Here is a 120,706-nt window from a genome sequence, read left to right as displayed (position 1 = left end):
GGTAGTCACCCTCCATGAGTACAGGCCTTTTTTTACTGGCTGCAGCTGTGACATCTTGCCAATGGCCTGTGCTGGCTACACCTAAGATGTCCACATAAGACCACGATTCACAGTACAAGTAATACTGGCACATGAAGCCTGACTAATAATGCAACCATGCCAGACAACATAATACTGCCATATTCAATCCAAACATTATATTAAAACTGCTATACAGTCTCAAATACTACTATCATATATCGCCAACATAGTACTGTTATACAATTCCTGTATAATGCATCCATTCAGCATCAAAATAATACTTTCATATAGTGCTCAAAGAAAACTACAAATTGCAACATGAATAATACTGCCACACAGAGCCTGAATAATACAACCATACAGTCCGAGTGGAGATTTTGTACTGGAGCCCACAGCTGGGCCAGTCACATGCACTACGATATTCAACCCACATACTATAGTAATATAGCCATTCAAATCCCACCAAGGACAACATCTGCAAGGAGTTTGTATCTTCTCCCGTGTTTGTGTGGGTTTCCTCCGGGTACTCTGGTTTCCTCCCACACTCCAAAGATCTACTGATAGGGAATCTAGATTGTGAGCCCCAATGGGGACAGTGCTGATAATGTCTGTAAAGCGCAGTGGAATTAAAGGGAATCTGTCAGGTGATTTTTTTTCGGACCCAACTAATAGTATCCCGAAATAGGGCTTTGGCAGCTCTTTCAGGATATGTAACTTTTATTGATGTACGTAACCCCGTTGTGTTACTCTAAACTGCGGAAAATCTATAGTCGTGCGCTGGCAAGTCAAACGTATGTTAATGCAAAATGGATATTCACCCCTTCCCCCGCCTATAATCCCGCCCACCCCTCTGCCACGGCGTCACTGATTGGGTGCAGTCAGACAGCCGTATGCCTGAGGATCACATCTCAATCCTCGGACTGGCCTTCGGCTCTCCTAACCTAAGCATGACAGCTGCATAGAAATACATGCGGTCATGCTCAGGTCAGGAGAGTCGAAGGCCAGTCCGAGGATTGAGATGCGATCCTGGATACTGGAAGCCTGTGTTAGCATTTCTTCTGCGGTGTTGCTATCAGTGTGTCAAGAGTGGGAGAAGAGGGTTGCATTGACAATCCAACACAATGGGCAGCACTTTGAACACATTTTATAAGTGGTCATAAACTTGTAAAAAAAAAATGAAAAAAATAAAGTTACGTTAAAACCAGGCACACCATTGTTTTTCTTATGAAAATCTCAATAAGTTTGATGTGTCACATGACTCTCTTCCCATTGAAAAAAATTAAGTTGGATCCAAAATGGCTGACTTCAACATGGCCGCCATGGTCACCACCCATCTGGAAAAGTTTTCTACCTCCCATATACTAATGTGCCACACCAACCATTCCCATTTAATTTAGGTGTATCCATATAAATGGCCCACCCTGTATACAGCCTCATCCTGCAGTATATCTCTCCTCTAAGGCTAATCTATGTGCACCATTTATTTTACCATATAGCAATGGGAAAAAAATTCAGAGTGTTTACTAAATGTAAAAACTGACCTGCCATTATGATTCTCCAGGTCATTATGAGTTCGCAGATATCAAACATGTATAGGTTCTTTTTTATTTTAGTGGTAAAAAAAAACAATCCAAAGTTTGTACGGGAAAAAAAAAAGGCGCCATTTTCCGAGACCTGTAGCGTCTCCATTTTTCGGGATCTGGCGCCGACCAAAAAAAATTAATCCAATTGTATTAATTTACTTTATAATTTGATAGATCGGGCATTTCTGAAAACAGTAATACTAAATATGTGTATTTTTGATTTTTTTTTATTGTTTTATTTTGAATGGCGCAAAAGGTGGGTGATTTGAACTTTATATTTTTAAATTCTTTTAATATTTTTGAAAACATTTTTTTCTACTTTTTACTTGCTTCAATAGTCTCCTTAGAAGACTTGAAGCTGCAGTCATCAAATATGTGTATCAGAAATCATCATCTCCAATGAACGCCGGCCACGGGCGATCATGTGACAGGGGGGCATGTCTTGTGACATGCTTTTGCCAGGTGCAAATTAAATGCTGCTGTCAAAGGGACACGACCTATAATGTACCTATATGTCATATGACGTGAAGAGGTTAAAGGGGTTGTTCCATGAACAAAGTTCATTTTAATTAAGAGATCTTGGAATAAAAATAACTTCCACAATTGGATGTGTTTAAATAAAATGTTCCTGTGCTGAGATAATCTTATAAATGTGCCCCTGCTGTGTACTGTGTAATGGCTGTGTCTTACTGTACAGGTACATGGTCCGATCATACCACAGCCTCTGTTTTTTAAAAACAGGCAGGGAAATGCTTTATCTCACAGAAAGAATCAGCTGTGATCCCCTGCTGTAATATCTGTATACTCTCTTTTGCTTCCTCCCCTGCCCAGGAGCTGTGGTTTGATCAGACTATGTCCCTGTACGTTCACACAGCCATTACACAGTACACAGCAGGGGCTCATTTATAAGATTATCTCAGCACAGGAACATTTTTTTTAAACGCATCCAATTGTGGAAATTATTATTATTCCAACATGTATTAATTAAAATCAACTTTAAAAATTACATTTGTTAGTGGGAAAACCACTTTAAAGCAGTCATCAGGCCAGCTTGGCTGAGTCTTCTGTCAAGTAATTGAACAGAACCCACTTGATTCCCATTAGGGTCCATAACATTTTCAAGAATCATCTCCACTTTGATACAGGGGATGCTCAGATCCTGACTCCATAGTACACATATGCCTTGTGGTCCCAGACATCTCAGCTAATATTTCTTATGAGCACCATTCCACAAATCCCTAACAGTTCTTGTACTGGCTGATCAACCTCTGGGGTTTTCTAACCAAGATCACAAACACAATCACAATATATCTGTATGGTGACACGCATTCATGTCACCACGCATTGGAAATCTGCAAGTCAAGAATAACCCGTATAATGACTTATGAAAAAATAAATGCCATCTGTACAGACTCGAAAGAGCTCCTTATGAACATTTGGCAGCTCTGGGTCAATTTTATTGATATTCCTTGTCTACTTCTATTCACCCCTAATTTCTGTAACATACATCCCTGGGCCTTAACTACTTTACCTACCTCATAAATGCTCTCATTAGGGTCACTCCGAGTCCTCCCCTTCCCCCTTGTTTGGTTGTCTTTAATATAAAGATTGTACTCTATTTTGTACTAACGGCTTTATACACTGCTCAAAAAAATAAAGGGAACACTCAAATAACACATCCTAGATCTGAATGAATGAAATATTCTCATTGAATACTTTGTTCTGTACAAAGTTGAATGTGCTGACAACAAAATCACACAAAAATCATCAATGGAACTCAAAATTATTAACCAATGGAGGCCTGGATTTGGAGTCACCCACAAAATTAAAGTGGAAAAACACACTACAGGCTGATCCAACTTTGATGTAATGTCCTTAAAACAAGTCAAAATGAGGCTCAGTATTGTGTGTGGCCTCCACGTGCCTGTATGACCTCCCTACAACGCCTGGGCATGCTCCTGATGAGGTTCTGGATGGTCTCCTGTGGGATCTCCTCCCAGACCTGGACTAAAGCATCCGCCAACTTCTGGACAGTCTGTGTTGCAACGTGACGTTGGTGGATGGAGCGAGACATAATGTCCCAGATGTGCTCAATCGGATTCAGCTCTGGGGTACGGGCGGGCCAGTCCATAGCTTCAATGCCTTCATCTTGCAGAAACTGCTGGCACACTCCAGCCACATGAGGTCTGGCATTGTCCTGCATTAGGAGGAACCCAGGTCCAACAGTACCTGCAGATGGTCTCACAAGGGGTCTGAGGATCTCATCTCGGTACCTAATGGCAGTCAGGCTACCTCTGGCGGGCACATGGAGGGCTGTGCGGCCCTCCAAAGAAATGTCAACCCACACCATTACTGACCCACTGCCAAACCGGTCATGCTGAAGGATGTTGCAGGCCGCAGATCGCTCTCCACGGCGTCTCCAGACTCTGTCACGTCTGTCACATGTGCTCAGTGTGAACCTGCTTTCATCTGTGAAGAGCACAGGGTGCCATAGGCGACTTTGCCAATCCTAGTGTTCTGTGGCAAATGCCAATCGTCCTGTACGGTGTTGGGCTGTGAGCACAACCCCCATCTGTGGACGTCGGGCCCTCATACCACCCTCATGGAGTCGGTTTCTAACCGTTTGTGCAGACACATGCACATTTGTGGCCTGCGGGAGGTCATTTTGCAGGGCTCTGGCAGTGCTCCTCCTGTTCCTCCTTGCACAAAGGCGGAGGTAGCGGTCCTGCTGCTGGGTTGTTGCCCTCCTACGGCCCCCTCCACGTCTCCTGGTGTACTGGCCTGTCTCCTGGTAGCGCCTCCAGCCTCTGGACACTACGCTGACAGACACAGCAAACCTTCTTGCCACAGCTCACATTGATGTGCCATCCTGGATGAGCTGCACTACTTGAGCAACTTCTGTGGGTTGTAGAGTCCGTCTCATGCTACCACGAGTGTGAAAGCACAACCAACATTCAAAAGTGACCAAAACATCAGCCAGAAAGCATTGGTACTGAGATGTGGTCTGTGGTCCCCACCTGCAGAACCACTCCTTTATTGAGCGTGTCTTGATAATTGCCAATAATTTCCATCTATTGTCTATTCCATTTGCACAACAGCATGTGAAATTGATTGTCAATCAGTGTTACTTCCTAAGTGGACAGTTTGATTTCACAGAAGTTTGATATACTTGGAGTTATATTCAGTTGTTTAAGTGTTCCCTTTATTTTTTTGAGCAGTGTATATATTGTCATAAAAAAGCACATGAATACTATGACCCCCCTCATAGGGAACTTGTATGTGCACCTTATTTGTCTTAACCCATATTAGTTTTCTAAATAAAAACTTTAAGAAAAAAAACAGTTAAAGATGCTTGAATGAATGACTTGACATTTTAAAGAGAACCTGTCAGCACGATTCTGTAATGTAAAGACATGGCTGTAATACTGATTAAATGGATATCTTTTGGTGAAGAAATCTGCTTTGTTGTTCTTCTGTAATCACCATGTGAAGGTCTCTGCTAATTAGACTTGGGTGCACAGGGGCCGGACACTACACTGGGTCTTCTCCCCCCTATCTGTGATTCCTCAGCCCCTCCGCCTGCATTCGCTCTGTGAATGATCCGCCTTCTCTTTGAGATCTCAGCAGTGACCTGTCATTTACAGATCAGAAGCAGGCGGAGGGGCTGGGAAATCACAGGGGGGAGAAGACCCAGTGTACTGTCCGGCCCCTGTTCTCCGGAAATCTAATAAGCAGAAAACTGCAAATAGTTATTACAGAAGAACAACAAATTGGATTTCTTCACCAAAGGTATCAATGTAATACTTATTACAGCGCCCTTATAGCCATTGCTTTACTTTACATGACAGAACTGCCAAGTTCCTGTCTCCTATAGTTATTTCTAAGTTCTGCTTAACCTGGATCACAACCCCTGGTTTCAGCTTTTGTTGTACTTGTATTGATGCCTGTTTCTGACGTTAACCTGTTTTCTGTCTATTCTTTTGTTTAACAATTTTGTTCCTGGTTCTGACCCAGCAATCTGACCAATCCCTTCCAGGCTGCTCTACCAGCCACTCTGTGGACTCAACCCAGGGCCCCTGTATAAGTCCAGATCCCTGTACAGGTCACAGGGTGAAGGTTATTGTCACCCTTGGACCAGATAGATGGCGTGGCTAGCACAAAGCCTGTCTGTAGAAGCCCTATTTAGAGCTGCCAGGTAACTGCGAACAGAGTTACTTTACACTGACGGTAATTCCAGTGATTTATTCCTGTACTGTTATTGGTTCTGAACCTGTACACATGTAGCAATCCATACCTTGACAGCAATTCACGGCTATGTTGATAAAGTATTAGATCGCCTGACAAGTGAAGGGTTACTACATCTGTAGCTATGTTAGGAGCTTTAGTACTGGAAGAAAACTGTCAGAAAGTTGGGACAACTACATTGGAGTGCTAGGCATGCTACATAAGGGTAAAGTGGTAGTAAAAAGCTGCAGAATAAGGTGATACTGGGCAGCATGGTGGCTCAGTGGTTAGCACTGTAGCCTTGCAACACTGGGGTCCTGGGTTCATATCCCATCAAGGACAACATCTGCAAAGAGTTTGTATGTTCTCCCCGCACCTGCGTGGGTTTCCTCCGGGTTCTCCGGTTTCCTCCCACACTCCAAAGACATCCTGATAGGGAATCTAGATTGTGAGCCCCAGTGGGGACAGTTCTGATAATGTCTGTGAAGCGCTGTGGAATTAATGGCGCTATATGTGAGTAAAATAAATAAATATTCTGCAGATTTCAAATCTGCAGCACAGTTTAGTATATGGTGCAGATGTTTGATGTTTTCTACAATGTATGGATGAGATTTTGTAAACTTTCATCCATCTAATAAATTCTGTATATACAGAAAATACAGTTGGAAAATCCACAACATATTTGTTTCATGTGAACACACCCTAAGGCCCCCTTCACACGTCCGTTTTGTATGTCCATATGTGGTCCGTTTTTTAAGGACTGCAAATATGGACATACGCACACCCATTGTATTCAATGGGTGTGTGCACATGTCAGGTTTTTTTATGCAGCACGCACAAAATGCATGCTGCACACATGCACACTGATGACACACAGATGACATCTGTGTGTCATCAGCGTGACACACCCTGGCGCCTGGGAATGAGCGGTACAGTTTGCGCTGATGTCATGATGCTACCGTCCAGGCTGCAAACCATGAGACAATGAGCTGCTACGAGAGCAGGTTCAGTTACTAGCGGTGACGTCAGAGGTTACTGCCGGTCACTGAAGCTGCGTTCCCAGGCTCGCTTCACTGTCAGCCAGGATGATGAACTGTGGTCAACTCAATGAGATCACCGCGAGCACCTCTATGACGTCACTTCTAGTCACTGAAGTTGTTCTCGCAGCAGCTCATTGTCTAATGGTCTGCAGCCTGGACGGTCACCTCATGCCACTGCTCAGGTTGTAAACCAAATATTGCACAGATGGATTACGGCGTGGGACAGTAAGTCGGACAGGTGAGGGATATGGTTGTTTTTAATTTTTGTTTTTTTTACAGGTGACAAGGGCTTTGATGGAATAAATGTAAGGTGGGTGTTTTTGTTGTTTATTATTTTCTGTTATTTACAGGGGACATGGGCTTCAGAGGACTACGCGTAGAGTTATGTTGCATGTATGCCATATGGATGTCACATATGGATGGCATACGGAACACAGATCTCACCAGTGCTGGAGGCCTAAAAGGGTAGTAATCGTTTCTCTCTTCTTTGAATCACCCACTGATTCAAAATTGCAGCTTTGGTACTGGAAGAGGTAACGTATAGCGGATTACCTGTTACCGGATTGCTGCAGCCAATCAATGGCCTTAGCAGTGACATGTCAAACACAGAAATGTGACTAGATACCACCATCATGTGAACAGATAAAACAGTCCTGTGAACGGACGCCGCAGTTATTTGGATGATGAACGGGATGTCATCATCTCTGATAGGTTCGAGGACCACCATAGTGGTGAGGGATTCTAAACTATGTAATGGTGGTTTCTAGATTTCCTGCCATTCTCTACCCTAGGGCAGATTTTCTGAATTATTGATTGCCTATAGTCAATGTTTGATCAGTGACGCTCAGGACAGTGCAGCTTATACAGGCAAGACGGTGGTCCCTCATGGGCTGCTTCCTCTGGTCCTGTAGCTTGCCCCACTTATGGTGATTCCATGGGGCCCTGGCGAACCCCTATGGCATTCTGTAATAAGATTACTAATATGAAGTCCAGCAGACTCGCTGCCCCTGGGGCGCTCCAGACACATCTCCATACATAAGTATGAATGCGGTCTAGAGGTTAATACTGGTTACATTGGCATGAGAGTGTATGATAAGATGCAGCCATCCCCTGCAGTGTCACCCATTCCAGCTCATTCCATCCCATAGTACAGGACACCAGCACCAGCAATTCTATCAGCACTACCGACGCGCCCATCATCGCCTCCGACCAATTACAGCACGTTTTACACAAAACAAAGGCACAGTATGTTGAGATCTTTTCTGTTATTGGTGCATTTTACTAAACTGCAATTGGCTGGTAATGGCTGATGGGCGGGGCTGCGGGCGGAGGGACGTGCTCTGGGCTGTTTGGAGATTTTCGCAGCTTCCGGTAAACACCGTTACGGAACGAATGTAAGTGATAAGTTCTGTGGCCGGAATTGTACGGAAAGTGACTGTGTCGCGCTCCTCGCCGGTATTGGTCACGGTGCCCGGTGGTTGTTTGTGATGGCAGCTCATTGTGGAGTGTGACTGCTCTGTCTGCTGCTGTGTTGTACTGGACCGGTAGTTTTATAGAGAAAGGAGGGGATGTCTCCCAGGGTTTTGCTTTGTGGTGGGCTGTAATCAGTGCATGGCTTAGAGGGGTGATAGCAGCATTGTTCCAGGTTGGTGATCGTGTGGTAGAGCTTCACATGGTGAATAGTGGCTGTTGTCAATAGTGTGGTTATTAGAGTATTATGCTAATCTGGCCTGTGGCTGATGAGGATAGTAAGGCTGTGGTCTGCGTTCTAACTGAAGGGAGAGGGTGGCGGTGGTGGTGGTCTGCGTTCTAACTGAAGGGAGAGGGTGGCGGTGGTGGTCTGCGTTCTAATTGGATGGAGGGGGTGGCGGTGGTGGTCTGCGTTCTAACTGGAGGCAGGGGGTGTCTGTGGTGGTCTGCGTTTTAACTGGAGGGAGGGAGGTGGTGATGGTGGTCTGCGTTCTAACTGGAGGGAGGAGGTGGCGGTGGTGGTCTGCGTTCTAACTGGAGGGAGGGGGTGGCGGTGGTGGTCTGCGTTCTAACTGGAGGGAGGGGGTGGCGGTGGTGGTCTGCGTTCTAACTGGAGGGAGGGGGTGGCGGTGGTGGTCTGAGTTCTAACTGGAGGGAGGGAGGTGGTGATGGTGGTCTGCGTTTTAACTGGAGGGAGGGGGTGGTGATGGTGGTCTGCGTTTTAACTGGAGGGAGGGGGTGGTGATGGTGGTCTGCGTTTTAACTGGAGGGAGGGGGTGGTGGTGGTGGTCTGCGTTTTAACTGGAGGGAGGGGGTGGTGGTGGTGGTCTGCGTTCTAACTGGAGGGAGGGGGTGGTGGTGGTGGTGTGCGTTCTAACTGGAGGGAGGGGGTGGTGGTGTGCGTTCTAACTGGAGGGAGGGGGTGGTGGTGGTGGTGTGCGTTCTAACTGGAGGGAGGGGGTGGTGGTGTGCGTTCTAACTGGAGGGAGGGGGTGGTGGTGTGCGTTCTAACTGGAGGGAGGGAGGTGGGGGTGGTGGTGTGCGTTCTAACTGGAGGGAGGTGGGGGTGGTGGTGTGCGTTCTAACTGGAGGGAGGGAGGTGGCGATGGTGGTGTGTGTTCTAACTGGAGGGAGGGGGTGGTGGTGGTCTGCGTTTTAACTGGAGGGAGGGGGTGGTGGTGGTGGTCTGCGTTTTAACTGGAGGGAGGGGGTGGTGGTGGTGGTCTGCGTTTTAACTGGAGGGAGGGGGTGGTGGTGGTGGTCTGCGTTTTAACTGGAGGGAGGGGGTGGTGATGGTGGTCTGCGTTTTAACTGGAGGGAGGGGGTGGTGATGGTGGTCTGCGTTTTAACTGGAGGGGGTGGTGGTGGTGGTGGTCTGCGTTTTAACTGGAGGGAGGGGGTGGTGGTGGTGGTCTGCGTTTTAACTGGAGGGAGGGGGTGGTGGTGGTCTGCGTTCTAACTGGAGGGAGGGGGTGGTGGTGTGCGTTCTAACTGGAGGGAGGGAGGTGGGGGTGGTGGTGTGCGTTCTAACTGGTGGGAGGGAGGTGGCGATGGTGGTGTGTGTTCTAACTGGAAGGAGGGTGGCGGTGGTGGTCTGCCTTCTAACTGGAGGGAGGGGGTGGCGGTGGTGGTCTGCCTTCTAACTGGAGGGAGGGGGTGGCGGTGGTGGTCTGCCTTCTAACTGGAGGGAGGGGGTGGTGGTGGTGGTCTGCCTTCTAACTGGAGGGAGGGGGTGGTGGTGGTGGTCTGCGTTTTAACTGGAGGGAGGGGGTGGTGGTGGTGGTCTGCCTTCTAACTGGAGGGAGGGGGTGGTGGTGGTGGTCTGCCTTCTAACTGGAGGGAGGGGGTGGTGGTGGTGGTCTGCCTTCTAACTGGAGGGAGGGGGTGGTGGTGGTGGTCTGCCTTCTAACTGGAGGGAGGGGGTGGTGGTGGTGGTCTGCGTTTTAACTGGAGGGAGGGGGTGGTGGTGGTGGTCTGCGTTTTAACTGGAGGGAGGGGGTGGTGGTGGTGGTCTGCGTTTTAACTGGAGGGAGGGGGTGGTGGTGGTGGTCTGCGTTTTAACTGGAGGGAGGGGGTGGTGGTGGTGGTCTGCGTTTTAACTGGAGGGAGGGGGTGGTGGTGGTGGTCTGCGTTTTAACTGGAGGGAGGGGGTGGTGGTGGTGGTCTGCGTTTTAACTGGAGGGAGGGGGTGGTGGTGGTGGTCTGCGTTTTAACTGGAGGGAGGGGGTGGTGGTGGTGGTCTGCGTTTTAACTGGAGGGAGGGGGTGGTGGTGGTGGTGGTCTGCGTTTTAACTGGAGGGAGGGGGTGGTGGTGGTCTGCGTTTTAACTGGAGGGAGGGGGTGGTGGTGGTCTGCGTTTTAACTGGAGGGAGGGGGTGGTGGTGGTGGTCTGCGTTTTAACTGGAGGGAGGGAGTGGTGGTGGTGGTCTGCGTTTTAACTGGAGGGAGGGGGTGGTGGTGGGGGTGGTCTGCGTTTTAACTGGAGGGAGGGGGTGGTGGTGGTCTGCGTTTTAACTGGAGGGAGGGGGTGGTGGTGGTCTGCGTTTTAACTGGAGGGAGGGGGTGGTGGTGGTGGTCTGCGTTTTAACTGGAGGGAGGGAGTGGTGGTGGTGGTCTGCGTTTTAACTGGAGGGAGGGGGTGGTGGTGGGGGTGGTGGTGTGCGTTCTAACTGGAGGGAGGGAGGTGGTGGTCTGCGTTCTAACTGGAGGGAGGGGGTGGCGGTGGTGGTCTGAGTTCTAACTGGAGGGAGGGAGGTGGTGATGGTGGTCTGCGTTTTAACTGGAGGGAAGGAGGTGGTGATGGTGGTCTGCGTTTTAACTGGAGGGAAGGAGGTGGTGATGGTGGTCTGCGTTTTAACTGGAGGGAGGGGGTGATGGTGGTCTGCGTTTTAACTGGAGGGAGGGGGTGGTGGTGGTCTGCGTTTTAACTGGAGGGAGGGGGTGGTGGTGGTGGTCTGCGTTTTAACTGGAGGGAGGGGGTGGTGGTGGTGGTCTGCGTTTTAACTGGAGGGAGGGGGTGGTGGTCTGCGTTTTAACTGGAGGGAGGGGGTGGTGGTGGTGTGCGTTCTAACTGGAGGGAGGGGGTGGTGGTGGTGTGCGTTCTAACTGGAGGGAGGGGGTGGTGGTGGTGTGCGTTCTAACTGGAGGGAGGGGGTGGTGGTGGTGGTCTGCGTTTTAACTGGAGGGAGGGGGTGGTGGTCTGCGTTTTAACTGGAGGGAGGGGGTGGTGGTGGTGTGCGTTCTAACTGGAGGGAGGGGGTGGTGGTGGTGTGCGTTCTAACTGGAGGGAGGGGGTGGTGGTGGTGTGCGTTCTAACTGGAGGGAGGTGGGGGTGGTGGTGTGCGTTCTAACTGGAGGGAGGGGGTGGCGGTGGTGGTCTGCGTTCTAACTGGAGGGAGGGAGGTGGGGGTGGTGGTCTGCGTTCTAACTGGAGGGAGGGAGGTGGGGGTGGTGGTCTGCGTTCTAACTGGAGGGAGGGAGGTGGTGGTCTGCGTTCTAACTGGAGGGAGGGGGTGGCGGTGGTGGTCTGCGTTCTAACTGGAGGGAGGGGGTGGCAGTGGTGGTCTGCGTTCTAACTGATGGGTGAGGAGGAGGGGGTGGTGGCGGTGGTCTGCATTGTGACTGATGAGAGAAAATTGTGGATGCCCTATTGTCCATAAAAATCTCTTAAACATTGATGTTGGGCCCTCTACTAAATAAAATGTATTATCGTTTGCCATTTTAATAGCTGAAAAAGAAAATGACAACCCAAATATAAAAATGTTAAACTTGTTGACACCTTGACTCGGGTTATTGAAAACACAATTGCCTTGATAAATATACCCCATTGTACCTGACCTGATTCATTCCCATGATGAATAGATTACTTTGATCCTAGACCTGATGATGCTCGCCTACTTGGGTTATGTGTGCACGATCAGGAATTGCTTGCAGAAGTTTCCTAGGAAACTTTGTGATCATGTATATGTTTTAATGTGGTTGCATGAAAACATACTGCACACGGACATCATACAGACATAAAAAACCGGATACACGGATGTCACATGGATGAAAATTACAAAAAAAATCGTTCAAATTTTCTGGATGAAACTTGAACAATTTTTCATACTCCCATCTAGAGACGCCCTATTGCTGAAACACTGCGGCTTTTCAAAGAAAGATCTAGTTTACTAGCCGCCGGTTACTGAGCCACACAGAAGACTAGTCGGACAGGGAGTTCCCCAGCAGCTTTACCCTGCCCGTTGCCAGTGACCCATGCAGGGAGAGACTTGTCACTGTAGGGCAGCGGGCGTGGAGAAATCACCGGGGACCCGCCTGTCTGACTAGTCTCCAGTACTACTCAGTCCCTGGCGGATTTTAAAGTATGTTCTCTGACATGCTCCAGTATATGCTCCAGAAACAGCTACCAGTGTCTTGCACAACCCCTGGCAAAAATTATGGAATCACTGGGCTCGGAGGATGTTCATTCAGTTGTTTAATGTTGTTGAAAAAAAGCAGATCCCAGACATGGCACAAAACTAAAGTAATTTCAAATGGCAACTTTAGGGCTTTAAGAAACACTAAAAGAAATAAAAAAAAAATGTGGTACTCAGTAAGGGTAACTTTTTTCAGACCAAGCAGAGGGAAAAAATTATGGAATCGCTCAATTCTGAGGATAAAAATATGGAATCATAAAAAACAAACACAAAAGAACACTCCAATACATCACTAGTATTTTGTTACACCACCTCTGGCTTTAATAACAGCTTGCAGTCTCTGAGGCATGGACTTAATGAGTGACAAACAGTACTCTTCATCAATCTGGCTCCAACTTTCTCTGATTGCTGTTGCCAGATCAGCTTTGCAGGTTGGAGCCTTGTCATGGACCATTTTCTTCAACTTCCACCAAAGATTTTCAATTGGATTGAGATCCGGACTATTTGCAGGCCATGACATTGACCTTATGTGTCTTCTTTCAAGGAATGTTTTCACAGTTTTTGCTCTATGGCAGGATGCATTATCATCTTGAAAAATGATGTCATCATCCCCAAACATCCTTTCAATTGATGGGATAAGAAAAATGTCCAAAATATCAATGTAAACTTGGGCATTTATTGAAGATGTAATGACCGCTATCTCCCCAGTGCCTTTACCTGACATGCAGCCCCATATCATCAATGACTGTGGAAATTTGCATGTCCTCTTCGTGCAGTCATCTTTATAAATCTCATTGGAACGGCACCAAACAAAAGTTCCAGCATCATCACCTTGCCCAATGCAGATTCGCGATTCATCACTGAATATGACTTTCATCCAGTCATCCACAGTCCAAGATTGCTTTTCCTTAGCCCATTGTAACCTTGTTTTTTTCTGTTTAGGTGTTAATGATGGCTTATGTTTAGCTTTTCTGTATGTAAATCCAATCTCTTTTAGTGTTTCTTGAAGCCCTAAAGTTGCTATTTGAAATGACTTTAGTTTTGTGCCATGTCTGTGATCTGCTTTTTTTTCAACAACATTAAACAACTGAATGAACATCCTCCGAGCCCGGTGATTCCATAATTTTTGCCAGGGGTTGTACATGCTGCCCAGCATGTATCAGTTGTCAGATTCCCTTAAAGGAAACTTGACAGCTGATTCATGTTCTCTGAACCGCAGGCAGCAAGAATCATACACTAGCTCGGTCATTTCAGCCAGGTATGTGGTACTCTACATTGCTGGGAACTAAGCTTCTCTATTATCTAGTCCAAAAAGACAGTGGCTTATGCACACCCTGCACCCCATAAGTGACTGGCCTCTTCATATTTGTGTGTATAGTCCCTTTCACAGTGATAGGTTTCTGGCTTGACAAACCACTATGATCTCAAGGCACACAATTAGTTTGCAGCTTTATTTTGTCAAACTGATACTTTTAAACTATAAACGCTGCATTTTTTTTTTTTTTTTCGTGCAGTTCAGGCAAAGTGGATGTTTTTTCATGAAAACTCATGGCAACTGCGTGTTTTTTTTTTTTTTTCACCTGTATCTTCTATATAGAGCCTGACAAAACACATGTAAAAATGCAGTTGTTTTAAGTGCAGAAACCCAACATTTCTTCACTAAAATCACTGCCTCAAATCTGCACAAAAAAGGGTGAAAACTAATTAAAATGCAACAAAAAACACAATGATCAGAGAAGATTGCTGTTGTGTGTTTTATATACATTTTATGAAACAAGTGTTACAATGTCAGAGAATTGTATGCACACTTATCCAACTTACTGTATTTACATTTCTTACTCTATTTTTTTTGTGTTCATTTTCAGAATATCTGTACCAAGATCTTATGCTCAAATGCCATGTTACATAGAGCAGACTGACCAGGAGGAAGCCAGACTCTTTAAGCATTGCTGCAACAATAGGAAGCATGGATGAAGAGACTTGTTGTTTTATGAGATAACTGCAACGACTTCTTATTGGGTTGTTTTATTTAGATAAGAGCTTAGAAAGTAAATTTACCATGGCTGGGACTATTGCCTCCAGAATGAGCTTCAGCTCTCTGAAGCGTAAGCAGCCTAAAACGTTCACAGTGAGAATCATTACAATGGATGCGGAAATGGAGTTCAACTGTGAGGTAAGAGCTAATCGGCTCATAAACAGCATTATATAGTGCTGCGCTAAAAGTTGTTTTTATTTAATAACTCATTCTTGATAGGGAAATTCATATGAATATAAAGGACCTGTCGGGCTTCTAATTCTAAACTATTATAATAGGGCAGCACGGTGGCTCAGTGGTTAGCACTGTTGCTTTGCAGCGCCGGTGTCCTGGTATTAAAATCCCACCTAGGACAACATCTGCAAAGAGTTTGGTATGTTCTCCCCGTGTGTTAAGGGGACGGTTGCAACAATCTTTATTAAAATGAAATGCAACCGAACCCGGGGTCTACGATGCAGCCTAGAAGAGTGCGGCCGAACACCCACCGGGTAAGAGTGTAAAACAACCAACTTAAAGTGTAAATCCCTCCAGTGTTACTATACACCTGGACGGGAAAAGGATTCACACTATCTCTGTTAACTACACGGGAGATGTGCGACAAATAATGTAGCTGTAGCTCTGTTGACTGCAAAGAGGCTACGCAGCAGGGGTTAGGAAGTGTGTGTGATTCACGCCGGCGTATACGTGCTCCCAGCCGGTGTGCGACCGGACTGTGGAGTAACTCTCCAAGTGGCTAACAGGCGGTGCCAGAGATACTGAACCCGCAGTCTGCTCGGGGTGTATAGCGACCCCCCTTGCCGGAGCCAGACTGCCAAACGGGAACTACCTGCCTGAGCGACCTGTGCTAATCAGCCGAGCGAACTCTGGCATCGGCAGGTCACGGAGAGAGCAGGTGGAGCCCAGACAGACAAGCGTCCACACATGTACACAACCTAGACGGAATGATCAGAGCACACCGCCATGCTTGGGGGTGGGCTATTTAAAGACTAAGCCCTGCCCACAGTCGCATTATTGGACGCACTACTGATGACGTCACCCGCTACCAATCAGGCGGTGCCAGGTCACCGGATCAGCTGACACCAAACCACCAATCACAGTCCACCATGTCACGGGTATGCTCAGTGCAGTGCATCCTGGACTTAGGCTGTAGCAGCCCTGTTCCCCTCCGCAACCTATGCTTAACACTACTAGGAACAAAGACCTGAGAGACAACTTGTACATCTCGTGCACTAGCTAGGCGTTGGGAGTGACGGTGATGCTGAGCAGCATCTGCCCTGCCTGGACCAGAATGGGAGACCACAGAATCCACTGATGATTCTGACCCAATTTCAGATCCAGCAAACGCCCGACGCCTAACACTGTGATTGCGTAGCTTCACGCCAGGTTCTCCGGTTTCCTCCCACACTCCAAAGACCTACTGATAGGGAATCTAGATTGTGAGCCCCATTGGGGACAGTGATGATAATATCTGTAAAGCGCTGTGGAAATAATGGTGCTATATAAGTGATTAAAATAAATAATATGAGGTTTCAACTCTTGAATTTATAGAAGCACTAAACCCAAAATGATGGTTGATTTGTGTGCAGAATGTACTAATGATTTATATTCATGTGTATGGAGAAGATTTGTTTGTTTGCAATAGGGTTAAAAGAGGACTTATAATTTATAGCAAAACCATAAAAAAGTGACAATTTCATATACTGTCTTCCCTCAAATATGTTCCACTAGCACATCAGATGACGAACAGAAAAAGCACAAAATCTGTTGGGATTATCGTCTTGATAACAACTGTGTGTATGGGGAGAGTTGTGATTCTGTGCTGTTCTGAGTTGGAAACTGCAGTTTTGTTCTCCGATCTGGCAAGATTTTGCATATTTCGCCCTTCTGTTGACTCGCTCATCCATAGAATACACTCAGAGAATCAATTTAAAGGGAACGTGTCACGTAAAAAAAAAAAAAAAAAGCTATTAACCTGCAAGTATGTGGTTGATGTGCAGGTTAATGGCGTTCTAAAGATGTGTGGCTGCCACACTGAAATCCCTGCTACTGGGAGGACACAAATTGTATTCCTCCCAGCATCCTCCTGCTTTCAGTCATAAAGGCACAGCTGGTGTGGCTTCAGTCACCGCTCTGTACATAGTGAGCGAGGGTTGTAACCACGAGGGTTGTAACCACGCCCCGGCACTGACTGACAGCCACTCAATTTGTACTGAGCGGTCACTGAAACCGCGCCTCTATGATTGAAAGTTGTAGACTCCTGGGAAGAATAACGTTAATTTCCTCCTTGTGGCCAGGCTTTCAGTGCCGCTGACGGGCATCTTCAGAATGCTATTAATCTGCAGATTAAGGCTGTGTGCCCACAATGCGTTTTTTAAGCATTTCCGCAGCGGCAAAAACGCTGCAGAAACGCTTTAAAACCGCATGGTAGAAGGCCTGCTATGGTCCCCAATGATAATCCGCATGTGCGGATTATTGCGGAAAAAAACGCAGCACTACCAATTATTTTGCGGAAGTGCTGCTTTTTCGCCGCCATTGACTTGCATTAGAACGCACCAATTCCGCAAGACTGCATCTGTACTTGCGTAATTGGCGCATGCTAATGTGCGGATGGTACCCGGGTGTGCAGGACAGGAGACTTTCCTCCACACCCAGGTACCCTAAAAACTGTAAAAAAAAGAATAAAATAAAAAATAAAGATTATATTCACCTTCCGACAGCCCCCGGACTCCTTCCCTGTGCTTGCCTACAGATCGTGCAGGACTGAAGGACCTGCGGTGACGTTACAGTCATGTGACGGCAGGTCCTTCAGTACAGCGTACCGCGATCTGCCGGCAGCCAGCACAGGAGCGCAGCAAGTCTCGGAGGCCATCGTATAGGTTTATTTTTTGACATTCTCTCGGGTCACACTATATAAATCCATGCTGGTTGCATGGATTTATATAGTGTGACCGAGTTGTCAAGCACTTTCCAAGTGATGCTAAAATCGCTTGGAAAGCACTTGTCAACCCGCATGCAGAAATGCATGTGAAGAACGCTTCACATCCGCTTGCCCCTGGCAGGAAAAACACATGTACAATCCGAAAGCGTTTTTTCTGCCAGGGGAGATGCAGAAACGCTCAGGAGAAAATCCAGAGCATTTCTGCATCGTGGGCACGCCTAACTCCATATTTGCAGGTTAATTGCATTTGGGGACAGGTTCCCTTTTAACTATTTTTTGTTCATGAATTCAACATAAGAAAATCACAAACATGGCGATTTTCTTTTTCATTAATGCATCTCAATAGACAGTAATATACAAATGAGGTTAAAAATTCCCCACCCTCCACTACCAAGCGTGAACTTTATTTCATACAGAATAATGTTATTTTTGAGCCACATAATAGGATGTGAAAAGTTGATCTACATAATGTCAGAGCTGCATTGAAAAAGTTAATCTGCGATAGTGAGAGGGCAAAGCTGCTTGTAAAGGATTATTGTGCAAAAAAAGTAATCGGCTGCCTGTAAAGGGGTCAGTCTTAGTCTTTCTCTACATACACAGACATAGCAACACAGTAAGAAGGCTGTGACAGTATATATCTTGGTTGATGTTTCTAGCTTCTTCCTTCTTCCTCCATTGCTCCATACTTCACAGGAATCCATTTTACTTTGCCTCCATATCATAAAATTCAGCGTGAAGTAACACAGCCTCAGCAATCTCTTGTATCTGCTGCACGTCCCAGTCTACCCCAACAGAGTGGTATCTCCCATCTCAGAAGCAGGAAGTCTCACACAACTGTCAAATGATGAGACAGCAGAGAACCAACTTAAGTGATCAGTTATTATCACTAAATTATATAGTTTTTTTTTTCAAGCATATGTACATTATGTAAGCAATCCCTGCCCCTGTACTTCTTTTGGTATCTGACATCTGTCCATGAAGCCCATTTTTTAAAAATGAGGATTGAGGGGCTGATTTAACCAGACTGGCATTTCCTGCACCCGTTTAAAAAAAAAAAAATAGCCCTCTGGAGTAAGATGTGCCAAAATCATTAAAGGGGTTTTCCAGGAATAGAAAAATAGGTAGAGATTTGCCATTATAAATAATTTCCAAAACACCTTTAATTGGCAAATAAATTTGTTTTGCCTAATACGTTAATCAATATAGTACATAAAAATCTTGTTACGCTGACAGAAACCTGTCCTATAATGTTCATAGAGTTTCCTGTGAGCATATGCAGTAGAAAGCTTAAATGCTGTGTCCTGGAGATAACATATACCACAAGCTATCTGCAGGTCACAGCAGCTGCTCTGCAAGATAGGGTGGATGGCAGTTTTTGCAGTCTCTTCTAACCACAGTACCCCTGCTATCTCTAATATTAAATCAGAAAGATGGGTTGGACAGCAGTGTGAGAACCCCATTCTTATCTCAGCATCTCTGGTATTAGATCAGAAAGACAAAGTGGACAGCAGTGTGAGTAGTCTTCAATTACTCCTGCTCTCCTGGTATCTCAAATATGAGATCATAAATATAAGGTGGACAGCAGTGTGAGCAGCCGCCTCTTACCTAAACACCAGTGGCATCTCCAGTATTATATCAAAAAGACAGGATAAACAGCAGTGTGAGCAGCCTCTTACCTGAGCACTTCTGGTTTCTCCAGGTTTAGATTAGAAAGACATGTTGGACAACAGCTTGATCAGTCGCATATTACCTCAGCTCAACTGATATTTCCAATATTAATAAGAAAGATGGGGTACAGCAGTATGTGCAGCCTCTTACAGTACTTCAGTACACCTGGTACTTCAGTTTTTAGATCAAAATGATAGGTTGGACAGCAGTGTGAGCAGTCTCTCATTACCCCAGCACCTCTGGTATCTCCAGTGTTAGATCAGAAAGACAGTGGGGACAGCAGTGTGAATAGCTTCTTCTTTCCAAAGCAAGCTGTTATATCACGCATTTTATTAGATAGACATGATAAACAGCTGTGTAAGCAGCCTCTTTTTACCTCATCAACCCTAGTATCTCCAGTATTATTTGAAACACGGGAAGGACAGCATTATGAACAACTTCTTCTGGTATATCAAGCATTAGATCAGAAAGTCATGGTAAACAGCAGTGTGAGCAGCCTTGTCTTACTTCAGCACTCCAGATATCTCCAAAGGCTTGAAATTGCAGCATCAAAATCTTCAATAAATCACTCCTTTATTGGAAAAATAGTTAAGTTGCAATTCTAATGCTGACTGTAAGTAGCAAACAAGTTTCACACTGCTGACTTTATAATTAATGTCTTTATTATTAATTATTATAAGTAATGGTCAGTTACCAAATATTAAAGGGAATCTGTTGCTAGGATCAACCTTCTTAAGCCGTCTAGAATAGCATGTAGGTCATAAAAAATTGGATAAAATGATACTTTTATATCTGCGATCCAATATTTTTATTCCAGGGTAATTTAATATTTTTCTTAATTTGGAAATTAGCTGTTATGCTCTATTGGCCGGACACAGATCTGCTTGAGAATCTGCCTCCAGAGCTTATTTTAAATGAAAGGGGGAGTTACCAGTGTGAGACATGTAATAACAGACTGTCTGCTCTCCTGATCTACATGTCTCTGTACTGTTAACTTCCTCTTTCATTTAAAATAAGCTCTGATGGAACATTTTCAGGAAGATCTGGGTGGGTCCATTAGATCTTAACAGCTCATTTATATATTAAGAAAAATGTGCATTTCTCGCGAATGAGACATTGGATCGCAGCTACCAAGATATCATGGTATTCAACTTTCTATGACCTGCGTGCCCATATAGACTGCTTAGGAGGGGTGATCCTACTGACAGATTCCCTTTAAATATGATTCTTCCCAGAAAATTGGTAGCAATATTTTTACACGTATTTGTTATCTTTTAGGTGAAATGGAAAGGAAAGGACCTTTTTGACCTGGTATGTCGTACTTTGGGGCTTCGGGAAACCTGGTTCTTTGGGCTACAATACACTATTAAGGACACTATTGCATGGTTGAAAATGGATAAAAAGGTAATCTGTAAAGAGCAGTGCTGCAATAGTGATAGGCAACGGCATCACAAGAACGCTAATTTTAGTTACATTTTTTATCCTTAAGGTATTGGACCATGATGTCCCAAAAGAAGAACCTGTCACCTTTCATTTTTTAGCCAAGTTTTACCCAGAAAATGTTGAGGAAGAACTTGTACAAGAGATTACGCAGCATCTCTTCTTCCTGCAGGTGCTTATTTTACTGCTTTATTTATTGTTCTGGTTTTACCTCTCCTCATATGTTCATAGTTCTCACTTACCTAGTCTCTTTTCTTTTTTAAATAGGTGAAAAAGCAGATACTGGAAGAGAAAATATACTGTCCACCCGAAGCTTCTGTGCTGCTAGCATCATATGCTGTTCAAGCAAAGGTGAGTTTTTCTCTTCGCTGTAGGATACATTATTGCTCCTGCGCATTTTGTTGCTTTATTGTGCACATTTCTTAAAACTTTAACATATGTCAAAATGACATGTTGCAGGTTTTGATCAGTAAAGGACCAGATGCTGAAACTGAACTGGTGTTGAAACGAAGGGTTTCATTAAGCTGGGTGCTGCTTCCCTTCAATTCTGCTCCTCTCTAGGAGATCTTCTATGAGGAGCCCTGCTTCTTGCTTTCCTAGACATGCTAATTAGTTCTTTTGCATCTTTGTTTCATTGATCTGTACCTCAACTGTTCAAATCCTCCTTCATGTATAGGTCAAATGTTTGAAACGTTAGCAATCCTATAAAATAACAGTAGCAGGTGGTACTCGCCCTCCCTGGGATCAGTGTCCGCTACTGCTCTCATCTCTTATAGTTTGGCTGCAGCGGTGGCGTCCTGTTGGCAGTGCACATCACCGCTGGAGCCAGTCATCAGGCTCATTGGCTTATACCGTCTACATCGGCAGAACCGCTGTTTAATGTGTAGCACCACATTGAAGCTACTTTTTTCAATACCAATTAAGAAATTACTTTTTTTCTTAGCTATCCTCTAATATACTTTCACTGATTCCTGCCCTTAAAGTGAACCTGACAGCTGATACATGCTGCCTAATCCGTGGGCAGCATGTATCAGACACTGGCTGTATAATCTCAGACCATGAAAATTATTCTTAAATGGGGTCCATACACCATATAACCACCAGGAAGTCAGAGACCCTAAAAGAAAAAATATTTTAGGGCCTCATTCACACGTCAGTATTTTTGATCAGTATTTCATCAGTATCTTGCATGCCAAAACCAGGAGTGGAACTTGCAAAGAAAAACTATAATTGAAATATTGACACCTGTTCTGTGTTTTTGAGACACTCCTGGTTATGGCATACAAATATTGATGAAATACTGATCAAACATACCGATGTGTGGATAAGGCCTAAAAGTTACCAGGTACCGAGCAACCCTGTAGACTAGTTGGGATAGGCAGGCTGAGCCACGCTGGAGACTAGTCGGACAGGTGAGTCCCCGGCGGTTTTCCTGCCACCGCTGCCCTGGGTTGACAGGTCTCTCCTTACTTGCGCGTATAGATGGAGACCTGTCACTCCAGGGCAGCGGGCTAGGAGAAGTCTCTGGGGACCTGCCTGTCCGACTAGTTGGTTCCCGGCAGCCTTTAGAGTATGTTTTACTCTGAAATGCCAACTATATGAAAGAAAATGAATCAATGCAAGTAGGATGTGCACACGTGATAAGCAACTAAATACACATTTTTATTGATGCAAAATAACAAACACAACTATATATAAAATGATTTAAAAAGCAGGAAAAGCATGCAATAAAGTACAAGGCCGTGCTCCAGTACTTTTATTGTGTGTTTTTTTTAAGTGATTTTATATATAGTTGTGTCTGTGTTTTTTGCATCAATAAAAATGTGTATTTAATTACTTATCAGATGTGCACATCCTACACATGCATTGATTCATTTTCTTCTGTATAGTCTGTTGCCCATTCAATGCAGGGTGTAGCACCCGTACCAATATTATGATTGTCTTTATATATATTTGATTCTCGTTCACCCCACCTTCCATGTTTGTTAGGGCTCTTTCACACGTCAGTATTTCCGATACGAGTGGTGACAGTTTCCACACGTACCAGGGACACAGACACACGTCAGTGTGTTTCCAAGGTCCGTGTGTCCATGTGATCCACACGTAGACATGTCTGCTTTATGTCAGGCAGCACAGATCACACAGACCAATTCAAGTCAATGGGTCCATGTAAACATGTATCGCACACGGATGCCATCTGTGTGACACGTATCGGCGCTTGGGAATCAGCAGTACAGTTAGCACTGTTCCCAAGCACTGGGTGCTGAACGCTGCCCTCGTCATAGTCCCCTGCCGGCGCTGCTATCATCACCAACAGGGGTTAATGATGAGAGTTGTAATCTGCTCCCGGTGTCTCCACTTGTAAAAATAAGAATAAAATAAAAAAATGCATATACTCACCTGTCCTACGTGTCCCCCACTGTAATCCATGCCACCGCTCAGCAGAGGAGCTGGGGAGAATGACTCCTGCAGCGAGTGGTGTCCTGTCACTCACTGTGGTTAGCAGAGGTCCGGGGCCGCTCGCTGCAGGAGTCACCCTCCCCAGCTCCTCTGCTGAGCGGTGGCATGGATTATAGTGGGGGACGCTTCGGACTGATGAGTAAATTAATTTTTTATTTTATACTTATTTACACAGCCGGAGACACCAGGAACAGACTACAACGCACATCATTAACCCCTGCTGGTTCTGATCGCAGCACCAGCAGGGGACTATGATGAGGGCAGCGTTCAGCACCCAGCGCTTGGGAACAGCGATAACTGTACCATTGACTACCAAACGCTGGTACGTGTGCTCCTGATGCGGCACATATATGCCACACAGGTGGACACGGATATCTCTGGTACGGGTTTTTCAACAATGCTGCAGCGTTTCAGAGTCAAACCTACTTGGCTGAGATCATACAGCCAGTGACTGATCTGGATCAGGCAGCATGTATCAGCTGTAAGGTTGACTTTAAAGTGTATTTTGCACCAATTTTTAGGTTGTAGTTAAAATTATTTTTTGCTATATTCTATTATTCCAATAAATTAGATCTTTTTCCTTTTTCATTTAGTTCTCTTTGCACCATTTTCAAGTAAAGTAAGAGATCAGATTGAGTGTCAAAGAGAACGTCTGTTGAAAATGCAACTTGTTTCACAAATCCAGCATTGTTTTTTTTTTGTTCCTGAGCCTCTCTGTAACTGAGATATAGCCGCTCTTCCCTGTATGTAATTACTATTCTAGTCTTATTAGCCAAGCGGGCATGATCTTCAAGAAGACATTCACAAGAAACCGTTAAGGATCACACCCCCTTGGATAATAAGACAAGATTTACAATCACAAATAGAAAAATTACCATCATTCAGAAATATATGCGAGTGCTTGTCATTTTCGCAATCATTATTTATGAGGCCGCCACCTCAGACACGAGCACCATAGTTCTTCAGTAAAGTTTAGATTGGATTACATATTTATTTCAAGGGAAGAACGGCCATATATAGCTTGAGGTGGTACTTGATCTTTTCATTTAAAGCCCCATTCACTTCACATGACTGCAACTGGATGTCTCTTTGCAAGGAAAATAGTTTAAAAGCCCCACCTCTGGCTTATTCATTAAGTTTGTGGAGGTTCTGCGTTCGGACCACCACTGGTCACAAGTGGGTATCTTGTTATAGTGGTATGCCATGACTTTGTGTGATCGGGATAACCCTTTAAATTAGAACAGTTTAGGAAATTTGGGTAATGACTTTATTTGTTTTTGTTTTAGCTCATTATTTTTCCATTATTCTGTTTTAGTATGGTGATTATGATGCATCTGTACACAAACGTGGATTCTTGGCAGAGGAGGAGCTGCTTCCTAAAAGGGTGAGTTAGAACTATTTCAGCATTTAATTTAATTTGTCTCAGATTGGCCATATATTTTGTAAGTCAAAAATGGTCATTTTAGATAATTTTCACGAACGTTGTCTTTTTGTGACAAACAGACGTGTGATAAATACAGACCCACAAAAGGTATCTGAAGAGTTGATCTGCCATGTTAATTTTATTTTTGTTGTCTGGTGCTGAAGTTAAAGTCGTTCACAATCGATTAATGAAAGCCAAGTCTCAGGGCTCTTTCACACGTCATTATTTCCGGTATGTGTGGTGACAGTTTCCACACGTACCGGACACGCGCATTTGAATGGGTCTGTGCACATGTCAGTGTGTTTGTCCGTGTGCTCCACGCGGAGACGTGTCCGTTTTTGGACGACACGTGCCGCACACGGATGCCATCTGTATGACACGTACCGGTGCTTGGGAATCAGTGTAGTTAACGCTGTTCCCAAGCGCCAGGTGCTGAACGCTGCCCTCATCATGGTTCCCTGCCGGCGCTCCGATCAGCACCAGCAGGGACAATGATGAGGGTAGTAGTGTCTTCGCCCCGCAGTGTCCACCTGTGTAAAAATAAGAATAAAATAAAAATATCCTTATACTCACCTGTCCTAAGTGTCCTGCGCTGTAATCCATGGGACCGATCTGCAGAGGAGCTGGGGAGAATGAAGCGCTGCAGTGAGCGGCCCCGGAGCTGTGCTCAGTGAGTGACAAGACACCGCTCCTGAGCTCAGCAGAGGTCCAGGGCTGCTCGCTGCAGCGCTTCATTCTCCCCGACTCCTCTGCTGATCAGTCCCATGGATTACAGCGGGGGACACTTAAGACAGATGAGTATAAGGATTTTTTTTATTTTATTCTTTTTTTTACGCAGGTGGACACTGCGGGAGCAGACACTACTACCCTCATCATTGTCCCTGCTGGTGCTGATCGCAGCATCGGCAGGGAGCCATGATGACGGCAGAGTTCAGCACCTGGCTCTTGGGAACAGCGCTAACTGTTCACTGATTCCCAGGCGCTGGTCCGTATGATCCTGAGGCGGCACACGGTTGCCACATGTGTGACACACTCGGACACACAGGACACGGATATCTCCAGTACCGGTTTTTACAGTACCGGAGATATACGGACGTGTGAAACCCGTCTAAGACTCAGATCAAGGCAGAGATCAATTGGTTGTTTTCTCCAAATTGTTGTTTTTTTTTTTTTTTTTACTTATGGCATTGTTGTCCCAAAACTACAACCATCACAGACCAACCGTAAACAAGTCTTTCAGAAAGCAGCCATGTGAAAACACTAATGTATGAGCACTAGGGTTGAGCGAGTATGTTCTGTCCGAGTATGCTTGGGCCGAGCTCCGAGTATTTATAGCTGCTCGGTGATAAGGTTAAATCGCTCCCGTGTGCATGATTTGCAACTGTTTGACAGCTATATTACATGTAAGGAATGTGTAAGAAATAGACATTCCTCCCATGTAATAAAACTGTCAAACAGTCGCAAATCATGCACATGGGAGCGATTCAACCATATCACCGAGCAGCTATAAATACTCGGAGCTCGGCCCGAGCATACTCTGCAAAAGGGTTAATAGAACATACTCGCTCAACACTAATGAGCACCTTTAGAGTGTACTCACACTGCTCCCAGGACGTGTATGTCAAACGTATCTATAGGCGGGATGTGTTCATTCTTTTCATGTAGGCCAAAAGAGCTTTTTTTGGCCTCTGCCCGGCTTGTGTGCATGTGACTGTAAGGAAAAGTCTATGCTGTGAGTTCCAGAAAAGATGGCTATAGCTTGTTGTACTTTATTTAACATTGAAGCAAATAGTCTTATGTCACTATATAGGCATACATTGGTGTATATAAGGAAATCCTCCCAAAGTATACCATCAGCATACACTGCAAACACTGTGTGAATAGTCTTAAGGCCCCGTCACACTAAGCGATGCAGCAGCGATCCCGACAACGATACGACCTGTCAGGGATCGTTGCTGCATCGCTAATACATCGTTGGTGAGCTGTCAAACAGGCAGGCTCACCAGCGATCAGGGGAGCAGCGATATCGTGGAAAGAATCGTTCCACGATGTCCTGCTCCCGTTACCAGCCTGCTGCAAGCAGGAGCAGGCTGGTAACTATGGTAAACATCGGGTTACTAAGTGCGCGTGTGCCCCTAGTAACCCGCTGTTTACCATGGATACCACTCTGCTACGGTGCGCGGGAGCCTCCGCGCACCGTAGCAGAGTGGTATCCATGGTAAACAGCGGGTTACTAAGTGCGCGCGTGCCCCTAGTAACCCGATGTTTACCATAGTTACCAGCCAGATCGTTGGTCCCGCTGGTCACACACAGCGATGTGTGCTGGCCAGCGGGAGGCCAACGACCAAAAAATGGTCCAGGACACTTTGCAACGATCAGCGACCTCACAGCAGGGGCCTGATCGTTGCAAAGTGTCACACACAGCGACATCGCTGGTGAGGTCGCTGGTGAGTCACCAAAACCGTGACTCAGCAGTGATATCGCTAGCGATATCGCTATGTGAGACGGGGGCTTTAGTCTCTGCACATGGCCACTAAGGTAAAAGAGCCATATTTTCAAGTCAGTGGCTGTCTAAAAAAAACAAAACCAGCATTTAGTGACCATACTTTCATGATCTTAGGTGACAGGACCTGATCATGTATTTGGCATTAAGTATACAGTATTATTGCCACGTGAATGAGCTACATTTCCACATCCGTGTGACATGTCCCAGTGAAGTGTTTTTGTTTTTTTTTACTTTTCGGACAGCTCACTGACCCATAGGGTTTCTTTGAGCCATACACAGATCAGTTTTTAAAATGGGTTCATATCTTCGATCCATGAGCCTCAGTGCATTTCCTATTTTCATTCGTTTTTTAAATTAGGGTCAGCCATCAGTCTGGGGATCCATGGGACGCGGATGAAAGTAGGAAGACTATGGCCGCGATTCATCAAAGCAATTTTGACAGAATTCTGGCATAAATTCTTTCAAAATCACAAAATTTTAGCCGCAATACCAAGTTGCGCAAAAAATGTTTTGGCTTTTCATGCCAGTTTCTCACAACTCTGCCAAGATTGGTGGAGCCACGGGAGCCTGATATCACAGTTTGTCTAATTCATGACGAGATGTGACGTTCCCTGCTTCAGAAATCTTACTCCAGTCAGGCACTGTAGTAAGATTTGTGGCGAGGTGCAAGCCACTCATCAGCCGCTCCTGATTCATTAGCTTGTGCGCCTCTTAATGAATAAGGAGCGTCTGACTCAAACACCTCCCCTCGTCAAGACTGGCCAAGAAAACAGCGGACTTGGTGAATCAGGGCCATACTGTGTACTTCGCAGTTTTATCTTCGTTTTTAACTGATACTATAAGAGTAAATGGATATAGAAACTTCATACAGTTATACCTGTCTCAGTGATTAAAAAAAAAAATGGATGCAACTAGGAATGTTACCCGAGAAAAAATTGTTCAGTTTCTCTCGGATGGTAAGATCACACTGTTGTGTGAATCTATCCTTAAAGTGTAGCCAAAGCCTGCGCATTGAGTTTTATTACATTGCTTCCTGTTTGTATCACTCAGGTAATAAACCTATATCAGATGACTCCAGAGATGTGGGAGGAGAGGATCACTGCATGGTATGCAGAACACCGTGGGCGCACTAGGTACGCTGCCACTCACTGATGTTGTCTTTAGAATTGTTGCTGTTTGTTGCATCCCTGAAAATGAAATTGAGCAATGTATAATTATTTTTTTCAGAGATGAAGCTGAAATGGAATACCTGAAAATAGCACAAGACACGGAGATGTATGGAGTAAATTATTTTCTAATACGGGTGAGAAATGGCTCTTGTGCAGTTAGTTATTTGAGACCTATGCTTTTGTATTTCATTTGACTAGGATATTTGTCAATTAAGACATAAAGAACAGCTCCCCCTTTGATGGCCTTGAGTTGACCACTTATTAAATAGGCAACATGTAATTTTTCACTTTCCGAGGCTGCAGATGGAAAACCTGTAGCTAGCAATTGCTGATTAGGATAGTATCAGTTTAAGTATGGAGTTTTCTCCATGATACCATTCTTAAAAAACTAAGTGCCATATTTTTCGGACCATAACAAGCACCTAGGTTGTTTGAGGAGGAAAATAGAAAAATATTGAAGCAAAAAATGTGGTCCTGATACACTGTTATGGGGGGAATCTGCTGCTTACACTGTTACAGGGGTAATGTCCCCCAATTCTGTACTAATATCCCCCATCCTGGTATACGTGGCCCCCCAACCCCCATCCCATCCCTGGTATACATGTCTTCCCCATCCTGGTATACATGGCTCCCCTTCCTGCTTCCTGGTATACATGATCCCCCACCCCATTCTTTGTATACATGGCTCCCCTTCCTGGTATACATGGGCCGTCCCCCATCCCCATCCTGGTATACAGGGTCCCCCATCCCCATCCTGGTATACAGGGTCCCCCATCCCCATCCTGGTATACAGGGTCCCCCATCCCCATCCTGGTATACAGGGTCCCCCATCCCCTTCCTGGTGTACATGGGCCCCATCCCCATCCTGGTATATATAGCCCCCATCACACTGCACACTGAAAAAAATAAATGATTCTACTCACCTCTCCTCTGCTCCCTCGCAGCACAGCATCTGGTTCTGATGCCAGCAGCTGATTACAGCGTGTAAGCAGGGCATGACGTCACTGCCATGCTCCCCCACACGCCAAGGTCAGCTGCTGAAATATTCACTGCTCCCCACGCCCGGGACTATGGGCGCGTGGAGCAGTGAATATTCATTTTCTTTAATATCGAGCACACGGTTAGTCGCAGCCGCCGGCTCCTGCAGCGGTAGGGTGATCACGTGTGCGCTCTATTAAAGAGAATGAATATTCACTGCTCTCCACTCCGATAGTTCCACCCACTTCTCAGCTCTGGCTTCAGTGCATAGAGGTGGGCGGGACTATGGGTGTGGGGAGCAGTGAATATTCATTTTCTTTAACCCCTTTCTGATGTGGAGCATAATAGTACGGCCCACGTCAGATCCCCCTGTTTGTTTGACCTTTCCGGGCACATGTGAGCTGATCTATACAGCTGACATGCACCCGCAACAGCCGCGGGTGGAATTGCGATCCACCCGCAGCTGTTAACCAGTTAAATGCCGCTGTCAATCTCTTACAACGGCATTTAACTCGCGCTTCCGGGAAGCGTGTCATTGGCCCTGCCCATCGCCGACTCCGTCACATGATTGCGGGTCGCCGATGGGTTGGCATGACAACCCGGGGTCTGCAGGAGACCCCCTGTGATGGTCACTGCCAGATTGCTATGAGCGCCGCCCAGTGGTCGGCGCTCATAGCAAGTGAGCAAGTCTGCTACATACAGGCAATCTGATCATTGCATGTGTGTAGTACAGGTGATCACACAAGTACTGCATGGAGACTATTGATGCAAGCAAAAAGTAAAAAAAATGTAAAAAAAATATATAAGTTTAAATCACCCCCCTTTCTCCCCATTCAAAATAATTAAAAAAAAATACACATATTTGGTATCGCCGAGTTCAGAATTGCCCGATCTACTAATATAAAAAAAGAATTAATCCGATTGATAAACGGCGTAACGAGAAAAAAATTCAAAACGCCAGAAAACTTCAGCTCGGCACGCCAAAAATAAGCGATCACCCGGCCCCAGTTCCCGAAAAATGGAGGTGCTACGGGTCTCAGAAAAGGTGCCCTTTTTTTATTTATTTATTTTATTTTTTTTTAGCAAACTTTTGTATTTTTTTTTTACCACTTAAATAAAAAAGAACCTATACATGTCTGGTGTCTACAAACTCGTAATGACATGGAGAATAATAACGGCAGGTCAATTTTAGCATTCAGTGAACGTGGTAAAAAAAAACAACTGTGGAATTGCACTTTTTTTGCACTTGGAATTTTTTCCCCCATTTTCCAGTACAGGATATTGTACAACTTGTCCCGCAAAAATTAAGCCCTCATACGGCCATATTGACCGAAAAATAAAAAAGTTATGGCTCTGAGAAGAAAAGGAGCAAAAAACGAAAATGCAAAAACGGAAAATACTCCGGTCATGAAGGGGTTAACAGCTGGTACACATGTTAGCAGCAGCAGCTGGCTCTTGCCTCCTGTGACTCGCTCCTCTGCCGCTTCCCCCCATCCCTCCCCATCCACAACCGGACTGTAAGACACACCCCACTTTCCTCTAAAATTTGGGAGGAAAAAAGTGTCTTATAGTCCGAAAAATACGGTAATGTACAGAAGGTTTTGTTGTAAGGCTATGTGCCCACGATGCAGAAATGCTCCGGATTTTTCCTGAGCGTTTCTGCATCTCCCTGGCAGAAAAAACACATGCGGATTGTACATGCGGATTGTACATGCGTTTTTCCTGCCAGGGACAAGCGGAAGTGAAGCGTTCTTCACATGCATTTCCGCATGTGGGTTATCAAGCGCTTTTCCTAGCGATTTTAGCATCACTTGGAAAGTGCTTGACAACTTGGTCACACTATATAAATCCATGCAAATGACATGGATTTATATAGTGTGACCGAAAGAATGGTAAACAATAAATATTATACTTACCTTCTGATGGCCCCTGGTGTCCTTATCTGATCCGTCCTGGCTTGTCGGCAGCTCGCGGTAGATTTAAGGACCTGCCGACGTCAGCGGTCGCGTGACCCGTCACATGACTAAATTACATCAGCGCAGGTCCTTGAGTCCACCGCGATCTGCCGGCAAGCCAAGACAAGCACACCGGGGGCCATCAGAAGGTAAGTATAATATTTATTTTTTATTTTATTCTTTTTTTTACAGGTTCTATGGTACCCTGGTCCGGAGGAGAGTCTCCTCTTCTCCAGACCCGGGTACCATCTGCACACTGAAACTCATGGAATGCTCATGTACAGATGCAGTGATGCGGATTTCTTTCGTTCCAATGCAAGTCAATGGCGGGTAAAACGCAGCGCTTCCGCAAAATAATTGGTAGCGCTGCGGATTTTTCCGCAATGATAATCCGCAGCGGAAATTTCCGCAGCATGTGCACAGCACATGCGGATTATCATTGGGGAACATGGCAGACCTTCTACCAAGTGTTAAGCGTTTCTGCAGCGGAATTGGAATTTCATCTTCAACTTGCATATCTGTTCACAATAGCAGTAATTTTGAGAAGGGGTGGCAAACTTTTACATGCCACTGTATTTCGGATTATTTTTTTTTAAAAGCTGAATTTTCTGCACTTCACCCAAAAAAATTATTGTTCATTTTCCTTTGTCATTTCAAACCCAAGAACAAGAAAGGCACTGAACTGCTACTAGGAGTTGATGCCTTGGGACTCCATATTTATGACCCCGAAAATAGACTGACCCCTAAAACCTCTTTCCCCTGGAACGAAATTCGGAATATATCTTACAGTGATAAGGAGGTAACTCCCAACTGCATGCTTTTTTTCTTTTATAACAGTCTGTTTATTTATGTTGCTGTTTCAGTTTTTGTTTTTTTGCATTATCAGACTATTATACATGTTTACCTGCATTTTGCTACAACAGATGTGATATCCTACAACCCCTGGCAAAAATTATGGAATCACCGGGCTCGGAGGATGTTCATTCAGTTGTTTAATGTTGTTGAAAAAAAGCAGATCAAGACCGGAAACTTAAAGCAATATGTCTCCAAAACAGGAAATGCACAACAAAACAAATGGGAGGAAACTGGAGTCAATGTCTGTGACCGAACTGTAAGAAACGGCCTTAAAGAAATCAAGATTAAAAATGTGGTACGCAGTAAGGGTAATTTTTTTCAGACAAAGCAGAGGGAAAAAATTATGGAATCACTCAATTCTGAGGAAAAAATTATGGAATCATGAAAAACAAACACACAAAAGAACACTCCAATACATCACTAGTATTTTGTTGCACCACCTCTGGCTTTAATAACAGCTTGCAGTCTCTGAGGCATGGACTTAATGAGTGACAAACAGTACTCTTCATCAATCTGGCTCCAACTTTCTCTGATTGCTGTTGCCAGATCAGCTTTGCAGGTTGGAGCCTTGTAATGGACCATTTTCTTCAACTTCCATCAAAGATTTTCAATTGGATTGAGATCCGGACTATTTGCAGGCCATGACATTGACCTTATGTGTCTTCTTTCAAGGAATGTTTTCACAGTTTTAGCTCTATGGCAGGATGCATTATCATCTTGAAAAATGATGTCCTCATCCCCAAACATCTTTTCAATTGATGGGATAAGAAAACTGTCCAAAATATCAGTGTAAACTTGGGCATTTATTGAAGATGTAATGACAGCCATCTCCCCAGTGCCTTTACCTGACATGCAGCCCCATATCATCAATGACTGTGGAAATTTGCATGTTCTCTTCATACAGTCATCTTTATAAGGCTCATTGGAACGGCACCAAACAAAAGTTCCAGCATTATCACGTTGCCCAATGCAGATTCATGATTCATCACTGAATATGACTTTCATCCAGTCATCCACAGTCCACGATTGCTTTTCCTTAGCCCATTGTAACTTTGTTTTTTTCTGTTTAGGTGTTAATGATGGCTTATGTTTAGCTTTTCTGTATGTAAATCCCATTTCTTTTAGCTTTTCTTAAAGCCCTAAAGTTGCCATTTGAAATGACTTTAGTTTTGTGCCATGTCTGTGATCTGATTTTTTTTCAACAACCTTAAACAACTGAGTAAACATCCTACGAGCCCGGTGATTCCATAATTTTTGCCAGGGGTTGTAGTACAAGGAATAAAAGCATAATGGCTTACCAAGCTTCGTAGCTAGAAATAAATGGGCTTTGTCATTGCAATGGTATATAGAGACATTTTGAATATATAAAAAACGCTATGGCCGCTATTGATCCCAAAGTGGTTATTCAAATCAAAAACATGGAACATATGGAGAAACCCTTAGACAATGTTCAATCTAACCAATATACTAACCATTTTATCTGGATTTTTTTGCTGAATGTTGGGCTTTGCTTACTCTTAAGAGCTTCCTTTTGATAAAGTATGATTCTGGTTATGATTTTTGCTTGGATTTTATTAACCTCTTTTAGCTTATAATGGCAGCAGCAGAATGCTTCAGGAGGCAATGGAAACCTGACATAAGATAAATAATGCAAGTCTGAGCAGCTCCACAACTTTTATATATAAGTAGCACTGTAATTGATCTGTATATCACATCCTTACCTAATGTATTATACCTTGTATAGGTACAAAGCCAAAACCTCAGTAAGAATGTCAATAACTAAAGAAAATTCTAAATATATAAAATACATGATTGTTTAGGTGAGGAACTATTGAAAAAGATGGAAATCTCCAGCTCTTACCCAGATGGAACAGCCCTCACTTTTCAGAAGATGCATGAAAAGGCTTCATACAGATTACCTCTTCAGTTTACAGTGATTTGAAAAAGTATTCATATCCCCTGAACGTTTCCACATTTTTTTCACATTTTCCCCACAAACTTAAATATATTTTATTGGGATTTTATGTGATATACCTACACAAAGTAGCATGTATTTGTGAAGTGTAAAGGAAATGATACATGGTTTTCTAATTATGTTAAAAATATATTTCTGAAAATTGTGACCTGAATTTGTATTCAGCCCCCTGTAGTCTGATACCCCTAAATAAAATCCTGAGTGAACATACAGGGCAGTGGAGTCGGAGTCGTAAAGTCGGAGTCTGTATAAAATGGACCGACTCCTAAAATATATAATAAATTGGGTGCAGTAGATCAATGCAGTTTGTGGGGAATATTTTTCATAGGAATTTGGGAAAGTTATGAAATGTCCTATAAATGGCTGTTCTATTCCTGATCTAAGGCTACATTCACACACAGCGTTTTTGCTGCGTTTTTTTAGGATACGTTTTCAGCTGCAAAAGCACATCAGCTTTTTAAAAAAAACGCATCACCTGAAAGGTTTTTGAGCTCATAGATAATGTTTTCAATAGCAAAAGCATATTAGAAAAACGCCGAACAAACTGACATGCTCATTCTTTGTGAGGATCTGTTTTTGAGCCCAAAAACGGATCCTCACAAAACGATGTGTCTGAATGTCATATCTTGAAACCCATTGACTTTGCTGGGATGCCCAGAGACACTGCATTTTACTGCAAAAAACGGATCCGCAAAAACGCTGTGTGTGAATCATGGCCGTAGCCAGCGAGGGGCAGGGGGGGAAGCTTCCCCCCCCCCCCCCTCCAGAAGCAGGGGCACGGGGCACGCACCTATCAAAACTCACTTGTATGCTGCAGTGCTCCCATCCTGCACTGGCTCCAGACTGCAGGGGGCAATCTCCCCTCCTCTGTCCTGTCTTCTGCCGTCTTCACTAGAGAGAGGAGGGCGAAGGACGCCTGCCCTGCACAGGATCCGTTTCCTGGGACCCGAGCTGGAGAAAGTGAAAGTACCACTGCTCATCTCTGTCACAGGAAGGTAACTAATGCTAATATTGTAGGTGATTATTATGTGCTCTCTGTACAATGTGTGTGAACTATATGTGCAATGTACTATTTGCTGTCTGTAGCTGTCATCTGTCTATCACACTCCATCCCTCTCTCCGATTAAATGTCTGATGTTCACATTGTACTACAATAAATTTTTCACTTAAATATAAGCAGTATATGTGGGAGTCTCGGAGTCGGTGTAAGGGAAATTGAGGAGTCGGAGTCGCAGGTTTGGCTTACCGACTCCAATTGTCTCCAGTAGTCACATAATTAGTATACAGAGACCACCCATGTGTAATTTATTTTCAGTATAACTACAGCTGTTCTGTGAAAGTCTCAAGAGGTTTGTTTGAGAACATTAGGTATCAAACAGCATCCTGAAAACCAACTAACATACCAGACAGGTAAGGGATAAAGTTGTGTAGGAGTAAAGCTAGGTTAGATATATATATAATATGCAGACATTCATATATATATATATATACACACACATATGCACAGCTCTGGCAAAAATAAAGAGCCCACTGCACAGTTTTCTAAAAATCACCATCTCTTACATGTTGGACAGCCCTTCCATTCCAGTGTCCGTTGAATTCCAACCAAAGTCCACCTCATTCCACTTAAAGTGCTTCTGATTAGGTGATCACCTGAACCAAATCTTATGTAACAAGGGAAAGTATAAAAAAACACTGCTGTGGTCTTCACAATCCTCTTGTAATAGGTCAAGCTGGATGGCAAAACAAGTGCTAGGAATAGCCCAAAAGTAATTTGAATGAAAAAATAACTTTTAACCATGCCAAATGAGTTGAAAAGAAAAGTCTTGAGTGACGAAAAGAAGGGCTCAATTCTGGCTTTACTAGCGGAGGGATACAGTGAGCGTCATGTTGCCTCCATCCTTAAAATTTCGAAGACGGCAGTCCATTACAACACAAGGTCAAACAGCAGACATTGGGGACAACAAAGCTGCTCTCCACTGACCAGAATGACCGTCATCTTATTCAAATGTCACTCAGCAACCGCAGGATGACTTCAAGTGATCTACAAAAGGAATGGCAAATGGCAGCTGGGGTGAAGTGCACGGCAAGAACAGTTCGTAACAGGCTCCTAGAGTCAGGCCTCAAGTCATGTAAAGCTAGAAAAAAAGCCTTTCATGAATGAGAAGCAAAGGAGAGCCAGGCTGAAGTTTGCCAAAGACCCATAAGGATTGGACCATAGAGGACTGGAGTAAGGTAATCTTCTCTGATGAGTCTAATTTTCAGCTTTGCCCAACATCTGGTCATCTATTGGTTAGACGGAGACCTGGAGAGGCATAAAAGTCACAGTGTCTTGCACCCACTGTGAAATTTGGTGGAGGATTGGTGATGATGTGGGGATGCTTCAGCAAGGCTGGAATTGGGCAGGTTAATCTTTGCGAAGGATGTATGAATCAAGCCGCATACAAGGTTATCCTTGAAAAACACTTGCTTCCTTCTGCTCAGGCAATGTTCCGCAACTCTGAGGACTGGTTTTTCCAGCAGGACAATGCCCCATGCCACACAGCTCGGTCAATCAATGTGTGGATGAAGGAGCACCACATCAAGACCCTGTTATGGCCAGCCCAATCTCCAGACCTGAACCCCATTGAAAACCTCTGGAATGTAATCAAGAGGAAGATGAATAGTCACGAGCCATCAAACAAAGAAGAACTGCTTAAATTTTTGTGCCAGGAGTGGCATAAGATCACCCAAAAGCAGTGTGAGTGACTGGTGGAAAGCATGCCAAGACGCATGAAAGCTGTGATTAAAAATCATGGTTATTCCACCAAATATTGATTTCTGAACTCTTCCTGAGTTAAAACATGAGTATTATTGTTTCTGAACGAATAAGAACTTGTTTTCTTTGCATTATTTGAGGTCTGACAGCACTGGTTCTTTTTTATTATTTTGACGATTTCTCATTTGCTGCAAATAAATACAAAATTTTTAGCTTTGAATTTCGGAGACGTCAGTAGTTTATAGAATAAAACAACAATGTACATTTTACTCAAATATACCTATAAAGAGAAAAATCAGAGAAAATGAAAATTTTGCAGTGGTCTCTTTATTTTTGCCAGAGCTGTATATCTATAATATTATCGTCCAAGTGTCCCTCTGTCTGAAGCCTCTATAGACTGCACAAGCGCGACACGCCTGCGCAGTCTAGCTCCAGACAGAAGAACGCATGGAGCCGTTACAGGTAAGAGGAGTGTATGGCGCTGGAGATCGCGGTATGCGTAGACACTGAACGCATACCACGATCTCTGGCGCCATACTTACCTGACCGGGAGGAGCGTTACCACGGGGCCTCTCTTCTGGCCGGAGACCGGGGGCGGAGTGAAGGCGTCAGAATCGGCGCATGCACATAGCGCTATTCGGCGCCATTTTGCTGAAGACAAATTTGCAGTGTCTCTTCAGCAAAATGGCGCTGGACAGCGCGGTTCTCCAGCACCGCTCTCCTCCCCTGGCCTCGGGCAGAACAGGACACCGCAGCGCTGGAGCACAGGTAAGAAAGGTGAGTATGAGTGTTTAAGGATTGGAGGATGAGGGGTACCACGCATACCAGGATTGGGGGTGAGGGGGGCCACGCGTACCAGGATAGGGATGAGGGCAGCACATAACAGGATGGGGGAACAGGATTGGGGAACACAAATACCAGCATGGGGGCAGCAGAAATACCAGCATGGAACACCATATACCAATAAAAATACTCGCCACCCAGGCGTAGAACGGGCTCAATAGCTAGTATAATATATCATCCAAAAATGGAATGAATATGACACAACTGCACATCTACCAAGACGTGGCCGTCCTTCTAAACCGACATCCCAAGCAAGGAGAGCACTAATTAGAGAAGCAGCCAAGAGGGCCATTCTCACTCTGGAGGAGCTGCAGAGATCCACAGCTCATGTGGGAGAATCTGTCCACAGGACAACTATTAGTCGTGTACTCAACAAATCTGGCCTCTATGGAAAAGTGGCAAGAAGAAAACCATTATTTATAACAAGCCATAAGAGGTCCCTTTTGCAATTTGCAAAAAAATCATGTACAGAACAGAACAAGTATTGGAAGAAGGTGCTCTTGTCAGATGAGACCAAAGTAGAACTTTTTGGGGTATTGCAAAACGCTGTGTTTGGCGGAAAACTAACACTGCACATCATCCTGAAAACCCCCCCCCCCCCGTCAAACATGGTGGTGGCAGAATCATGCTGTGGGGATGCTTTTCTTCAGCAAGGACAGGGAAGCTGATCAGAGTTTATGGGAAGATGGATGGAGCTAAATACAGGACAATCCTGGTGGAAAACCTGTTAGAGGCTGCAAAAGACTTGCGACTGGGGCGAAGTTTCACCTTCCAGCAGAACAATAATCCTAAACATACTGCCAGGCTGCAACAGAATGGTTTAGATGAAGGCATATCCATGTGTATCAACGGCCCAGTCAAAGTCCAGATCTAAATCCCATTGAGAACCTGTGGCAAGACTTGAAAATTGCTGTTCACAGTCGCTCTCCAGCCAATCCCACTGAGCTAGAGCTAGTTTGCAAATAAGAATGGGCGAAAATGTCAGCCTCTAGATGTGCATAGCTGGTAGAGAAATACCCCAAAAGACTTGCAGCAGTAATTGCAGAGAAAGGTTGTCCTACAAAGTATTGACTCGGAGGTGAGCGAGGGGGGTGGAATTGAATACAAATGCACGTCCCAATTTTCAGATTTTTAAATGTTTAGAAAACCATGTATCATTTCCTTTACACTTCACAAATACTTGCTACTTTGTGTTGGTATATCACACAAAATCCAAATTAAATACATTAAGTTTGTGGGGGTAACGTGAAAAAGTTCACTTGGTATGAATACTTTTTCAAGGCATTGTAGCTGTATGCTGAGATTCCAAGCAGTAGAGAGAGGGCAGCTCGTGATATCTGCTGCTTTAGCAGCCTGTATAATGATCCCTACGCATCTCTGAAATGGCAGAGACCAGGCAAGAGTTACTTTCCTTGCAAAGCCAAAATGCTCTTTTCACCTCCTTTATTTGAAAATCATTTTAACCGGTTCCCGACCGCCCACTGTAGATAAACGTCGGCGCTTGCTGGGCTCTGTGCAGCGCCGACGTTTAAAAACGGTGGGTGGTCCCGCAGCGCTCAGGACCCCCAGGGTCCTGCAAGCACTGCTATTCCGGTGCAGAGCGTTAGCTCTGACAGGGGACATCATCGGGACCTGATTGGATCAGGTCCCAATGATGTTAACCCTTTGCTATGTTCTATATGCCGCGATCTATAGTGATCGCGGCATATAGAAGATAGACAGAGGAGAGGGGGTCGTCTTACTTACCTCTCCGACGACCCCTGATACCTTCCAGGACCTGGCGTTGCTATGGCAGCTAGAGGTCACATGACCCCTCCAGATCTGCCATATATGGTGTCCTGCCTGGCTCAGCCTGCAGCTGAAGCCTGGCAGGACACACTGACTGTGAAACAGTCAGCAAAGATCTCATGTAATGTAATACATGTCTATTACATTACATGAGATCAGTGATCAGAAAAATAAAAATTAATGTCCCATACAGGGACTAAGTAAAAATGTAAAAAAAAATGTTTTTAAACTTAAAAAAAAAAATCACAAAAAAAATAAATAAATAAAATATTAAACCAATAACTCCGTATATTTATGCAAAACCAAAAAAAGTACACATATTTGGTATCGCCGCGTCCGAAACAACCCGATCTATAAAACTGTCACACTAATTAACTCCTTGTGTGCACACCGTAATAAAAATAAATAAAAAACGGAGCAAAAAAATATGCTTTTTCATCATATCGCCAAACAAAAAGTGGAAAAAAATGCGATCAAAAAGCAAAATGGAAATAAAAATGGTACCGCTGAAAACATCATCTTGTTCCGCAAAAAAAAAGCCGCCATACAGCTCCATCAGCCGAAAAATAAAAAAAGTTATAGCGCTCAGAATAAAGCAATGCAAAAAAAATATTTTTTCTATAAAATTGTTTTATTGTGTAAAAGCGCCAAAACATAAAAAAATATACAGTAAGTGTAGTATCGCTGTAAACGTACTGACCCGAAGAATAACGCTGCCTGATCACTTTTACCACACGCAGAACGGCATTAAAAAACACTCAAAAACAATTCCTGAATTGTTGTTTTTTGTTAATTTTACCTCCCAAAAAACGGAATAGAAAGCGATCAAAAAATGTCACGTACCCAAAAATGGTACCAATAAAAATGTCAACTCGTCCCGCAAAAAACAAGCCGTCACATGACTCTGTCGGCCGAAATATGGAAAAATTATAGCTCTCAAAATATGGCGATGCAAAAACTAGATTTTGCGAAAAAAAAGCGTCTCTTAGTGTGTGACAGCTGTCAGTCATAAAAACCCGATATAAATCTGGTATCTCTGTAATCGCACCGACCCGAAGAATAAAGTAATCTAATCAGTTATATCACACGAGGAACGGCGTAAAAAATAAATAAAACCAATTCTTCACCTGCTACTGATTTGTTTATTATGTCTCCCAAAGATCGCAGTAAGGCTCTGCTCACATTTATCCTGCGCTCTGCACTGAGCACTTACACCAGAGTTTCCGTGTAAATCTCTGAAATACGTGATTCAGCCGGAACCCATGACGGAAGATTCCCTGTAATGAGGCAGATATAGGCCACTGTGGATGCCATCTGGCCTGTGATCCCACGGTGTCATTTGTTTTAGGCGTGCATAAAAGTGCGGTTGGCCACAGTTTTGTGCACTTCTGAAAAAAAGGACACCACTAAACAGAGGCCAGACGGAGTCCAGAGTAACTCTGCTGCCTCATTACAGTGAATGGATCCCGCAGGGGTTTCATCTGAATTACATCACTTGGAAATTTAGATGGAAACCCCGATGTAAGTGCTCAGGCTAGAGCGCCGGATAAATGTTACATAAAATGTTCCCAATAAAAGCTTCAACTCAGTCCTCAAAAAAAGCTAGTCCCCACTCAGGTCCGTCATCTGTTAAAAATATAAGGGACTTCCAAGTTACTGGTAGCAGAAAGGCTCTGGAAAAGCGAAATGGCCCTTGCCCCCCAAAAGAAATTCAGAAAATTTTGTGCTCCCAAATCCAAATGCCTATTCTAAAATAATTTGTTCTCCAATTGTCAAATAGCGCTCCGTCCCTCCCAGATCTCGCCATATGGCTGAGCGGTACGATGCAGCCACATATGGGGTATTGCCACTTTTAGAAGAAATTGCGTGACACATTTTGGCACCATTTTTACCCATTGCCCTGTGTGAAAATGTAAAATCTGAGGGTAAAACATTTTTTTTGTGGTAAAATATAATTATGCTTTTTTCACTGCCCAATGGTATAAATTTAAAAATTAAAAAATACTCACTACTTCCCTAGATGAATTCCTTGAGAGGTGTAGTTTACAAAATGGGGTCACTTGTGGGGGTTTCTGCTGTTTCGGCATGTCAGCGTCTCTTCAAATGTGACATGGTGTCTGCAACCTATCCCAGCCAACAAAGCGCTCCTTTCTCTTCCGAACCCTGCCGTACACCAAAGCAGTGGTTTTCCCCCACATATGGGGTATCGGCGTACTCGGGAGAAATTGTACAACAAATTTCATGGTGCAATTTATCCTATTACCCTTATGTTAATGCAAAATTAGGGAATGAAAAACGTTTTTGTGGGAAAAATGTGAAAATTTTATTTTTACAGCTCAATATTATAAACTTCTGTGAAGCACCTGGGGGTGCAAGGTGCTCACCACACATCTAGATAAGTTCCCTAAGGGGTCTAGTTTCCAAAATGGTGTCACTTGTGGGGGGTTTCCACTGTTTAGGAACATCAGGGGCTCTCCAAACGCAACATGGCGTCTGCTAATTATTCAAACAAATTTTACATTGAAAAAGTCAAATGGCGCTCCTTCCCTTCCGAACCCTGCAGTGCGCCCAAACAGTGGTTTTCCCTCACATATGGGGTATCAGCGCGCTCAAGAGAAATTGCACAAAAAAATTTGGGGTCCATTTTTTCCTGTTACCCCTGCGAAAAAAAAAAAAAAATGGGTCTAAAGTAACATTTTTGTGAAAAAAGTTAAATGTTCATTTTTTTCTTCCACATTCCAAAAATTCCTGTGAAGCACCTGAAGGGTTAATAAAGTTTTTGAATGTGGTTTTGAGCACCTTGAGGGGTGCCGTTTTTAGAATGGTGTCACTTTTGGGTATTTTCTGTCATAAAGACCCCTCAAAGTGACTTCAAATATGATGTGGTCCCTAAAAAAATGTTTTTGTAAATTTTGTTGGAAAAATGAGAAATCGCTGGTCAACTTTTAACCCTTATAGCTCCCTAACAAAAAAAAATTTTGGTTCCAAAATTGTGCTGATGTAAAGTAGACATGTGGGAAATGTTATTTATTAACTATTTTGTGTGACATATCGCTCTGATTTAAGGGCATGAAAATTCAAAGTTTGAAAATTGCTAAATTTTCTAAATTTTCGCCAAATTTCCGATTTTTTTCACAAATAAACGCAAGTGATATCGAAGAAATTTTACCACTATCATGAAGCACAATATGTCACGAAAAAACAGTCTCAGAATCAGGGGAATCCGTTGAAGCGTTCCAGAGTAATTACCTCATAAAGTGACAGTGGTCAGAATTGTAAAAATTGGCCCGGTCACGAAGGCAAAAACAGGCTCTGGTGCGAAGTGGTTAACAGTAAAATCTTTCATGTGTAGAAGACATAGGGATGTATATTTTTTTAACAGCTTGTGAATTGGAGCACAGTTAAACTGACAGATTTATTTTACATACTCGTGTATATATATTATTTCAGTTTACCATCAAACCACTTGATAAGAAAATTGATGTCTTCAAATTTAATTCCTCGAAGTTACGAGTAAACAAGTTGGTGAGTTGTTAAGCTATTTGTTAATGATTTATAATTTTTTCACTGTGCTGTAATATGTACGTTGTTGTTGTAACTGTTTTAATCATGTTTATTAGGATTTATATGAGGTATCGAATAAAAACCACCAGGATTGTCGTCAAAGGAGTTGTTCAATTTAAAAATTCCACCACAGGTTTTTTTAATGGTATAAAAATGAAACCATAATTACTCGCCTGAACTCCATGTGCTCCAGCTCAGGCCGCTTTGGTAACTCTCTATTTGGACCAGAAGTGATGGCGTCTCGTTCTATGGTCACATGCTGAGGCTTGTGACTGGCTGAGAGGTACATAGTGACTAGAACAGGGTTTTATTAGCTGTGCATCTGCTCCAGCCTGGAAAAGAGCACCATGGCGGCCTGTGCTGGGGTGATGGGAGGCTTATATTTTTTTATTAAATCCACCATACAATTCCAGTGTTCTTTTTTATGGTCTTTTCCAAGGGGTAGTTACTCTCAGAATTCTCTGGGGACATGTCTTTGGGCTGCTCTGCATAATTACTCTGAACCACATCCCATCAGTAAAGACCATAAAAATGAATATTTAATGAAAAGGCCCATATCTCTAGAACAATATGGTGGATTTTAAAAGAGAGAGAGAGAACAAAATACTCAGGAAAGCAGCTGGAATAAATTAAGAGAAAAAACTTTTCACCTAGTGATGTCCTCAGTGGGTGAATTTTTTGCCCCGTATGTACATGTACAGCGCGAGTCGGAAGCAGCTGTATGGAGCAGGCTCACAGGGTGAGCTCGCCCCATACCCAGCAGGTCATGGCTGTGTTTTACAGCTAACAATAGTGGGAGTAGCTGAGCTCCGACCCGTGATTGTTAACCTGTTAAATGCCACTGTCAAACTCTGACAGCAGCATTAACCTGTAGACACCGTAAACTAAAAAAATTCAAGACCGCCAAAATTCCATTTTTTTGGGGGGTCGCTGCAATTCCACAAAAAATGCTGTAACAAGTGATTGAAATGTCGCATCTATCCCAAAATTGTATCAATAAAAACATCTGCTCGCCCCCCCAAAAAAATAAGCCATCACACAGCTCCATCTATCGAAAAATTAAAACGTTATGAGTCTCGAAAAATGGCGACGCAACCCAACTTTTTTTTTTTGTTGTTGCAAACTTGAGATTTTTTTTCACTACTAAAATTTAACAAATTGGACATCTTTGGTATCACTAAATTCATACTGAAGAGCAGAATCATATTGCAAAGTAATTTTTACCACAAAATGTACACAGTGAAAAATAATTCCCCTAAACAATGTCAGAATTGCTTTTTTTTTTTCACTATTTTTCCCGCTTGGAATTTTCTTTCCCTGTTTTCCAATACACTATGTGGTAAAATCAATGGCGTCATTCAAAAGTACAACTTGTCCCACAAAAAGCAAGCCCTCATATTTCTATGTGGACAATAAAATAAGCATTATGGCTCTGGGAAGAAGGGGAGGAAAAAGCGAAAACACAAAAACTGAAATTGGCCCCGTCGTGAAGGGGTTAAAAATATTTCTTGAGAAAATGATACATAATGCACGGTCCCAGTGAAATCCTGTTGATGCAGAATTTTTTATATTTTATAATTTGAGGGTTTTCTTTTTTTTTTTTTTTTTTTTTAGTAAATTCTGCACGTTAGTGTGACAAATTTTTGTTTCTTGGGTATAGCTAGTGACATTTACTTTGTGTTTTCTGGTACTGTGTTCTATAAGTATATGCTTTTATTTCTTTTGTCGCTAGATTTTACAGCTTTGTATTGGAAACCATGACTTGTTCATGCGCCGTAGAAAAGCAGACTCCCTTGAAGTACAACAGATGAAGGCTCAGGCCCGAGAAGAGAAGGCCAGGAAACAGGTGAGTCACTGCTTTCTTAGTGCCTATTATTCATGCACTTCTTGCCTTTGGTCACATAGGACTTTTCGTTTCCTTCACCATATTTCCAGATACAGTACAGACCAAAAGTTTGGACACACCTTCTCATTTAAAGATTTTTCTGTATTTTCATGACTATGAAAATTGTACATTCACACTGAAGGCATCAAAACTATGAATTACCACATGTGGAATTATATACTTAACAAAAAAGTGTGAAACAACTGAAAATATGTCTTATATTCTAGGTTCTTCAAAGTAGCCACCTTTTTCTTTGATGACTGCTTTGCACACTCTTGGCATTCTCTTGATGAGCTTCAAGAGGTAGTCACCGGAAATGGTCTTCCAACAATCTTGCAGGAGTTCCCAGAGATGCTTAGCACTTGTTGGCCCTTTTGCCTTCACTCTGCGGTCCAGCTCACCCCAAACCATCTCAATTGGGTTCAGGTCTGGTGACTGTGGAGGCCAGGTCATCTGGCGTAGCACCCCATCACTCTCCTTCTTGGTCATATAGCCTTTACACAGCCTGGACGTGTGTTTGGGGTCAATGTCCTGTTGAAAAATAAATGATGGCCCAACTAAACGCAAACCGGATGGAATAGCATGCTGCTGCAAGATGCTGTGGTAGCCATGCTGGTTCAGTATGCCTTCAATTTTGAATAAATTCCCAACAGTGTCACCACTAAAGCACCCCCACACCATCACACCTCCTCCTCCATGCTTCACGGTGGGAACCAGGCATGTAGAGTCCATCCATTCACCTTTTCTGCGTCGCACAAAGACACGGTGGTTGGAACCAAAGATCTCAAATTTGGACTCATCAGACCAAAGCACAGATTTCCACTGGTCTAATGTCCATTCCTTGTGTTCTTTAGCCCAAACAAGTCTCTTCTGCTTGTTGCCTGTCCTTAGCTGTGGTTTCCTAGCAGCTATTTTACCATGAAGGCCTGCTGCACAAAGTCTCCTCTTAACAGTTGTTGAAGAGATGTGTCTGCTGCTAGAACTCTGTGTGGCATTGACCTGGTCTCTAATCTGAGCTGCTGTTAACCTGCGATTTCTGAGGCTGGTGACTCGGATAAACTTATCCTCAGAAGCAGAGGTGACTCTTGGTCTTCCTTTCCTGGGGCGGTCCTCATGTGAGCCAGTTTCTTTGTAGCGCTTGATGGTTTTTGCAACTGCACTTGGGGACACTTTCAAAGTTTTCCCAATTTTTCGGACTGACTGACCTTCATTTCTTAAAGTAATGATGGCCACTCGTTTTTCTTTACTTAGCTGCTTTTTTCTTGCCATAATACAAATTCTAACAGTCTATTCAGTAGGACTATCAGCTGTGTATCCACCAGACTTCTGCACAACACAACTGATGGTCCCAACCCCATTTATAAGGCTAGAAATCCCACTTATTAAACCTGACAGGGCACACCTGTGAAGTGAAGACCATTTCCAGTGACTACCTCTTGAAGCTCATCAAGAGAATGCCAAGAGTGTGCAAAGCAGTCATCAAAGCAAAAGGTGGCTACTTTGAAGAACCTAGAATATAAGACATATTTTCAGTTGTTTCACACTTTTTTGTTAAGTATATAATTCCACATGTGTTAATTCATAGTTTTGATGCCTTCAGTGTGAATGTACAATTTTCAAAGTCATGAAAATACAGAAAAATCTTTAAATGAGAAGGTGTGTCCAAACTTTTGGTCTGTACTGTAGGTTACTATTTTAAATATGTAAACATTATTAGTATTTTGTAAAAGTAGGACTTGGCCTGCCCAGCTGTGTCTCTAGTACACGCTATATTGCGGGATAAATATGGCTTCCGTTTCACCACTTGTGTAGTTTGGGTTGATGAGGTCTGCTGTCTTGATCATGTTTCTTAATGTTACAATTTTGCCATTTAAACTGATCTCATCACCAATCTGGTGCTGCCCTTCTTATTTTATAAAATAGGGGCCAACCCTAGATTGGTGATTTTTTGAACTGTAACCTAGTAACAAAACCCCTCAGAAGTAACCCTAATGTCCCCAGACTCTCTAGCAAACTCGGACCCAACCTTCTGGGTTCAGGAATCCTGACATGCAGAACGATATCCCACAACCCTCTGCCTTGGTTTAATAAAGTACGCAGCTGTGCTGGATTCCAATCATCTGAAGTTCAGGCCCCAATGTGCTAGATAGTCAGGCTCTTTCGAGGGATATTAAGCCCCTTCATGACCGGAACATTTTCCGTGTTTGAGTTTTCGTTTTTTGCTCCCCTTCTTCCCAGAGCCATAGCCTTTTTATTTTTCGGTCAATATGGCCATGTGAGGGCTTATTTTTTGCGGGACGAGTTGTACTTTTAAATGGCATTACTAATTTTAACATATCATGTACTGGAAAACGGGGAAAAAAATTCCAAGTGTGGTGAAATTGCAAAAAAATGCAATTCCACAGTTGTTGTTTTTTTTTTTCTTTCCACGTTCACTGAATGCTAAAACTAACCTGCGATTATTATTCTCCAGGTCATTACGAGTTCGTAGACACCAAACACATATAGGTTCTTTTTTATTTCGGTGGTGAAAAAAAATTCCAAAATTTGCTAAAAAAAAAAAAAAAAAGGCGCCATTTTCCGAGACCCGTAGCATCTCCATTTTTCGGGATCTGGGGCCGGGTGAGGACTTATTTTTTGCACGCCGGGCTGACGTATTTATTGATACCATTTTGGGGTAGATCCGATGTTTTGATCTCCCGTTATAGCATTTTATTGCAATGTTGTGGCGACCAAAAAGCGTAATTCTGGCGTTTTGGAATTTTTTTCTCGTTACGCCGTTTACCGATCAGATTAATTCTTTTTTATATTGATAGATCGGGCGATTCTGAACGCGGCTATGCCAAATATGTGTATGTGGGGTTTATTTTTTATTTTATTTTGAATGGGGCAAAAGCAGGGTGATTTAAACTTTTTATATATATATATATATATATATTTTTTTTACACTTTTTGCTTGCTTCTATAATCTCCATAGGAGACTAGAAGCAGCAACTGTCTGATTGCCTCTGCTACATAGAGGTGATGAGCAGATCACCTCTATGTAGTAGAAATGCTCCTGTGCTATGAGCGCTGACCACTAGGTGGCGCTCATAGCAATCTTCACATGACAACCACTCAAGTCTGCTGCAGACCCAGGGTTGTCATGCCCACCCGTCAGTGACCTGCGATCACGTGACGGGGTCACCGATGGGCGGGTTAATTGACGCGCTTCTGGCGCGGCGCTGTTAAATTCCGCTGTCAGAGATTGACAGCGGCATTTAACTAGTTAACAGGCGCGGGTGGATTGCGATTCCACCCGCCGCTGTTGCGAGCACATGTCAGCTGTAAGAATCAGCTGACATGTGCTCGGTACAGTGTGGGCTCAGCGCCGGAGCCCCCGCTGAACCAGCCTTTCCAACGTGGTGCGTACTATTACTGACCACGTCGGAAAGGGGTTGAGGCTCCTTTTGAGGGTTTTCATTATTAGGTTATTATTAGGCTATATTTAGACAAATCATCTGATTGCAAGTCCCTCTTTAAACTAGTTACCTTGGCAGCTAAACATTGGCTTCAGCCATTCCTTGCTACATGTTGATAAGGCCAGTGATTGTCTGCAGCGGTGACATGCCGTATAGGGCCCATGATGTCTGTAGCCAGTGTTTACAATACCAGTGCGGAGAACCGGGCCTTCAGCGTTAGAACGAAAGGGAGTAAAAGTGAATGTTTTTTCTTTTTATTTATTGTAGCAGTATTGCTCCATGTCTGCAGTTTATTGCTTACATGGGTTGTCCACTTCTTGGACAACCCCTTCTAAATAAATATGTTCCCCCTTTGAAATAATAGTCGCTATACTCCCCTCCAGTATGGGCACTATTCCAGCAGTGTTGGCATTGGCTCTCCCAGGGCTTGTGTGGCAGTGTTATGCCATGTCAGTCCTGCAGCCAATCAGTGTCCAGTTAACTCTGCCCTTTTTCGGACAAAACAGACATACGGAGGAAATGAGAGGGCAGCCGCATCAATTAATTCTTCTGGATGTCCAATTTGTCTGAAGAGGAGAGTGAAGCCTCTGCTGATTGGCAAGAGGGCTTGCGTGACATAACAATGCCACGTGAGCCCTGGGAGAGCCAGTGCAGACACCGCTGGAATGGTGCCAGCACCAGAGGTGAGTATAGGTGTTATTATTTTATAAGGGAGTAATCCAGTGATTGCTTTGTGTGTGCACAAGCCAGGGGCTGTGCACCCCTATTTTTCGAGCTGTCCACTTTTCCTTGATCTATTGAGTGACAGTAGGTCTCAAGACCTGGACCCCCATTGATCTGCAGATAATTAAAGTCCCAGGACCTGTATGGGATTTTTTGAGATTCAAAGATCTTGGTTAAAAGTTGTAAACATTTTATCAGAAGTAATGGAGACGCCTATAGATTACACAACCTGAGATATTTATTTGGAATCTTTGATGAAGAACTATAGAATGACTAAGGACAGCAGTCCGAAACGCGTTTGCTTGTAAACTAGTTGGATTTTGAACTTGCGACTTTTAAAATATTTTCTACAATAAAGTGAGTTTTTATGAAGATCTGGATGCTGGAATTCCTTCTAACCATATAAAAATATAGTGTATAAAAAATAAAGGTTGCCCTCAAAAATTTAAAAAAGTGTGGGAAAACTATTGTGACCCCCCCCCACCGTCACCCAGTCCTTGGTGCAGCCCTTACCGAAGTCCTGTCCAACTACTCTCCTAATCTGTAAACCGAATACTGTGAGTTTTTTTTTTTTAATATTTCCTAGTTCGTCACAATGTAAAAGTGGAACTGATGCTTTGTTTGTCACTATTTTACTGTGTTTTATGAGCAAAATCAAATTAGTAATAACGGAAATGTATGTTTTAGTGTTTAAAAAAGAAAAAGTCTCAGAGTCAGGACATAGACTCCAACCGATCTGAAGGAAATTACAGCACCTGCTAAATCTGAAAAAGCATGCAGAAAGTTTAGCTACTTTTTAAAGGGAACCTGTTATGTCCTTTTTAGCATGTAAACTGTCCCCAGTGTGTTGTTAGTGAAGCAATGTGCATCACTAACATGTTTTTTTTAATTAAAAACGGCGCTATAATCATGTCCCAAAAGCACTTTATATAGTTATATCATACCTGCTCGTTTAGTCATAGGGGTGTGCTTAATTTTCATTCAGATATGGCCGTCACCGCCCACTCAGTTTGATTGTCCTGTAAGTGCCGACGTCATTCGAAACTGTTGTAAAATCCCACGCTTGCGCAGTGTGGAGAGTGGAGTATGAAGCCGCTCTTGTGCAGTGTTGAGATTGGGCAGCCACGCTTGCGCAGTGTGTAGCTTGGAGCCGCGATTGCGCCCTGCGTAGCTTGGAGCCGTTACCAGCGGCTCCCCTATCCACACTGCAGGTTAATAGCATTCTGACACTGTGCGGCGCTGGCACTGAGAGCCCCGCTGCTGGGAGGAAATTAACTTTATTCCCCCCTTGCAGCGTTTGGCTTCCAGTCATAGGGGTGGGCCACCTTGGGTTTAGTCACCACTCAGTGTATAGAAAGCGGTGGCTGTAACTAAGCCCCGGCACTGACTGGAAACTTGCTCTTCATTAGGGCCGGCTGTGAGTTAACCCCTGTGACTGAAACTGGAACGCAATCAGGAAGAGTAAAGTTCATTTTCTCTCTGCAGCGTTCAGCTAAGTGTGGGCACCGGGCAGGTTAATAGCGATATTAACCTGCAGATGAACCCCATATCTGCATAGCATTTTTTCTGGTGACAGGTTCCCTTTAACTAAAGCTGTCTGTTTCCTATGTTGTTAGTATTAAAAAGCAAAGTTTACATTAGCGTATAAAAAAAAAAATCCACTTTTCAACCTGAAAACTCGGAAAATGATTTTCATCCATGTGCCAACTGTGTGTGTGTTTTCATACATCAACATTGTAAAAAGTACATGGTCAAGTACAGTTTCCTAGGCTAATAATTGAAATGCATTTGTAAAAATCGTATGTAATTTTTTTGCCTACCTATAGACTATTTCACCAGTCTCACCCAACATACGAAAGAGACTAGTGCATGCTACTGTATCTTCAACACGCAGATTCATTCTGTGAGCAAAAAAAAAAAAATGCTTATTTGTGCAGCCCCATTGAATAACATTGGTCCTAGTGATGTCCATGTGATGTCCTTTTTTTCAAAGACCGCACTCTGCCCGAAAATACGGTCATGTGAACTTAGCCTAAGAGTGAGGAGTGACTGAGAGGTTGGCCATTTAAAGATCTATATTTTTTAAATTGTGTATTGTTTTATTGATGCTAGTCTGAGCCTAAAAGCCACAAATAGAAGAAAAAAGGGATACATGGAGTATGTGCACATCCAAAAATAAATATTCAACATTTTTATTACAAGCAAGACAATTAAAACCTAACATAAGATCAATACCATGATTGCAGACATGGAATACAATAATATACACAAGAACAGAAATGTATAAAAAATTGGATAATAAATCAATACAGTTTTACAGTCTCTTATTTTACTACCTGTGTGTTTAAGGGTTAACTACATTGCACTTAAATCCTGAGGTGTAGCTTTACTCACAAGGGGTTAATTAAGGGTGAGGGGTCATAATTAAGGGTTTACAAGTGGCAGCTGGTTGGGGCTTCCAGTCCTTTGGAAGTGCATTGAGCTGTAGGTTGGATTGCTGCTAAAGGGGAAAAAACAAACAAAAAAAAAACTCTTTAATTCTTCTTTCTTAGCGAGTGTGACCGGAGCGTAAGTGCGAACGGAAGTAAGTGTGTGACTTGTGATTCAGTGACTTTGGATTCAGGGAGTTTGGAAGGGAGGAATTTGGACAGAATTGCTGTCTGTATTTTATTAATTCTTTACATTTCTTTTTACTTAACATTTCTGTCTAGTGTAATCCCCTTTAGGAAATGAGCAAATGAGCTCCATTATTGACAATGCTATCCAGTGTACATCTTGCCATATGTATGCAATCTTTGAACAGCCAGTCGTGGGTGCATACTGCTGTGCGAGATGTGTGCACGTTGTGCGTTTGGAAGCCCAGGTACTGGATCTAAATGAGCAGCTGGCAACACTGAGATCCATTGACAATATGGAAAGGAGTCTGCTGCTCACTGAGCAGCTGCTTACTGGGGTAGATGTGGGGGAGGGTGGTAGTAGGGAGCTGCTGGACAGTGAGGGAGATAGCTGGGTGATAGAAGGCGATGTAGAGGGAAGAGTGCCAAGGAGGCTAGTCCTCATCGGGCACACCCCAATAAGTTTGCAAAGTTGGCAGATGAGGGGGGTGTTAGTACAGGTGTAGCACTGCTGCAGCAAGGCATGTCCTCTGAAAGCCAGAGGAGTGTCAGCTCCAGTAAGGGGGGAAATAGGAGCAGGGCAGGTGCTAGTAGTGGGGGACTCAATTATTAGGGGAACAGATAGGGCAATCTGTCACACAAACAGGGATCGTCGAACAGTGTGCGGCCTACTTGGCGCTCGAGTCCGGCACATCGCTGATCGGGTTGACAGATTACTGGGAGGGGCTGGTGAGGACCCAGCGGTCATGGTGCACATTGGCACAAATGACAGAGTTAGAGGTAGGTGGAAGGTCCTTATAGATGATTTCAGGGAATTAGGCTGCAAGCTGAAAGCAAGGACCTCCAAGGTGGTATTCTCTGAAATACTGTCTGTACCACGTGCCACGCCAGAGAGGCAACGGGAGATTAGGGAGATAAATAAGTGGCTCAGTAATTGGTGTAGGAAGGAGGGGTTTGGGTTCCTGGAGAACTGGGCCGACTTCTCAGTTGGCTACAGGTTCTACATTAGGGACGGGCTGCACCTCAATGGGGGAGGGTGCAGCTGTGCTGGGGGAGAAAATGGCTAGAAGGTTGGAGGAGTGTTTAAACTAGGGATTGGGGGGGAGGGTATACATTTTATAGGTGGGGAAGATAGTGCAGATAGTGACCATGGCACAAATAAAGAAATTGGGCGTGGGGTTAGAACAGTCAAAATAGTAAGAAGGAATAGAGGTACAGAGAGATACATAAAATGCATGTACACTAATGCCACAAGCCTCACCAACAAAATGGAAGAATTAGAATTAATTTTGTTGGAAAATAATTGACATGGTGGGGATATCTGATACATGGCTGGACGAGAGCCATGGCTGGGCAGTTAATTTACAGGGCTATAGTCTGTTCAGAAATGACCGTACAAACAAGCGAGGGGGGGAGGGGTGTTTATATGTAAAATCATCCTTAAAACCCATCTTGTGTGAGAATATATGTGAATCTAATGAAAATGTACTTATCGGGCTCCCTCTTACTAAACTCTCCCCTCTCCAATCCGTCATTAACGCAGCAGCCAGGATCATATTCCTCGCCAACCGCTACACCGATGCCTCTTCCCTGTGCCAGTCATTGCATTGGTTACCCATCCAATATAGAGTTCAATTTAAACTTATCACGCTTACCCACAAAGCGCTCCATGCTTCAGTACCCCCCTACATCTCCTCCCTTGTCTCAGTCTACCACCCTACACGTGCCCTCCGTTCTGCCAGTGACTTAAAACTAAAATCCTCCATAATCCGAACGTCCCACTCCCGTCTCCAAGATTTCTCGCGTGCTGCGCCAATTCTTTGGAATGCACTACCCAGGACAGTTCGATTAATTCCCAATACCCACAGTTTCAAGCGGACCCTAAAAACCTATTTCTTTAGACTGGCGTATCGCCTCCACACACTATCTGTCCGTCCCAGTTTTCCCCCCATATTAAAATCTTCTTAATTTTCAGGTTCATACCAACCATGCACATAATAGCCTCGGTCAGGACTGCACACATACTGGCAGGCGACCAGTCCATGTATTATTTATCCTATTTAGTATATCAAGGCTGCATTATACAATATATGTTCATTCTACCTTTTGTGTCTCCCCCATTTCCTCATAGACTGTAAGCTTGCGAGCAGGGCCCTCACTCCTTTCGATATGAAATATGCTTATTCTGTATTGTCTGTATAAGTCCCCCCTAAAATTTGTAAAGTGCTGCGGAATATGTTGGCGCTATAAAAATAAAAAAATTATTATTATTATTATTATTAAAATGTAGAGTCCCTGTGGGTGGAGATAAGGGGAGGGGAGAAAAAATAATAAATTACTGATAAGTGTTTGTTATAAGTCTCCAAAAATAATGGAAGCAGCGGAGAATATCCTCATAAAGCAAATAGATGAAGCAGCGACTCAAGGAAAGTCATTATTATGGGGAACTTTAACTACCCTGAAATACATTAGGGAACAGAAACCTGTAGTTCCAGCAAAGGTAATAGGTTTTTGACAACTATGAGAGATAATTACCTTTCACAACTGGTTCAGGACCCAACAAGAAGGGGGGCACTGCTAGACCTAATATTAACCAACAGGCCAGACCCCATATGAAATATACGAGTTGGGGGTCACTTGGGTAATAGTGATCACAAAATAATAAGTTTTCATGTATCCTTTAATAAGATGTGTAGTAGAGGGGTTACAAGGACACTAAACTTCAGGAAGGCAAATTTCCAACAGTTGAGAGATGATCTTGGTGCAGTAAACTGGGATGATATCCTGAGACATAAAACTACACAAAGCAAATGGGAGACATTTATTAGCATCCTGAATAAGACCTGTGCACAATATATACCCTATGAGAATAAACATGCTAGAAATAGGAGGAAACCATTATGGCTAAATAGAGCTGTAAGGGGCGCAATAAGTGACAAAAAGAAAGCATTTAGAGAACTAAAGCAAGTAGGTAGTGATGAGGCATTAAATAAATACAGAAAATTAAATAAATTCTGTAAAAACCAAATCAAGGCAGCAAAGATTGAGACAGAGAGATTCATTGCCAGAGAAAGTAAAAATAATCCCAAAATATTCTTTAACTACATAAATAGTAAGAAATTAAAAAAATATAGTGTTGGCCCCCTTAAAAATAGTCTGGGTGAAATGGTGGATGAGGATGAGGAAAAAGCCAATATGCTAAATGATTTTTTTTTTCAACAGTATTTACACAAGAAAATCGCATGACAGAAAACATGATTAGTGATAACAAAAATTTTCCATTAAATGTCACTTGCTTAACCCAGCAGGAAGTACGGCGGGGTCTAAAAATCAATAAAGTTGACAAATCCCCGGGCCCGGATGGGATACACCCGCGAGTACTGCCGGAATTAAGTAACTTCATAGATAGACCATTATTTGTAATTTTTAAAGATTCCCTAATAACAGGGTCTGTACCACACGACTGGCGTATAGCAAATGTGGTGCCAATATTCAAAAAGGGGACAAAAACCGAACTTGGAAATTATAGGCCAGTAAGCTTAACCTCTACTGTGGGTAAAATCCTGGAGGGTTTTCTAAGAGATGCTATAATAGAGTATCTGAAGGGGAATAACCTCATGACCCAATATCAACATGGGTTTACGAGGGACCGTTCCTGTCAAACTAATCTGATCAGTTTTTATGAAGTAAGTTTCGGACTGGACCAAGGAAATGCCGTGGAGTTTGTGTATATGGACTTTTCAAAGGCTTTTGATATTGTTCCACACAAAAGATTAATACATAAAATGAGAATAATGGGGATAGGGGAAAATATATGTATGTGGGTTAAGAACTGGCTCAGTGATAGGAAACAAAGGGTGGTTATTAATGGAACACACTCAGACTGGGTCTCCGTTAACAGTGGGGTACCACAGGGGTCAGTATTGGGCCCGCTTCTTTTTAACATATTTATTAATGACCTTGTAGGGGGCATACAGAGTAGTATTTCAATATTTGCAAATGACCCTAAACTCAGCAGGGTAATCAATACAGAGGAGGACAATTTTATATTACAGGAGGATCTATGTAAACTAGAAGCTTGGGCTGATAAATGGCAAATGAGCTTTAATGGGGATAAATGTAAGTTAATGCACTTGGGCTGAGGAAATAAAATGTATAATTATATGCTTAATTGTAAATCACTGGGCAAAACGGTCACTGAAAAGGACCTGGGTCTATTGGACGACAAGCTCACGTTTGGTGGCCAGTGTCAGGCAGCTGCTGCAAAGGCAAATCAAATAATGTGATGCATTAAAAGAGGCATAGATGCTCATGAGGAGAACATAATTTTACCTCTATACAAGTCACTAGTGCAACCACAATTATAATACTGAGTACAGTTCGGGTCTCCGGTGTATAAGAAAGACAAGCTGAACTAGAGAGGGTGCAGAGAAGAGCGACCAATGTTATTAGAGGACTGGGGGGGTCTGCAATACCAAGACAGGTTATTACACTTGGGGTTATTTACTGTGGAAAAAAAGAAGGCTTAGGGGTGATCTTATTACTATGTACAAGTACAGTGTGATGCAGCAGCAAAAAAGGCAAATACAATTCTGGGATGTATTAACAGAAGCATACAGTCTAGATCACGTGAAGTCATTATCGGTCTTTACTCCTCTTTGGTCAGACCTCATCTGGAATACTGCGTCCAGTTTTGGGCACCACATTTTAAAAAAGACATAGACAAACTGGAGCAAGTTCAGAGAAGAGCGACCAGAATGGTGACTGGTCTGCAAACCATGTCCTATGAGGAACGGTTGCAGGATTTGGGAATGTTTAGCTTGCAAAAAAGAAGACTGAGAGGAGACTTAATAGCGGTCTACAAATATGTCAAGGGCTGTCACATTGTAGAAGGATCATCTTTATTCTCATTTGCACAAGGAAAGACTAGAAGCAATGGGATGAAACTAAATGGGAGGAGACACAGATTAGATATTAGAAAAAACTTTTTGACAGTTAGGGTGATTAATGAGTGGAACAGGCTGCCCCGAGAGGTGGTGAGTTCCCCTTCAATGGACGTCTTCAAACAGAGCCTGGACAGACATCTGTCTGAGATGATTTAGTGAATCCTGCTTTGAGCAGGGGGTTGGACCAGATGACCCAGGAGGTCCCTTCCAACTCTACCATTCTATGATAAGTATATGAGGGGACAGTACAAAGACCTTTCTACTGATCTTTATACTCTGAGGCCAGAGACGGGGACAAGGGGGCATCTTCTACGTCTGGAGGAAAGAAGGTTTAATCATAATCACAGACGCGGATTCTTTACTGTAAGAGCAGTGAGACTATGGAACTCTCTGCCGCATGATGTTGTAATGAGTGATTCACTACTAAAATTTAAGAAGGGCCTGGATGCCTTTCTTGAAAAGTATAATATTACAGGTTATATATACTAGATTCCTTGATAGGGCGTTGATCCAGGGAACTAGTCTGATTGCCGTATGTGGAGTCAGGAAGGAATTTTTTTCCCCAATGTGGAGCTTAGTGTTGCCACGTGGTTTTTTTTGCCTTCCTCTGGATCAACATGTTAGACTATGGGTTGAACTAGATGGACTTAGTCTTCCTTCAGCCTTAAAAACTATGTATGTTACTATGTAATAAGGTTCACAAGGGGAAAATATTATTATTACACCATGCCCAAATATTACTTGTAAAGGTATTGCACATAGAAGATACTAAATATCAAAACCCAATGTACACATGGTATGTGATCATACACAGCATCAAATACTTTTGTAATACTATTCTATCAATGTAGTGTATATGGTGTAATACGCCTGAATAGATTGTCAATACTGCCATCACATGAGCCTATAAGCCATTCATTGCCAGCCCCACACTTATCGATCCTAAACTACAAGTCTGCAGTCACTCTATCTGACTGCAGACTTGTGAATCCTCACGTCATGCACTGTGAAGATTCTCTGGCTCCGGGGGCAAAGGTGGTGGTCATGTGACTGCAAGTATACGATATGCGTTATTCTGGCCACATTCCGACTAGATTGTTTTTGGCCTCACTCAATATACTTGCATTGAGTGACGACGTGCACATCTAGTCGGAATGTGGCCGGGAATATTTTTATCATATACTTGCAGTCACATGACCACCGGCACTTGTTATTACACCAAGCCCAAATATTGCTTGTAAAGGTATTGCTCATAGAAGATACTAAATATCAAAACCCAATGTACATATGGTATGTGATCATACACCGCATCAAATACTTTTGTAATAATATTCCAACAATGTAGTGTATATGGTGTAATACTCCTGAATAGATTCTGGAGAATCTTCGCAGAGCTCGCAATGTGAGGATTCACAAGTCTGCAGTCACGTCAACCCCTTCACACAATCTTATGCCAACATGGAAATTACCGTTACTATTATTTGTTTGCGATTGGATTACCATGGCCATACTCTTACAGATCTAAACAAGAATGGCAGTAAAAAACCTCCATAGCCAACATCTCTTGTACAGTCATATTCTGCACTTCCTCATACTAAGCAATTGCTTTACAAAATGCTACAATGCATGAATAACCTATAGATTTGCTGTTGTGCTGATGGGATTGTATTCAAAATTATTTTGCTCGGATTTTTAATTGTGTCATTCTCTCAAATTGGGCACCATAAATTACCTGACATGTTCACTTTAAGGGGAACTGTAACAATGAAATAATTAAAGATTATGCAATCAATTTGCTACCCTAACAAATGTGGGCTCCCACTAGCATAGCGGACATGGAAAATATTGACAGTGAATATGATGAGAATGATAATAAAGAAGATCAGTGAATATTGCCGCGCTACTTCTTTTTTGCATTACAAAGTATCCGTGAGAATATGTGCACACATTAAAGCACCACTCCCATCGTTTTTGTTTTTTTTCAGTGCTGGAGTGGCGCTTTAAATGTAAGTCCCCTGCCCCCAGTCATTTACTCGACCTCCAGCATCTTCAACGTTTTTCTGCACCGCTCCGGTCCCCTGGCACCATCTTGTGATCGCATCTTCTGATTGGCGCGAAGTCAGAAGCTCCGCTCAGAAGCTCTCAATGCAAATCTGTGAGAGGCAGAACGAGTCTCTCATAGACTTGAATTGAAAAGTGACCTCTGCGCCACTCAATGATTCACTGAAGCTGCGGCCAGGTAACTTTTCGCCGGAGACCGACTGAAGCAACCGTGAAAACAGATGAAAATGCACCGAAGGTGAGTGTGAGACAGGGGGGGGGTCAGGGGAATTGCTTTTAAAGCATCACTCCAGCGATAAGTGATGCTTTAAACGCTAGAGTGGTGCTTTAAATATTTGCAAAGATTTTTGTGCACCAAAAGCCAGTGTTGGCAGGAGAAATGCCTCTTAAAATACTCGCATTATTGAGGCCTATTCATGTATCGATGAGTTTTTGCTTGCGTTTATTTTTATTTATTTGAATGGGTCAAAAAGCTGCAAAAATGCTGAAAGAATTGACATGCTGCAATTTTCTTAAAACGCTTTGATGGTTCAAATCCGCAAGGGAAAAATAAGCAGCATGTGCATGAGATTTCAGAAATCTCATTCACTTTGCTGGTAATGTAAAACGCTACATTTTTTTTTCACCCTTGAAAAATTCACTGACAAAACATGACAAAAACGCAGCATGTGAGCAATACCTAAGTGAATATGGCTTGTTTCCTCTTCACCCTTTCTTATAGGGTCTCTCTCAGAGATACCACTTTCAAAATGCAGCTGCAACACTCTGTAGTCATCTGGTATTCCTAGGGAAAGCCGCTGTCAGCTAAGCCCACGCTAGACGTGAAATGTAGTGTTATTCGGCAGCTATTCATGGAATATGAGGGCAGTGCAAGTCCGCCACCATGGGAAGCACTCGCACAAAGTTCCTCTCCATTCTGCAGCAAAGGGTATGTGGAGAAAGGTTGAGCTCAAGCCACAACAGTTGAAAAGTAGAAGCAGGCTCAGCTTTCATGCTTACCCTAACTGGCTCAGCTTTCATGCTTACCCTATTGTTAGTTCCCGTGACTGCAGAATGCTCTTACCATACAATCACATACCCCATTCGTCATAAATCAGGTTGTTTTCCAGTCGACATGGTTCATGTTGACAGTTTTAACAGTGAGTCAAATAAAGCGGTGCCTAGTGCTCACAATGTCAAGGGATGTCCTTAAAATGGCCATTCGTAGACTGTAAACCATTTTTCGGTCTATGACAATTTTCTAGAATGGGTATGATTGTATGTCTCATTCAGGAATATGATGGATTTCTATACAGCTTTCCACAATGAAGCTGCACTTAACCCTTGTTCTCTTCTATCTTGTGCTGAGGGCAGGGTATCGCACTTGCACAGCTAAGCGGATGGTCCAGTCCTTTTCGCGTACTGCGTCTTGGTGTGCTCTGCAATTACCCAATCCCTTGATGACAGCTGTGTTAAGTGTTGATGCAGCCGGACAGGAATGTTAATGCTATCGGAGGGAATGGGCCGTCGCAGTGTGACGCCTCTGCAGCACTTAGCATTCAAACGCACAGGCCTGAGCCTTCCACTCCTCTCCTCCCGCTCACTCATCCATTCGACTGCCTGACTAGCATGCTGATAAGCTTTACTGCGCTTTTCTCCACTTCCAAATTTCTCCATAAGGGGGCACTATTGACTAATTGCAGTGCCTAATAAGCCTTTTGCTTTCTATAACCAAACTTTGAAAATGATGAAGGCTGCATTACGCGATGATTTGTAGAACTAGCATCACTGACTTAACTGTGCTAAGCTCCAGGAGGCCGCAAATGTGTGCAAATTTACTCTAAAGTGGTGGGGACTAAACCTTTCCATTGCTTTCAGTATGAGATTTCTTTTTTAATGTGGATAATTACGTGGGAGAGAAGATCTTTGCCAATGTCTTTCTAAGGCACCAATCCAGTGTTTTTTTTATTTTCCTGCTGGAGTGGTACCACTAATCTAAGTTCCCTGCACTTAGTCTTACCAGTTACCAACCACTGCCTTCTTCTGTTCTCGGTGCTGCTCCTGTTGTCTCCTGCACTTTGTGACCTGCCGGATTGCTCCAGTGTTTGCTGGACAATCCGGAAGTTACAACTCAGTGTAAGTCTATGATGGCCAGAACGAGGCCCTCATGGACTTGCATTGAGAGCTTATGACTGTTTCGTGTGACTTCCGGTTAGTCACAAAATGGTCGATCTGGACCGGAGTGATGCCAGGAAGAGCTGAAGACTGCATCTGGTAAGGATAATACGGGATCAGGGAACTTACATTAATGGCTACACTCGTGCTGAAATAAAAAAAAAGAACATTGGAGTGGGATTCCTCAACAAGAGACTTGTATCTCTGGAGGAACTGGTGACCTTGTGAAACAGAAAGAAAATACCATATGTTTGGAGCCACATAAGGTTGCTACATCATCTGTAGCACTTGTATGACATGTTAGTGTTATCAAAGAGGTCTTGTCCCCAAGTCAAAAGTGTCCAGTTTTTGTTATTATTTGATTCACACTTCTCCTTTAAGTATTCTGTTGTTTATATTTGTTTTTATAATCCGCCATATGGTTCCAGAGATATGGGCTTTTTTTTTTTAGGTAGGACAAGTTGTTATGATCATTACCAAGGGGGCTTTGCATCACCCTGGGAACTACACCCCCATGGTAAAGACCATAAAAATGAACGCGAAGTAAAAAGGCCCATGTGTCAAATTTAAAAAAAATCAAGAAGAGCAATAGGAATAAAAATAAGAACAAAAACTGGTCACAGGTCCTCTTTAATGTTTAGAAGAGATGAGCTGTTTTTGATCGCTTTCTCCAGTTCCAAATTTTGAAACTATGCACTTAAAAAAACAAAACCACATTAAGGGCCTTCTGATAAGTAAGACATCAAGCTGCAAGTTTCATTGGAAGCTCTGTGTCTTTTGATTTATTTGTTCCTCTGAAAAGCCACCACGCTTCAAATGAATATTCCAGTTTGATGTCTTCCTTATGAAGAGGTGAAAGTGCCATTATGGGTTTTAATTAATACATACATTTCTGGCTTCACAGACAAGTCCAAGGATTGCCGACACTAAGCTCATCTATGCACAGTTATTTAAACAAGACATTGAGCCTCCCCTCTGTGCGACCACTCTCATTTCCTATCTACGCCAAGCGTATGTTCACACGTTACGTTTTTGCTGTGTTTTTATACCTGTGCGTTTTTGCCATGAGACAATGCAGTGTTTTACTATACCAGCAAAGTCGATGAGATTTCTGAAGTTTCATGCACCCGTTGCTTATTTTTTTCCTTGCAGATTTGAAACCGTTTCAAATTTGCTGCATATCAATTCTTTCAGTGGATTTGCAGCATTTTTCACCCATTCAAATGAATAGGAAAATATACATAAAAATGCCCTTTTTTTTCCGTGCTAACACTCCTAGTATACTGAATGTGTAAACATACTACACAAAGTTCTTCTTTTTCCTGCTTCTTATAAAGTTTGAGTAGGTTACATAGTTACATAGTTTATAAGGCCGAAAAAAGACAAGCGTCCATCCAGTTCAGCCTATTTCTTGTGCACTGCAGCTATTCCGCAGCGTTGATCCAGGGGAAGGCAAAAAAAAAAAACCAAAACATGCGGTATAGGCCAATTTACATCATTGAGGAAAAATTCACTTCCCGACACCAATCTGGCAGTCAGATTAAATCCCTGGATTAATTAACTATCACTAAGCATAAGATGTAATTTTATTGTTCTCAAGAAAGGCGTCCAGGCCTCTCTTGAACTCATTAAGTGAGTTGGACATCACCACTTCCTCTCCCAGAGAGTTCCAGAGTCTCACGGCTCTGACCGTAAAGAATCCCCTTCTATGCTTGTGCAGGAACCTCCTTTCCTCCAGACGCATAGTGTGCGCCCTCGTCTTTGTCCCCATCCTTGGTATAAACAGGTCATGGGAGAGGTCTCTGTACTGCCCCCTGATGTATTTATACATGTTTATAGGTCTCCCCTAAGCCTTCTCTTTTCCAACGTAAATAGGCCTAATTTTGACAACCTCTCTGGGTATTCTAGTCCCTCCATTCCCTTTATTAACTTAGTCGCCCTCCTTTGTACCCTCGCTAGCTCCAATATGTCTTTCCTGAGCACCGGAGCCCAGAACTGTGCACAATATTCTAAGTGCGGCCTTACCAGCGCTTTATACAGAGGAAGAACAATGTTCTTATCATATGCCCCTATTCCTCATCTGATGCATGCCATGACTCTATTTGCCTTCGCAGCTGCTGCCTGACACTGGGCTCTCCAATTTAATTTGCTATTAACCAAGACGCCCAGGTCCTTCTCCATGTCAGATTTCCCCAACGGTTTCCCATTTAATATGTATGGGTGACTGCTGTTTTTCTTTCCCATGTGCATGACCTTACATTTATCGGCATTGAACCCCATTTGCCATTTTTTGGCCCAACTCCCCAATTTATCTAAATCCTCCTGTAGCTGTGCCCTATCCTCATCTGTATTAACTACTTTACAAAGTTTAGTATCATCTGCAAATATTGCTATTTTACTATGCAACCCTTCCACTAGATCATTAATAAATATATTAAATAATATAGGGCCCAAGACAGACCCTTGAGGCACCCCTCTAGTAACCCTGACACACCCTGAGCTTACTCCATTGATAACCACCCTCTGCTTTCTATCACTCAGCCAGCTATTTACCCACTTGCACACATTATCCCCCAGACCAAGCATTCTCATTTTATATACCAACCTTTTGTGTGGCACGGTATCAAACGCTTTGGAGAAGTCAAGGTATACAACATCCACTGACTCTCCCCGGTCCAGCTGTGAGCTCGTAGAAGGCGATCAGGTTTGTTTGGCAGGAGCGATCCCTCATGAATCCATGTTGATATGGAGTTAGACAGTTATTATCATTAAGATATTCTACAATAGCATCTCTAAGAAATCCTTCAAACAATTTACCCACAACAGACGTTAAGCTGACTGGTCTATAGTTCCCAGGGTCACTTTTAGACCCCTTTTTGAATATTGGTACCACATTTGCTTGGCGCCAGTCTAGTGGGACAGTCCCTGTCCATAAAGAGTGCTTGAATATAAGATACAGCGGTCTGTCTATCACATTACTTAATTCTTTTAGTACCCGGGGGTGTATGCCATCTGGGCCTGGTGACTTGTCTATTTTGATGATATTTAGGCGTTTCTGAACTTCCTCCTGGGTTAGGTGGGTGATATTTAGCGGAGGGTGTACTTTATCACTCTGCATTTCCTCCGATAAATTGTTTTCTTTTGTGAAAACAGTGGAGAAGAAGCTATTGAGTAGGTTTGCTTTACCCGCATCGCCCTCTATGATTTTACCCAGGTTATTTTTCAATGGGCCAACTCCATCAGTTTTAATCCTTTTACCGTTTATATTGTTAAAGAACAGTATGGGATTCGTTTTACTTTCCTTGGCAATTAGTCTCTCGGTCTCCTCTTTTGCTATTCTTATTTGTTTCTTACAGATTTTGTTTTTTTCCCTATAAGATATTAGCGCTTCCTCGCTGCCTTCTTGTTTAAGTTTACCGAAAGCCCTTTTTTTGTTTTTCATTGCCCTCTTGACTTCCTTATTTAGCCACATTGGCTTCCTCCTATTCCTAGCCCTTTTATTCCCATAAGGTATGTACCTTCTACAGTGACTATGTAGGACTGTTTTGAAAATTTCCCATTTTCTATCCGTGCTCCTCTTACTGAAGATACTATCCCAGTCTATAAGGTGCAGGGCATCTCTTAGCTGATCAAACTTTGCCCTCCTGAAGTTCAGTGTTTTTGTGACTCCCTTGCTGGGCACCCTACTGAAGCACATGTGGAATTGTATAATGTTGTGGTCACTATTTCCCAGGTGCCCCCCGACCTGCACCTCAGTTATTCTGTCTGGCCTGTTAGTTAATATTAAGTCTAAAAGGGCCGTCCCTCTAGGTGGTTCCTGCACAAGTTGTGACAAATAATTGTCTTTGATAATTGACAGAAACCTGTTTCCTTTCTGAGATCTACAGCTTTCGGTTTCCCAGTCTATATCGGGGTAGTTGAAGTCCCCCATAATAAGCACCTCATTATTTTTTGCTACTTCGTCTATTTGTGTCATTAATAGACTTTCCGTGGCTTCTGCTATATTTGGTGGTTTATAACAGACTCCTATGATAATTTTATTATTGTTTTTTGCCCCATGTATCTCCACCCATAAGGACTCGACCTCCTCATTTCCCTCCCATACATCCTCCCGTATTGTAGGCTTTAGACACGTCTTTACATATAGACAGACTCCACCCCCTTTCCGACTTATTCGATCCCTTCTAAACAGACTGTAACCCTGTAAGTTAACTGCCCAGTCATAGCTTTCATCTAACCATGTCTCGGTTATTCCCACTATGTCATAGTTACCTGTAGATATTTCTGCTTCCAGTTCATCCATCTTGTTTGTCAGGCTCCTGGCATTTGCTAGCACGCAGTTTACACGATTTTGTTTTGTTCCAATCTTCTCCCTGTGGATTGTATTAGAAATTTTCTTACCTCCTTTCCAAGTATCTTGTCTTGGAACTTCTTTGTCGCACTTCATATCTTTCATTAGTATGTTCTCTGGTTGCATGTTCGTGTCCGGCGTTTTTCTTCCCATCCCCTCTTCTTCTAGTTTAACGCCCTCCTGATGAGTGTTGCGAGTCTCCTGGTGAATGTGTGTTTCCCAGGTTTGTTGAGGTGTAGTCCGTCTCTGGCAAGGAGTCCGTCATAGAGGTAATTCACACCGTGGTCCAGGAATCCAAATCCTTGTTGTCTGCACCATCGTCTCAGCCAGTTGTTCACATCAAGGATCCTGTTCCATCTCCTGACACCATGCCCGTCTACTGGAAGGATAGAAGAAAAAACTACCTGCGCATCCAGTTCTTTTACTTTCTTCCCCAATGCTTCAAAGTCCTTGCAGATTGTCGGTAGGTCCTTCTTTGCCGTGTCATTGGTGCCAACATGTATCAGAAGAAATGGGTGGACATCCTTGGAACTGATGAGCTTCGGTATCCTATCGGTAACATCCTTGATCTTAGCCCCTGGGAGGCAGCATACTTCTCTTGCGGTTATGTCCGGTCTGCAGATAGCTGCTTCTGTTCCTTTCAGTAGTGGGTCTCCCACCAGGTTATTGCAGTTATCTCACATTAAGACATATTCTGCTTGGCATGTTAATTTTAGTGGGATCTGCTTACAAGTTATGGGGGGTGTTTAAATATATGATTGTCAGCAGATTCTACTAAAATATATGTTGAATAATAAAATAATGTGTTGAATCTACCAGGGATCTGCAGATAAATATCCTGCGTATCTCATGTCTTTGGTCAGTTTGAAAGTACGTTAATTCTCAATATGTGTGGGAGAGTATGAAGGATCTGAGCCTGGTGTATGCCAACCCTGATATAGAGAGAGCTGTGAGTTCTGTTCTTGTAAGTTTGAAATTAGAGTATTTTGTTGGCTGTGGGAGAAAAGAGGTATGGAAAGCAAAGGTGTCAGCAGACCATAACTTCATATAAATGACCTTTACATGTTAGAGTCCAATGTTTAGGGTTATGTTCTAGGTAAAGCATCCTATACCAACATGGTGGCTTAGTGGTGTTTTTATAGGTGTTAGCCACTGTATGCTGTAGGTTTAGAGAAAGCTTTATTGCTGATCTGGGGTCTAATTGTGCCCCATACAAATTTACTGAAGGCTCTCATAAGTTTAAAATAAAAATGCATTAGGAATATTTAGGACTGTATGCAATAAAAATAAAGATCTTAGAAAGGTGTCTCTTTTAAAGGCTTACAGTCCTGTTCATCGTTGTAGGCACCCATGAAGTTTAAGTACATAATGTGGTACATCTCCTGAAAAAAATGAATCAAGTGAAACCGTTTTGTATAGAGCATTCGTGTTAAATACAAAAGAGCAAATGATAAACAATAATTTAAACCAAAAAAACAATGGGAGGGAAAAATAGAAAAACCTAAAGCTTGCTGTGTCACTGGTATTGGCACCCTTTACATTAATTTAGTATGGAAACACACTATAACTCGCATGTGGTAAATCACAAAAGAGATTCACCTGTGATTAATTGTCTGTGCCCATGTGACATGAATTAGCCAATGAATGATTACTTCAGTGCTTTAAAAAGCCACATGGTAGACCCTGTTCCTTTGTCACAATGGTGAAGACAAATGAGCTGTCTGAGGACATTAGAACTGCTATTAGCAAACACAAGACTTCCAGAGTGTTTAAGGCCATCTCCAAAGACCTTGGTATCCCAGTGTCAAAAGTGCGCAATGTTATTAAGACGTTTGCCAAGCATGGAACTGTCAAGACCCTCCGTGGACGTGGAGCAGAAATTGACAAGAGATGTCTTCGAAGGTTGATGCGAATGGATGTTTGACTTGGTGTTTCCACCAAAGACCTGAAGGCCAACCTGGAACAGTCTGGGGTCATGGTTTCAAAAAGTACCTGTCATGCATGGTGAGGGAAAGGGGGGAGTGGAGACCTCCTAGTCTGGTCTAGTGTCATCCTGTCTCAACTACCATCCCTATATTGGCTCTTCACCAGTCGCCGCATGCGTGCCTCGCACTGACTTTCCCTGGTGTATGGCTAAGGCTAGGGAAGGAAGGAGATGAGCACTAGTTGATTTCCACTAAATTCTATAGACAACAAGGGTAGACAAACGGGGGGATTGCTTAGCTTTAGACTACTCCAGCCAAATGCACACACGGCCTCAAGCTCCAGAGAGATCAACGTACTGCTCTTGCTAAAGCCTCACAAGTAGTAATGAATATCGCCGGCACCTCCCTCTCAGACACACCAGGTATTTATACACTCAGGCCAGGGAGCTAATTAGCTAGAGGGAGGTAGCCGCTGGGTCCTAGAGACAGCCAGCTTCTAAGAAGATGTCTGTAATGCCAAATGCAGAGATCTCCTGCAACCAACTGCAGGGCAACTGTCTGTCACCTCTCACACAGCCATGACAGTACCATACGCCACACACTAAGCCAAGCAGAGCTTTATGGGCAAAGGCCAAAGACGAAACCATTGCTGAAGAAAAGACATAAAAAGGAACGACTGATGTTTGCTAAATAGTACCTTGACAATCCACAATCCTTCTTGGAAAATGTTCTGTGGACAGAAGAAACAAAAATAGAGCTTTTTGGCAATGCAAAGCAACAGTTTGTTTACAGACGGCGCAATAAAGCTTATAAGGAAAAGAACACATTGCCATCAGTTAAGCACGGTGGAGGATCCATAATGCTGTGGTGTTGCTTTGCTGCGTCTGGTATTGGAGGCCTTGACCGTATCACAGGAATCATGAAATCAGAGAATTATCAAGAGATTTTCGAGCGAAATGTCCTATCCAGTGTAAGAAAACTTGGTTTGAGTCGAAGATTATGGGTCCTCCAGCAAGACAATGACCCAAAGCACACATCCAAAAGTACACAGGAATGGTTGAAAAAGAAAAAATGGACTGTTTTAAAATGGCCAGCAATGAGTCCTGACGTCAATCCCATTGAAAATCTTTAAGGTGAGCTGAAATCTGCCAATGGAAAAAAGAACCCTGCAAACATTCAAGAGCTTGAACAAACTGCAAAGGAAGAGTGGGAGAAAATTCCAGCTGAGAAGTGCAAGAAGCTTATAGATGGCTACAAGAAACAGACAACTAATTAAAAAATCCTGAGCATATAACTTTGATACATTTCCATATATTTCTAAAAGATATATATTTTTTTTTATTATACCGGTTAAGCTTCTTTAGGAAAATGGAGGTAATTCAAATTATACGCTGCTTTCATATAGTTTTTAACGTGGATCCTAAGTTATTTAATCTATCATAAGATGGGATACATAATTTACTTTTCTATTGACATACAACGTCGTTTTGTTGAGCCTCTTTGCCAACTTAGTTCCTGTGATATCATTGCAAGCACCAAGTGCTCCATTACTAAAACATCAACAAGGAATGAAAGCAGACGCCACTAATGAAGGCCATATCAAATGTTGAATGTGTTTTTGATAGGAGGCTATTAAATGAGTTGTACAAGACTGACATACAGATGACCTATCCTTAGGATACCTATTGCAGCACCCAGTAATAATAATAATCTTTTTATTTATCTAGCGCCAACATATTCCGCAGCGCTTTACAATTCAGACAATTTACAGACATCATCAGCACTGTCCCCATTGGGGCTCACAATATAAATTCCCTATCAGTATGTCTTTAGAGTGTGGGAGGAAACTCGAGAACCCCGAGGAAACCCACCCCAACACAGGGAGAACATGCAAACCCAGTAAAATTACAGTGTAAAAACTTGGGACACCACATAGCTATACACTGTGTTTTCAAGTACTGCACTTTAGCATCTATTGAAGTGAATGGCAGTTGAGCTGTTGTACTCCATACCATCCACTGTTCAATGTAAGGATAGGTCCTCAATATCTCAGTCCTGGATGACCCCTTAAAGAGTACCTTTAACCATAGTGAATAATTTGGTGAAAGATCTCAAATGGATTATTATATAGGGTCGTAGCTTTTGAAAGCCGTGTCTGTCTTATACCAACTTATTGAAAAGAGGCTGTCATGATGACGTGATAGATCATCTGCCTATTTTAGGAGATAAAAGAGCCCTAGCTAATAGATCAAGTTTGTGAGTATATTTTTTTTCATCCAAGTTAGTTAGGGAAAATGGGCAATAATTCAAACACAGTCCTGTCCTTCCTTGACTGTTCTATGAGCCACGAATTCTTTTCGAGTAAATGGATATATATCACATATGGAATAAAAGGATATCTGCCAGCAGGTTTTTTCAATCCCGTCTTAGAGCACCGTCATGTAGCGGTAGAGACCTTGATTCTAGAGATTTGTCACTTACTGGGCTGCATTCTGGAGACTTGATAAGCACACTGTTTAATCTGCTGCAGATCAGTTCTCTGACTCCTGAGTTCTGTATTACCCCGTCCACACCACTGGCAGCTTTCTGCCTATGCAGTGTACACAGATGCCAATCAGTGGCCTTGGCGGGTTATATAGCATTCAGAGAACTGATAGATCACTATTTAACCCGTATATTCAATAAAAATTAATGGCAACATTTTGGGGTTAATGTTTCACCCAAACTGACATAGAAAAGATTAAAAGGCGATCAAAAATTCACATGTACTCCAATATGATAAAAATGTCAACTCGTCCTGCAATAAAATATGCCCTCACACAGTTATGTCCACAGAAGAAAAAAATATGGATCTCAGAAAATGGAGAGACGAAAACAAATGTTTATTTTAACTGCTTCCAGACAGCCCATACATTTTAAATGTCGGGGTGATCCAGCTCCTGCTCTGCAGTGACATTCTAGAACATGCAGTTGCGTAACTGTGCGAGCGGGGATTCTGCTGCCAGAGAAAGCCTCATCCACAACTACCACAAAAGACTTCAAGCTGTCATTGATGTTAGAGGGGGAATACTCGGTATTAAGAACTGGGGTATGTGAACTTTTTATCAGGGTCATGTGGATGTTTTTGGTTGCCATTAAGATTTAAAAAGAGAAAACACAGTAGTTTGACAATAAATGGCTTCACCCAACCAATAACAGTGAGTGGAAAAAATTTTTTTTGTTATGATTCATATTCTCTGAAACAAGGCCAAGAAAGCAAAAATTCTGCCGGGGTATGTAAACTTTTGAGCACAGCTGTATATCAGCCCCATTTACATGGGAAATAAGATGAAAATAAAACTATTGGAATGCCCCCCAAAGGTCATTTGTGACTTTATGGGGATACAATGTGTAAAATAAATGAAACATCTAATTATATAATTGCATCTTCACTGTTTTATTTTCTCCACTCATTTTAAATGAAAGAAAAAGAAAGCTGTGGAAATTGCTAATAATCACTGCAATTCTAGTTTTTAGATGTGGCAGGAAAATCAGATTTTCCATAGATCCAGTTTAAGAACATTTTCCAGAACTGTTTTAAAATTGTGACCTTTGCAATGGCTCTGTGCAGTATTACAACCACCACCTGTAATTGTAGCTTTACCTTGTTCTTATATTCATCTGGAATAATTAATTACCGCTAGCCATTTAAATTAAAATGATGTGCACAGATCCTGCAGAGTATGCAGGTCCTTCAGGAGAAAGTGACCTGTCTGCCTGTGATAACTAATAAGGATGGACTGCGGACATCAAGGGCATACATGACAGATACAGTAATTCAAGGGTATGGAGGTCATAAATCCAATTTGATTTTATAATCTAAAATTACTTTCTATTTAATATTTGATTATTCTTAGCAAGTGTAAGGTCATCAGATATGCACTGTGCTTGCTGTAAACACATTGCACGGTCAAAATAAGCTGCTGTGTATTTTATTTAAAAGGTATGTCTCCGTTTAGATACTGTTCTTCATTCTGTATCTAGATATTAATGGACATCTAAAGCTATGTTCACACCATTTTTTTTTTTGCCGTACATTTAGTATGTATGCCTAAAGAGCTTCCCACATACATACTTAAAGTAAAACTCTATTGCCAGGCAGAAACCAAAGAAATATCCTTTTTGTGTCTGTCTGGCTAGTGCACATTGGTATACCACGCATACCTCCTACTCCTGCTTGATTCAAAGCCTCTATGGTGTGTGACTTCAGGCAACGGAGCCTCCAGTCAAGCAGGAGGAGACAGTGCTGGGTGGTGAATAGAGCTGGAGTGACAGAGGCTTGAGATCTACAGCCTCATTTGTATACTAATTAAAACGCTGATTTCTCAGTAGTGAAGGAACAGACTGGCCATGTAAAGGTATTGCTGGACCAGTCTTTGAAAGAGCTACATGCACATATAAATGGTTTGGGGTGTGAATTCACTTGACAGATTTTCTTGAAAAATAAAAGTACAATGAAACGCAGACAATCCAGAAACAAAACTCAGAATAGTTAGTGTTATGTTTTTCACGTTTTTTTTATGACTTTGTTACAGATGGAACGCCAAAGACTAGCGCGTGAAAAGCAATTGAGGGAGGAGGCTGAGCGGACACGGGATGAATTGGAGAGGAGATTGCTGCAGCTGAAGGAGGAGGCACAGATGGCCAATGATGCACTTGTGAGTGCATTGAATAATTTTAAATTTTAAAACTGTTTTCTATTAAATTGTGCTCTTAAAATCTGCACGAAAATTCCATTGTGTGAACGTAACTTAAGGTCACTTAACACAGCAGTATGTTGTATCTGTGCAAACCGTGAATGGAACCTACACAAAGAAAACTGATAAGGTTGGCACTCCTATAGTAGCCGCTGCAAGCATATGGTGGCCAATATACAGACATATATACAAACAAACACTATGCAATCTGTCAATGGTGTGTATACTGTGTTACTTCTGGTATATCGAAGTGCTTTCTTTTATTGTAATCTTGCCTATGATAATGAGATGACTGTTGAGATCTGATCTCAATAGAATAGGAAGTTTAAGCCTCCTGTAGGATTTCAGGATGTTTTTTTTTAAAAAAATTTTTGATTAAAACACCTCTCCAGCTGTGTGTGTTTTTTTGTTTTTTTTTAACCGTTGGAGTGGTTCTTCTAATCTAAGATCTTATACTCAGCTGCCGCTGTTTTCACCTTTATCGCCGCCGCTCCTGTCAGTCTCCGTCAGTTTTTGTCCTGCCGGATCGCTCCAGGGTTTCATGGAGCGAGCCAGAAGTCACAACTCAATACAAGTCTATGAAAGCCTCGTTCTGGCTCTCATAGACTTGCATTAAGAGCTTGTGATGTAATATCTTCAAATGATGGCGCTGCGGTACCAGAGCATTGCTTAAAAAACGGTAAAGACGCCGGCGGATGAGTATAAGACCGGGGCAGGGACCTTACATTAGAAGCACCACTCCAGCTCTGAACAAAAAAACCCCTGCTGGAGTGGTGCTTCAAGTTAAAAGCTTGATTTAAGCAAAAGGTCGTCTTCTGATGACACTTCCATTTAAAGTGGAGATAATAAATTCTTGTACTGTCCGTGTCCTCATAAACTATAAATATGAGATGCCCAGTGCACTTCTATTATCTTTAGAACACTTGTAATTCAATGTAACAGCAGCTGCTCCTCACTGCTGCACCCCTCCCATCTGGGATGTTACGTCACACAGCAGTGTGAGTAACAGCCAGCAGGAAGTGAGGGGGAGAGGCCTGCTAGTAGCAGTGCAGTGAAGGGGACATCATCCTGAGACTGGCTGTTGCTACTGGAAGTTGGGGAGCGGGGATGGGGGGGTCACGTGGGGAGCTTCACACTGCTGTGTAACCTATTGCCCCAGACGGGAGGGGGGTGCAGTGAGGAGCAGCTTCTGTCACACGGAATTACAAGTGTTCTAAAGATAATAGAGGTGCACTGGGCATCTCATCTTTATAGTAAATTAGGGCAGGGACAGTACAATTTTTTTTTTATCTCCCCAGAGTAACTCTTTAAACATGTATTTTTCAACTCTAGATGAGATCTGAAGAAACAGCTGACCTTTTAGCAGAAAAGGCTCAAATTACAGAGGAAGAAGCCAAACTACTGGCCCAGAAAGCTGCTGAGGCTGAGCAGGAGATGCAGAGAATCAAGGCCACAGCCATTCGTAGTGAAGAAGAAAAGAGACTTATGGAGCAAAAAGTGCTGGAAACTGAGATGTTGGCACTAAAGATGGCAGAAGAATCAGAGCGAAGGTAAGTCTTCTTGCAAACCAAAAGATGAGGTTTAATCTGCATTTTTTTGCTCTGCCAAATTATGCTACCCAATGGTTTCCCCAAAAAAATAAAACTTTATTTAGGCCTAATCAAATTGTAAACACCCACAGCCACAATCCATAGGCACACCGGCTTATAATGCATACAGTATTGACAAAAACCCCCAATATATAAAGGTGCAAGCCAAAATGTAATAAAAAGATACATTTTATTAATACCTGGACGAAGCATTTCTATGCAAAATGCATGTTTGCTGTAGTGGGCTTCTGGGTGAATCTACTCCTGACTGGTACTTACTTATGTACAGGTATTAGTATTTACTGTACTTTATTGTGTATGCATATATTGTATTGGAGGGCATACTTAGACTGGACACTGGTTATCCACTCTTTGCCTCACTTTCCAAATATATGCAAACGTTTATGCACATGCTCATATATATGTTCACTTATTTTCTGATCTCACTCATTGTTTATACCCACTTGGCTTATGACAAGTCAGGTTACCAGGTGTCCCCTTTTCTTTTTACATACCTGTGATGTTTCCATACCACTGTGTGTTTATTTAATTTTGTCTTTTTATGTATTAATAAACTGTATCTTTTTATTATAATTTGCCTTGCACTTTTATATATTGGGGATTTTTTCTGATCCAATTGTAGCCTGGAGTGACGAAGAACCAGCAGTGGCCCATGGTAAGGGATGGATTAACACCAACCCACTGGAGGAGCATTTGTCCCTCTTTTCTGAACATATTGAAAAGATTAGGTTGTCCAAAAAAATAACCCAGCAAGCCCCCTTCCTTTTCCTTCTTTCCCCATTAATCCTGCATCTACATCAATCCTTCATTTTCCAAATAACATTGAAGCCTCATAACTAGGCATGAAACACAGGTAAGTATGGTACATAGCATAGATGTTAGACTCATGCGAACGTACGGGCAATACATTTTAATTAGATACATGGTAATAGGGTGGAACAGTTGTGAGTAGGATGAATATAATCTGGGGATCCATTCACAAGTCCACAATGAGTCATCAACTTGACCATAAACTGTAACCTGAAATAAGGGGAGGGTAGAGGAGTTGGTGTACTTATTAATGAGGGTTCGGGGAAGATTAAGTCCAGAGAGCTTCAAGAAAAGAAGTGGAATCAGCGTATATATACCACAGGCGATAAAGGGTTGAGTTTTTTTGGTAAGTAAATACCAATTTGTCCAAGGTCACCATATTTTCCTAAATGTCTCAGCTTTAGATTTCCTCCAATCTAAATATTTGTTGGTTTTATTTATCCATTCTTTAACAGAGAAATGGTCTGGTTGTAACCTGTGTAGTGGGATCAGTAATTTAGCTGATGCCAAGAGTCGAGTTAAGAGATTAGATTTAGAAGGTTGATAATTTGTGGATGGAAGTGACCAAATGACTATCTCAGCGGATAGTTGAGATTTTAGTACTCCAATGTTTTTAAGTCTCTATTTCACTTCTTTCCAAAGGCTTCTAATAGGGTCACATTCCCACCAAATATGAAATATTGAACCTTCACGTGTGTTTCATTTCCAACAATAGTATTAGCAGAAATGTTTCAGTGATGTAAAAACTTTGGGTTTCTTTATCACCTAGGGAAAATGAATGATGAAGTAGCACACATTAATATTCTCATTTTGGAGGCCATATGGACTTCCTAGCATGTGAAAAGGGAGACTCACTCTATTAACCATAGCTCTTTGGGCCTCCATTTATTTCATTCGTCAAGATGCTGGTTTCTGAAGTCAGCCTGCTTCCACCTCAAAAGGGCTTGCTGTGATGAGACCAGCTCCTTAATACTGCATATTATAGTATGCTCCTCTAAAAGAGTTTGCAAACAAAAAACACAACACGACCATGTGTTGTCCTTACATGCCGCTAACTGTAGCTATTTTTGTGAGGTTATACTAGGGAATAGCATGTACTGACAAGCTGTGATAAGAAACCCTGTGCCCACAGGCTATGTATGGATCTTATCCATTTTATCCTCCCAGTAGCGACAAGGTGACACTGTTGGTATCATATAATCTTTACAGCTGACTGTCAGGTGAGGGGATGTTGAATGCACTTCTTTTGTACTGACATCTAGTGTGAAAAGTACAATAATTCCTTTAAGCAAATACACCCAATAAATGCAATATTTTATAATAGACAAATCTTTATCCCTGGGTCAGTCTCCCTAAATAATTATGTAACTATTAAATCCAAAGAGACAACTCTATAAATTAGGTCCCGCAGAACACACAGAAATCTACCTGTGCTAATAATTCCCATCACAGTTAATAATAATAATAATAATAATATTAATAATAATAATATTTTTATTTATATAGCGCCAACATATTCCGCAGCGCTTTACATACATTATCTTCACTGTCCCCATTGGGGCTCACAATCTACATTCCCTATCAGTATGTATTTGGAGTGTGGAAGGAAACCGGAGACCCCGGAGGAAACCCACACAAACACGGGGAGAACATACAAACTCCTTGCAGATGTTGTCCATGGTGGGATTTAAACCCAGGACCCCAGTGCTGCAAAGCAACAGTGCTGACCACTGAGCCACCGTTCTGCCCCAGTTGCCATCTTGCCAAATATATAGCATTTTCTCATTGCAATATGATAGTTTTTCTGTTTTTTTTATTGTACATTTGCATTTCTTTAGTATTTTGGATTCGGGTCTTTATGCATTGAAGCTCTGCTTTCATTTATAAACCTATGATCCAAAAATGAATTTTATTGTTTGTACTGTCAATTAACACACAGTAATTAGTCAAATATTTCCGATTATTAAGAGTAGTCTACTTTCAACAGCTTTATGAACACAGCATTTCAAGAGGTTTTTTTGTAAGAGTATATTGTACTAATGTTTGTTTTTATCATTCTTTTCCTAAGAGCTAAAGAAGCAGAACAACTGAAGCAAGATTTACAAGACACCCGGGATTCTGAACGCAGAGCCAAACAAAAGTTATTGGAAATTGCCAGCAAGACTGCCTACACGGTAATACCTAATATCTGAGCTCATCCCCCTTTGTAATCGTATCTACATGCATTCGGTCAAAAATTAGTTTATAGATTACTAAATGGCTCATGCTGTTTATCAGAAATCAGAAGTGTTTTTTTTTTTTTTTAATTCTTAGAATCTAAAATAAAGTAGAAGTAATTATGAAGTAAGAAATTCTATCAAGCTAATTCAGAGATCTTCGCAAATATTATCCCTGCTTATTGGTGATTCAGTCTGTATATTTTTACATACTGTAGCTAGAAACATTTTCAAAAGCCAACAATAAACCTTTAAGTGACTCTCTGGCTCACAAGTAAAAATGTCATAATACATTTAAAATGCATGGTTAAAATACCTAGTGCCCTTCTTTTTAAGCCTTCTGGCATGGTCCCACCGAAACTCAATCCCCTCTTTATTTCTGTAAATGGCTGCCAGCTTCTAATTTTTTGATAGTCTACAAGAAACCCCCTCCTTTGGATGAGTCTGTTTAGGAGCAGGGGGAGTGTCTCAGAGCGCCGTACAACCGTGCACTTCGAGTACTCTTAGCTAAATGAAGAGGAGTCTAGGAATTTGAGAAACTGCACCAGAAACATAAAGGAGGGTATGTAGTATTTTAACTATGTATTATGGCCCCCGATTAAAAAAATACTTGCCTATAACGCTTTAAAAAATTCGCAAAATGTATGCGCCACCCGGAGTTACAAAAAATTGGTGTGACTTATGCCATTTTCAGGGCAGTTTTAGGCACATCTGCCAGGTGGAGCTGAGAAAGGGGGCGTGGCTACGCCCACCCGTCAAATTCCTCAATAGTGGCAGCGTTTCTTAAGCCAGTAATTTCACTCCTGTCCTTGACATTTCTGTAGTATTTCTAGTGAGGTGCACACCACTGAGAAGATACTCAGAACTCATTAATTGCGCCTCTTAATTTTTTTTACTCATATTATTCCTACAAAACTCCAGTCTTCATGAATTGAGGCCTTTGCTTTTTTTTGTGATCCGAGGGGTCGCTTTAAAAGTCTACTCCACTGACTGACACTTCTAAGACTGACTTTTCTTATGCTGAAATGTCTGTCCAGTTATGGTCCTGTCTCCTTAGTTTCTCTGTTGTAGCTTACATATTTCCCATAGACTGGACAATACTTATGCTGTTTATGTCGCTTAACGTTGTGTGATTAATCTGATAGTTATTGGATAATAAATAAATAAATTAGGTAAGGCGTGTTAGTGACCAGAGATATAATGACATTTTTCAACTGTGAGTCAGACATTTTTTAGAAACCTCATTACTGGTACAAATAAGTTTTTTTTCATTATCTATCTTCAGGAGCACATTACTCCTATGCTTCCCAGCTTCCTGCTTGCCAGGGGCAGTGCGCTCCTGAAGAAAGTCAGAGCAGTGGCATACCTGAGCTGCTGGCCAAAATTGTGCACTCTCCAATGCTGCTATCAGAGGCGTCTTTGCCTCTGCTGATAAGAGAATTACAGGGGTACTAAAGCATTTGCAAGCTCTGTAGCAAAGTAACTTGTAAGTCCGCACTACTTGCCTAGGAAACTGACCACCTCTGATAGACTGCAGAAGTGGCTGGTAACCCAGACAATGACTAATTAAAATTATTGCGGATATTTAATAAGAGGTCATTTTCAAAGTTCCTTGTTTGTACAAATGTACCTATTCATGATTATGAGAAAACCTTTAACAATGTAAGATGCTTTCTAGATCTGTCTGTGGAGGTTTTTAGTATCTAGTATTATAATCAAACGGACTCCTAAAGTCATCCCCTTTGATGTTATCCACCTCACCTTACCCCCGGTTTCAGCTTTTTAGTATTGATTTTTCCTACATGACTTCTTCAGTATATGATACATACGTGGGTTTTCAGGAGAAAAGAAAGACTGTGCATAGTTTAAGCAGCAATTTCCTGGAAATTCTCCGGTTGGGTAGACCGTGTAAGATAGACACTTCACTTTAATAAGACACCAATACAAATGTGCATTTAAACTCTATTGATCTCCTGCTGTGTGAAATTACTCTCCAAATTATTACTGCTGTTATTTGAAGATTCACTCTGAGGCATTACTGGACGGAGAGGTGCATGTTCTGGTTAGGATTTTTTTTTCCCCTAGCAGAACACCTCCGAGAACTCGGCTGTCCACATAAAAGCTAGAATTCCTTTTAAATGTTTATTCTACGTGTTTCATACGAGATGTTGTCTGCAGTTTGGCAGGAATGTTTTGCAATCCTCTTACTTTATTATATCTGTCAGATCTCAAGGTTCAGTTCAAAAGGAAAAAGCAAAGAAAGAGTGCATTTTTGTTTCTTATCCTATAATTGCTTTTCTTTGAACGTTTCAACACATTTTTCATCCTTACAAAAAGCCTAATGTTTACAGTTAAAAAAAAAAAAGTATTAATTCAGCAGAATTCAGTGTAAATGTTGACAGCCTGTAATGACTGTGCATTGGAGGAGTAAGTACACTACCCAAGCAGAGACAACTTCCTGCAAACTTCTGGGAATGTAAGTTTTCACTTCAGATCCTATCCACACATTAGCACTAAATTGATCCTACAGTGTTAAAGTGAGCCTGAATATGAAAAAATATTAGCACGAAGCATCATAACATGAACCTAGATCCTGTTGAGTCCCATATTGAAATCCAAAGGGTGAAAAATAAGAATGTCTGTCTAATTTAAATAAGAAAAAACTTCAGATATACTTATTCATTTTATTTACTTATATAGCGCCATTAATTCCACAGCACTTTACAGATATTATCATCACTTTCCCCGTTGGCTTACAATCTAGATTCCCTATCAGTATGTCTTTGGAGTGTGGGAGGAAACCGGAGAACCCTGAGGAAACCCACGCCAACACGCAAACTCCTTGCAGATGTTGTCCTCAGTGGGATTTGAACCCAGGATCCGAACGCTGCAAGGCTGCAGTGCTAACCACTGAGCCACCATGCTGCCCATAGCTGTCCATTTTCTTTCTGCCACACAACTTACCAATATACTACTGTTAACACAGGTGCCCCAGTCTTCAGGTTTCTGGTCCTGGATCTGACCGCTCCATTTCCGACAGGAATGCATCAATACAGGAATGCATTTCCTTTGTCTATACATGACAAGTGGTGCGTGTGTAAAGAGCTGCTTGACTGCTTTGTTAAATAGCTAAGCCAGCCCCCTTCTCTGTCCATGCATTTCCTTTGACAGATCAGGGGGCTGGCTTAGCTATTGTAATGACCAGTCAGCCAGACCACGTTGCACAAAGGATTGGCCACATGCCAACATTTTGTGTGGGCCAGAAGTGGAGCTGTGGAACCTGGGACAAGAGTGGATATCTGAAAATTGCGGGCACTGGTGATAATTTCAGCATATTTGTAAGTTGCATAATTTTAAATGATAGCTAGTTGCAAATTTGCTTCTTTTTGTTGCAATGGTGTGTCTAGCCTTTAACCATAATACTTATTGCCCATTCCTGCTGCCTTCATGAATAAGGTCATTTGGGAAGGAGGCTGAGCTTCTGTTGTTTTGCAGGAATTTCCAAACCCTATAGATTGAATAGAATTAACTGTACTCGTACAGAGTTCTAATTGTGTGTTCTCACCACTTACACTATAGGGCCGATCCATTAAAGTACTGGTCACTCCAGCATTTTGTATTTCTTTTTTATCTAACTATCCATTATATAGCAGTAAAATATATTCAGTGCGTACATTAAAATACTTACCTCTGCTGTTACTCTTCTCTTATGGGTCATGTTACTGCAGTGGTGACCAGCTGCTCACTGCTGCGTCTTCTGTGGTGTGAAGTCACTTTCTCAATGTAAGTTCAATATAAGTCTATGAGACTCAGAGAAAAGCTCTCCTAGGCTTGCATTAAAGGGGTTGTCCAGTCTAAATTAATAAGTCACTCTTTGTGACTGCAGACTTATGAATCCCCACAGCGCATGTAATTTGTGCTGCAAGGTCTCGCCTGTTTCTGAGCCAGGAACGGTGGTGATCACTAGACGGGGCGCGGCCTCGCTCAGTGCAAGTGTATGGTGCGAGGCCGTGCCCACTAGACTGGTTTTCTCCAGGAGTATGCATACATGACCGAAGTTCCCGGCTCATAAACCGGCGAGTCCTTGCAGCTCACAGTGCGTACACTGGGGGGATTCAGAAGTCACACAGAGTGACTGCAGACTTATCAATTTAGACTGGACAACCCCTTTAAGAAAGGAATGAGCAGTCCTCGGTGAGGGCCAGCCAGTCAGAGCTGCAGTCACATCATGCAGGAAAGGGACCAGAGCTGCACGGGAAATGGCAGAAAACGATGAGCGATAAGAATTTTAATGCATACACTGTACATGCATTACTTATAGCTGACAGATGGTGAAATAAAACAAAACACTGGAATGGTACTTTAATACTGACACCAGTCTTGATCCTGGGTACACTATAGTAAGACATGCCAAATCCATTAAGTGGCACTTGTCTTTTAATGAATTTGGTGCATCCTTCAGATGTCATGTGCCAGTATTAGAAATGTTCTACAGTCAGTACTGGAGCAGATAGGTGTCTTTATTTAGACCACTTTTGTGGCTTAAATTTTGATGAATTTATGAGGCATAACTCTGCCAGGCTACTCCAGTTAAGCTGAGCTTGCTTTCCAAAAAGTTGCCAGAGTGGGCATGAGCTGCCCAAAATTTGCTAAGTTCCAAACAGTTTTATGCTACATTTCTGGTGTAAGACTGATTAATCCGCTCCAATGTGTATGTGGGCATACTGACTGACCCACATCGGATTTGAAGATGCGCAATCTTTTGGTTTGTGAGGATAGAAGCATAGATGTTTGACTGGCTTGTCTCTGTTAGTCAAGTGTGCATGCTTATTGGGACCTCATGGTAGTGCTGATCCAACAGCCATCTTATATTTATGGCCAACCAGTATTAAGATAGGATTTCCCCAGGATCTGTAAGCATGCCAGATGTTTCACCCTAATCATGGACAATTACTATCCCAGAAGCATAAAATGCTGGAATACTCCACTGCTAACCGAAAATAACACCATTTCACAATTGCAATCCTGGTGTACTTGGTTCTTTTTTTGTTCTTTTCTAAAACATGCAATTTTTGTAAACGTAAGCCATTACTTTTTCAGCAAGCAGCAGGAACTAGCAGTAGCTCTGTGCCCCCTGTCGATGTGCCAAGTTTTAACATGCTCGGTGACAGCCTGCCCTATGATTTCAAGGACACCGATATGAAACGCCTGTCCATGGAAATTGAAAAGGAAAAGTAAGACTTGTCTTACCTGTATGTAGCAAATGAACAATGCATTTAGTGAGATCCTTGAATGTGATTTATGTCTCTGTAAATGTAATTTAATTTCATATTGCTTTTGTCAGTGCCTGTACCCACGGATCACAATTTAGTTTGGCTATCATATGCACACAGATATACACACTCCAAGGCTAGTTTCCATGCAAGTCAGTTATAAGTATATTTTTAGAGTTTAAAGGGATGCCACGGTGCCCAGAGGAAATCCTTTCAAATTTTTAATGATGGGTAGGAGGATTTATGCAAACTACATGCTGATGTTACCTTTAATCAGAATCAGACCAAGATCTTATTGCTGGAAGACAACAGTACTAAACACTTGTCCATCGTCTTATGCTATATTTTTAATTTAATAAAATAAATATCAGTATATATCCTAATCCCTAGAGCTAACTGGTCAGATATACCAAGTGACCACTTTGTATCGTAAAATCAAAATACTTTATTGATATGCATTAGAAAACAATTCATAAAATAAGATGCCTCAATATGCAGTGACACAAGGCAGAAATTCATATGTAAACTGTCAGGACTGAATCTATGTTAATACTGGTGTTTCAGTATCCCTAATCCATTCCATAGTTATCCAAAGTATACATTGCGGTGGAGAGATATAACAAACACTTAGAAATATAATTACATATATATAGATGCACTAGGCTACTTTTAGATGTCCTGTTCACAGCACCGTCCTGTGCCAACTACCCCGACGCGCGTTTCATGCCACTTCTTCAGGGGGCTTTTTTAATTTGTATGAATCGATGCATGACAGTGCTGTGCAAAACTGTACATGTTTAGGATTGGGCTCATGTTAATATAACCTGCGCAAACGCTAACTATAATTTGTATGTAGATAGACGTATGGCTAAAAATAGACTGCCCACTAGGTGAATATGCTTATTAATGGCAACATATTAACACTTTAAAGCCTATTTTAAGCCTTAAAGTCAATTATTTATTTTTTTCATACATTCCAAAAGCCATAGCTTATTTTGTTTTATATTTTTGTAGAAGGACCTGTTTTTTGTGGGACAGTTGTATTTTTTAATGACATAATTTTGGGGTACTACATACATAGATTGGGAGGACCCCAAAAGCACAGCAACTTTGCCAATATTTTTCTGCTGTTTACTATGCCTTAAAAGTAACAAGTGTTTTTCTTATTGCTTTATTACATTTGCACAATGAAAACATGATTTATTTAAAAAAAAGCTACTTTTTACTTCCTATTTTAAGAGGTATAACTTTTCCACAAGAAGTATTTTTCCTTGTAGGTATGTGAAGAATAGGTTATTGTTTTAATTGGTACCATTTTTAGTTATATATAATTTATTGACTAATTTTAATAAATGTCTCTGTATTAGGGAGAGTGGGGAAAAAATCCACCACAATTTTTTTCTACCATGACATGCAGTATAAATAATAAGCTAACTTTATTTTATGGGTTATTTCAATAGTGGACATTAATAATAGTAATAATAAGAATATAATAGGGGGTTTTCTTAAGAACTTTTTAGATTAAACTTTATTTATCTTGATGGGTTTGTCCCATAAACCAACATTTATCAGCTCATCCACAGAATGCATAAAAAAATGTATAAAATCAGTGGGGCTTTTACAGCTGAGGCCACTCCTTATCTTGAGAATGGGGCCCCAAAGTCATCTTTACTCATAGAACCTATAGACAATTGATGAAGCAGGAGTCACATACACAGCTCAGCTGTGTCTCAGTTTAAGGCCACGGTCCCACTATCAGTATTTGGTCAGTGTCCGGTCAGTATTTTTTGTCAGGAGCTGGAGTCAAAACCAGGTGAGGAGCAATCAGAGAAAAGGTATAATAGAAACAAGTCACCAATTCTGCATTTATCACCCACTCCTGGTTTTGGATCCCGCTACTGAGAAAAAATACTGACCGAATACGGATAGTGGGGCCGTGGCCTAAAAGCGTGCATTGCCTGCGAAGGTGGGGAATAATTACAACACTACCATACCCCTTGTCATAATAGGGTATGCAGGCAGCTGAGGCAAAGTTTAAAGCCCTTCATACACATTAGACTAATGTCGACCAAACCCACTGATATCGACTGCTTCGGGCGACAGCCTAATGTTTATTGCAGGCAATGGACAATTTATTGTCGGGGAGATGTTGATTGGCCATGTCCGATTTCCGAATGCTGATCGTAATGTTCTTCCAGAGATGAGCCGGACGAACAAGTCCTCCTGTGTATGGGAGAGCTGTTGGCAGAATGATCAGTCAAAGCTGATCCCAGCCCACCACCAACCTCCAGTCTTTGATTGACAGGTCACTCTTCTCTCTGTGACCTGTCTTCCACTGTTCGAGACTATCTGCAGGCGCCGTCATTGCGCGGGTTTGTCTCATCAGAAGGGGGCAGTACATGTGCTGTAAGTTCCTGATGTCATTGCGGGAGCTGGTCCATTGGTCTTCCAACATCATTAAGAGCATGCACTTCCCTTTCTGATGAAGCAAACTTGGGCAATGATATCACCTACACTTTGAAACAGGTCTTTGAGAAAAGAGTGACCTGTCAAAAACCTGAGGCGGATGGGAAAAATGGAGAGAACTCTGCAGAGCTTGAAGTTCATTACCGGCCCCTCTGTGTTTGCAATTAAAGCTTCAAGGATGATTTTCTTAAAAATGCCCAAATATAATACTACAAGCAAGGTATGAATGTTATAAGCATTAAAGGGGTGTTACACTCATGCCTTTAGTTAGGGGTCAAATATCCTGCTGAGATATAATAATATATATATATATATAATGTACAGTACAGACCAAAAGTTTGGACACACCTTCTCATTTAAAGATTTTTCTGTATTTTCATGACTATGAAAATTGTACATTCACACTGAAGGCATCAAAACTATGAATTAACACATGTGGAATTATATACTTAACAAAAAAGTGTGAAACTACTGAAAATCTGTTTTATATTCTAGGTTCTTCAAAGTAGCCACCTTTTGCTTTGACGGCTTTGCACACTCTTGACATTCTCTTGATGAGCTTCAAGAGGTAGTCACCGGAAATGGTTTTCACTTCACAGGTGTGCCCTGTCAGGTTTAATAAGTGGGATTTCTTGCCTTATAAATGGGGTTGGGACCATCAGTTGTGTTGTGCACAAGTCTGGTGGATACACAGCTGATAGTCCTACTGAATAGACTGTTAGAATTTGTATTATGGCAAGAAAAAAGCAGCTAAGTAAAGAAAAACGAGTGGCCATCATTACTTTTAGAAATGAAGGTCAGTCAGTGCGAAAAATTGGGCAAACTTTGAAAGTGTCCCCAAGTGCAGTTGCAAAAACCATCAAGCGCTACAAAGAAACTGGCTCACATGAGGACGGCCCCAGGAAAGGAAGGCCAAGAGTCACCTCTGCTTCTGAGGATATGTTTATCCGAGTCATCAGCCTCAGAAATCGCAGGTTAACAGCAGCTCAGATTAGAGACCAAGTCAATGCCACACACAGTTCTAGCAGCAGACACATCTCTTCAACAACTGTTAAGAGGAGACTTTGTGCAACAGGCCTTCATGGTAAAATAGCTGATAGGAAACCACTGCTAAGGACAGGCAACAAGCAGAAGAGACTTGTTTGGGCTAAAGAACACAATGAATGGACATTAGACCAGTGGAAATCTGTGCTTTGGTCTGATGAGTCCAAATTTGAGATCTTTGGTTCCAACCACCGTGTCTTTGTGCGACGCAGAAAAGGTGAACGGATGGACTCTACATGCCTGGTTCCCACCATGAAGCATGGAGGAGGAGGTGTGATGGTGTGGGGGTGTCAATAGGACAATGACCCCAAACACACCTCCAGGCTGTGTAAGGGCTATTTGACCAAGAAGGAGAGTGATGGGGTGCTACGCCAGATGACCTGGCCTCCACAGTCACCAGACCTGAACCCAATCGAGATGGTTTGGGGTGAGGTGGACCGCAGAGTGAAGGCAAAAGGGCCAACAAGTGCTAAGCATCTCTGGGAACTCCTTCAAGATTGTTGGAAGACCATTTCCGGTGACTACCTCTTGAAGCTCATCAAGAGAATGCCAAGAGTGTGCAAAGCAGTCATCAAAGCAAAAGGTGGCTACTTTGAAGAACCTAGAATATAAGACATATTTTCAGTTGTTTCACACTTTTTTGTTAAGTATATAATTCCACATGTGTTAATTCATAGTTTTGATGCCTTCAGTGTGAATGTACAATTTTCATAGTCATGAAAATACAGAAAAATCTTTAAATGAGAAGGTGTGTCCAAACTTTTGGTCTGTACTGTATATATATATATATATATATATATATATATATATATATATATATATAAAAAATATATGTATAATATATATAATTTGTATATATATCCCACTTAATATTAATAACGTGACTGAAAGTGATAGAATACTGGGTTTTTGTCTTTACAGTCCATGGCAGGTATGCTTGTCAAAACCGAATATATTCACTGTGATAAACACGTGGTACAATTAATTTAGAAGGTTAATTCTACTGTTTCTTCTTGGTTTGATAATCTCTAATTTGGGCATAATATTTTACTCAGGGTGGAGTATATGGAAAAAAGCCGCCATTTACAAGAACAGCTGAATGAGCTGAAAACGGAAATAGAATCCTTAAAGTTGAAGGAACGTGAAAGTGCAATGGATATAATGCATGAGAATGCAGGCAGCAAACAGAATACAATTAAAAAGGTAAGACCCAGCGGAGGCTGTATAAAGACCATGTAAACTCGCCATTGATTCAAACATTACGTTTTTTCACATTTTATGAAATTGTCTCTAATTCTCTATACAGTTATAAAAATAAGCACAAGATCTTAATCATATATGCATCAGATTCACATTATGACACAAACAATGGCTGTCCTTAAAAATAAATAAAAGATAAGACGACGTCGCGTGTTCAATCGCAATGAAGTCAGTGATATTGTATTGAAAAATTTTCCTTTTTCTGGAAGCAGATGACCTCCCTCAAAAAATTAGACAAGTTTCTTTCCATGTTTTTTTCTGTTATAAAAACTTGTATTGCGTCAAAATGGAAATCAATGGATATTCCCTCTATTTCCAATATAATTGATATTATGTTCTCCCATAACGCCTTTGAAATCTCCTTAGCTTTAAGGAATAACTCTCTATCTAAATATAATTCCAAATGGTCCTCTTGGAACGCAATTTTTCCTCCAAGCAAGAGAAGCCTCTTTATATGATGTTTTATTTCTTTGCCAGAATTCTTTTAATCTATACTTAATTCTATGTTGTTTTTGCACTTGGTATGTTAACGTTGTGGTGCAACTATGTTAAGATGATCTTCTTCATTTCCTTTTTTTTTTTCTCTCTCTCTTCTTCTCTACTCTTCCTCCCTACCCCATTTTCTCTTTTCCTTTATTTGGTTGCCTTTCCTTTCCCTTTATCCCTTTCCTGACCCCTTGTTCCCTATATTGTAAAAATCTCCTAATAAAAAGAATTTTAAAGAAAAATTTGCAGAAAACTTGTTCAAAGGTTTTGCAAACTTTAAAGATCACATGCATAATTCCTATGACTTGGCGAAACATTGAAGTCACCCTGAAGTCTCAGTAATGCAGTAATTTTCTGCAGAGCTCATGGACACAGACTGTGACTTGACAGGCTTTGTAGGATGGGTAAAATCTGTTTATGATCTCAGACAAGGCTAGTTTAAAAAAACCCCAGGGAGTCAGATGTGGTCACACTTCCATCACACTACATGGAGCAGTTCTCTTTTACACAAGTTCAGTAGGCTGAAATGAATACTGGCTTGTTTGCTGTAGTAGACGGATTTGCTGGTTTTATCTGCTTGCATATTATCATGTTCACATGCCATGGCATTTTTGTTTTTTTCCTGTCAGGGAAGGAGAGCAGTCTGCATCTGAGAGTGACGCATAGTGTGTGCCAGGTATTGTGTATGTGTGTGTGCATGCAATGTTAATCTTTATGTAACTAACTTTTGTGTGTATGTATTTGAGTGCAGCTCTCCCATAGCATGAGGGGCTGTTTCTTCTAAATTAGCACTCCCCTTTACCTTAACACATTTACATTATTACACAGTTTAAATCTGTGTAAAATATTTTACATGTACTTTTCTTATCGTCTGCTTTTTAATTACAGCAAAAATTCTCTTTAAAGGGGTATTCTCAAGTTTGGAATTCTTGAAATAGGGGATAACATCCCTACAGCTGGGGACCCAACCACATGGACTGCCATCGATCCTGTGATCCGGGGCTCTTAAAGCCCCGCGTGAATGGAAAAGAGGTTGATCATGTGCACTGCTCTTATTTTAATTCTTATGGGAGTGCCGAAGACCAGCTGATCTCTGCGTCCAGCTATATATATTTTTCCTTATCGGTTTGCTAACTTACAGGCAGGTAGTTGCTACATGCCTGTTCTGTCCAGTGACTATCTCTTCACAGTCATGGGACTGCTCCTGCCGGAGATTCTGCTGCATCTTGTGATTTCACATCGACAGTGCAGCTCCTTCTATTCCGGTCTGCTCTGTCGATGGGGCGTAACTGGCGATGTCATGTTCGTTGACAGCCGGGTCCTTGCTGCCTTACTGCATGGAGCTGGCTATCATCAACATGACATCAGCAGTTATGCCCCGTCGAGAGAACAAACTGGAAGAGAGAGAGCTGCTCTCTTCCAGTTTGTTAGCAACTACCTACCAAGTAAGTTCTAGCCCTAGAGGAAAAAAAACAAACAAAGTCCCGGATAACCCCTGTAAGAATGAATTGAGTGGCATCGCCACATGATTGATTACCACTGTGTTTAAACGGGGCTCTTAAGGGCCCAAGTCTTGACAACAGTTGGAGTCCGAGTGGTTTGACACCCAGCGATCGTGAAGTTATTCCCTCTCCCATGGATAGGGGATAACTTCCAAACTTGAGAATAATCCTTTATGTGTATATTCACACTGCATCTTTTTCGACCTATTTTGCATAGAAATGTTGGGAAAAGCACAGGCAAAATGTTAAAAATAATGAACCTATTCTTTTACTTGTATAAATGACTTGCTGGTCATATGGTCAGGCTTTTGAGCTTCTTTTAAACACTCAGGCTTTCAATAGACGCCAAGCATTTTAAAAGAAAGAGCATGTGCACTCTGCTGGCGTTTTCCGCTAGGGAGACCCTCAATACTTTACAATTAAAGTTAATGGGAAAGCTAAAAAAAGACACCTGGAAGAAGTTTATAAAACTAAAAGGAACAATTCCTACAGCATTGTCTGCTTTAAAACCGGTTGACTGCTGGAAAACGATTCAGTGGGAACATATCCTAAGGGTCCATTTACATGGACAGAAATTATACGACAGCCAATTAGTAAACCTTTACTGACTGACAGTCGTTTAATAACCTGTTTGCACAGGAAGACCACAGTAAACAATGTGCATTGAGCGATCTATAATAGATGTCTCAGTGCACATAGGCTACCATGATTCTGAGCAGTGCAGGTCCTGTTTACCGCGCAATGTACCGCCGAGAATGATGATCTTTTGCTCTGCGCAAGAGATAATTTCGCCAGATGAACGAACGTTTTGCTAGTTCATTGGGTGATCGGCAACCTGTTTACACTGCAAGATTATCGTAAAACGGGCATTCTTAAGATCACTTATTCACAATTCTCTTTCAATGTTAACATACTTAAGTCAGCCACCCATAATTGCATTTAAAATGAGTCTCCTAGACAGGTGGGCATATAAATATCTGTGGCTGATCAGGATGTAGATCTAGCTATCATTCATGTGTATTTACACGTCACTATCTGTGGAGTGGAGAAAAATGCATATACTTTAGATTCTAAGAAAGAACAAACAACATTTTTAATTTACTGTGGATGTGAATAGAAACAAACAAAAAAAAATATATGGTTTGTTCGCACTTTGCGTTTTTGCCACCCTTTTTTACACATGTTTCTTTGCACACATTTTTGACACTAGTTTTTCCATACGCAGCATTTTACAGGACCAGCAAAGTGAATAAGATTTCTGAAATCTCATGCACACGCTGCTTATTTTTTCCTTGCAGTTTTGAATCTTCAAAGTATGCTTTCCAATCTACAGCAAGTCAATTCTTTCAACATTTTTGCATTGTTTTTCACCCATTGAAACTAATGGGAATGCATCGAAAATGTGGTAAAAACGCACGTAAAGATGGTAAAGACGAATTTGCACTAAATAAATTATGTAAACCGTATGGAGGATTTGAAAAATAGAAAACACAATTCTCAGGGGAGCCGAGAAATAAGAGCAAAACTAGCCACTTTTGTTACCTGGTAACAAGTCCTCTTTAAATATTATTTAAAGCCTTTTTTAGGTGAATTACAGAGCAGATTTGCTTCAAAATCCTCCAAAGCTCCATGAGAACCTAGTCTTAGGAACAAGGCTAGAAATGTTCTACCTTAAATGTGTATATTCATTGTAAAATAACAAAATGTTGATGCCCATCAGCTGTGCATGTTGTTATCTATTTCTATTTACTTTCAAATCAAGAATTTCTATGTTTTTTCATTCAGCATAATGAATATTTAGTATTTTACTCCGTGTAAGAGAATTAGGGCTCGTTCACACGAGCGGATAAATCGGACGAATGCGATCCGATAAAAAATTCAGATTGCATTCGGACTAATGTTATTCTATGATTCTGTGCTCATGTGCGATTTTTTTTTTCTCCACTCTGATTGGACTGAGAAAAAATCGCAGCATGCTGCGAGTGGATGCAAAAATCGGATCACAATCAAGTCAATGGATGCAATTTTTTAAATTGGACAGCACACGGACAAGCTGAATGTCATGCGATTTTTTTTGCAAATTTCTCCAATGGGGGAGGAAACTGCATCAGCACATTGCAGGAAATTGTGAGCATCCATGCAACCTATAAAAAACCTCATAAACACACCTCCACAGAGATTAGGACCATGCCACCACACATTAATATCGAGATACTTATCGACCTGGTCAGGAAAAATCTGCTGCAAATTGTAAACGTGTGCATGTATAGTTGAAGATGAGTACAAGTCAAGTAACAGAGTACTTACAAAGCGATACGACTTTTTTTCAGATTTTAACATTGAAATGTAGTTGAAAAGTAGAGATACTTTGTTTTTAAAAGACACATTTGCACCATTTTTGTTGCATGCGTTATGAGAAAATATGTAATTGGTTTTGATAAAAAAAAATTGTAATCTTTTTGTTTTGCAACGAAGGTGTTTTGCAATACTGTGCAAGCTGCTCTATGCTGTTCACTGTCAATCTGAACAGCCTCTGTTGTTGGATGTAGCCCCTCCTGCCTTCTACCAAATGCTCTTGTAAGATCAAATTTGATTTGATGGGAATTGATTTTATTTGACGTGATCAGAGTTGATTTAAGATGATTTTTTTTTGTAGACTTAACTCTAAATAGAGCCCTCTTATCAGGATTGACATTGGAAGGCATTTAGCAGTTTGCAATGTAAAGAACATTTTTAATTAAAACTAATTACAATTTTTTTTTCTCACACCTAATACATGGAATGAATGTAATAAAAATGATGCTTTTCTTCAGGACAGATCTGAAAGCATGCAAGGGTTAAATACCTTGCTATTAAGAAGCTGATGCTGTACATGACGAGTTTGCTTTTTAACTAGGTGTTTACACATCATCTTTCATGTAATAGTATTATTATCTAACCATTTATTACTACTGTGTTTATATGAGCAAAGATTTTATGCTTGTATAGATAAATTAGCCTGGACCTTGAAACATGGAATTTGAAAAAGTACTGCGGACAGTTCTTTAGGCAACATCAGTTAGTATGATATAGAATCATTCACTATATTCATTTTACTAAAGAGGAAATATCATATATAATCCCACTTTATAACTTCAAAGCTGTATCCCCAAACATCTCTTTCCTTCTGTTTAAAGCAGTAAAGAGGACTTGGGACACTGTTCTCCAGCAGTTGTAACACCACTAAGTTATTAGCCAGGTAAAAAAGAGAGCGAAGACCTCTACTCACCCACAAGGGTTTTTCAGTCCTTTGACATGGGTGGTGTAGTAGAGCACAATCCTGTCTTATTTCTTGGTGCTGTTTACATCATGCATGAATGTGCTGAATAAATCCAGTACTTGTCCAAGGAATACTTAGAATGTATCCATTCTTAATTTCTTCTTGTTAAAAATATAATCGTTGCATTGAAAACCATGAGGTTTGAAACGCGTCAACAGCGTTCCTTGTCTGTTTTCTACCTTTTAAAGCACCACTCCAGCATTTTTTTGATTGCACTGCTGGAGTGTCGCTTTAAATGTAATTCCCCTGCCCCCCTGTCTCATACTCACCTGCCACTGCCTTCATCATTTTCCAGCGTTGCTCCGGTCAGTCTCCAGCGAAAAGTAACTTGCTGGCATCTCCAGTGTTTCATGGAGCTGCGCTGAGGTCACTTTTCAATACAAGTCTATTAGAGCCTTGTTCTGGATCTCATAGACTTGCATTGGGAGCGTGTGACGTAACTTCTGACTTCTAGCCAGTCAGAAGCTACTTTCACAAGATGGTGTCGAGGGACTGGAGCTGCACGGAAAAATGAAGACGCCGGTGGGTGAGTATATGACCAGGGGCAGAGGGTTTACATTTAAAGCGTCCAGCCCTGAACAATACCAAAACGCTAGAGTGGTGCTTTAATGGTTATATATACAGTATAACCACATATAAAAAGCACAGCATTTTTTTTTTACTGTCATCCGCACCAAAATATGCAATTTGCTTTGATTGTTGCATTTTTGTAGTGCTTTTTTTTTGCGTTTTCATGTGGTTTTAGTTCAGATACACTTGGAAACTGAGTTTCTTCTGTGCATTTTTTTGAGGCTCATGATAGTAGCCTTTAGGCCAATAAACACACAGTTCAACGGCATTTTTAAATGCACATTAGACATGAGTTTTCATGAAGTTACATTCACTATGCTTTAGTTGTTAAATGCAATGGATTTTCTGCACAAAAAAATACTGTGGGAAGTCGCAGAATTTACGCTACAAGAGAAAAGGCCTTACTTTTGTAGTTTTTTTTTTTTTTTTTTTTTTTTTTAATTCAAATAGTCCTATATTATTTAGCTGGAAGAGTTGATGCATAGTGTGGGATTTGTGGTTGCTTTCCTAGCATAAATGTAGGTAAAGGAAGTAATTCTAATAAAATGTTTGTGTTGGCATGTGTGGTGCATGTAGTTTTCTAAATATCCTGATACAGTAACTCCATCCATGCCGCTTTGCTTTAAATGAGTTATTTGATTCAGACTTTCCCTTTCTATATTTGCTCATCAGTAAGGATCTTCAGAAAGCTACTGAAGACTAATTTGTAATACCGTTTTCAGCTACACCTATGGCACATTGAATTTAATGAGCACTTTGTAAAGATTATATGTCCCTTGTAGTCTACCCAGGTTATCATTTTTCCGATTCTTTGATCCATCGAGAGTCTTCAGTGATGACTTAGAAGGTGCTAAAATATTGTTGTGGTGTTTTGTTTTTACTGCTGTCACTCCTGATTTTTTGGGTTAAACTAGAAAATAAAGCCAACATAGTTAAATGGTCTTCTCTGTACTCACTTTTACTTTCTCCTGCTTCCAGTATGTTCTGTTATCAGGCTTATACAGGCTACCTGTGTGCTGAAACCAGGTGTATGCAGCAGCTCAGGCTTTAGGAGGGTCTGTAGTCCTGCATTTTTCCTCTCGTAATACCAGTTCGGGCCTTTTCCAAATAAAATTTAGATGTGCCCCTGACTGAGCTATTGAATTACAATGCTTAGCATAAATGAGTACATCCCTTTGAAAAGTAAGATCTTAATCAATATCTCACTGAATACAAGACCAATACAACAACATTTCCAACATTTTGACAAGACTGTGTTTCATAGAACATTTTTTAACCCAAAACATGAACTTCCACTGCAAAATCTTCAATTTTACTCAAACTACTTTAAGCAAAAATGAATATACCTCATATCAAAAACTACTACATCTAGTATTTTGTATGACCACCATGATTTTTAAGGACCGCACCAAGTCTTCTAGGCATAGAATGAACAAATTGGCAACATATTGCAACATCTATCTTTTTCCGTTCCGATGGAGAGTGATGCTCAACTTGTCTCTTCAGAATCACTTTCACTCAGTTTTTCTTCAGAAATGCAACTAATGTGTGTTTTGGAATATTATTGTCATCTTGGAAAACTGCACGTCTACCAAGGGCACGGAGTGATGGTAGGAAATTCTCTTTCAATATAGAGCTGCATATCTGCGAATTCAAATAAAATTTAGCACCACCATGTTTCACTGTAGGCATTATGCATTTAGAAAAATGCATGGTGCCTACAGTGAAACATGGTGATGGCAGTGTCCTTGTGTGGGGCTGCATGAGTGCTGCTGGTGTTGGGGTGCTACATTTCACTGACTGTATCATGAATTCAGAGAAGAACTGCTCCATATTGAAAGAAAAGATGCTACCATAGCTCATTGTCCTTGGTAGATGTGTGTTTTGGATCATTTTCATGTTGGAAAAGTGCACATCTATTGCATTTCTGAAGAGGAACAGAGTGAAAGTGATCAAGTGGCCAATCAAACACCTATGGGGAAATTCTGAAGAGACATCACTCTGGATGGAGAGCATCACTCTCCATCCAGCATCCAGGCTCAAAAAAAAGTCATTCTTAAAGAATGGAAAAGATAGTTGTTGCAATATGTCGCCAACTTGTTCATTCCATGTCCTTTGAAACTCAGTATTGTCAAAATTTTGGAAATTTTTCTTGTATTCAGTGAGATATCTATTAATTTCTTACTTTTCAAAGGGAGTGTAATCATGCTGAGCAGTGTATATAAGCCAAACGGAGTCCAAAGTGTGAAACTTTGAGTTCAGTTTGTGCTTCTTTCTGGCGGTGTCCGTCTTTGCAGATGGACACAAGAATGTAGTTTTCCCACCCTTAGGAGATGTATAGAAATGAGCACTTAATGCAAACAGATATAACTGGAGATGGCAGGAAAACCAAATTTATGAAATTGATACATATTGCATAGTAATAAGTTAATAGATAATGCCACAAATTGTATATACATACACATTACTCATGGAAACCTGACATACTAATAAACATATAATCATGAAAACATGCAATAAAACAGGCTCTGCCTTACAGTCATCAGAAAACCCACCACTCTTAACCCGAATTTCTCCAACACGGAGCGATATGTGGTCTGACAAGTACATCTGTGCTCAAGCTCCAGTGCTCTTCTTTACTGTGCTGCCAAGAAGAAAGCCGGAATTAAGTAAGATGCCAAGATGCGCTACTAATTTATTGACAGAATATGTCTACTGACTGCTACTGCAAGGAATTATAAATATCTGGTCTTTTTGGGTGCAGCAGGATTGCTCAGGTTGGCTTTATTTTGTTTTTGGCTAATATATGGGGTGTTCTGTTCTCTAGTGGGTTATAGAACTATTTATTTTCCATGTGTTTTTTTTTAATTATGCTAATCCCATACTAAATATGATTAAAGCATACATACATACATACATACATACATACATACATACATGCATGCATGCATGCATGCATACATACATACATATAATATATAATCATTTTTTACATTTGAAAAATTGCAAAAAGGAAAATGGGCCGATGCAAAAGTTGGAGCACCCTTGGAGATTTGTGTGCTCAGATAACTTTGACCAAGGTTTCAGACCTTAGAGATTGTCCACTACTATAAAGAATGCCCCCGTCGATTTAAAAGGTGGAAATAAGACTTTTTGTAAATACTTCCCGTAGTCATTGTTGCCTGTGAGCGCCGCTATTGCTGACCGCTCATCAGGCATCACGTGAACCGACTGCAGCCGGCTCTGGCATCTGCTGATGAAATGTTCCGCCTGCCGCCAGGCGTGACCCAGTGACGTCCCCCCGATTGATGGGCTTTGGGCGGGGTTTCACTGCACATCAGAGCCCAGCATCCACTTCGCGCTTTCCCTCCTCTTTTTCATTGTGAAAGAGCGCGGTGGATGCTGGACTGTGACGTGCGGTGAAACCCCGCCCACAGCCCATCAATCAGGGGGGAACTCGTCACTGGGTCACGCCCGGTTGCTGCTCGAACTTGACATGACATCAGCAGATGCCAGAGCCGGCTGCAGCCGGGTCACGTGATGCCTGGTGAGCGGGCAGCAATAACACCACTCACAGGCAACAATGACCGCGGGAGGTATTTACTAAAAGTCTTATTGCCACCTTTTATATCGACTGCTGCATTCTGTTAGTAGTGGACAACCTCTTTAATTAGCCTGTATAAGGGTTATGCTTGTTCACTATCATGGTTAGTAAAGGCCAGGTGATGCAAATTTCCCAGCTTTATTAAAACCCAGCCTCCTATCCCCTTGTGCCAAAAATCAGCAGCCAGCGCTCTGAAAATGAAAATGGTGGAGGCCCACAAAGAAGGGGAAGGCTATAAGAAGATAGTAAAGCGTTTTCAAGTTGCCCTTTCCTCAGTTCAAAATGTAATTTAAAGGGGTTGTCCGGTCAAAAGTGACAAGTCTGCAGTTACTCTATGTGACTGCATACTTATGAATTCCCTCAGCGCACGCATTGTGCGCTGCAGGGAATTGCCGGATTAGACCCGGTAATTGAGGGTATGTATGTGTTATACATACTCCTGGCCAGTCGGCGTCGCCTCTCTCCATACAAGCGTATGGAGCGAGGCCACGCCACATCTAGTGACGCAAATGGCCAGTGGGCATGCCTGACTAGAAGGCGTGGCCTCGCTCAATAAATGTTTATGGAGAGCGTTAGGCTACGCCCATTGGCCGGGAAAATGTATTACACATACATGCCCTCCATTACTGGGTCTAAACCTGGCGAATCCCCACAGTGCGTGCGCTGGGGGAAGCTGAAGGTGAAAAGAGGATGGCTTCTACAAATGGATAATGATCCTGAACACTCGTCAAAATCCACAATAGACTACCTCAAAAGGCGCAAGCTGAAGGTTTTACAATGGCCCTCAGAGTCCCCTGATCTGAAAATCATTGAAAATCTGTGGCTAGACCTCAAAATAGCAGTACATCCAAGACGACCCAGGAATGTCACAGAACTGGAAGAATTTTCCAAAGACGAATGAATGAAATTCCCTCAATCAAGAATTGAAAGACTCTTGTCTGTCTACAAAAGCTTTTACAAGCTGTGATACTTGCAAAAGGGGGGGTGCTACTAGGTACTAACCATGCAGGGTGCCCAAACTTTTGCATTGGCCCATTTTCCTTTTTGTAATTTTTAAAATGTAAAAAATGTATAATATATATATTTTTTGCCTAAAATACAAAGGAAATGTGTCACCCTTTTTACATTTAGCCCTTTTAGAGATAATTTCATCTTCAACTTGCTTAAGGCTATGTGCCCACAAGGCAGAAATGCTGCATATTTTTTCCGCTTCTCCCTGGCAGGAAAAACGCATGCGGATTTTACATGCGTTTTTCCTGCCATGCAGAAACATTTGTCAAGCGTTTTTGCATGCATTTCTGCATGCGGGTTATCAAGAGCTTTTCCAAGCGATTTTAGCATCACTTGGAAAGTGCTTGACAACTTGGTCACACTATATAAATCCATGCAACCGGCATGGATTTATATAGTGTAAACAAGTAATAGTTTAAAAAAAAAAAAAAGAATACAAATGGTAAAAAAGTAAAAAAATAAACATTATACTTACCTTTCGATGGCCCCCGTTGTTTTCTCCGCTACGTCTGGTCTCTTGTACTGCTCGCGATGGTCTAAAAGGTCCTGCGGTGACGTCATTTAGTCATGTGACAGGTCACGCGACCTCTGACGACGGCGGTCGCGTGACCTGTCACATGACTAAATGACGTCACCGCAGGTCCTTTTAGACCACCGCGATACACGGGGAGACCGGACGCGGCGGAGAAAACACCGGGGGCCATCGGAAGGTAAGTATAATGTTTATTTTTTATTTTTTTACCATTTTATTCTTTTTTTTTAACGGTTGCATGGATTTATATAGTGTGACCAAGTTGTCAAGCACTTTTCCAAGTGATGCTAAAATCGCTTGGAAAATCGCTTGATAACCCGCATGTAAGTATAATCTTTGTTTTTTATTTTAAATTCTTTTTTTAACAGGTTCTATGGTACCCGAGTCTGGAGGAGAGTCTCCTCTTCTCCAGACCCGGGTACTATCCGCACATAGAATCGCATAACATCCGCTTGTGCACATGTGCTCTTGCGGATATTATGCGATTCAATGCAAGTCAATGGCGACAATTACGCTGCGTGTTCGCAAAATGAATGGACATGCTGCGTATTTTTCCGCAATGATAATCTGCAGTGGAAATTTCCCCAGCATGTGCACAGCACATGCGGATTATCATTGGGGACCATGGGGCACGTATTACCAAGCGCTTTTTAAGCATTTTCGCTGCGGAAATTCTGCTGAAAAAAACGCTTGAAAAACGCATAGTGGGCACGCAGCCTAACTGTTACTTATACGCATCTCAATGAACTACACAGATTAGCTTCTCTCATGGAGCAAAACCATTAAACAGTAGTCGTGTTGCAATGACATTTTTTTTCTAAAGGGTTTCTTCAACAACATTATGAAAGATGTTGCGCTGGGAAGTATAAGATTACTTAAAAAGTTTGTCCAGTGAAAATAAGTTACTCCCTGTCCATGAAATATGTGATTGTGGTAACTTATAGATTGATGGGGTTTCGACTGTTAGGACCCACACCAATCGGCAGAACAGGGCGCTCTCATTTCCGTTAGAATGGAGCTGATAGAGTGCATGATCGACCGCCGCTCAATTCATTCTCCATGGGGCTGCCAGCAAAAGCCAAGCACAGCTTTCAGCAGCACCATAGGGAATGGCGGTTTGGCATTCGCTCTATTATATCTACAAGTTATTTTGTGGATAAATATAACTATTCTTCAGATAGGTGATAACTTATCTTCATTGAACAACCCCTTTAAGAGTTCCAAAGGTTTTTTTTTTTTTGAGTATAACTAAAGTATGTAGGGAATTTGCTAACATCAAAAAACCCTCAATTCTCACCTGTTAATTTTGCTGCCGCTACAATGGTTCTCAATGGTCGTGGACCAACTTTGTTGGTGATGGTTGGCACTTTAACACTGAGGCCATTGATTGGATGCAGTAGTCATGTGTGCATGGTTAGCACCTCATCAGGACAGACAACAGACTGACGGGATCCACTGGAGCAGCAAGGAAATTATCATGTGAATGAGGTTTTTTTTGTATGTGTAACACACTTCCTGCCCATAGGACATTTTTTTTAAACCCTGGAAAGCCCCTTTAAGTAGACTTGTATGAAAGCACTTTCCGTTGTCCATATGTTTTTCTGTGGGAGTTGAACTCCTGAGTAGCTTTTTCTATATCCTTAAATTTGTGCTCCGAATGATCCTATACAAAAACCCATATTCTGGTGTTCCATGGGTTAAACAATGCGCTGGAATAGGTATTAAGAACTGCAGTATATATCAGTGAGCTCTCCTCCCATTATACACAGGGCTTTCCTCTGCCACAATTCTGTCTCATCATGCCGCCCCCCTTTTCTCACACACGAGGTGTTCCATATTCCAGGGGAAGTCAGCCGCCCTGCATCACTCTTAATTGGATGCAAGAGCTGAGCTGGCCGACAGAGAATGGGGGCAGCCGGAGGCGCCCCAAGGGAATCCCCCTCCCCTCTCCTGCTCACATTGCGATGTGCACCAGAGCGGAAACCCTGAGTTCTAGTATGTGCTCCAGCTGCCTGTGATAACCACTCAGAATCCTTAACACATTTCTGTCACATGGGCCCCGGCACTGAGCTCAGAATTGTCTAAAATATGTATCATGTCTGTGTTTGGCCGCCTGAATATTTATCTTCAGCTTGCTTATAATATGTCTGTAATGCAGTCAATGTGTGATACAATTGGCTCACCACTTCCTGTGATGCATTGATTGGAAAGATCAAGGGTATCGCAGTAATTGGATTCTAATGTATCCTACTGTAATGCATGAAATGCTCAATAAAGTAAGCGATGGAGAGCTTCCCTTGGGGACTAAGTGACCATTCAGGGCTAAATCCTACAGCTGTAGGATGATAGCACTATTAGCCCACTGTGTATAATATATTTAAAGCAACCATCCTTGTTATTTTATTATGTCGGGATTATAAAAAGGATATGTAATGGGGTGGGTGTTCAACGTTTAAATGGGTTTTTCACCCCAGGGCAAACTTTTTGAAGCAGTACAGCTTGACAAATACGAACAGTGTGTAATATACAGATTGTGAGGATTTAGCTCTGCTTATCAGTTTGAGTGGTCATCACGCGCGATTTACATGCTTGCAGTCACATATGGACTAGTTTCTCATCCAATTCTCTTCAACTTTCTATTTAGAGAAGCATAGAAGAATTTAGTCTGCCTGTGACCACAAGTTTACAAATTGTATACTTGTCATGTGTTGACTGATCAAATCAACGGGCAGAGCTGAATCCTAATAGTCTATATATTACACACTTTTAGTAATTGGCTAGTTGCAGCGATTGTCAAAAGTTTTCACTGGGGTAGAAAACCACTTTAATATGTTAGAGACATGAGAGTAAGATAATTAGAAGATAATGAGTCTGTGATCTAGAATGGGGAGGAAGGGGATTTTTGATCACATTCTCTGACTCATTGGGGGCAAATTCATGAAGGTGAATCTACTAGCATTCTGGTGTAATTTGTGCAACAAAACAAGCAAACCCAAAAACTGCTTTTCACGACCTCCACCATATTTGTGTGTTTTAGACACTTAGGGTATGTGCACATGTCAGGTATTTGGTGCAGAAATTTCTGCACCATTTCTGCATCTCTTGGCAGGAACAACACAGCTTTTTGCCAAGTTTTTTACTTGCGTTTTTGATGCAGATATTTTCCCACTCATTAGTATGGGTGAAATCTACAGCAAAAATGCTGAAAGCATAGACATGCTGCAGATTTACATCTGCACCAAATCTGCAAGTCACAACGTGTGCATGAGACTTCAGGATTCTCATTCACTTTCCTGGAGTTCGCAAACCCTTCAGGTTTTGTGACCTCTGCACTGAAAAAACGCAAGGTGTGCACACAGCCTAAATGAGTCTTGTATAACAAGATGGCATTGCTGAAAAGTAGTGTGACCACTCAAAAAGGAGTGTGTCCTAATATTCTATGCTGTGTGACAAAAAATTTGCAACAGATTTGGCAAAAATTTTTTGCCCAAAGCCAACTGATAGGTAGCTTAAACTTCAACTAGACAGTTTTAAAATCAGACTAGATTTATCAAACCATATTAAACTGTTAGATAAACTGGTATAATTTAAGACTGATTAATTTATATGTCCACTGTATTGTGAAATCTGTAACTGAAATCTGAGTGGTGGAAATTTTGAGGCAGAGTAACATTGGTTGATACACTTTTCAGAGGCAAGAGTGGCACACTTCATTACATCCTAGCAGCATATCGGGCAAAGTGGTGTTTTTACAATTAACACTTTTTTTTTTTTTTAAATCCGGAAACATTTTCATTTCCGTGTACCCCATACTGCCATTGGACATAGTGAGAATTTTAGTTATAGGTACAGTTTGATATTATAGTCCATGAAACAGGAAGCAAGAACCGTGTCTTGTGTTCGAGGACATCTCATGTATGCTCATTCTGGTTAAGATCTGGTAATTTTAAAGGCCAAGTCAGTATCTTTTATCCTTATTTCATATTTCTTAAACCCTTCTTGAACAATTTTTAGTGTAGCAGGGTACATCTTTCTGCCACTGCAGTTCGGGAAAACCATGAAGGTGTGTACTTAGTTTACAGCAATACTTGGCACCAGGATGGACTACTGCAATAAGACATGCCACCTATTCATAAAGTGAAGCACACTCACCTAGTCATCCATAAGATTTGTCAGACCAGGCCACCTGCTTCCATTACGACATGGACCAGTTCTGATGCCCAAAAGCCCATGGAAGGCACTTTTGGCAATAGTCAGCAATCGCATTGACTATTGATCTGGTCCCCATATGCATCAAACTGCAATATACTTTGCATTCTGACACTTTTTATCATAGAATTACCTTTTTCAATGATTTATTACGCAGTAACCCTTATCCATGGGTGCACATGACTTGCTTGAATCAATTTATGTAGGTGCTAACCACTACACCAAAGCCCCTTCAGTCCACTCATTGGCATATATTTATGCCAATGAGTGGACTGAAGGGGCTTGGGTGCAGTGGTTAGCACCTACATTAATTGATTCAAGCAAGTCATGTCAAGTCAAAATGCACTGCATATCACCCCAAAAACGCCATACCAACAGTGAAGTTTTGAGGTGGGAACATCATGGTGTGGGGCTTATTTTCAGCCTGCTTTTATACATAGACACATTATATTATATATAATTATATATATTATAATATAATATAATGTGTCTATGTATAAAAGCAGGCTGAAAATAAGCCCCACACCATGATGTTCCCACCTCAAAACTTCACTGTTGGTATGGCGTTTTTGGGGTGATATGCAGTGCATTTTGCCCTCTAAACATGGTGTGTATTATGACATCCAAAGAGTTCAATTTTGGCCCGATTACTGCCACCCTTGTTCTCAATCAAGAAATCACTTAAATAGGATCTGCCTGACAAAGTGAAGTTGACCAAAAGATCCTCAAAAGCTAGACATCATGCTGCGATCCAAAGACATTCAGGAACAAATGAGTAATTGAGATCCATCAGTCTGGAAAAGGTTTTAAAGCCATTTCTAAATCTTTGAAACTCCAGCGAACCACAGTGAGAGTCATTATCAACAAATAGCGAAAAATGGAACAGTGCTGAACCTTCCCAGGAGTGGCCAGATGACCAAAATGACCCCAAGAGCGCAGCGACGACACATCCAAGAGGTCACAAAAGACCCCACAACAACATCCAAAGAACTGCAGGCCGCACTTGCCTCAGTTAAGGTCAGTGTTCATGACTCCACCATAAGAAAGAGACTGGGCAAAAATGGCATGTATGGCAGAGTTCCAAGACGAAAACCACTGCTGATCAAAAAGAACATAAAGGCTCATCTCAGTTTTGCCAGAAAACATCTTGATGATCTCCAAGACTTTTGGGAGAATACTGGACTGAGGAGACAAAAGTTTTTTGGAAGGGGTTTGTCCCATTACTTCTGCCATAGAAGTAACACAGCATTTCAGAAAAGGAACATCATACCAAGAGTAAAATGTGGTGGTAGTCTGATGTTCTGGGGCTGTTCTGCTGCTTCAGGACCTGGAAGACTTGCTGTGGTAAATGGAACCATGAATTCTGCTGTCTACCAAAAATTCCTGAAGGAGAATGTCCGGGCCATCTGTTTGTGACCTCAAGTCAAAGCGCACTTGGGTTATGCAGCAAAACCACGAGGGAACATGTGGAAACAAGGAGTAATGTGAAACAAACCAGAATATGTGAGGACTGCTTTTACTCTGATGACAGCTTTATACTCTTGGTATACTCTCAATCAGCTTTATCAGTTGGTCACCTGGAATTACTTTCCAACAGTCTTGAAGTAGTCTTGAAGTAGTTCCCAGTAGTTCCACTTGTTGGGTGCTTTGCCTTCACTCTGCGGTCCAGCTCATCCCAAACCGTTGGGTTGAAGTCTGGTGATTGTGGAGGACATGTCAACTTACACAACACTTCATCCCTCTCCTTCTTGCTCACATAGTCCTTATATAGTGGAACCCTCATTTGTTTTGTGACAGGACAATCTCTCAAAACACATTTCCAGGTTACGCTCAAACCAGATGGGATTGCAGTATACTGTGGTAGCCATGCTGGTGAAGTGTGCCTTGAATAAATCACCAATAGTGTCACCAGCAGAGCACAACACCTTCACACCTCCCCCTCCATGCCTGTAGGCACCACCCATATAGAAACCATCCACCCACCTTTTCTGTGTCTCAAAAAGACATGGCAGTTGGTACCAAAAATCTCAGATTTTGACTCATCAGCCCACAGTGCAGATTTTTCAATGGTTCTAATGTCTAGTCTTTGTGTTACTTGGCCCAAACAAGTCTCTTCTTGTTTGCTGTTCTCAGTAGTGGATTCTTTGGCATTAGTCTCCTCTGGACAGTTGATATGGAAATGTGTCTGCTACTTGACTTCTGTGTATCATTTATGAGGGCTGTTATCTGATGTGCTGTCAATTAGCAGTTTCTGAGGCTGGTACTTCTGATTAACTTATCCTCTGCAGCAAAGGTAATTATTAGTCTTCTTTTACTGGAGTGGTCCTCATGAGAGCTAATTTCATCATAGCAATTGATGGTTTTCATGACTACACTTGAAGATACCTTTTAAGGTTGTAGAGATTTTCTAGATACAGTGACCTTCATGTTTTAAAGTAATGATGGACTGTCTTTTTCTCTTTACTTAGTTGAGTGATTTTTGCCATATTGTAACTTAGAACAGTTGTGTAATAGGGTTCGTCACTGTAGGGAACTGTGTGCCAATACAAAAACACACATGATTGCTGAAAATGCTTTCTGAAGACCGGTAATTCCACAAATTAACTCTTTACAAAGCATACATGTTCTTTGGCAGTCATTCCAGGTGAATACCTGATGAAGCTGCTTGAATGCCAAGAGGATGTAAAGAGTTGTCATCAGACGTAAAGGGGGTACTTTGTTTTTCATGCATTTCTTTACTCCTTGTTTCCATGTGTTTCTTCATGGTTTAGCTGCCTTCAAACCGTATCCTCAATATGTTCTTTCCAATAAGAACAAGGATATATGTATATTGATTTGTGTAGATAATTCTTAACCCACTTGTCCTTAGTGTGCTGTTGTACTCCATTCGGTGCTACTGTTGCCCATCTTACTATGTATTTGACTTGACGCAAAAAGCAAAGCCACACTAAGAAGAATTTAAATTCCACCAACAATTCTAGAACAAACATAGCAAAAAAGGGCAGCAGTGTTTACCTGCCCAGATCTTCAGAACAAAATCCTCTACCAGGGTGCAGCAAACCCACATAAAGATGGCGGCTACACTGATGCAAAATACTGATGAGACAATCACTCACAACCTACCATTTCATGGAGGGGGTGACTGCTTAGTATTTGAATTGCACACAAAAAGGCTTGTATAGGGTACTGTTCACACTAGGGTAGTGCACAGTATCCGGCTTACAGCCTATTAGTTCCGCCCATACTATTAGATTAGGTGGGCTGCCGGTACTATCCAAGTGCACCCCATGGGAACAGACACCCCAGTTTACAATGCCAGCCCTGATGGGCCTGGCTGCACCCTGGAATAAAAAAGTGCAAAAATACATACAGTACAGACCAAAAGTTTGGACACACCTTCTCATTTAAAGATTTTTCTGTATTTTCATGACTATGAAAATTGTACATTCATACTGAAGGCATCAAAACTATGAATTAACACATGTGGAATTATATACTTAACAAAAAAGTGTGAAACAACTGAAAATATGTCTTATATTCTAGGTTCTTCAAAGTAGCCACCTTTTGCTTTGATGACTGCTTTGCACACTCTTGGCATTCTCTTGATGAGCTTCAAGAGGTAGTCATTGGAAATGGTCTTCCAACAATCTTGAAGGAGTTCCCAGAGATGCTTAGCACTTGTTGACCCTTTTTACTTCACTCTGCGGTCCAGCTCACCCCAAACCATCTCAATTGGGTTCAGGTCTGGTGACTGTGGAGGCCAGGTCATCTGTCGTAGCACCCCATCTCTCTCCTTCTTGGTCAAATAGCCCTTACACAGCCTGGAGGTGTGTTTGGGGTCATTGTCCTGTTGAAAAATAAATGATGGTCCAACTAAACGCAAACCGGATGGAATAGCATGCCGCTGCAAGATGCTGTGGTTCAGTATGCCTTCAATTTTGAATAAATCCCCAACAGTGTCACCAGCAAAGCACCCCCACGCCATCACACCTCCTCCTCCATGCTTCTCGGTGGGAACCAGGCATGTAGAGTCCATCCGTTCACCTTTTCTGCGTCGCACAAAGACACTGTGGTTGGAACCAAAGATCTCAAATTTGGACTCATCAGACCAAAGCACAGATTTCCACTGGTCTAATGTCAATTCCTTGTGTTCTTTAGCCAAAACAAGTCTCTTCTGCTTGTTGCCTGTCCTTAGCAGTGGTTTCCTAGCAGCTATTTTACCATGAAGGCCTGCTGCACAAAGTCTCCTCTTAACAGTTGTTGAAGAGATGTGTCTGCTGCTAGAACTCTGTGTGGCATTGACCTGGTCTCTAATCTGAGCTGCTGTTAACCTGCGATTTCTGAGGCTGGTGACTCGGATAAACTTATCCTCAGAAGCAGAGGTGACTCTTGGTCTTCCTTTCCTGGGGCGGACCTCATGTGAGCCAGTTTCTTTGTAGCGCTTGATGGTTTTTGCAACTGCACTTGGGGACACTTTCAAGGTTTTCCCAATTTTTCGGACTGACTGACCTTCATTTCTTAAAGTAATGATGGCCACTCGTTTTTCTTTACTTAGCTGCTTTTTTCTTGCCATAATACAAATTCTAACAGTCTATTCAGTAGGACTATCAGCTGTGTATCCACCTGACTTCTGCACAACACAACTGATGGTCCCAACCCCATTTATAAGGCAAAAAATCCCACTTATTAAACCTGACAGGGCACACCTGCAAAGTGAAAACCATTTCCGGTGACTACCTCTTGAAGCTGATCAAGAGAATGCCAAGAGTGTGCAAAACAGTCATCAAAGCAAAAGGTGGCTACTTTGAAGAACTTAGAATATAAGACATATTTTCAGTTGTTTCACACTTTTTTGTTAAGTATATAATTCCACATGTGTTAATTCATAGTATATATATATACAGTACAGACCAAAAGTTTGGATACACCTTCTCATTTCAAGATTTTTCTGTATTTTCATGACTATGAAAATTGCACATTCACACTGAAGGCATCAAAACTATGAATTAACACATGTGGAATTATATACTTAACAAAAAAGTGTGAAACAACTGAAAATATGTCTTATATTCTAGATTCTTCAAAGTAGCCACCTTTTGCTTTGATGACTGCTTTGCACACTCTTGGCATTCTCTTGATGAGCTTCAAGAGGAAGTCACCGGAAATGGTTTTCACTTCACAGGTGTGCCCTGTCAGGTTTAATAAGTGGGATTTCTTGCCTTATAAATGGGGTTGGGACCATCAGTTGTGTTGTGCAGAAGTCAGGTGGATAGACAGCTGATAGTCCTACTGAATAGACTGTTAGCTGCTTTTTTCTTGCCATAATACAAATTCTAAGTAAAGAAAAGTGAGTGGCCATCATTACTTTAAGAAATGAAGGTCAGTCAGTCCGAAAAATTGGGCAAACTTTGAAAGTGTCCCCAAGTGCAGTTGCAAAAAACATCAAGCGCTACAAAGAAACTGGCTCACATGAGGACCGCCCCAGGAAAGGAAGACCAAGAGTCACCTCTGCTTCTGAGGATAAGTTTATTCGAGTCACCAGCCTCAGAAATCGCAGGTTAACAGCAGCTCAGATTAGAGACCAGGTCAATGCCACACAGAGTTCTAGCAGCAGACACATCTCTTCAACAACTGTTAAGAGGAGACTTTGTGCAGCAGGCCTTCATGGTAAAATAGCTGCTAGTAAACCACTGCTAAGGACAGGCAACAAGCAGAAGAGACTTGTTTGGGCTAAAGAACACAAGGAATGGGCATTAGACCAGTGGAAATCTGTGCTTTGGTCTGATGAGTCCAAATTTGAGATCTTTGGTTCCAACCACCGTGTCTTTGTGCGACGCAGAGAAGGTGAACGGATAGACTCTACATGCCTGGTTCCCACCGTGAAGCATGGAGGAGGAGGTGTGATGGTGTGGGGGTGCTTTGCTGGTGACACTGTTGGGGATTTATTCAAAATTGAAGGCATACTGAACCAGCATGGCTACCACAGCATCTTGCAGCGGCATGCTATTCCATCCGGTTTGCGTTTAGTTGGACCATCATTTATTTTTCAACAGGACAATGACCCCAAACACACCTCCAGGTTGTGTAAGGGCTATTTGACCAAGAGGGAGAGTGATGGGGTGCTACGCCAGATGACCCCAGTCACCAGACCTGAACCCAATGAAGATGGTTTGGGGTGAGCTGGACCGCAGAGTGAAGGCAAAAGGGCCAACAAGTACTAAGCATCTCTGGGAACTCCTTCAAGATTGTTGGAAGACCATTTCCGGTGTCTACCTCTTGAAATTCATCAAGAGAATGCCAAGAGTGTGCAAGGCAGTCATCAAAGCAAACGGTGGCTACTTTGAAGAACCTAGAATTTAAGACATATTTTTAGATGTTTCACACTTTTTTGTTAAGTATATAATTCCACATGTGTTAAGTCATAGTTTTGATGCCTTCAGTGTGAATGTACAATTTTCATAGTTATGAAAATACAGAAAAATCTTTAAATGCGAAGGTGTGTCCAAACTTTTGGTCTGTACTGTATATATACACTGCTCAAAAAAATAAAGGGAACACTTAAGCAATGTAATATAACTCCAAGTAGATCAAACTTCAGTGAAATCAAACTGTCCACTTAGGAAGCAACACTGATTGACAATCAATTTCACATGCTGTTGTGCAAATGGAATAGACAATAGATGGAAATTATTGGCAATTATCAAGACACCCTCAATAAAGGAGTGGTTCTGCAGGTGGAGACCACTGACCACATCTCAGTACCAATTCTTTCTGGCTGATTTTTTGTTCACTTTTGAATGTTGGTTGTGCTTTCACACTCGTGGTAGCATGAGACGGATTCTACAACCCACAGAAGTTGCTCAGGTAGTGCAGCTCATCCAGGATGTCACATCAATGCGAGCTGTGGCAAGAAGGTTTGCTGTGTCTGTCAGCGTAGTGTCCAGAGGCTGGAGGCGGTACCAGGAGACAGGTCAGTACACCAAGAGACGTGGAGGGGGCCGTAGGAGGGCAACAACCCAGCAGCAGGACCGCTAGCTCTGCCTTTGTGCAAGGAGGAACAGGAGGAGCACTGCCAGAGCTCTGCAAAATGACCTCCAGCAGGCCGCAAATGTGCATGTGTCTGCACAAACGGTTAGAAACCGACTCCATGAGGATGGTATGAGGACCCAACGTCCACATATGGGGGTTGTGCTCACAGCCCAACACTGTGCAGGACGCTTGGCATTTGCCACAGAACAACAGAATTGGCAAAGTCGCCACTGGCACCCTGTGCTCTTCACAGATGAAAGCTGGTTCACACTGAGCACATGTGACAGACGTGACAGAGCCTGGAGACGCCGTGGAGAGCGATCTGCTACCTGCAACATCCTTCAGCATGACCGGTTTGGCAGTGGGTCAGTAATGGTGTGGGGTGGCATTTCTTTGGAGGGGCCGCACAGCCCTCCATGTGTTTGCCAGAGGTAGCCTGACTGCCATTAGGTACCGAGATGAGATCCTCTGACCCCTTGTGAGACCATATGCTGGTGCGGTTGGCCCTGGTTTCCTCCTAATGCAGGACAATTCCAGACCTCATGTGGCTGGAGTGCGTCAGCAGTTCCTGCAAGATGAAGGCATTGAAGCTATGTACTGGCCCGCCCATTCCCCAGACCTGAATCCGATTGAGCACATCTGGGACATCATGTCTCTCTCCATCCACCAACGTCACGTTGCACCACAGACTGTCCAGAAGTTGGCGGATGCTTTAGTCCAGGTCTGGGAGGAGATCCCACAGGAGACCATCCACAACCTCATCAGGAGCATGCCCAGGCGTTGTAGGGAGGTCATACAGGCACGTGGAGGCCACACACAATACTGAGCCTCATTTTGGCTTGTTTTAAGGACATTACATCAAAGTTGGATCAGCCTGTAGTGTGTTTTTCCACTTTAATTTTGGGGGTGACTCCAAATCCAGGCCTCCATTGGTTAATAAGTTTGATTTGCATTGATGATTTTTGTGTGATTTTGTTGTCAGCACATTCAACTTTGTACAGAACAGCGTATTCAATGAGAATATTTCATTCATTCAGATCTAGGATGTGTTATTTGAGTGTTCCCTTTATTTTTTTGAGCAGTGTATAATATATGAGGTATTAGTTGATATTTTGGCCAAATTTTTTAAGCTCTTAACCCACGACAACTGGGGTGTCTGTTCCCATGGGGTGCACTTGGATAGTACCAGGCAGCCCGCCTAATCTAATAGTATGGGCGTAACTAATAGGCTGTAAGCCGGATACTGTGCACTACCCTAGTGTGAACAGCACCCTATACAAGCCTTTTTGTGTGCAATTCAAATACTAAGCAGTCACCCCCTCCATTAAATGGTAGGTTGTGAGTGGTTGTCTCATCAGTATTTTGCACCTGTGTAGCCACCATCTTTATGTGGGTTTGCTGCACCCTGGTAGTGCATTTAGTTCTGAAGATCTGGGCAGGTAAACACTGCTGTCCTTTTTTTGCTATGTATTTGACTTGCACAATGTGGAACAGATTGCAAAATAAAAATCTGGCGAGACAAGAACTTTCTAATACCTGACCAGAGAAGGTTGTAGGGAATTCTCAATTCATTTTGCCTGGCATGTGTGAAGATTAATTGAGGTTAAGAAAGGCCTTGGTAAATGGACAGTGTATGCAGGGCTGCCAGCTGTCAGTTTCTAAGGATAACCTCTCCTTGTAAAGTCTATAGCTTGGTCAAGCTGCATTAATCATTGATAGTCAGGCAACCTTGGTGATTTGAACATTTTTTTTCTTGTAAGCATCGGCCAGGTCCGTGCATCACTAGAACACTGAAAAAGTATCCGTCCATCTGTCTGAGCAATAATTATGTGTTTGTTTGAAATTACTTTTACATTTGTTATAGGCATGTTCAAAATATAATAAAGAGAGCAAAATGGCATCGCACTGGAGCGTGCACCAACATCTGTTCTCTTGTAAACTGTGTTAAATGGTTATTTGTTTTCTCTTTATAACTTGCTGCATTGTCCTGCATCTTTCATTAAAGCATTACTAATATTACCCCTTTATATACATCCTATTAGAGAAAATGGAGTTGGACATAGGACCACCTTCTCTAGGAAATGCATTAGTAGACCCCCATGGATGTCACATGAACAGCCATTTATTTCAACTGGTTTTATTGATTTATTTATTTTCACCTTTAGTGCTGCATTCTGTTACAATGTAATATCTGGATGCATTATTTACACCCACACAATACTCTAGACAAAAATAAATAGATAAAACTATACCTAGGTTACTCACCACCTTATTTGTTGGAAGGTAAAGTTTGGTTCCCAGAGCTTTGGCGCTTTTCCTTGTTACTGTTGCTGGTGTTTGCTACAGATCTTTTAAGGAAAGTTCTTGTATTAAAGGGGTTGAAGCATAATTGGAAGTTAACAGGAAAGGTGATAACTTGATGAGGGTGTTCCACCATTAAACCCCCCCTAATCCCGAGATCAGGACTTTGCATTGTTCCATTCGAATGGAGCATTGGTCTTGGATGTGCACCACTGCTCCAGTCTTTGTCTGTTGGACTGCCAGAGCTAGCAGATAAAAACCATAATTCAGTGAAAGACTCTGCTCAATTTGAGTCCAACATTTGGAATAAAAATGGCATGTGCCTTTCCAGCCTAAGGCCAATAGTGAATCCAAAAGCAAGTATATTATGTATAAAGAAAGACTATCAAAAACTGCATCAAATCCTGAATGTGTAATTCCATCCTAATGGTTTAGAGCAGGGGTCTCAAACTCGGCTGGGTATATGGGCCGCACATGGAAAAAATTTGAATTTGGGGGGCCGCATTCTTTGTTCAATGTGACACCATTTTTTTTTGTATACACCTTTTGAACATTTTTTCCGTGTTTATTTTTTTTATAGCTTGGGTCGTTATGGATGTGGTGATAATAAACGTGCACTTTTTTGTGTTTACTTTAGTTTACATATAAAACAGCATTTTTAGTGCCCAATATTTTTTCATGCTTTATTTTTATTTTTTTGATTTTTACAATTTTGTTTCCCCCAATTGGCCACATTCAGTAATATTGTCTTACAATTAGCATCATATAGTAATAATGGCAAACATCCTGTGGCTATGTGCCCCATCCAGGTCCCCATCCTGTGGCTATGTGCCCCATCCAGGTCCCCATCCTGTGGCTATGTGCCCCATCCAGGTCCCCATCTTGTGGCTATGTGGCCCATTCAGGTCCCCTCTTGTGGCTATGTGCCCCCTGTTCTTCACACACATAAAATAGAAAAAAAAAAAAAAAGATGGATTCTCACCTGTCCTCCGTTCCCTCGGCGGCCTTCCTGCAGATGTGGCCCGCAGGCACCACAGAGTCCGACCCCTTGACGATCCCGACCTGGTCCAGGAGGAGCCGCCGACAGCAGCGCTGCATTGCCGCACAGAGACTGTCTCCCAGCACAGCATTTCCAATGCCAGCCGCCGGCCAATCAGAGGCCAGCAGCTGATAGCTGCGTATGGCAATGACGTCATACTCGCTGCGCCGACACGCAGATATCAGCTGCTGGCCTCTGATTGGCCAGCGGCTGGCATTGGAAATGCAGTGCTGGGAAACAGTCTCTGTGCGGCAATGCAGCGCTGCTGTCGGCGGCTCCTCCTGGACCAGGTCGGGATCGTCAAGGGGTCTGTGCCTGCGGGCCGCATAAAGCAGCCTCAGGGGCCGCATGCGGCCCGCGGGCCGCGTGTTTGAGACCCCTGGTTTAGAGCAAGAATAGCTTTTCAATATGAGAGATAAAGCAGTGTGTGAAAAATGCAGAATAGGAACTAAAATACTGCATATTCTATTAGGGTCACCGAGAAAGACACACAATGTTGAAAACAATTAAATAGTAACGTGAGTCATAGAGCCAAGGGGAAACGGAACAGTTCATGCTCTTTCCACACAGACCAACCTTCTATAATAGCAGCTACAATATAGACAAATGGCAACTTATAGCACCCAAAATGTTATAAAAAGGTATTAAAAAAGAAATATATATATTTCTAACAGTGCAATAAACATTAGTGTATGTATCTATACATTAAGTAAGTTGTGTCTTCCTATTGAAAAGATGCAATGAAGCTGCATAAAGTGATCAATCGACCATCAGAAAATCCAGCGCTAGGATATGACGTGATGCCAAATCCCAGGAGATAAAATAGCGACAGGGATGACTGATGGATAATGCTGGTGCCACAATCATAAACCACTCCATATTTCTGTAACTTTAAGAAGTTTTATTTATAGAAAGCTTATCTAACGAAAACTTTAGTTTTAATATATTTTGTGTATCAACGCAGGAGTTGCAAATTGACATATTGTCAAGTTCTAGAAACAGTTATTGTTTATATGCACAGGCTTATCCCTTTCCTGATCCCGCTGTTACACAACACATTACGAGAGCGGTCTGATACAGTAAATAGCCATGCTTAAGTGTTTAGGATCTTAAGGTGAAGACATGTTTGCTGAAACAAAAGGGCAGAAATGCTTCATCTGTGATCTGTTTAGCTAGACTCTCCCCTGAGCCGGAGGCTGTACGTTTTTGTAGAATGTGTACATCACCTGCGCCACTTATTCTCCATCCAATAAAGCTGATCACATCCGAAGAGACACAGCAAGGTGCAACAGCGCCCGCTTTACAGTAATCATACTCTGTATCTGGACACCTACTAATCAAGCCTTCTTACATCTCAGGCTATGCTGGTAATTTGGAGCTCTGTGTTAGAAAAGCATCTCCAATTGCTTTAAAGGTATGTTAGGAAATGGTGTTAATAGTGTCCGTTGTGCTTTTTGTCAATTCTTGCTGTAAAAAATGCTGAAAAGCCAGACTTTAACGCAGTCAGTGGAGTTCATCAGGAATCACCAGTTGTGGCTGGAAACAGATTCAACATTGCTGTGATGACTGTAGTGTGAACAGAGCCTCATTAACAAATGGAAACTGGAAAAGCTGCTAGAGTACCAGTATTCTTATATCTTTCATAATTCAAGTAAAGTGTCCACACTGGCTCTAAGTTAAATGATTGTTGTACATCTTCTAAAATTTTGTAGCTATGATGATTCTTTTTATAACTCCTCTTTTTTTCCTCTTTTGTTTTTTACTTGCAGCTCACTTTGCAGAGTGCACAATGCAGAGTAGCCTTCTTTGAAGAATTGTAATCCATTACGTAAGAGCGGCAGATGTCAGAAGTTCTCCAAAGATCTTTGGAAGGGGCATATACAGGCAACAATGCAACTGTAACTAAGGATTTTCATGAATTAGTTGGAACTGCCATTTTATTTTATTTTTTTTTATCCTCTGCCTGTGTTATGTCTCATTGCCACATATAAAAAAAGTTAACACTACAAGATACAAAAATGTGACAGATTTTTATTATTTTTTTTTCTTATTCATAACAAGATGCAGTCTTTGCAAGAAAGATATAATAGTTCAAATAATGTGGTATAAAAGAGCATTTCTCTGTACACTGAAAAAGGACTCTGTCTGGATTATGCATAATACTGACTTTTTTATTATATTTGTATTTGCAAGGTGTTTGTACGCAAGTATGTGTATATAATATATACATGCGCTCCCACACACCAGTTTTTTAGTGCCTATACTTGCCACTACATTTAGATGTATCCCCATGCCCACCTTGATACTATCTCTTGCTAGTCTGATCACCATTATGAAGGTTATGCTTTGTCATCTACTTGACAGTTGCTTCTTGATGGTCTGCTATTTTCTCTATAGTAAGCCTGAGGAATGGAAAAGGAGCAGTGGCACTAGTTAGGCATGATTGGACTACGGCTGTACTACAAAGTCCTGACCAGTCACCGTCCAAACCAACTCTACTCCGCTTCATGTTTACTAGTATTTCGTCGACAAGCGGTGGACACCGCGTTGCCACTCCTTATCCTCCTCACACATCCAATTGCAGGTAGTCCTCAGGGACCCTTAACAGCTCTACTCTCCTCTCCTCTCTCACACCTGCCCACAGATTACACGGTCAACTGATGAAGGTCGTATAGACCGAAACGTATTGTGTTCTGTGTACTTTTCTTTGGACTGCAATAAAATTCTGAAATCATTAACAGAGAATCCTGAATGCCAAGGTTATTTTGCATAGTATAAGGGCTCGGTCCCTTCTTGAGCACCGCATTAGGGAGTGCAGCGATTATTTCTTCATATAGAAATAAATCCTTGTCATCTAATCCTGCTGTTGATGCTATGTAAATATTTTGGTTGCAAATGTGGACATGTGCTTCAATCTATATGCAGTGTTGTTATCAACCCGAATATACAGTTATCATAATGACAAAGGCCCTGTAAGCTGAGTTATATGGGGTTACGCATGGTCTTTGAAAAAAGTGGTCATATAATTCTTTCATGATTAAAACATATAGTGATCCAGGGAGGACAAACCAATACATGTTAATAGTATTCAAGTTCCTAGTGTTTCTCCATTTGACATGGAAACCGAATGAACCACTCATAATATCTCAGCTTCCGGGACCCTTGCGGGTGTTATTTTTCTGAATGCCTTATTGAACATAAACCAGCAATCACAACCAAATAATTGTATTGCTGTTAAGAACCTGTAATCTACTTCTGAACACTAAATATTTTTTGGTTATGCTGTTACAAAAGCTGACCACCGCTCATTTTATTACTTTTTTTTACTTTTGTATCCAGTTTTGCATCTATTTCCCATAGTTGGTTATACAACATCAGTCTACTTTAGGCCCATTGACAGCATCGCTATACTCCAGTGCCACCACAGTTGCGGGAAAACCCACATGTTGATTTAAGGGAGGATGTGATATCCGTATGTGATGAAATGAGTCCTAGTGTACCATTCATCGCTCCCTCACATGACTGACAAGTGACTCTTTAGTTTGCAAAGTCCTGTTAATTCTCTTTCTTCTCCATCCTGACACATTTAGCATGAGTAACATTTTCAAATCTGTGACAGTGCAAGTGAGGCGGGGGACGGAGAAGAGAACGGAGGGAGTTGTTTGAAGAGAGGCTGCTGCCATGAAATTGTACTGACCTAATTCAGGTCTCTGTGATGGATTTTAAAAATGAAACTGCAGTATTTTTATATGTATATTGTATAATATATATATATATATATATATATATATATATATATATATATATATATATATATATATAAAATATACACCCTGTGTCTTCCTGCCAGTCGTGAAGTTATTTGACTGGTTCAGGGAGTGTTTCAGTATTGTTTTGTTAAAACAAAGTGTTGATTTTAAATAAAAACAAAAACATAATTAAAAAAAGAAAGTGTGTGACTTATTGAAGAGGCTCGTGTTTGGGAGGTTGTTGAACAGGCTCAATTCACATCTGCATCAGAGGCTCTGTAAGCCCCCATACAAATTCCATATTTTTTGTATGGAAATAATAGCATTGAGTGAGGTGCTCTTTTCCTTACCAAATTAATGGATCTAATGAAGCCCCTAAGTCATTGGGGTCAGTTGGTTACTGCCATTGCCCATTGTGCAACTGATCTGGCACTGCAGAGGGATATTCTTTTATGACAACATAATGCAGATGTGAACAAAACCAGAGACACACATCTTGTATAAGATATTAAATGTGTATTTTTTTGTATCCATACACGTGAGAGGTTTACAAGATGGAATGATTCATTTGGTGCTGCAGTCATGATAAAAGATTAAAGATCTGAATACAGTTTCCAAAAACAGATGAATGTCTAGCGTTGTCGTCAGTACTAACATCAGATAAATCTGTTAGAGGGAATAACATGCAAACAAACTTGTCTTCAGTAAGGCAGCCACAAGAATATAGTATAGTTTAAGAAACAACAGATTTAAAGAATATCCTGTGAAAAAGACATTTTGTAGTTATTGTGAGTTCTCTCTTATTAGTGGGGATTTCCTTTAACAATATACTCAAATGTTACTTCTATACTTTGATTTCTTCTCTGTTCATGTCTAAAGCTTAATTCAGAATTCTGCTTTTTTTCTGTTACAAAAGTGACAGTTACAATATACTGTAATTAGATCTTCGATAGAGCAAGTAAGGTATTTTTTATGAATTTTTTCTTCTTTTTAGCAGACTCTTGAGGAAGAAAAAAGTCGTACAAAGCTCCAACAAATAGAAAAACACAGGCACTGCCTAAAGTCACGAGTCGTGTATGAACAGTAAACTGGAAGGTTCATACAAAAGTCAACATCTTCTGTTGTGCGCAGCCTTATAAAAGATGCATATAAGTATACAAGCAATATAGGGGGCACTCGCCATCAGATGCATATAAAAAAAAACGTTATTGTGGATACTATACACTTCCAATAAGGTGTCTGGTCACATGTCTTACACTTTATTAAATCAGATCTGTTAGAATAGTTTCGTTTAGGCCAAAAGTGAAACAAACATGTCCCCAAAAGCACACAGAGAATAATTGTGCCATTTGGTTAAGGCTATAATTCCGTAAACTCTGCTTTTTTGTGCAGAATGCTGCTGCGTTTATTGGTTCAAGCAAAGTGGATGTGATTTAAAAGGGTTGTCCGGGCAGAATTAAAATTTTACCAGTGGTTTTGCATATTAAAAAATAAACTCCAGCATACCTGCAAGAGAAATTGACAAGTTGCGGATTTCAAAAATACACCGCAGGTCAGTTTACACTGTGAAAAAAAATGAATCATGGGAACTTAACCTTATTTGTCTTTTCTGAGCTTCTTTAAGCTGTTTTATCACCAGAGACCACATCGAAGTTTAATGTTCAGTGAAACAAAGGAGTCTGTAAAAGCCAACTAGTGCAATTTTTTAATGAAACTCAATTGTAAAAATGATTTTAACCCTAAATACATTAATTTAAGTAAAAAAAAACATGGTCCCCAAAAGTGGACAACCTCTTTAACTACTTCTGGACCGCCCGTAGATTGGTTAATGAGTAACTGATGTTTTAATCAGGTGTTGAAAATGTCCACCATTCGCATCCAAGCACGCCTCCATGCGCTGCTCCATATTGTTGAATGTATTCCGCAGAATGTCTGGGGTCCTAGCCTGAATTTCTCGCTGTATGTTCTCTGAGTGACTGCAATGTTCGTGGCTTGTTACTGTACATCCGACCCTTTCAATGGCCCCAAAGCAAAAAGTCTGGCAATGACTAATTATTTTCTCTCGATTGGGCCCTTTTAATTCCTGAATGACTGTGACTCTTTACGGGCAAACATGACCTTTCTTGGCAATTCGTTGACATGTGGAATACGACATGCCTGTCTCCTGGGAAAGCGTGTGCAATGCTTTACATGGAGATGCCAGAAGTCGCTGTTTCACATCTTGAATTTGTTGCTCCTTTTTCGGATGTCCTCCATCAGGCCTATCCAGTAATGTTCCTGTACATTCCAGCTTAGTCACCAATGACAGAAGACACGGTTTGGATGGTGGATTTAAATCTCCAAACTTCTTTAAAAACTCACTTTGCCAACTCTTTAAGAGCTCAGTTTTCCAATAAGTTTTCTCAATGAAAACACACTCCTTCAAACTGTATCTGTACATTATTAACAAATGAAGAAGGAATTCAGCAGGAATGAAATACAAGCACAACACACAAACTACCGACGCGCAGAAAGACGTGCAGCAAGTCTATCTCGCAGTAGAGATGACCAGCGGGGCAACAAGTCAACGAGACCACTCTGTGTGAGGATGTTTCTTTTAACAGGTTCATTGCACTCTCACTTCTCATCAACCAAATTATGTTACAGTCCAAATTTAAGTACGGTCGACCGTCTCTTTTAGGAGTTACAGCAAGTTAATTGCCCTGTATTTGTTACAGAATAGGGAGCACATTTTTAAAGAGACTCTGTCAGTACAGCATGAATATTCAAACCAGGGGAGGAGACCTGAGGAGATAATTTGCATATTCCCACTGCATTTTGGGGTAAGTGAAGAGTCTCCGCGAGCTCAAAGAACACTGGATTTTTGCTGTTGGAGCTGAAAAGAGGACATCGGTAAACCAGGGGAGGAGTCCTGAGGAGATAATTTGCATATTCCCACTGCATTTTGGGGTAAGTGAAGAGTCTCCGCGAGCTCAAAGAACACTGGATTTTTGCTGTTGGAGCTGAAAAGAGGACATCGGTAAACCAGGGGAGGAGTCCTGAGGAGATAATTTGCATATTCCCACTGCATTTTGGGGTAAGTGAAGAGTCTCCGCGAGCTCAAAGAACACTGGATTTTTGCTGTTGGAGCTGAAAAGAGGACATCGGTAAACCAGGGGAGGAGTCCTGAGGAGATAATTTGCATATTCCCACTGCATTTTGGGGTAAGTGAAGAGTCTCCGCGAGCTCAAAGAACACTGGATTTTTGCTGTTGGAGCTGAAAAGACGACATCGGTAAACCAGGGGAGGAGTCCTGAGGAGATAATTTGCATATTCCCACTGCATTTTGGGTAAGTGAAGAGTCTCCGCGAGCTCAAAGAACACTGGATTTTTGCTGTTGGAGCTGAAAAGAGGACATCGGTAAACCAGGGGAGGAGACCTGAGGAGATAATTTGCATATTCCCACTGCATTTTGGGGTAAGTGAAGAGTCTCCGCGAGCTCAAAGAACACTGGATTTTTGCTGTTGGAGCTGAAAAGAGGACATCGGTAAACCAGGGGAGGAGTCCTGAGGAGATAATTTGCATATTCCCACTGCATTTTGGGGTAAGTGAAGAGTCTCCGCGAGCTCAAAGAACACTGGATTTTTGCTGTTGGAGCTGAAAAGAGGACATCGGTAAACCAAGGGAGGAGTCCTGAGGAGATAATTTGCATATTCCCACTGCATTTTGGGGTAAGTGAAGAGTCTCCGTGAGCTCAAAGAACACTGGATTTTTGCTGTTGGAGCTGAAAAGAGGACATCGGTAAACCAGGGGAGGAGTCCTGAGGAGATAATTTGCATATTCCCACTGCATTTTGGGGTAAGTGAAGAGTCTCCGCGAGCTCAAAGAACACTGGATTTTTGCTGTTGGAGCTGAAAAGAGGACATCGGTAAACCAGGGGAGGAGTCCTGAGGAGATAATTTGCATATTCCCACTGCATTTTGGGGTAAGTGAAGAGTCTCCGTGAGCTCAAAGAACACTGGATTTTTGCTGTTGGAGCTGAAAAGAGGACATCGGTAAACCAGGGGAGGAGTCCTGAGGAGATAATTTGCATATTCCCACTGCATTTTGGGGTAAGTGAAGAGTCTCCGCGAGCTCAAAGAACACTGGATTTTTGCTGTTGGAGCTGAAAAGAGGACATCGGTAAACCAGGGGAGGAGTCCTGAGGAGATAATTTGCATATTCCCACTGCATTTTGGGGTAAGTGAAGAGTCTCCGTGAGCTCAAAGAACACTGGATTTTTGCTGTTGGAGCTGAAAAGAGGACATCGGTAAACCAGGGGAGGAGTCCTGAGGAGATAATTTGCATATTCCCACTGCATTTTGGGGTAAGTGAAGAGTCTCCGTGAGCTCAAAGAACACTGGATTTTTGCTGTTGGAGCTGAAAAGAGGACATCGGTAAACCAGGGGAGGAGTCCTGAGGAGATAATTTGCATATTCCCACTGCATTTTGGGGTAAGTGAAGAGTCTCCGTGAGCTCAAAGAACACTGGATTTTTGCTGTTGGAGCTGAAAAGAGGACATCGGTAAACCAGGGGAGGAGTCCTGAGGAGATAATTTGCATATTCCCACTGCATTTTGGGGTAAGTGAAGAGTCTCCGCGAGCTCAAAGAACACTGGATTTTTGCTGTTGGAGCTGAAAAGAGGACATCGGTAAACCAGGGGAGGAGTCCTGAGGAGATAATTTGCATATTC

General features: G+C 42.0%; 1 protein-coding gene across 4 annotated transcripts; it reads left to right on the top strand.

Annotated features, from left to right (window-relative positions):
- The first annotated feature begins 5,268 nt into the window (after positions 1-5,268).
- NF2 (NF2, moesin-ezrin-radixin like (MERLIN) tumor suppressor) lies at positions 5,269-114,991 on the top strand. 4 transcript variants are annotated; one of them, XM_073671692.1, is made up of 18 exons: positions 8,133-8,262; positions 14,619-14,926; positions 20,673-20,798; positions 20,884-21,006; positions 21,102-21,185; positions 24,610-24,678; positions 28,274-28,356; positions 28,451-28,526; positions 31,990-32,124; positions 42,995-43,069; positions 44,841-44,954; positions 71,804-71,926; positions 73,298-73,515; positions 76,454-76,559; positions 81,702-81,835; positions 86,440-86,587; positions 87,760-87,806; positions 114,016-114,991. In XM_073671692.1, the coding sequence occupies exons 2-17, from the start codon at positions 14,813-14,815 to the stop codon at positions 87,781-87,783; spliced, it is 1,752 nt and encodes a 583-aa protein (XP_073527793.1). In that variant the 5' UTR covers positions 8,133-8,262; positions 14,619-14,812; the 3' UTR covers positions 87,784-87,806; positions 114,016-114,991. The 4 variants fall into 4 exon arrangements, with proteins under 4 accessions (XP_073527787.1, XP_073527793.1, XP_073527770.1 ...); XM_073671686.1 differs by lacking the exons at positions 8,133-8,262; positions 87,760-87,806 and adding an exon at positions 5,269-5,393; XM_073671669.1 differs by lacking the exon at positions 87,760-87,806.
- Positions 114,992-120,706: the final 5,715 nt, after the last annotated feature.

This window comes from Phyllobates terribilis, unplaced genomic scaffold, assembly GCF_046119375.1.
Source record: "Phyllobates terribilis strain yellow unplaced genomic scaffold, ASM4611937v1 Scaffold_1__5_contigs__length_1240528914, whole genome shotgun sequence".
Lineage (NCBI taxonomy): Eukaryota > Metazoa > Chordata > Amphibia > Anura > Dendrobatidae > Phyllobates > Phyllobates terribilis.
Note: the sequence above shows the minus strand (reverse complement) of the source record. Positions and strands in the feature narration are given on the sequence as shown.

Coding starts and splice junctions, on each gene's coding strand:
- NF2 (XM_073671686.1), top strand. CDS start 14,813: ATGGCTGGGACTATTGCCTCCAGAATGAGCTTCAGCTCTCTGAAGCGT. Junction 28,527..31,989: donor TAAATTATTTTCTAATACGG/GTGAGAAATGGC, acceptor TTCAAACCCAAG/AACAAGAAAGGCACTGAACT. Junction 76,560..81,701: donor CCAGCAAGACTGCCTACACG/GTAATACCTAAT, acceptor TTACTTTTTCAG/CAAGCAGCAGGAACTAGCAG.